The 144,179-nt window shown below is 49.2% G+C and overlaps 1 protein-coding gene across 1 annotated transcript; it reads left to right on the top strand.

The window, feature by feature from the left end:
* Nucleotides 1–24,613: 24,613 nt before the first annotated feature.
* Nucleotides 24,614–117,921, top strand: LOC115086312. The gene is made up of 10 exons (XM_029592745.1): nucleotides 24,614–24,667; nucleotides 31,314–33,486; nucleotides 62,250–63,611; nucleotides 96,255–97,248; nucleotides 99,767–100,812; nucleotides 104,785–104,933; nucleotides 105,346–105,516; nucleotides 113,753–113,758; nucleotides 115,053–115,520; nucleotides 115,766–117,921. The coding sequence occupies exons 1-10, from the start codon at nucleotides 24,634–24,636 to the stop codon at nucleotides 117,799–117,801; spliced, it is 8,439 nt and encodes a 2,812-aa protein (XP_029448605.1). The 5' UTR covers nucleotides 24,614–24,633; the 3' UTR covers nucleotides 117,802–117,921.
* Nucleotides 117,922–144,179: the final 26,258 nt, after the last annotated feature.

Below are 144,179 nucleotides of genomic sequence, written 5' to 3'. Positions count from 1 at the left end.
TTTACCTTCAAACTGAAAGGAAGATCGAGCCCCTCTCCCCTTTGCTGATACCTAAGGTTCCCTCCCCCAGTTGAGAATTCCTGAGGCGATTTCCGAGATCCCTCAGAGGTTCCCTTGGTCTGGTAGCCGGTTCTTGGTGTGGACTTTGCTGTTGAAGCAGCTGAAAGATAGCGGGTGCAGGAAGCTGAGCGCAGCGGTGACGGCCTAAGCCCTCTCTCCCTGCAGCCATAGACCATCTCTGTACTCAGTTGGTAAGCACTGAGCCTAGGTAAGTAGAGGAGAACTCCTCCGATACAGAGATGTGGAGGGGCTCCAATAAGGTTTCCCCCGGTCTCCTTGCTCGGCACACCGTACTGACATTGTTCCCAATCCGATTAGGGTGAGGGAAGGGGGTTTCAGAGCGGGTTGATTGGCCTCCCTTATGGGCTAGGCTCGCTGCAGGCTCAGTGGGCTCTCCACGTGCCAGGCCACGGCGCCATCTTGTGTGCGTTTGTTGCGGTGCCATTTTCCCCATTGCCTGTCGATAGGTGTGGTGCGGGCCGGCACTTGTGCACCTAGCGTGTGCATAAATATGCACATAACTACATGCACAACTGGACGCTTAGATCTATGCTCGCCAGGCGGGTCTGTGCGAACTCATGAGGCATTATCTGGCTGAACGCAAAAGCTACAGAGTATTATGGTCCCGGCAACAAAGAAGCTCAAGCGACACTCCCTTTGTCTGCCTGCCATATTAGGGCTGTGCAGTCTGACCTGGAATCCTTCCTGTGTCAGCACTGTGAGGTAACCCAGGGAGGGCTGGACTTTCAGAACTTTTCCAAGTCCGGCCCCTCTCAGTCAGAGGACAGGGTCAGCCATGACCTTATCTGGCAGCAGCAGAACCTGAGCAATTCCAAGGTGATGTCCACCCCGGGAGAAGGTAGTTCAGCAGCACCTACCCTAGTTCCTTCTGGGCTTAATATGGACCTGGTGGCCTTCTCTTGGAATTCTTTCAGGGCCTACAAGCCTTTGTTCAGGTGCAGTCAGCCACTGCCCCTAACAGGCCTGAGCCCCAGCTGGGAAGGCCTTTCTCTCAGTTCTATCAGCATGCCTCGGGATATGCCTCGCCTCACCAAGTGTATCCCTGACAGGGACCTGGACACCACAGACAATGAAGGGGATGCAGATTCATTGGAGGATGGGGGATATCCCTCCAGGCCTGGAGCCATCCTGGACTATGCTTCGATTTTTCCACAGAGATGAATTACTGGCCCTGGTCTCCCAGACCCTGAAGATTCTGAGTCTCTGGCACGGACCTTCTGTCGGAACCAAAGAAGAATCCCATTCTGGTGTCTCTACGGAAAGCCTCTTGCTATTTTCCGATGCTGGAGGCCATCCAGGAGTTGATTGACCTGGAATGGGACACCCCGGAAGCCAGTTTTAAAGGAGGTTTCCTAGCGTGTAGCAGATGGACTCAGGACCAATGGGTATAGTGTACTCCTGATAACAGTTGGGAGACAGATCAGATTTCAATCTGACGTCAGCCCTAGTACATATACCCCTGCAGGAAGTGCAGCTCTTCAGTATTTTCCATCTCCATAGCAGTTAGGGATTCTATGAACGCTCTCACAGCGTTAGAGCAAATTCAACGGAGAAAAACCCTAAATTCTGAAGGAAACTTACTTCGACAGACGAGCCCCGCTCTCCTGCGGTGATACCCTCGGGTCCCTCCCCCAGTTGAGAATTCCCGAAGTGATTTCCATGGTCCCTTGGAGGTGAACCTCGGTCCGGCGAGGACCTAGCCCCCGACTTTGGGTGCGGCTGAGAAGCAGCGGGTGCACCCTCGAGCGCGACAGTGAAGGTATTTACCCTGTCCCCAAGCAGCCAGAGACCGCCCGAAACGAAACCGGGAAGTGCCGAAGTCAAGGTAAGGTAGAAACCTTCTTCTAAGACTCCGAGGTTCGAGGAGTTGCACAGATCGCCGGCCAGGACCAGTGCCGCCGGGTTGATCCGCCCTAGCAGGACTTGGCTCCGGTTAGATTCAAGGATCCCCCCCACGTGGAGACCCCCCCGAAGTGGCCGCCATATTGCCCACGTGGTCGCTGTTGTCATCTTGGCCCTATTCGCCGCTCGGCCCGGGCGCACAGGGCTCTGTAGGCGCACAAAAATCACATGTGCACTAACTTGTGAATAGAAGTCTCGCTCGATCCTCTTCCCCCCCCCCCTAGAAAACAATACACCACACTGTATGTCTGGAATTAAATAGGCCGCAGTTTATTGCTATAACTGAAACCCGAGCCCTTACAACAGTATATAAATCGCGCCCCCCCCCCAACCCCGTCCCCCCCTTTCCTTCTCCTCCCCTTCCTTCACCACCATGTCCCTAATGGTGAAGTAACTGTACCCCACCCCCATCCCCCTCACTCCGCCTCATACCAGCGAGAGTCTGCCGAGAACCAAGCCCCTTAGTTCTTCGGTCCCCCGTGCAGCGGCCCCCCCTAGCTACATGGGGCCTGTCCCCTTTTTTCCCCCTTTTTGCCCACCCCCTTTTACAAATTCCACTTGGGCTCGGGTTTTCCCGCCATAAACAAGTTGAACCTCAACTTGTTCCCCCCAACTGCGGCCCTACCACCTTGCTACCTCCTTTTCTAACCCTTCTTGTATGGAGTTGTTAAACATATCCATACCTATTTCTGATAAATGCACCCTATCCCCTGCGAACAATCCCGCTTCCTCCTGCCATGACCATTGATGCCTAACCCAAAAACCTCCCTGCCATCCCATCCATTTGCCCATTTGTCTGTTCAATTTCTTGACCCCTATTCTCCAAATTACTTCTTCCCTGTTTCGCAAACGTATAATTATGTCTGACCAACCAATTCTCATGTTGGGCCATCTTATCCACAGCTGGGACAAGTCCTTCTTCATACACGTTAGAAGTTCCCTGCAAGTTTTATATCCAACGTCGTTCCCTCCCAAGTGAATTAGAAGAACATGAGGAGCACCCCACGTGTCTATCCTCTCGTAAAGGAAAGGCAAGAGTTCATCCCACGTCATGCCCCTTTTACTGAACCAAGCAAGTCTCCATCCCTTGTTATTTAACTCTAGACTTTCGCCATACGGCCGTTTCAGCGCTCTTCTTTGCACCCTGTGAATATATGAATGGCCCACTATTCAGGCACATCCCGCGAAGTTCCTTGACCCCTTGCGATCTGTAAAACAAACACAAATCGTTAAACATCCCTCCCCCAATTCCCTTCCTCCGAGAGTTCCTTACGGACGAATATAAGACCGAAAAGCTTTGGACTTCAATCTACCTAATCCTTTTATTCCGCTTTCTGAGAAACCCACTTCCGCAGCCGATGTTGCAGCTCCAATCCTAAAAGAATGCACGCTATATACCCTTGTATCTCTGCCCATTTTTCCACGTGCCGCCCTCAGCACACAGGTAAACTGATACCTCGTCAGCAGGCTGCCGTTTCCATGTATCAGAAAGGTTCCCTCCCTATTAGACCTTACCTCCAAATACCTTTCTCCTAGCTTAACTGGGCATATCTTCATGTTCGCATCCCGCTCCAATCTAACAATAGCTCCCTTTCCCCTTTGATCCGTTTTAAACTTGGCAATGAACAAGCATACCCCAGACTCCGATAACTGAACACCTTGACGCTGAAGCCCTGCACTCTTAGCCCTGTAACTAAATAAGGCAACCAACTCGCTAACCCTTAAGGCTCCGAAAAAGGCCCACGAGAATGCAACCTGAAACAACATCACCTCGTAGGGAGACCAACAAACCTGAGGCAAATGTGCCATTAACGGATCCAAATCCTCATATCTAATGGGCCACCTTATATCCAGCCTCCTACCCTGCCCCCTCTCCCATCCCAGTAACAACTTCTTAACTCGAAAACTGCTGATCGGATTACCCCATCCACTGACCTTCTGAAAGAATGCAAACCCCGCTAGGTGCGACCGGACTGACCCTACCAAATTCCCTTCGCCCCTCGCCCATATAATGAATTCCCCGACCGACCGCTCAGACATCGGCCCTGCCCTCCACCCTTGCCTCTGTAAGAAACCCAACACTGTCTTGGCTCCTTGCATGTAGGCTTTCCAAGTCGCTGGGGCAACTGAACATCGTAGCAGCTCCCATTCATCGTCAACTCCCTGACCGAAGCTGCTTGCTACGCGTTCCTCTTGGTTCCACGCATACTTGTAACCTCCTGCAAGCATACGAATTATGCCCTGTTGCCATAGCTTTCGCTCCTCTAGCAACACACTGTCCATTCGTTGACATAAAACTGTTTTTTTTTTTTTTTTGTTTTTTTTTTTGCAACTAGCTACCTAATCCCCTCCACTGTTGAACCTCCGTCTCCCCCCCCTACCTTTGTTTCTTGTTCTTGTTTTTCTTTTTCTTTTTTTTAACTGCGCTTGATGGTCTTTAACAATTTATCATTTTGTGCCGACTGGGCAGCCATACATTTGACCACTGGGTGTGCCCCATTACATGTGGAGCAGGCGTGTCGGAACTTAACACTCTGGAAATAAACATGTCGACCGATTAAATCTCCAGCATATGTCTGTATTGGGCCCTGTCTTCCTCTCAAACGTTTTCACCAACGCTCCAGGAACTTTTCCAGTAATAGCAGGAACTTCGCCTGTGCTGACCCCCTCGCTACCCCCTACGCTCCCTCCCTGCCCTACCCTACCTGCCCCTGAACCTTTATTAATCATTTGTGTCAACCATAAATTGATGTCCTGTGTGCCCCATGACATAAATTTATTCCCTGCCATTTTTTCCCTGAAACGCTCATCATAATTCAACCACGCCCACCCCTCATAATCCTTGAACGCTCCTAGAATACTATCACAATAAGATACTAGTGCTCCATATTGTCCCGGCTGATAATGCCCAACCACACTGGCTAATCGAAGAAAGCCTCTCACCCAATTGATAATATTTTTGGGGATTCGCGTGCCTGCACCGGCACCGCTTTTCTTCTTCTTGCCCTTCTTACGGGACTTCGGGTCACCTCGCCTTCCTTCTGACAATCTAAATATATTTACGTATCTCCTTTTCCTAGTCCTTGTGCGTAATTTTTTGGGCACCCCTTCCCGAAGCTCCGTCAATGACGCTAACGCCGGGTGCCCCATGTCCTGGCACGGGCCGGGCCCCGTGACTCTCCTCTGCTGCCCTGAGTCGCTACTGTCTGAAGTGGATGACTGCGAAGAATCCGAGCTCTCGCTGGAAGCCCCTGTATGTTCTCTCCTCCTCTTACTACCCTTCCTCCCTATTCCTTTGGTTTTATTCCCCTCCTCATTACCTGCAAAGGACCTGGGAACTGCCGGCGTCGTCGCCTCATGCTCTCCTCTATTGGCAAACCGCGCCTGCATACCGCTGTGATATGACCTCTCCTCCCTGGTCAGCCCCTTCCGTGCCTCTCGGACTGGCAACTCCGTCTCTTGCTGCACCTCTGGCCCTGGGAAAGAAGACACACCAGCGGCAGCCTCCCAATCCAATAACTCTTCTCCCTTTCTTCCCCCCATATATCCTGAACCCGCTCCCTGCCCCATCTCCCCCCACCCTCCTTCCCCCTCATTCCTGTACTCCCCCTTTTGCAGAGGCACTGATTTTCTTACATCACCCCCACCTCCCTCATGTTCACCGACCTGCACTCGTCCTCCCCGCTCCCTACGCAAAGCTGGCGCCACTCCCCCTCGTCCTAACCTTGCACCTCTGTTAGCTATGATAGCCCGTTTGCTTGCCTCTGTCGCAGCGCCACACTCACCGCATTCATGAAGCGTATTCCCCTGTCGCCTTCCGGACCATCCCTGCTCCTCAAATGTCACTCTCTGCGAGCCCCGGCTCCTCCCTCGCATCACTGGTCGAGCTCCTGTGCTGGCCCTGGTCCGCCCTCTGCTTTGCCGCCTCTCCTCCGCCTCTGTGCAACCTGCCTCTTCCCGCTCTCCCAGCTCCTGCACCATCTTGCGAACACGCGCTCGCGTTGGCCCTCGTGCTGCCGCCATGATCGCGGCCTGACCTTCCTCTGGCTCTCAGCCAACATTGGTATCCTCTGCAGCACATGAGGCAGTACCCGGGGTTCGGAGGTAAGCTGGGTGGCGTGGGTGAGTCAGGTCTTCTAGTCGGCGATGGCTGGAAGTCGCTACCTGACGCGCTGAAAGACAGCTCTAACCTGTGTGGAGTCTCCTCCTGACCGCCTGCCATCCCGCCTGCGGCTTCGTCCTCAGAAGCCGCTTCAGGCCCACTTTCCCCCGAGCTGGCCGTCAGACCGAATGCCGCGGGAGAGGCCCTATGGCTCGCGTGTCCCATAGTCCCGCTCGCTGGGGGGGGCGGGGCCCCTCAGCCTGTGCTTTTCGCCCCTTCCTGCACGGTTCCATCGCCTGCTGATCCAGCTTGCTCCCCTTGTCCTTGCCGCGCGGCATGGGCACAGAGTGCCGCTGTGCCCAGCCTCCCCCGTCGGCTCCCACCGATCTCTCAGCTTAAGCCCGTTCCCACGCAAGGGCCTAATTAGTGCCCCCAATTTCTTGTTTTCTCTTTTTTTTTTTTTATTTGCCTGCACCCGGCCTAAACAGGACTTGCTGCCTGCCTCTCCCTGGCTATCTGTACCGTTGCCCCACGAACGTTACCCTTCATATCCTGATCTTTCCTTCTATTGGCCCCTTTCCTGCTGCTCCTCCCTTCCTATTGGCCATCCTTCCCTCCTTGCCTAACCCTCCCCCATCTAGGCCTCTCCTCTATTCTCGCTGCTTCTCTCCAAGTTACATACGCTGTGCAAGACCAGCTTTCACAGCTCACTTATAAGATACATGCACAAGGGCCGTGCGCATAAAGTTACATGCACAAGTGCCGTGCGCATAAGGCTACAAGCACAAGTGCTGTGCGCATAAGATGCGCGCGCAGCACGCGCTTATTGGGCAGGGCGCATATCTGCGACTTAGGCGCACTCCTGTGCGCACACAACCCGCACGCGCATCTTCGACGCGCTTAAGCGCATAAAGATTCACAGGACTATATCCATGGCACCACCGGAAACGGAGATCAAGGCCCAAGGCCTCTGCCCAGCATGCCGCATCAGAGCTGCACAAAACGAAGAGGCCAATGTCCTGTGCGTCCAGTGTGAGGAGGCCCTGGGAGATCCCAGGGCCAGTCCCACCCAGGGCCAAGTACTAGCTCCTCAATGAGTACCCCGGACCTAGCAAATTCCAGCGGGACTCCCCTTCAAACGGAAATCTCCAGGGACTCGGCGCCCCCTAGTTTGGACCCAGCATCCATCTCATGGGTGGAATTCTTCGAAGGCCTGCACACCTTGGTTCACATGCAGACGGAGCCTCCGGCAAATCAGCCACGGCCTCCACCAGAAGACCTTCATGTCCCAGGCCCCTCTAGGCCCAGACAAATGTTTCCACCACCCAGAAGTCCCATCTACGGGGACACGGATAACTCTGAAGAAGAATCAGAGCCCCTAGAAGAGGGGGAACTCCCCCCGGGGGACAGAGCCTCATTGGACCATGAGATGCTTCTTCACCAAGGACGAGCTCCCGGACCTGCTCACCCACAGCCTGAAGGCGCTCGCTATCCCAGGCACAAGCGCTTCAGGGGAACCTAAGACGAATCCCCTGCTAGAGGGACTCTGCCAGACGTCCCGCCATTTCCCTCTCTTACAAGCCGTCCAGCAGCTAATTGACCTGGAATGGAGTGCTCCAGAGTCCTCATTCAGAGGGGGATGGGCTATGGCAGCCATGTGACATCACGTCTTGAGCGGCCAATTGCACGCACAGGGGCCGCTTTCCCCCGTGCAGGCGTCCATCTTCGCCGGGAGGCAGGGGAGGGGAGCCGCGATCCATTTCTGCTGATGGCCGTCTCCTCCGGAGGGCTGCAAAAAAAAGTAAGTCGCTTGGTCGCTTCACACTGCCAGTCCTCTCTCCCCTCCTCCCGGAGCAAGGCTGCTTTTCGCGCCTTGCTTCGGGAGGAGGGGAGGGGGGACTGGCAATCCCGAGCGTAGGATTGCCCGTCCTCTCTCCCCTCTCTCTCTTGCAACTTTTTTTTTCAATTTTTTTTGCTTTTGCTGCTTCTGGAGGAGGGGAGAGGCCTGGGGCTGCCCCGGAGACCAGCACCCATGGACGCGGCCGGGGCAGGAGAGCGGGGGCTGGGGGAAAGTTTGCCGCCTACCCTTACCCCTGCCTCTAACGCAGGGGTAAGGGTAGGCGGTAAGTTAGCAGGTTAAACGCGCGGCAAAACAGCAGGGAAAAAAGGGATAGTCGGGGCGCGCATTACTGGATGGTAGGGAAAAGCTAATTTGATCGTTTGCATGCAATATACATGCCGCGTGCGGAAGGGGTTGCCCGGGGATTTTAGGACGCGGTAGGAATAGGTTAAAGGGGATAGTGTATCGCAGGAAGGGCTAACGCGGCCGGAAAGTGCAATTGGCCGCTCAAGACATGACGTCACATGCCGTGTCGCCAAACGTCGTGACATCACGTTTTGAGCGGCCATCAGCAGAAACGGATTGCGGCTCCCGGCGAAGATAGATGCCTGCACGGGGGAAAGCGGCCCCTGTGCGTGCAATTGGCCGCTCAAGACGTGACGTCACATGCCGTGACGCCAAACGTCGTGACGTCACGTCTTGAGCGGCCAATTGCACGCACAGGGGCCGCTTTCCCCGTGCAGGCGTCCATCTTCGCCGGGAGCAGCGATCCGTTTCTGCTGATGGCCGTCTCCTCCGGAGGGCTGCAAAAAAAAAGTAAGTCGCTTGGTCGCTTCACACTGCCAGTCCTCTCTCCCCTCCTCCCGGAGCAAGGCTGCTTTTCGCGCCTTGCCTCGGGAGGAGGGGAGAGGGACTGGCCATCCCGAGCGTAGGATTGCCCGTCCTCTCTCCCCTCGCTCTTGCTACTTTTTTTTTCGCTTTACACTGCCAGTCCTGTCTCCCCTCCTCCCGAAGCAAGGCTGCTTTCGCGCCTTGCTCCGGGAGGAGGGGAGAGGGCTGACAATCACCCGCCCGCCGGCTCCCGCCTCGATGACAGCCCGCCGGATGAACGCGTGCCCGGCGGCTCCCACCGCCACCGCCTGGATAAACGCGCGCCCGCCGGCTCCTGCTGCGCCTGGATGAACGCGCGCCCACCCGCCCGCCGACTCCCGCCTCGATGACAGCCCGCCGGCTACCGCCTCAATGAACTCGCTCCTGCCTCGAACGTGTGCCCGCCGGCTCCCACCAGTAAGTTAACTTTTTTTACACTTTTGTTTTTTACACTTTTGTTTTAATTTTCACCTGCGCCTTGCTTCGGGAGGGGGGAACCATCCACTTCCTGGTACCTGTCATTTCAAATGTCAGTTGAAATGACATTTGAAATGACAGGTACCAGAGCACCCAGGATACTGTATAGGCACTGTATTAAGCGCCTATACAGTAAAATGGGTTGCGCGGGCCTAACCCTTCGCAGACGCGGCTTGCATTTGCAAGCAATTTAAATAGAGTATCGAGCGGTATGTGAGCAGGACTGTGCGTGCGGGGAACGAGGGTGCGCCCGGCACTGCCGCACTCTTTCTAACGCGGCCTTGCTGTATCGACCTGTGTGTGATAGCAGCATGGGAACTATTACTGGTTGGGATCTTGCCAGGTACTTGTGACCTGGATTGACCACTAATGGAAGCAGGATACTGGGCTTGATGCACCCTCAGCCTCACCCAGTATGGCAATTTTTATGTTCTTATGTTGCATATCGTCCCTAGTCGGGTTTCATTTGTGGTCTGGTGGCAGGATAGCATATATTTTGCTGCTTTAGCTGCTGTTTTTTCTTTATAAAATGAGATTATAGCAAGTTTTGCCTGCACATTGTATAAAGTATGAATCTGAGCTCCCAGTCTTCCCTCCTGGGTCCCTGCTCCTGGAGAACTATTCTCAGTGCTAGAGGATACTACATCATCCTGAGGGCAGGTCCTAGCTCCAGGATTGCTTCCTTCCTCATCAGCTGATGCTCTCCTTCCAGGTATAATGTATGAATCTGAGCTCCCAGTCTGCCAGTCCCAATATTCCTGAGAGCGCAGTCCCAGCTGATCCTGAATCCTGCAGCCTTGTGTGCAGCCTCAGCTCCTGCTGTCAGTGCTGGGCAGGGGAGGCAGAGGGCAGCAGTCAGAGGGGGCTCTCTCTCACATCCTCTCTCTTCCTTACCCTCTCCCTGATCCTTCCCAGTCTCCCTCCCTCCTGCGCCTCCTCACCCTGCTCTGTCCCCAGAATCCCTCCCTTCTCCCTCCTTCCTTCTCCCACCTCCCTACTCTCCCCTCCTTCTTTCTTTCCCCTGTTTCCCCTCCCCCTGCTCCCCAGTCTCTCTGAGAGGCTGCAAAGTTACCCATTTTGGGTTTTATGAACGGAACTGGACTTGGCTTTATTAATCAGCCAATTACGACAACCCACGCCCTAGGACTACATTTCCCACAATTCCAATAAAACAGACAGGAAAGACAGTGCAGGACTACATTTCCCACAATTCCAATAAAACAGACAGGAAAGACAGTGCAGGACTACATTTCCTAGCGTCCATCCAACTTGATGGGCCATAGGGTCTTTTTCTACTGTCAAATTTCGATTTCTAACAGCAACTTGAGCAGGGGCTGCAGTTCCCACTTCCTCTTCCTTGGTGATGTCACTTCCTGCTGGAAGGGGGCGGTGCTCCCTGTACGGAACCTGGTTCTGAGACCGGAACAACAGAGCTAAAGCTTCTCCCAACCATCCCCAGGGACCGTGCAGGGAGGGAGCCGGGGCTGGAAATCCTGCTCTGGAGAAGGGGCAGGAGAATGGCTGCAGGGCTTTCTGCTCAGCAGGTAGGAGGGGGGCAGGGGATGCAGCCTGGGACTGATCCCATCCCCCACCCCAGGGACCGTGCAGGGAGGGAGCCGGGGCTGGAAATCCTGCTCTGGAGAAGGGGCAGGAGAATGGCTGCAGGGCTTTCTGCTCAGCAGGTAGGAGGGGGGCAGGGGATGCAGCCTGGGACTGATCCCATCCCCCACCCCAGGGACCGTGCAGGGAGGGAGCCGGGGCTGGAAATCCTGCTCTGGAGAAGGGGCAGGAGAATGGCTGCAGGGCTTTCTGCTCAGCAGGTAGGAGGGGGGCAGGGGATGCAGCCTGGGACTGATCCCATCCCCCACCCCAGGGACCGTGCAGGGAGGGAGCCAGGGCTGGAAATCCTGCTCTGGAGAAGGGGCAGGAGAATGGCTGCAGGGCTTTCTGCTCAGCAGGTAGGAGGGGGGCAGGGGATGCAGCCTGGGACTGATCCCATCCCCCACCCCAGGGACCGTGCAGGGAGGGAGCCGGGGCTGGGAATCCTGCTCTGGAGAAGGGGCAGGAGAATGGCTGCAGGGCTTTCTGCTCAGCAGGTAGGAGGATGCACCTCTGGAGGTGTAGCTATTTTCTATTTCACCCTTAATATCATTCAGATAAAATATTTTTGTATGCTATTTTTTCTTAGTTCCCCGCATATTCCTTGTGGTTGGATCAGCAGACTGTGAGCAAGGAAAGGCAGGGTTCAGATCCATTGCCTCAGGCACAAATTTAGGGAGTGAACCATTCGGGATGAGCATTCATTTAAAATGATTAAGAAATCTGAACTGAGTCAGGAATATTCAAGTTTTGCATTTTAGGAAGCTGATACATGGCATTAATTAATCAAAAGGTTATAGGTTTCCTGACGTAATAACATCTGTGATGAGCTTGTAGAGTTATCCTCACTTCATCAGCTCAATGGAGAAACAGGGCATTTACCCTGGGATTAAATAGCACAGAGGCATCTCCATCTTAGGCTGCCTGCATTCGTCATCACAGCTCAATAAAGGAAAAGGGAGAACTGGCGAGGTGATGAGATGCACTGCCCTTCCACACCACAATGTCTCCCCTACTCTCTCTCTCGCCCCCACCACTCTCTCTCTCAACCACACTTTTCCTGGCGTATAGTGTACTCCTGATCGCAGATGGGAGACTGAGTCAGATTTAAAAGCTGATGTCACTTAGCTCTTCAGTAATTTGCCGTCTCCACAGCAGATGTGGACACTATCCCACACACACTAGAATAGTGTTAGAAAATCTACCTTGAAGATTGAGCCCCACTCTCCTGCGGTGAAACCTAAGGGTCCCTCCCCCAGTCGAGAATTCCTGAGGTGATCTTCGATATCCCTCAGAGGTAAGCCTCGGTCCCGGCGTGGATTTTGCCCCCAGACTGGCTTAAAGGCAACGCATGCATATCCGAGCGCGGCAGTGAAGGTAAAACCCTCTCCCCCCGCAGCTGGAGACCTTTCGATGCGCAAGCGGTAAGCGACGAGACCAGGTAAAAAGGAAACTTTACATTCAGGTCTCCGGTCTCCAGAACGCGGATCACCGTACTGACTGTTTCCAGCGAATTAAAAGGGAGCACCGATTGGGTTGAGCAGCCTTGGTTAAGCTAGGCCCTGATCCGGTGCAAGGGTCCACACACATGGAGACCCTTAGGGGAGGCGCCATCTTACATGGGGTCGACTGCGCCATCTTCCCTTCCCCTCGGCGGTATGCGCAGGATATTCTGGCAGCCAGTGCGCATAACTTGTGCGCATCCCATAGTCGCAGCAGTGCGCATAACTCTGAGCCGAGCACACAACAGGGCTGCGCGCACAAATACCGTACGCATAACCATGGCCGCGCACAAATTCTCGCATGCAGTGAAACGTGTGCACCTAGACATAGATCTAATGGCATCGGCGTCTAAGAAGGCCAGAAGGCACTCTCTTTTTGCGCAGACTGACTCAGAGTCCTACCTGGGCCCGCGGTGCGAAGAAGCCCAGGGGGAACGGAACCCCACTGTCGGAGGGGTCGGGAACTACTGATGATTGCACCCCAGACCTTCGTATCTCGACCCGGCCTCCCCACAGGAGGACACCTCTGGGGCCCCTACTCCTACTCCACCCCCGGGATCAACATGGACCCAGGGACCACCTTCTGGGTGGAATTCTTCAAAGGGCTGCAAATAGCCCCCACCGCGCACCAGGCTCAACCCAGGCCGGAAGCACAAGTTCCTCCCGGCACTACTCGGATGCCTTGAGAAAGGCCACTACTAACCAAGAATTTCCCTATTAGGGGTCCAGACACCTCAGTGATGAGAGTGACTCCCTGGAAGAAGGAGATATCCCTCCAGAGATGGAACCATACCAAACCATGCTTTGCTTCTTCCACAAGGACGAATTACCAGCCCTTGTTTCTCAGACTCTGAAGGCGCTGGGCATTCCGGGCCCTGACCCTATGGCATAACCAAAGAAGAACTCTATCTTGGTGTCCCTTCATAAGGCCTCATGCTACTTTCCTATGTTGGAAGCCATCCAGGAACTGATTGACCTGGAATGGAATGCCCCGGAGGCCAGCATCATAGGGGGAGCGGTCCTTGGAAGCCCTATACCCCCTGGAACCTGCGGCCAAGAAGCGCCTGCATTCCCGAAAGTGGACGCTATGGTCTTGCAGTCTCAAAGTGAACAAAGATTCCTGTTGAGGGAGGAGCGGCACTGAAGGACCGACGATTGGAGTCCATCCTTAAGCAGGCCTTCGATGCAATAGCAAGGACACTGCAGATTGCTTCCTGCTGCGCACTGGTGGCACGTGCCTGCTTACTCCTCTCGAGAGATGCAAATACGGTCGGAGAGACGATGGATTCTGCGGCATCCTTCCTCACTGACACAAGCTCAGACCTAGTGTGCACCTCAGCCAGAGGCGTTGCCTCGGTAGTAGCAGCCAGAAGACAACTATGGCTACGAATTTGGTCTGTGGATGCGACATCTAAAGCAAATCTCACGAGAATCCCCTTAAAGGATGTCTCTTGTTCAGCGAATTGGAGAAGTTAGCCAACAAATGGGGCGAATCTCCAGTGCCCCGACTACTGGAAGATAGAGGTAAAAGACCCCAGAATGACCAAGGGCAGAGGATCGCAGCGCTTTAGACTCTACAGAAACGCACAGTTCCAGGTATCTCGCCCTTCCGGAAGGACCCAGTCCTTTCGGAGCAGACACCAAGAGGGAAGCAGGACTGGGGGCAGGTTCCAGCCATACTCCACAATGAGAAGAGACCGGCCCATCCACAGGAAGAAGCCATAGGGGGGTCGACTTGCCCTCTTCTTGTTAGAGACCAGCTCCCCCGAGAGGGAGGAGTTAGCAATCTGTTAGAATCTGCAATGCTGATGGGAGGAGCCAGCAGATGGAAGTTACCAATGTGTTACGCTTCTGCTCCTGAAGGAGAGGTTAGCAATCTGTGATGAAATAGGCTGCGGAGTAGCAAGCTTTATAAGACCTCCCTGCCAGGGAGGTGGAGTGAGCTATCTGTTATGGACTTTGCTTGGGAGTTAGCAATCTGAAAGGCTTGGCTCTTGTAGGAGAAGGAGTTCAGCAATCTGTTAGTCTCTGTTCCCCCAGAGGGAAGGAGTAGCAACTGTGATGCTTCGTTCCTGTAGAATAATGAACCAGCGACCTGTAAGATCCCCACAAGGAGATAGCTATCTGATATGGATTAGCTTCCGCAGAAAGAATAGTAACACTTAGTAGAAATAGTGATTCCCTGGGCCGATGGCAGATGAGCGCGCCCTCAAGTGGAGATCCTGAGAGGGACCACCGGCTAGGCTGGAGTATTGAGACAAACACAGATAGTTCTTTTATTAGACTGGAAGTAGAACCACCAGAGGTGGCAGTAGTGAGTAGATGTGCCCGGCAGGGCTGAAGTCCCTCTGATACTGGAACTGCGATCTCTGAGTTGCTGTGCTGTAAGGAGAGACTATAGGTAGTGAGTAGACAGGGTATGCAGGGCATAACCAGTGGTAGATGATACACTCACAAATGTAGATATCTGTAATGTCTTCTTATAAGCAACTTGGAGTCTTCAGTATTCAGGAACAGGAGCCGCAGGCGAGTACTGGTTCCTGTAGGCAGTCTGAAATAGAACTCATAATAACTGTGTATAGGATGGCTTCTGAAATAGAAGAGAGGCTAGGAGAGGATTTAGGAACATAGGCCCCCGTGGAGTGAGTACCAGTTCCTATCTGTTAATCTGTAATAGTAAACCATAAGATATAGGTATGCGATATCTTCTGAGAAAGAAGAGAGTCTGAGAAAGGTATTAGGAATAGAGGCCCTCGTGGATCGAGTACCGGTTCCTTTCTGCAAACTGAAATAGTAACTCACGATCTCCGTACCTGCGATAACGTCTTAGGCTGAAGGGAGTCTTAGAAATAAGGAACAAGGGCCCTCGAGGAGTGAGTACTGGTTCCGTTCAGGACTCACTGGGTTCACATCTGCGATCGCTTCCAGGCAATAGGAGTCTTCTGAGTCTTCGGGAGCGTAGGCCCTCGAGGAGTGAGTACCAGATCCCGTCCAACAATTTGAAATCAAGAAGAGAGCGGAGCCCCCGATGAGTGGGTGCTCCTGGTAAGTTTGAAAAGGCCGAGCAGTGGAGAAAGGTTTCCCCTAGCTGACTCGGATCGTTGTTGCAAGTAGGTTCACGCCTGGAACCATACAAGTGCGCACTGTCCCCGCCTTCTTACCAAAATTGGTTTCCAAGTTTCACTTGAACCAAACCATCTCGTTACCATCTCCAGATGAACATAAGGACTTGGAAGACTTACGCCTTCTTCGCCAGCTAAACGTTGGCAGACTCCTAGTCCGATACCTGAAAAGATCAGAACCTCTGCGCAAAACGGACCACCTGTTCGTTCTTCACAGTGGGAAGAGGCAAGGGGAAGTGGTCTCGCCGGCGATCATACTCCGCTGGATCAAAGAAGTAATCAAGGCGGCCTACACAGAGGCAGGAAAGCCCTTACCTCTGCAAGTTAAGGCTCATTCTACAAGGGCCCAGGCAGTATCCTGGGCGGAAACCAAGATGCTGTCGCCTGCCGAGATCTGTGGCGCAGCGACGTGGACCTCCATACACACCTTTTCCAGGTTTTACTGCCTGGATGTTCAGGCCAGGGAGGATACTGCCTTCGCAAGGGCAGCACTAAGTGGGCCATGAGCAGCCTCCCACCCGGCAGGGGAGTAGCTTTTGTACATCCCATTGGTCCTGAGTCCATCCTACACGCTAGGAAATTGAGAAATTACTTACCTGATAATTTCGTTTTCCTTAGTGTAGACAGATGGACTCAGCATTCTGCCCACGGCTGCACCCGGAAATCGAGAACCTCTGATATCAAATCTCGAGACTGAGCAAGTACAGGTAAGCCATGGCCTACCTCTAGTTCAGGAAACCCGCAGTTGCCCAGGTGTCGGCTTTTATTGTTTGAGTGCACTTGCGGTCTCCAGTGCAAAGTTTTTATCCATAATATATTGGGCTTGGTAGTGTGTCCGTCAGTGCTCGCGGATGTTCCCCAGCCCGCCTATAGATGGCGCTGTAATGCTTGCTAATGTTGCTCTTCTCCATCTCCTCAGCATAAAAGTATATCTTCCTAAACATCCGACTGCTTTCATAAAAGAGTGGTCTGGCGAAAAAGTAAAGCAAATGGTCATTTTTTTAAAATCCAAACGTTTTGCAGTATACTAAACAAATACAGAAATAAAATGGAAACAAGTCAGAAATAATGTAAAGAGAATGTGTATGGGAGAAAGACATGAGCAAAAGGAGAGATGAATAATAGCAAAGGGGTTTGCGTTACACAGGCAAATAGGGGTATGCACATATTTTCTCCTTTCCTTTTCCTTTTTTTTTTTTAGTTCTAACCCTCTGTAGGCTTTAAAGACTCTGTGCCTTCACTGTGCCAAAAGAAATAATATGCCCGGACTAGCTATAGCCCCATAGAATGATAGCAGATAAAGACTGAAAGGCTCATCCATAATATATCGGGCTTGGTATTTATTTATTTTTATTTATTTTTAACTTTTATATACCGACATTCTTGCATTAAATGCAAATCATGCCGGTTTACAGCGAAACAGAAAAAGCAGGAAAAAATTCCTTAGTCGTGTGTCTATCCGTGATCGCGGATGTTCTCCAGCCCGCCGATAGATGGCGCTATAGTATATCGGCCTTGGGGTGCAGGCGGCTCCCTGGACAACTTGGAGCCTCAAACACTCCACAACACCAGGGACAAGAGGTACTCCGGGGGGAATTCTGCTGCGGCCATCGCGGGACAGGATGAAAATAGCTGAGGAGACCCTGGCATGCCGTGAAGGGAACGCGTACCGCAGCACACGTTCTGTTTGCGGCGAAGATGAAGGCCCGGGACGGCGAAGATGAAGGCCCGGGGTGCCCTTTGCGGCGAAAAGGGAAGGCCCCCATGTGCCGTGAACGGCCCACCGGCCTGTCATCTTCGCCGTGAACAGTGCGCCGGCCTTCATCTTCGCCGCCAACGGCACAGCTCCCACAGCATGCTGGTGATAGACAATGTGTGTCGGGGAGGGGAGGGTGGGAGAGAGCAAGAGGGTGTGAGAGACAGCATGGGGGGGATGCCAGTGATAGAGAATGTGTGTGAGAGAGAGGGGGGGGTGTGGGGGAGTGCGAGAGACAGCTTGGTTGAGAAGAGGGGGAGTGCGCGGGATGCTTGAGTGTGGGTTTCAGAGAGGGAGCCTATATGAGGGGATGTTTGTGTGTGTGCCACAGAGTGAGGGAGCCTGTATGAGGGTGTGTGTATGTGGAAGGGACACTCTTACAGTGAATTTCTAGGGAAATTCTGCTCAAAACAAGAGCAGATGTGCCAATAATAAGGCTCACCGCCCGGGCGAAGAACGGGTACAGTTGCTAGTATATATATAATCAGTTGAACCAGTTCAAGTTTAATCAAGGGTAATAAAGTATTAAGCAACATATATCCACACTGGCTTTTTGAAAAGAATACTGAAGAGCTAAGCACGCTGCACGGGTATCTGTAGGCTGACGTCAGCTTTGAAATCTGACTCAGTCTCCCATCTGCTACCAGGAGAGCACAATACCCTTGCGAAGGCTGTATCCTCCCTGATCCGAACATCCAGGCGGTAAAAGCTGGAAAAGGTGTGTATGGAGGACCACGTCGCCTCTCGGCAGGTGACAGCAGCTTGGTTTCCGCCCAGGATACTGCCTGGGCGCTCGTAGAATGAGCCTTAACTTGCAGAGGTAAGGGCTTTCCTGCCTCTGTGTAGGCCACGGATCAGATTTCAATCTGACGTCAGCCCTAGTACATTTACCCCTGCAGGAAGTGCAGCTCTTCAGTATTTTCCGTCTCCATAGCAGTTAGGGACTATCTGCACGCTCTCACAACGGTCGAACACATTCAAAGAAGAAAATCCAAAATTTTAAAGAACAAACCTACCTGAAGACGAGCCCCGCTCTCCTGCGGTGATACCCTTGGGTCCCTCCCCCAGTTGAGATTTCCGAGGTGATTTCCGTGGTCCCTCGGAGGTGAGCCTCGGTCCGGTGGCCGAATCATGGCGAGGACCTAGCCCCCGACCCTCGGGCGTGGCTGAGAGGCAGCGGGTGCATCCTCGAGCGTGGCGGTGAAGATATTTGCCCTCTTCCCCCCGCAGCCAGAGGTCACCTGGGACGCAACCGGGAAGCGCCGATGACAAGGTAGGGTAGAAATCTTCTGCTTGAATCCTGTCTCCGAGGATCAAGGAGCAGCACAGGTTGCCGGCCGGGACCAGTGCCACCGGGTTGATCCGCGCTAGCAGGGCCAGGCCCCGGTTATTTCCAAGGGTCTACCCACGTGGAGGCCCTCCGAGGGGGTTGCCATATTGCCCGCGTGCTTGCTGTCGCCATTTTGTGCCTTATTCGCCGCACCGTTTGCAGTATGGCCTGAGTGCGCAAGTCCGACCTAGGCGCACAAAGCACATGTATGCATAGCCTACATGCACATCAGGTCTTGCGCGCCTAAGTTACACTCGCAGAGCCGGGCGCATACCTACGGCTGGGCGCACAGCTGCGCGGACTACTACACGCTTACCTTAAGCACACTGGTGCGCATAAGAGTTTACGTGCCGACAGCCATGGCACCTCCAGAAACAGAGATAAAAGCTCAAGGCCTCTGCCCAGCATGCCACATCAGCCGCACAAAACGAGGAGGCAGACACCATATGCACCCAGAGCGAGGAGGCCCTAGGAGATCCTGTCCATGGCCAATCACGCCCAGGGCTGAGTTCTAGCTCCTCAGGGGGTACCCCGGACCTAGCCAGAGGGACCCCCCCCCCCCCCCCCCCCCCCCCCCCCCCCCCCACTGACGAGGAACCCCAAGGATCCAGCGCCCCTCAGCTTGGACCCAGCTACGATCTCATGGGTGGAGTTCTTCAAGGGGATTCACACCTTTGTTCAAATGCAAACTGAACCTCTGGCTGGCCAGGCATATGCCCTGCCGGAGGACCCTCATGCCCCAGGCCCTTCAAGACCTAGGCACAGGCTTCCACTACCCAGAAGCCCCACCTATGGGGACTCTGACATCTTTGAGGAAGAAGCCGAATCCCTAGAAGAGGGGGAGCTCCCCCCGGGGACAGAGCCTCACCGAACCATGAGACGCTTCTTCACAAAGGACGAGCTCCCGGACCTGGTCACCCAATGCCTGACGGAGCTCACTATACCGGGCCCAGGGACTTTGGGGGAACCTAAACCGAACCCCCTGCTGGAGGGTCTCTGACAGACTTCTTACCATTTCCCTCTGTTACAAGCAGCACAACAGCTGATTGACCTGGAATGGAGTGCTCCAGAGTCCACATTCAAAGGGGGACGAGCATTGGCAGCCCTGTATCCCCTGGACCCGGCAACCAAAGACCTTCTCGCATGCCCAAGAGTTGATGCCATGGTCTGCGCGGTCTCTAAGCGCACCACTATCCCAGTGGAGGGAGGAGCTGCGCTCAAGGATGCACATGACCGGCGTCTGGAATCCATCCTCAAACAGTCATTTGACGTAGCCGCTATGTCACTACAAATTGCGGCCTGCTGCACCGTGGTGACACGTGCCTGCTTATCACAAACCAGGAACAACACCCCGGGAGAATACATGGAACCAGCAGTATCATTCCTCGCGGACGCTGCTTCCGACCTAGTGCGCACAGCGGCCAGCGGAGTGTAATCTGCGGTGGCGGCCAGAAGGCAAATCTGGTTCCGACGCTGGTCAGCCGACGCATCTTCCAAAACGCGCCTCACAAGGATACCCTTCAAAGGATCCCTCCTGTTCGGCAGCGAACTAGAGAAACTGACTGACAAATGGGGCAAATCCCCATTGCTGCGCCTGCCGGAGGATAAGACGAAGAGAAACCAGCGACCCTTCCCCAGGTCCTACAGGGGCAGAGGTTCACAGTGCTTCAATCCTTACAGGAGCAACTATCAAACCCCCCCGCCCTAAGAGCAGGAACCAGTCCTTTCGGACCAAGCACAACAAGAGGGGAACCAGCTCGGGGGCAGGCCCCAGCCGCACCCCACAATGAGATTCAGCCGACCCATCCAATGGAAAAAGCCATAGGGGGCAGACTAACCCTATTCTACCACAGATGGGTCGAGATAACATCGGACAAGTGGGTCCTAGCCATCACTCGGGAGGGGTACTACCTGGATTTCCTACAAACCCCTGCAGACAAGTTCGTGGAGTCCCCCTGCCACGACCCCTTCAAGAGGGCAGCAGTGGAAGCTACACTATCCAGACTACTGGCCCTCGAGGCCATAACCCCAGTGCCTCCACAAGAAATAAATACTGGACATTATTCCATTTCTTTTATCGTCCCCAAGAAAGAGGGAACATTCAGACCAATCCTGGACCTCAAGTCGGTCAACCGCCACCTCAGGATTCCCCGCTTCCGCATGGAAACCTTACGATCTGTTATAAGGGTGATACAACCAGGAGAGTTTCTCACATCCCTGGATCTTTCAGAGGCCTACCTGCATATCCCAATTCATCAGGAACACCAACGCTACCTACGCTTCAAAGTCCTGAACCGTCACTACCAGTTCCGGGCACTACCCTTCGGGCTAGCTATAGCACCCCAGACGTTCACCACGGTAATAATGGTGGTGGCGGCAACACTGAGGAAGGAAGGAATCCTCATTCACCCTTACCTAGATGATAGGCTGATCAGGGCAAAGTCACCGGAGGAAAGCCACCAAGCAACCAGCAGAGTCATAAATCTACTGGAGAGCCTAGGATGGGTGGTCAATACACACAAAAGCTCCCTACAGCCCTCACAGTCGCTGGAATACCTAAGAGTCCGATTCGACACCAAAGAGGACAAGGTCAGCCTGACCCCCACAAGGAGATCAAAATTGTGGAACTGGCTGCAAACCTTGCTGAACGATCCTTGCCCCACAGCATGGGATTACCTGCAAGTCCTCGGGCTGATGGCATCCACACTGGAAGTTGTGCCATGGGCACGAGCCCACAAGAGGCCCCTACAGCGCTCACTTCTAACACGGTGGAGTGTACAGTCCCAGAACTACACTGTACTTCTATCACTCCCGGGCAGAGTTCGGACCCAGCTACGGTGGTGGCTGCAGGCCAGCCACATGAGCCGGGGATCAAGACTATCCTCCCCGACCTGGGCCCTACTCACCACAGATGCCAGTCTACGAGGATGGGGAGCACACTGCGAGGAGTTAACCGCTCAAGGGCAGTGGAACAGAGAAGAGGCGGAATGGAACATCAATCGCCTAGAAGCACGGGCAGTCAGACTAGCCTGCTTGCGGTTCACTCCCAGACTTCAAAACAAAGCAGTTGGAGTAATGTTGGACAACGAAGCAGGGTAGAGTGTTTCTGCCAGAGAGTCGTATTAGAAGTTGATTGCTCGAGTTTAACCCTGGAAAAGGACCTTTCGTCCAACAGTGTGCTTTTTCTTTCTTCAGATTCTGGGTTTAATGGCAACCTCCTTGGAGGTTCTTCCCTGGTTGAGAGAGCTCATGCGGCCTCTTCAAAGCACGTTGCTTTCTGGCAAAATCCGCAGTCTCAGGACTGCATGGTGAGGCTTCGCTTGCTATTAGAGGTGAGTGTCCAATGATGGTTGCAAGCAGATTATCTCAAGGAGGGATTTTACTGTGAAACACCAGAAAGGTTAGTGCTTATGACAGATGCAAGCCTTCATGGTTGGGGGGCTCACTGTCAGGAGTTGCTGGTGCAAGGTCGCTGGAGCGCCGAGGATCATCAGTGGAACATCAATAGGTTGGAAGCACGTGCAGTTCGGCTGGCGGGCTTAAGGTCCGCCGAGCATTTAGAGACTCTGGCGGGCAGGATAATGTCTGACAATGTGGCAACTGTGGATTACGTTCATCAGTCTGCAACCAAACCTAACAAGTGACAGAGGAGATAGATGTTGCTCTGCCATAGCATGAGCACATCTTCTAGATATATTAGTATGCCGCATTACTGGAAAGGGCAATGTAAGGGCCGTCTTGCTCAGGGTTCCAAAGTTCTTCAGTCGAGGAAGGGATCCGAAAGTTCTTGGATCGATGCTCTCATCCAGGCATGGCCACGGGACAGTTTTCACATCATGGTCACTAATGGGCATGATTGTTTGAAAGATTGCAATAGAAACGCTATTTCTGGTGGCCACGGATTGGGCCGGATGGCTGTGGTATACCGATCTGCAGTGGCTGTTGGTGGGCAGGCCTCTTAGGCTACCGCCTCGGGAAGGATGTATGGCTGTAGGGACCCATTCTACATGACAACCCGGGTCGACTTTCTCTTACAGTTTGGCCCTTGAGAGGACTCAAGTTATTGAAGCATGGTTATTCTGCTGCACTGCTTACACTTTGCATCGGCCTAAAATAAAAAAAAATATGTATATTTCTATATCTCTGGCTTATGTAAGAGTTGGATGAGTTTTTGAGGCCTTGTGTGAGGAGCGAGGTTCTCAGCCTCTCAAAGTGGAAATTTGACTAATTTTGGAATTTTTCAGGACAGATTGCTTAAAGACTTGGTCTTTAATTCCTTGAAGGTTCAAGTGGCAGCACTCACCTGTTGTAGGAGGCGAGTTCTTGGTGGGTTTTTGTCTCCCCATCTGGATGTGTCTTGGTTCGTGAAGGAAGTTAAGCATCTTCATCCTCCCTTGTGGCTACCAGTGTCCTTATGGTAACTTAATCTGACTGTGGATTCCTTTCGAGTCCTACCTTTTCAACTGCAACATAGCTTCTTCGTGAAGGTTCTTAATCTGCTCAGGACGTCGAGTTTCCGAGCTGCAGGCCTTTTCTTGCCGTGAGCCGTTCCTGCCTGTGACTCTGGGTGCGGTACAGCTTCGGACTCTACCTTCTTTTGGCCCAAAGTGGTTTCAGAATTTCATTTGACTCTATTTATTTCCCTGCCACACTGGAGAGGAATACAGAGGAGAGTGAATATCGTCTCTTGCATGCTCTGGCTGTCAAGTTGCATCTGATGCAGTTCTTGGAGATTTATTAATCCTCTCAGTGAGTCTGGTCAACTGTTCTCCATGGCGGAGGTATACAGGGTGAGCCAGTGGCACGGGCAACTATAGTCCGTTATTGGATTATGGAAATCATCAGCGGTCGTCCTTACACACCCTTCCAGGCATTCTGCTTGATCGTTTGGGCTCAGGAAGACGCCAGCCTTGTGCAATGTTGCTGGGTCCCTGGGCAGCTTTATAATAAATTTTGGTACATCCCACTGGTGAGGATTGGCCTGCCTGAGTGAACAGGAAGGAAAAATTCCTACTTACCTGATAAAATAAAAATAAAATAAAACATTTTCTTTCCTCTAAGGAAGACAGGCTGATCTACAATCCACTCTCAGCTGCCATCTTGCTTTCAGTTTGTCCTCTAGGTACGAACGACGCAGAGAGTTATATCTTTTATTCGTTTGAGTATTGGTAAGTGTTGTGACCAGCTCCTTACTTTAGTAAAATGTTAGCTCTTTTGATTGCGCTCAGTGTTATAAATTGGTTGGAAGCATAAGTGGTTATGTTCATGTATAATCAGTTTGTCCACAGTTTGGCTTTTCCAGAGAGGTCGGGACAGGCCTATATATCCTTGCCGTCATCTTTTACTCTGTCTCCACCTGCTGGTTGAGGTGCATAACCCATTTGTGTGGATTGACCTACCTGAATGCAGAAGAAAGGAAATTATCAGGTAAGTATTAATTTCTCCTTTCCTTTTCCCTGCAGAGAACGAAACCAAACAGCTGTTTGAGATTTGGGGCACGATCCCTATGTGCCCATTGTTTGCAACACCCCTGAATAGAGAATTCATGCATCACAGTGGGAGATATGTCACTGCCCAGGACACCAAACTCTTCCTGCCCTGTTAGGATTTAGCACAGTGAGTCCTCCTGATGGAATAGAACCAGATGTTCCTGATGTTCTGGATAATGCTCTTATAGCTTCCTTTTTATTATAATGTGATTTATCCACGCAATGACATTTCATATTCTCTGTCTCTGGTATTAGAGAATATTTTCCAGTTTGATTTGAAAACCCTGGGGTCTATGGAGGAAACTGATTCTAGGGGCAACATAGAGGGAACAAATCTGGCATTTCCCGGGGGAGAGGGGTCCTGGTGTCCTCTGTTCCATGATAAATTTTGAGGAGAATAAATCCAACTGAGATCTAATGCACGCTGAGCCCCTTCATGTGTTTCTGAGTGTTTCTGATTTGTTTTTCAGGTGCAGGTGACATTTGAGGACATCGCTGTCTATTTCTCCCAGGAGGAGTGGGGGTATTTAGATGAGGGGCAGAAGGAGCTTTACAGGGAGGTGATGAAGGAGAATTATGAGACCCTCATCTCCCTGGGTAAGGATTGCACTATCTGCATGTTTAGCAGACTCGAGGGCTGATTTATTGAAGGTGTTTGTGACTTTTCTCCTGACTCCAGCTCCAGCATTGCTCTGGGTCTGAGCTGGCACCTGAGATTGGTTGTTTGGATCTTTTCACGTGAGACGGCCCCTGTGAGGCAGACTAGGAATTTATCTCAGATGTCTTACATGAGGCACTTGCTAGGGAGCATCCACAAAGTTTCTCATGGGACTTGACTGAGCCCTCAGCAGCAGGACCAGGATTCAGACCTGAATGGGCCAAATTTTAAAAGCGTTACTCGCACTAAAAGATGATTCACTGTACGTACCAGGATCAGTCCAGCCCGTGGGTTATGTCCCCCCTTCCAGCAGATGGAGTCAGAGCAAAAACTGAGAGGGCGGTTCCTCATGACTGGTGCGCGCCCTCTGTAAACCTTCAGTATTTCTCTGACTCCAGCAGGTTTTGGTTGCACCTTCGGTTCTCCCATTTTCTTTCTGTGAGAATAGGCTTTGTTGATTTATTTCTCCTGTTTTCTTGTTAACACTTTTTACTTGGATGGATCTTATTTAAAAAAAGGCAAAGGCTTTTCATTGTAGCTTTGCTCTAGTTTCTGTGGGCTGTCCTGCTGCAAGCTTGCAGGCAGAGCTTTCATTCAGTGGCAGACCTGTCATCTTTTGTATTTATTGCTGTATCGTTTTGGGGGTAAGTTTGTTAACTTTCCTTTTACAGGACTGTCATTTGCTGCCTTTAGAGGTGAAGTTGGTGGTCCAACGTCTCCCCCTCGATATCGACCCACTGCCTGGAGATGTCATTTCCTCGGGGCAGCCCCTAAGCTTCAGAGACGCGACATCCCTCTGGCTTGAAAAAACAAAAATGGAACGGGTCGTTAAAGTTAGTCAGGCAGCGCAGGACTTTGATTTCATTCCTGCTGTTAAAGGTTTTCGGAGATCTGGGTTCCAAGCCCTTCTTTACTTGCCTCCATGCTGCGGCTGACGCGATGCAGCGCCTGCGGGGGGCCCGGATCACGGCTCTCCCGGGAAGGCCTGTGTGCTCGGTGCCTCCCCGGCGGGGAGAGCACCTCGAGCCCTAGAGGGCGGTCTGTTTCGCGAGCAAATATGCACCTGGCTCTGAGGAGGTCTGCCCCATTCCCGTCCAACGTGGGAACGGTGGTCATCTTGGATCCACTACTTGCTGCTCCAGCACTGCCTCCCGGGGATTCAGACCCGGACGGACCTCATTCTCTTCCGGTTCTCTTTCTGGCGCTCCTCCCCTATGCAGAGCCGCCCTCAGAGAACCCTCCGCCCCCCCCCCCCCTTGACCATCCCTTCCCCGGAGCCTTTTTCCACAGAATTTATTCTGCTGATGCATGGGGCTTATTTGGCAAGGCTCTGCCAGCACCAGGATGCGGTTTTGGCTCCCCCTCCTCCTAAAGTGGTCAGTCTAGGGGAACTCCTGGACGTGGCAGGGGGGCTTCGGAGATCAGTACCGTCATGGCCCGGTACAGCACCAGTATTCTGGCCCTGCCGTTCCAGTGGCCCCTTCAGGATCCTCTAGGGTTCAACCGGTTGCCCATCCAACCGGTCCTGACCCGACGCCCTCAGCGCAAGTCGAAGGGGATGTTCCTCGGGTTCTACGCCTTTTCCAGAGCGATGAGATAGTTCCACTTATCACACATGTCCTGGCCAGATTAGTTATTGAGGCCCCCCAGGAGGCTCCTGCCTCCAGCACTGCACCGAAGAGGGGATCCCTTCCTACCAGGGCTCATGCCACCTTCGAAGGCTTTACTTTTCATCCTAGGCTCCTCCAATTGCTGTCCAGGGGGTGGGAGAATCTGGAGGCCTCTCTGCGGGTTGGCAGAGTGATGGACAGACTGTCTCCACTCCCTGAGGAGTCCCTGGAACTACTTAAGGTACTGAAGGTGAATGCGTCGGTATCTGCAGTCACGGCTAGGACACCTATTCCTTTGACTGGAGGAGTAGCCCTCAGGAATTTGCAGGACCACAAACTTGAGGTGTATTTGAAGAGAGTGTTTGAGGCGTCCGCCTTGGGAGTTTGGGCTGCTGTATGTAGCTCCCTGATGCAGCGTGCATGACTCCGGTGGGTCCAACAACTACTCGGGACTCAGGACCTGCCTCCAGGGGAGGCACAACAGGCGGAAAGGCTAGAAACTGTCATAGCGTATGGCGCGGACGCACTGTATGATCTTCTCCGGGTGCTGGCCAGATCTATGGTTTCCGTAGTCTCAGCTTGGAGCCTCAACTGGCTCAGGACCTGGTCCGCGGATTCCTCCTCCTGGTCTCAACTCGGCTTCCTTCCCTTCAAGGGTAAGTTGTTGTTTGGAGAGGAGCTGGAGCAACTTAAGTCGTTCCGGGAGTAATAGGTACTTAAGTTACCGGAAGATCGTCCTCTGAGATCCAGAACGTACAGCTCCGGGCGGAACCGTTTCAGAGGACAACGGCGCTTCCGCCAGGTGCGGCCAGTGTCCCACAGGCCTCCCTTGTCTAGATTGCAGTCCTGGTCTCATTCCTTTCGGGGATGAAGATCAGCCCAAGACACCCTCACCCAAAGGACTGCCACTACATCTTCACAATGAAACATTGCCAGCCCACTCTTTGATTCCCCCGGATAGGAAGATGCCTGTTGCTCTTCTACGAGGAGTGGGTCACAATCACCTCAGACCAGGGCGTCCTGGATATTCTACAGAGCGGTTATGCTTTAGAATTTGCTCGACCTCTCAAGAGACAAGGTCAGTGGACACCAGAACAGGCAACTTGGCCAATCCACTGTCTAGAGACAAGAGCGGTCCGTCTTACACTGCAGCATTTTCTGCCCCTAGCACAAGGCCGAGCAGTCCGGATCCTCTCTGACAATACCACGACTGTGGCGTACATTAGTCGTCGGGGGGAACAAGAAGTCTCCATGTGGCTTGGGAGACGAACAAGCTGATGCCATGGGCGGAACTCCACCCCTCCCATCTGGCGGCGTCTCATATTGCAGGGGTGGACAATGTTCAGGCGGCTTTTTTAAATAGCCAGTGCTTAGATCCCGCAAAATGGGAACTGTCCCAGGAGGCAGTGGCACTACTCGTCACGCAATGGGGGACTCCCCATCTGGATCTGAAGGGAACGCAAAGGCTCCGTGATTTTTCAGCCGCAGAAGGGAGCACGGAGCAGAAGGCATCGCTGCCCTAGCCCTCCCGTGGCCGAGGAACATCCTACATTCTGTGTTCCCGCCTTGGTCCCTGGTGGGAAGAGTGCTCCGAAGAATAGAGGGGTCACCAGGGACCCGTGATCCTCGTGGCTCTGGAGTGGCCTCGTCGGCCGTAGTTTGCAGACTTAGTCAACCTAGCGGTGGACGGCCCGCTGCGCCTGGGGCATCTGTCGAATCTCCTACGGCAGGGACCAGTATTTTTCGACCAGAGAGATCGCTTCTGTCTAGCGGCCTGGCCTTTGGAACGGCACCGGCTCAGGAGACTAGGGTATCCAGCAGCGGCTATCTCCATGCTTCTCAAAGCTAGGAAGCCTTCCACCTCAGGTCCTATGTCCGAGGCTTGCTGCCAGTCCTCACGTCTCTCTCACGGCGTGCGACCATAGCCCAGATCTTGTCATTCTTACAGCGAGGGCTGGAGAGGGGATTAGCCTACAATTTTCTCAGAGTTCAGGTGGCAGACTTAGGTGCTCTAGTTCATCATCGGGATGGCCCTCCTCTTGCGACACACCCAGACGTTGTCCAGTTCTTGAATGGAGTAAAGCATGTGAAACACCAATTTGCAATTTATGCCCCTCGGGGAGTTTTGATTTTGATCCTTCGTATTCTTGGTGCTGCCCTTTGAACCACTGTAGAGCACTACCCTCAAGGACCTGACTCTTAAGACAGTTTCCTTGGTTGCCATCTGTTCCTCTCGTAGAATCTCGGAGCTGCAGGCTTTGTCATGTAGAGAGCCTGATCTCCGCTCTACAGATCCCAGAGTATCCTCGGGTATCGTACCATCTTTCCTTCCAAAGGTGGTCTCTTTTAATCTGAATCAGTTGGTGGAACTGCCATCATTCCAGGATGAGGATTCCAAGGAGCTCAGGTGCCTAGATGTCAAACGAGTCCTCCTTCGATATCTGGAGGTTACGAATGACTTCCGCTTCTCAGATCATCTTTTTGTCTTCTGGATAGTCCCAAGAAGTGGAACTAGGCTTCAAAGCCCACCATTGCCCGATGGATGAAGGAAGCAATCTCTACCACGTACATTGGCATGGGGCATTAACCCCCAGATGGTATTAAAGCTCATTCTCTCAGAGCTCAAGCAGTTTCCTGGGCAGAAAGCCAAGCGGTCTCTGCAGGAATTTTGTCGAGCGGCCTCTTGGAAGTCTTTGCACACTTTTGCGCATCACTATCGCTTGTATCTGCAATCAACGACCTCGGGTTCTTTTGAGGCTCAGGTCATTCGAGCTGGGATATCTGTGGCCCACCCTATTTAAGGGAATCTTTGGTACATCCCATGGTCTGGACTGATCCTGGTACATACAGTGAAAAGAAAATTATTTCCTGACCTGTTATTTTCATTCCTGTAGTACCATGAATCAGTCCAGATGCCCATCCTAAGGATTTGGGGGGGTCTTCTTTGGGTTGATCCTTCAGCTCGACTGTGTAATCATTTCAGGACCTGTTTGGGACTGACTGAGAGTTCATATTGCAAGTTTGCCTATTCAGATTTACAGTTTGATGTTCAGTTTAGTTGATCTTCATTTTTGTATTGATCCATCCAAGGGGTTTTGCTTTGTTGCTTGGATATTCTTAACCTTTTAGGTACCAACTTTCCACAAGTGGAACATTTTTTCATATACTTTTAATTACTTGCAAATTTTTTTTACCATATTTGGGTCTAGTTAACTAACATATGTAAAAAGGGGCATCAGGAAATAATTCCCTCAATGAGCAGGATCTAAAAGGTTAATACTGAAGGTTTACAGAGGGCGCACCAGTCATGAGGGACTGCCCTCTCAGTTTTTGCTCTGACTCCATCTGCTGGAAGGGGGACATAACCCACGGTCTGGACTGATCCATGGTACTAAAAGAATGAAAATTAGCAGGTAAGGAAATAATTTTCTTATACGTGAGCGACATTAATTTCAAAAGCTGCTAATTACTTGCTAGTGCTAAAAAAAGGGGCGGGGCCAGCAGTTAAGTGTGTAAATCTGGCGGCCGCTGCTCATGGCGCACTGTTAGCTGCGTATATTTCCTGCTGCTCCTGATGAGGTGTAAGTCTGCAGAAATCACTTTTTAGGACTAATATGATAGGGTGAGGGGTCTTGCTCAACTGGGGGGAGTGCAGGATGAAGAACTGGAAGGCTCTGGATGACCCCAAGATAGACTGGGCAAACTAGTGGGCTAATGGGTAAAACTGGGAATGGTTTTAACCTGAGCATGTTTTAGAATCCTCTTCCCTGTACGCATTAAAGCCAACAAATTCTTAAGGAAGAAATGTGTTGCATCTGCTCAAGTACACATGCTAGGCGTATTTTACATCATACACACGTACTTGTGCACATGATTTAAAACTCCAGCGTATCTTTGCTCACTCGCCCCCACATGCACGTACGATCGCGTGCATTCTTGTTTTACAATTAGCTGAATATGAACAGCAGGATACAAGAGGTCTGAGCTTGCTTCATGACTGTCATTACCCCGTGACATACTTAGCCTTGCACTGATATAATAGGGAGGTTTCAGCTTGTCTGCATACTTCTAGCTGTTTCATGGCCATTTTTCCCTTCTCCCATACCTGCGGATCCATTCTCCTTCCTCTTCCTGACGCTAACCATACCCAATCTCATTCCCCACTACTGTCCATTGAGAACAGCATGTGCCTGTCAGCTTCCCATATTCTCCACCCTCTCGGCCATTCTGTCTTCTGCCTTGTCCATTGCTTTACAAAGTTTTTTCTTCATTAAGCCATCACCTCTCACCCTAAGAGAATCTCACTGTCTTTACTTTCATCCCAACTGCCCTTCTCTGGATATCAATCTCAGTTCTGTCCCTCCGTGGTAACTCTCATTCTTCCCCTCAAGCTTATCCTACCCCCACTATTCTCCCTCTTCTCTCTCTCTCAGGTTTTATCTATGGAGTATCCGCTCTGTTTCCAGCAAGCTCGCCTACGGTCCTGACCTCGTATCTCTTATTCTCTCCATCTTCTCTTGCTTCTGTATTTATCTCACTGTTGTTTTTTATATTCTGTTACAGTTTTCATCCCTAACACTTTGGTGAGGTAATTCCAGGCATCCACCGCACTTTCTGTGAACAAAAAATATCTCTTGATATTATTCCTAGTCTCCCCCCATGGAACTTTATATCATGACCTTTGCTCTACAAATTATTTTCCATTCAAAAGAAGTTTACTTCTTGAGCATTATTACCTTTCAGGTATGTAAGTGTCTCTATCCTATCTTCCCCTTTCTCTTCTACTCTCCTCTCCTCTAGGTTATACATATTTAGGAACTTATCTCATAAGCTTTTGGTCCAAACCCCAGTGGTTGGTCAGAAATACGCAGCTCTATCACTGTGTGACACTGCCAGAGCAGTGATTATAGGATCAGAAACCCAGATCCATTTGCATTGTCACTAATGCATGATTAATGTCTTCTTCTATCACCAGCACGTGATGAGATCACACAGCACATAAAGGAGGAGAATCGAGAAGAACATTCTGTGGACGAAGGACTGATCCCAAGAGAATCAGGAATCGTGTTTGAGAATGTTTTGCAGTGGTCTGAGAGGAGAAACATAAGGAATAGTCAGCAGGAGTCAGAGAAGAAGCAGAGAGACCCTGCAGGAGACTCATGGGATGGAGTCACTGCATGTGAGATGGAGGTCAAAGTCATCCCTGAGTACCAGAGACATGTGAGCAGAGAGAGCCCCTTCCCGAGCAATAACAGTGATCAAAAGACTTCAGCTCTTCAGCAGAGGGAGGGGAAAGGGAAGAAATCATTTCTATGCAGTAAATGTGGGAAAATCTTCCTTCAGAAGAAAAATCTAGAAGTGCACTTAAACATACATACAACAGAGAAACCCTTCCCCTGCAGTGACTGGAGGAAAAGTTTAATTAGTAAGTATAAGCTAAAATTACATCACAGAATCTACACTGGAGAGAGACCCTTCTCTTCCACTAAAAGTGGAAAATATTTTGTTAGGAAGAAAAACCTACCGCAACACCCGCCAATCTACACTGTCAACAACCCCTTTATCTGTATGGAGTGTGGGAAAAGCTTCCATTGTAAGGATACACTAATATTGCATCATAGCCTCCACACAGGAAAGAGACCATTCTTGTGTACTGAATGTGGAAAAAGTTTCATTAGCAAATCGGGCTTCTCCGCACACCAGAAAATCCACAGGGGTGGAAGACCATACAGGTGTACAGAATGTAATAAAAGCTACACACAGAAGGGTGCCCTCCAAGTACATATGAGAATCCACACAGGAGAGAGACCATTCTCCTGTACTGAATGTGGAAAACGTTTCGTTTGCAAATCACACCTCTCCCAACACCAGAAAATCCACACAGGTGAAAGACCATACATATGTACTGAATGCAATAAAAGCTTCCGTATGAAGGGGACCCTTACAAGACATACAAGAATACACACTGGGGAGAGACCATTCTCATGTACAGAATGTAATAAAACCTTCATGCAGATAGATGCCCTCAAAATACACATGAGAATCCACACTGGTGAGCAACTATTCTCATGTAGTGAATGTGGAAAACGTTTCATTAGCAAATCACACCTCTCCCAACACCAGAAAATCCACACAGGTGCAAGACCTTACATGTGTACTGAATGTAATAAAAGCTTCCCTGAGAAGAGTGTGCTCACAACACACATGAGAATCCACACAGGGGAGCGACCATTCTCATGTAGTGAATGTAATAAAAGATTCACTGTGAAGAGTGCCCTCACAATACACATGAGAATCCACACAGGTGAGCGACTATTCTCATGTAGTGAATGTAATAAAAGCTTCATGCAGAAGGGTGCCCTAAAAAGACACATGAGAATCCACACAGGGGAGCGACCATTCTCATGTAGTAAATGTAATAAAAGGTTCACGGTGAAGAGTGCCCTCATAAAACACGTAAGAATCCACACAGGGGAGCGACCATTCTCATGTACTAAATGTAATAAAAGCTTCCTTGTGAAGGGTGACCTCACAAGCCACATGAGAATCCACACAGGGGAGCGACCATTCTCATGTACCGAATGTAATAAATGCTTCCCTGTGAAGGGTGCCCTCACAAGTCACATGAGAATCCACACAGGTGAGGGACTATTCTCATGTACCGAATGTAATAAAAGCTTCCCTGTGAAGGGTGCCCTCAGAAACCACATGAGAATCCACACAGGGGAGCGACCATTTTCATGCAGTGAATGTAATAAAAGATTCACTAGGAAGAGTCACCTCACAAGACATATGAGAATCCACACAGGGGAACGACTATTCTCATGTAGTGAATGTAATAAAAGATTCACTGTGAAGAGTACCCTCACCAGTCACATAAGAATCCACACAGGTGAGCGACCATTCTCATGTACTGAATGTAATAAAAGCTTCCCTGTGAAGCGTAACCTCACACAACACATGAAATTCCACACAGGGGAGCGACCATTCTCATGTACCGAATGTAATAAAAGCTTCCCTGTGAAGGGTACCCTCACATGTCACATGAGAATCCACACAGGGGAGCGACCATTCTCATGCAGTGAATGTAATAAAAGATTCACTGGGAAGGGTCACCTCACAAAACACATGAAAATCCACACAGGGGAGTGACCATTGTCATGCTGAATGTAATAAAAGCTTCCCTGTAAAGAAAGTCTTCACAACACAGATGAAAACTCACACATGGGAGAGACCATTCTCATGCCTTTAAATGGAAGGTCCTCTCATGCATTAAAATGGAATGTCCTTTATTAGGAAGTAAAATCTCTCAAAATACCAGAAAATCCATTTGCCCCACTACAAACCATTTACAGGATGAACTGGATGAACAGGATGGGTGAACACTTAGGGCTAGATTTTGAAAGCAGTTCCCTCCCAGTCTGCTCCAATTAAGGAACAGACTGGGAGGGCATTCCATTCCCCCCCCCCTACCTACACTTCCTCCCTCTTCCCCTCTCCTGCCCACCCCCTAAACCCTAACCTACCTTTCCCTAGATTTTTTTTTTTGGTATTTAAATTTTTATTGGAATGAAAAAGCAGAACATAATAAAAAAGTAAATATAGCCTGCTGGGCTATGTAAGTGCTACATACAAACACAACAGCAGTGATTTACAAGGAACCCAGACATTCATTTCATTTTTAACAAATAGGAAATATATACCCCATAGCCCCACCCACCCAACAGCGAGAGTCTAATTACAGATGACAATAAGGGGAAAAGACAATAAATATCCACGAGAGGAGAGATAAAGGTATAGACCCTAAAAACACAAGTTTTTCCATCAGGAGCCATGCTATCTAGAAGTTAGCATACACAGTAAGCAGATCTAAGGTTTCAGAGCAAGTCCTCAACAGTCACAATCTGCTATCTCTGAGAGTCCAACCAATGGGTGTAAGAGTCCCATATCACGTGGAAGGCGGGCAGTCTGTTTTGGTGAACAGCAGTGGGTCTTCCTAATTAATAACAGCTATAGACCCTGGCCTGTACCTTGGGTAAAGTAGGAGGCTGTGTACGTTTCCACTGTAAGGCCAGTTCCATGCGACCAGCAATAAAAACCTGTTGTGCACACTTGTTGTTCTTTGGTTAATGAGTCCAGAGGAAATAGTAATAGAACAAGCCAAGGCTCAGCAGCAACCGTAATCTGTAGAATAACGGATACCCAAACTATAATCGTGGAGTGATATGCGGGCATTGCCACTAGATTTATTTTATTTATTTATTTATTTAAAAACTTTTATATACCGGTATTAGTATGCATACATCATACCGGTTTACAATGTAACTTTAAAGGTAGAAATTACAATGAACAGGGAGGGCGAACAAGGAGGAGTATACAAAGAGCAGGAGGTGGAGGAATTAAAGCAATAAATAAAAACTGCAACGGACTATTTACAGGAATATACAAGGCGTAGGCAAGATACTTGCAGAAGTCGGTGTACTTAATCAGGGTAGGCTTGTCGGAAGAGCCATGTTTTTTTTTGTTTTTTTTTTTATTTATACTTTATTAAATTTTTCAATTATTATGACATAACATGTCAAAACAGAATGCGGGTAATATTATCTCATTATACACAAAGTACACAAAAAGTTTTAAATAATATTGGAACCTAAATTCAATAAGTTCCCATATCACTTTACATAAAAATCCAAGATATTATACCCATGTTACTATGAAATTTTTAGCAGTAAACAATCTATATCATATAGAGCTCTTCTTTAAATATATTTAAGGAAAAAAGAAAGTACAGCACCCTATTTTTTCCATTTTACGTCAAATTCTCAGCCATTATTATTCCCTAAATTTTTTTACTCCAAGAAGATTTTTAAATCCGGAGGCTCAAAATACACATATTTAACTTCATTGAGTTTTAATAAACATTTACATGGGTATCGCAATGTCATTTGGGCACCAATCTGCTCAACTAATTGTCTCAATTCCAAAAATTCTTTCCTTTTTCGTTGCGTTGTTTTAGCAATATCCGGATATATCCATATTTGATAGTTATAGAATTTCACAGATCTATTACGTAAAAATAACTTTAGAACTGTGTCTCTATCCGATGGGAACACAAATCTTACTAAAACAGTTCCACTCTTTTCCACCGGGTCATTGTCAGATGATTCTAATAACTCAGACACATTTAATGGAGATGATTGATTTTCTTTCACATTTTTAAATGAGGTATAATAGATCTTTGCCAGCGGTGGTATGGCTTCTGTTGGAATTTTTAAGATTTCGTTCAGATATTTTTTAAATTGTTCATGTAATGACATATATTTACTTTGAGGAAAATTAATGACTCTAAGATTCAAGAATCTTGAATCATTTTCCAGTCTTTCAAGATTTTTCATCTGGCTCCTCTCTCCTTGCAATAACCCCACTTGAACTTTCTGAATTTGTGTAACTTTCAACTCAAGTTCTTCAATATGTGAATTTTGTTTTCCAATCTGTTGCTCTGATTTTACAATTCTTTCATTCATTTCCATCGTAACTTCAGTCAGCTTAGAAATAGCTTTTTCCAAAGTTACAATTGCCATCCATACTGAATCTAGTGTAATAACAGATGGTTTCTCCAGTTTATTTAAGGGAGTTCTAATGGCTTTTCCTATCCCTCCAATATCCAGCACCTCCTGGTGCTCTTTGGTGGGTCCCTCCTCCATTCCCCTAATAGAGCTTCCACCAATATTCCCTCGGATATGGTTTTCTCCCGTATCCTCAGGAATTTCTTTTTCCCTTTCAGATAATACAAATGTTGAAAATTTCTTTTCAAAAGGAACATTTTCTAGATGGCTCTCCAAAAAGGGGGGAGAAGGGGTTGACGGTGCTCCCGGGCTTAGTGTAACATCTGAAGCAGGTGAACCCGGCTTTAGCTCTGAAGCTGGATTCACAGCGCTTCCCTCAGGAGTAGTCCCAGGGACTGAACTGAAAAAACTCTCAATTTTAGATTGACTGGGATTCGCTGGGGAAGATGTTACTGCAGATTCCCTCAGCTTTCCCTTCCTTTTAGTGTGGGGCATATTAATATGCAACACACAATAAAACTTGAAAAAAGAAAATCTTATACTAAACTCTTGAGAGCTATCAGTTAACTTCCTTAACTAGTTGATTGTTACTGCTATTTGAAGGCGGGGAAAAGGAGTTTAAACAAAACTTACTTTTAAGGTGAAGGAGATATAGGAGTCGCCAGGAGCAAAGCCGCGCGCCCCTTAGGCGCGCGCAGCTTGGGCGACGTGCGCGCCCTCGGCAGCTGCGCGCCTAGAGTGGGCCGATTTTATGGGCCCCCGATGACGTCAGCAACCGGAAGTGCTTGCTTCCACCGGGGCAAAACTCCTTTCACCCCGGAGCAGGTAAAAGTCCAAGAAGTAAATTCTTTAATTTTTACCAGTTGCTGGGACCTTTCCTCCTTTCTCCTTCACCTCCGGAAGAGCCATGTTTTAAGTTTTTTTCTGAACTTGGCGTAACATGGCTCTAGCCTGAGAGTGGTAGGGAGGGCGTTCCATTGTTTAGGGCCTGCAATGGATAGTGCACGGTCCCTAGTAGAGGAGAGGGGCTTTTTTCAAAGGGGGAATGGAGAAGGTGCCTTTGTTGACAGTGCGAGTGGGTCGTTCAGTGCGTATAGGACGAAAGGGTTCATCCAACCAATTGGAATTGTGCGAGTGGATGGACTTGTGCACTATGGTTAGAATTTTGAAGAGAATTCGGGATGCGATGGGGAGCCAGTGGAGTTCTTTGAGTATTGGGGTAATGTGATCAGCTTTCCTTGAGTTGGTGATGACCCTGGCGATGGCATTCTGGAGCATTTGTAAGGGCTTGGTGGTGGAGGAGGGTAGGCCAAGGAAGAGGGCATTACAGTAGTCCAGCTTTGAGGAAAGGGTGGCTTGGACGACGGTGCGGAAGTCATGATAGTGGAGGAGGGGTCTGAGTTTCTTCAGGATGTGAAGCTTGAAGAAACCTTCTTTGAGGATGGAGTTGATCTGTTTTTTGAGATTGAGTTGTTGATCTATGATAACCCCAAGGTCTCTTACTGTGGGTTGGGGTGTTATGACGTTGAAAGCTGGATCGTTGGAGATCGGTGGTTTGGGAGGGAGGTGAGGAGAGATAAGGAGCAGCTCTGTTTTGGAGGAGTTTAGAGCGAGGTGGATGTTGGTGAGGAAGTCATTGATGTTGGCAAGACATGTGTTCCAGAAGGCAAGGGCATCTGAGAGAGAGTTGTGAATGGGAATGACGATTTGAACGTCATCTGCATAGAGGTAGAATTTGAGGCCGAGGTCTGTGAGGAGCTGACATAGAGGTGTGAGATAAATGTTGAAAAGGGTGGAGGAGAGGGAGGAGCCTTGTGGGACACCTTGAGACAAGGGATAGAGTGTGGAGTTGGCGTTTCCTATCTTGACGGAGAACTTTCTGTTAGATAAGTAGGATTTAAACCATAGTAGGGCTAGGCCTGAGATGCCTATTTCGGATAGCCGGTTGATGAGGAGGTTATGGTTGATGGTATCAAAGGCAGCTGAGATGTCGAGTAGGGCGAGGAGGTAACAGTTGCCTCTGTCCATGCCTATGAGTAAGTGGTCCGTGAGGGAGAGCAGGAGGGTTTCTGTATTGAGGTATTTACGGAAGCCGTATTGGGCTGGATGCAGAATGTTGTTGCTTTCTAGATATTCTGTAAGTTGGATGTTTACAATCTTTTCCATAATTTTGGATAGGAAGGGCAGGTTAGAGATAGGGCGGAAGTTAGCGGGGTCTTTAGGGTCTAGTGTTGGTTTTTTTAGGAGGGGCTTGACAATAGCTTGTTTAAGAGCATCTGGGACAGAGCCTGAAGAGAGGGAGGAGTTTATGATGTCTGCGATGGGTTTGGATATAGTGTTCGGGATGGAGAGGAGGGATTTTGTGGGAATGGTGTCTGAAGGGTGGGAAGCTGGTTTGAGTTTTCTGAGAATAGATTCCACTTCTTTAGCAGAAGTCAGGTCAAGGGTTTGGAGGGTGGGTGAAGTGGGGGAAGGTTGGAGGGAGGGGGAAGGGGAGGTGGATGGAGAAGGGTGTTGAAATCTGCGGAGGATGTTGGTGATTTTTGTGAGGAAATACTGGGCGATTTCTTCGCTCTTAGTGGAGGCATCATTCTCAGGGATAGTGGGCTGAGAGGATTTGGTGAGGTTGGCAACATAATTGAAAAGGGCTTTCGGGTTGTACATGTATTGGTGGATCTTAGCTGAAAAGTAGTCTCTTTTTGTTTTGAGGGTGGTTATTCTATATTGGTGAAGGGTAGTTTTGAAACTTGAGGCGAGTTGGGGTGAGGGGGCTTTACACCAGTTTCTCTCACGCTGCCTGAGGGTATTTTTTAGGGATCTTAGTTCAGTCGTGTACCAGGGTTGATGATTTTTTGTGGGTTGGGTAATGTTACGTCTGGAGATGGGGCATAGTTTGTCAGCAATTTCAAGAGTCATGCTGAGCCAGGATTTGATGGCAGTCTCTGGACTGGAGCAGTCAAGGCTAGTGGATGTGTTGGAAATGGCAAGAGCCAGTTCATCTCCAGAGCAGGGTTTCCTGAAGGTGAAGGTGGTGTTGTTTGAGGGAGTGGGGGTAGTAGGGAAGTTAAGGGGGAGGAGGGCTTTTATGAGGAAGTGGTCGGACCAAGGTACAGGGGAGCAGGTGGGGGGGTGGGATGGTAGGAAGCAGTGGTTGATGAATATAAGGTCAAGGGAGTGACCAGCTTGGTGCGTGGGGGAGGCAACAATTTGTCTAAGGCCTAGAGCTTGGAGTGCAGTAAGGAATGCCTCACAAGAAGGGGTAAGGGGGGTGGCATCGACATGGAGGTTGAAGTCTCCTAGTATGATGGAAGGGATTTCAATGTTTATGTTGGCAGATAAGAATTCAATTAAGGGGGAGGGGTCCCGTTCGATGGATCCAGGAGGGGCATAAATGAGACAGATTTGCAGTGAGGGGGCTTTGAAGAGGCCAATTTCTAGCTTGGAGGGTGATGTGGTGTGAGAGAGTTTGAGATTAAGGTGTTTCTTGAAGGCTAGGAGGATGCCACCTCCTCTTTTCTTGGGTCTTGGAATGGATAGGAATTCATAGGATTGTGTAGGTAGCTGGTTCAGGAGGACAATGTCTGTTTCTTTGAGCCAGGTTTCCGTGATGGCACAGATGTCTGGCTTGGTGTCAGTGAGGAGGTCATTTAGGATGGGGGTTTTTTTGGAGAGTGATTGGGCGTTGAACAGAATGATGGAGAGGGTAGTGAGTCCAAGGAATTGGTTGAGGGGGGTAGTGAGGATAGGGAGGAGGGATTTGTAGGGGGGGGTGGGACAGGGGGGATGGGAATGGGGGAGTCTGTTGTGGGGGAGGTGGATGCGGTTGATGTGTTGTGTGGTCATAGTGGGTGAGTAGGCAAAGGAGGAGGGAGGGAGAGGGGGTAGGTAAAAAGGAAACTGAGAGGATATAGGGTAGTACAAGGCGGGGATTAAGGTATCAAGGAGTTAAACTGAGAGAAGGGCACTGAGGGAAGGGCACAAAGCTGATTAGGTAGGGTAAGAGGTGTAAATAGTGTACCATGCAGGTTATACAATGCAGGTCAGACAATGCAGGTTATACAGCTTAGATAACATGCACAAATAACAGAATAGAGCAATTTAAGGTGTTAGGGGGAGTAGTCCAGTGGCTGGGAGGCAGGCTCATGAGCACCTGTGAGAGGTGAGATAGGCACTTTGAGGAGGTGCCCACTCACTCGGAGGTCCTGGAGCTGGATGGGTCTTGGCTGAGAGGCTGGCAAGTGAGCAGCGATACCTCAGGGTCAAAAGGGACTGCTGGGTGAGAAGGAGGTCCGTGTAGTACTTTAGGGTCTTCCAGGGTCCTTCAGGGCAGTCCGAAGGGGCGCTCAAAGGGGCAGGCCCCTTTGTCGCGCTCCTTCGGCGCGTGACGCTAGGCGCGTGACGCTTGACCAGGTTAGATTTTTATAGATGACTCTTTTCTGTGTCGCTCAAAAGTGATGTCATCAATATGGGTCTTAGCATCCAGCACAGAGATTTAAAAGCGGAGTCGTTAGAAGCAGGGCAGTCTTCCAGCTGGGGGAGGGGTCAACAGCCACGAGGTGGAGGAGGAGGAGAGGGTCCAATGGAGGGCTGGGTGCAGGAAACAGCTCAATCCAAGCCCTGGATCCTGGCTTGCAGAGCAGAGAAAAGAAAGGCAAGTACCTGTACGGAGATTTAAAAGCACATTCGTTAGAAGCAGGGCAGTCTTCCAGCTGGGGGAGGGGTCAACAGCCACGAGGTGGAGGAGGAGGAGAGGGTCCAATGGAGGGCTGGGTGCAGGAAACAGCTCAATCCAAGCCCTGGATCCTGTACCTATGCTCCCACAGGTTCGCCAACAGGTGTTCGGAACAGAAGAAGCAAATCGGTATAGTCTATCAGGGGAGTAATGCCATCTATACAACATCTTATAACAATTTTCCTGTAGGCTGGAGGACATGGAACATTTATATGCATTTACAAAAATAATCTCCCATGCCATGTTATCAACAGGGAACCCAAAGTCCATCGCCCAAGCCAGCAGTTGGCGAAAAGGTTCTAAGGCCTCACCAGAAAGAAGTACATATATTTTAGAAATAATACCCCTCAGTCACTGAGCATTAATACAGTAATTTTCAAAAAGTGAGCTGGTAAGTCGAATGGAACTATCCCACACAGCCCAGTTCAGAAAGTGATAAAGCTTAGCATAAAGTAAGAAATCCACCACATAGTGGGAGCAAAGTTCCTCTTTGCTCATCAAGGTACCCTGCAGCAATACATGGTCTATACGAAAAATACCAGCTGAGTGCCAGGTTTGGGAAGCTTTAGTCTGCATGACTGGGGGAAGGATTGCAGAAGTAAAAAGATGAGTTAACAGAGTATATGCTTCCTTGCCAACCAGTATAGGTTTCAAAGCATCCCAAACTCTGAGGGTCGCCTGCAATGTGCTAGGAAAATAAACCCCAAGTGGACCGAGGTCGCCACAGTAGCACAGCGAGAGGCATAGAGCCTAACATGGCTTGTTCTAATAAAAGACTACACTCTTCCAAATATAGACAAAATTCCAAGATGCTACTATGAAATTCTTGTTATCATCATTTCATGACCATCATACTAGGCCTCATCGTATAAGCTCACGCTATTTTGACTCAGCCTTATTTATAATCATAGGTCATTCTTTGTTGGAAAGTCCCCACAAGTAACTGTTTTTTTGAAACAAATTTTTTATGCAATTAAAACTTGAGCTTTCATAGTAGCATCTTGGAATTTTGTCTATATTTGGAAGAGTGTTGGTGTAGTCTTTAAGTGCTTGTCGATCAACATATTCCGGCATTAATTTTTTCTTCACCTACTGTTTAAGAATAAGTTGTTCTAATAAAACCCATTATGGAATCACCTGCGTGCTATGCAGTGCTACTAGGGCCCGTAACTGAGCAGCACAGAAATACCTATATAGATTAGGGACACTAAGACCACCCCTGGCCTTAGGCAAGTAAAGGGTAGAATGGGCCACCCGTGGGGGCCGTTTATGCCATATGAACCCAAATAACATTTTTTGCCACTTTTAAAACAGTAGAGGAAATGAAGATGGGAATCGTGAAAAAATATAATAGTCGGGGTAGTGCATTCATCTCGACAATGGCTATATGACCCATCCATGAAAAGGTAGAGCGGGACCATTTCTCAAAATTGTCTAATAGATTGTATAAGGGGAACATAATGTAACTGAAACAGTTGATTAGAATGAATTCCAATATGAACTCCTAGGTTTTTGAGGGCCGACGATGCCCACTTAAATGGGTACTTTAGTTTAAGTTCTTGCACTGCCAGAGGGGGTAAGTTAAGATTGAGGATTTCTGACTTATCGAAATTCACTTTCAGGCCGGACACTGCAGAAAAGAGGGTGAGTTCCTTCATAACTCCCGGCAGAGAGAGGGCAGGTCTGAGAGGGTAAACATTACATCGTCCGCAAATAGAGAAATCGTAAAATGATAGCTGCCCTTTTGAATGCCCATTATAGAGGTCTCCTGTCATATGCGTGTAGTGAATGGTTCCAAAAAAGGGCAAACGAGGGGTGAAAGGGGGCAACCCTGCCTAGTGCCTCTCCTGATAGCAAATGGAGCCACATACCCTCCATTAGCCTTAACTTTAGCATGGGGGTGTTCATACAGTTTAGTTATACAATTGATAAAGTGACCAAATGACATGCTAGGAAGTGTTTGAAATAAAAAAGGCCAGTGGACCAAATCAAACGCCTTCTCTGCGTCTAAAGATAGAAGGACAGCTGGCGTATGAGAACACTGGACATAGTCAACAATATCCACTATCCGCCAGACATTATCAGCCGCTAAGCACCCTGGTACGAAACCCACTTGATCTGGGTGAACGAGGTAAAAGAACCCCATTCAAACGAGCAGCCATCACACTAGCCATAATTTTGAGGTCAATATTGAGTAGAGATATTGGTCGGTAGGAACTACATAGTTGGGGATCCCGACCCGGCTTGGCAAGAACCAAAATCCCTGCCGTATTGGACGTGACATCAATATGATCTGCATCTCTTAGGGAATTGAACATAGCCATAAGAGGGACCACAATAGTGGAAGCAAGACTACAATAATAAATCCCCATGAATCCGTCAAGACCCGGTGCCTTTTCCGGTTTTAGGTTCTTAATGGCATCTAATACTTCAGGTTTCTATTGGGCGATCAAGAAACTGCTGCTGTTCTGTTGTTAATGTCGGTAGGGGCACTGAGGCGAGGTATGCCGCAATATCATCTGCTACAATAGACTGATCCCCCATATAAAGTTTTGCATAAAAATCCGTAAACGCTGTACGAATTTCCGCAGAGGTCATTACCATACGCCCCTTAGCATGTTGAGTTTTAGCAACTAAGGTCTGTGACCTGGCCGCCCTCAATTTCTGTGCTAAGTACTTCCCTGCTTTATTGCCGCTTTCAAAATATTGCTGTTTTACTAAGGTGAGATGATGACTAAAGGCAGCATCATCAATAGAGCGCATGGCATCCTTAGCTTTTAATAGCCTCTGATAAATATTGGGCGATGCATGTAGCATGTGCAGCTTAGTGAGGCGGGCGATCTCTGCTAATAGAGACTTCCGATCTTTTTCCCTCTCTTTGTTGCAATGAGCTGCTCGAGCTATATAATTAAGTCTCGGGCTACTGCCTTCGAGCAATCCCACACAGTCAATGGTTGTATACCCTCCATAGTGTTATTATGAAAATATTCCTGTAATTGAGCTGCCAAGGAGGCTAAAAAAAATCCTTATCTTTTAATAAACTATCAATCTCCATGGATGAAAACGTTTATCTAAATCCCCAATACAAATCTCCATCCAGATGGAGGCATGATCAAACCACGTCATTGCATCTATGCCCATTCTTTGCACATTATTTTGAAAATGGGCTGAAATGAAAAAATAGCCAATTCTAGAGTATGTGCCATGTGGGACAGAGAAAAAAGTATAAGAGCGCAAGTGTGGGAAACGCTGCTGCCAGATATCCACCAAGCACCACTTTTCCAGAAAAGACTGCCAAGCTTTCCGCATCCCAGTAGGGGGAGGAGCCTTAGAAGAGCTATCCAAAGTGGGCTCCCTAGTAGCATTGAAGTCACCACCAACAATTAACTCCCCCTCTATATGATCGGTCAGTAATTGATCAATGTCATGTAAAAAGGATAATTGGTTCAACTGTTATCACAGTCAGATTCAATATAGCATTTTCCAAGCCTTTCATAATTTGCCACAAGGAGTCCATCGTTATAACCTTTGGCTTCTCCATTGGTATAAACTTTTCCAGCATTAACTTCTGGGCCAGCTTTTCCCCTCCTGCTGCGCTCCCTTTCACCACCTCCTCTAAAGATTTTGTTTCCATTTCCATGCTGCTCTTGGGTAAGTCACTCATTTTTTCAATGTTCAAATCGACTTCAGTCCCAAAAAGTGAAGAATATAATCTTTGAGGACTTACCCCAGTTGCCGCAGCGTCGGATGGTAAAGGATATGGGGGGGTAATCGGAGCGCCGGGACTAAGCGTGATCTCGTTGGCCAGCAGTGCCGAAATCCGCCCTAAGTCAGCTTCTGCAGCGGCCCCCTCCACCGGCGTTTCTCTTGCTACCGCGGTAGCGAAGAACGTCTCAATCCTTGTCTGACCATTCTCAGCAACCGGCGATGATGTGGCGGTAATCTCTCTGAGTTTAGCCTTTCGTTTGGAGTGCGGCATGATTAAAGAAATTTCTTTCAAGGAAATCAGGAGAGAGCGACTTCAGCTTCCGCATCAGGCGGCGGCCATCTTAGATTTCAAAATATAGAGAAAGAAATTGATATTCAAACAACTAAGATGCATCAGTTGGAAAATCGTGTGGAAAAGGTGGAGACTGTTCAGACTGAGATTTTAAGGGTTGAAAATATCAACTTGAAAAAAATGGAAAATATTGAAAACCAGACAAAGTTCTTGAATCTACGTATACTGAACTTTCCCTTTATCAGGGAGATATCAGCGTATGAAATGTTCAAAGACTATATGCTAAAAATATTAAAAATACCATTGGAAGGACTTCCAGTAATTTCCAGAATTTACTATCTACCAGAAAAAGGAGGGAGGCGTAAAGAAAATTTGGACCAAGTGGAAGAGAATCAAGTAAATCAAGAGAATCAAGAAAAGGAACTTAATTTGACTCAAATACTAGAATTGTCCATGGATTCTGAAGTTAAGAATAGGATGACATTATTTCTATCGTGCACTTTTCCTACTGATAGAGATATGATTATGAAAAGGTTTATGCGTAATCGCTCAGAGTTATACTATGGAAATAAGATCTGGATATTTCCAGATATTTCTCGCATAACACAAGAAAGGCGAAAGATGTTTCTGTCCTTAAGGCCAGGAGTAATTGCGAGGGGTGCTAGTTTTAGCCTGAGGTACCCAAGTAAATGTATCATTAAACATCAGGATGCAAAGTTATATGTTATATGTAACTTTCATTTCTTGTTATATGGTTGACTTTGTTACTCCCCTCATGTTATTTGTAAACCGATCTGATATGAATTTCTTTCATGAAGGTCGGTATATAAAAATGTTAAATAAATAAATAAATAAATAAATAAATAAAAGTATGTTTTTATAGAACCAACTCAATTGCAGAAATTTCTAGAGCCTGCTAACCCGTAAATACCTGTTGTGTAAAAATCAGAGTTTAATAATGACTTTTGCTACACTCATGCGACAAACCTTATTGCTTATTATATTGTTTCTTATATTGTTTCTTATATTGCCGCCTATATAAGATTCCCCCAAGGATTACTTGGAACAGTAGATAGCTTTAATGACTTTGTATAAATGGTTTATTTGTTGGAAATTGTTTATTGGTTCTACACACTGTATGATATTTACTTTGGTGTAAGTATTGAAAAATGAATAAAAAATAAATTAAAAAAAAAAAAAGGATAATTGGTTCTGGTTTGGGAAATATACATTCAGTAAAGTGAACACTCGGTTACACACTCTTAAGGTAAGAAGAATATATCTACCCAAAGGGTCCCTGCACTGAAACAAAATATCATGCACCAGAGCAATAGAAATTAGAATTCCCACTCCTGCATATCGGGAGGTTTTTTTTAACTTGCAGTCCAATAAGAGCAAGAGTGAGAGGGGAATGTTAACAGACGCTCTTGATGCCTTCGTACGTGAGTCTCCTGGACATAGGCAATGTCTGCATGCTAGGTCTGCAATTCCCTGTACATACCAGGATCAATCCAGACTGCTGGGTTATGCCTCCCTTCCAGCAGATGGAGTCAGAGAAAAGCTGAAAAGACACCCCCCATATAACCTGGTGTGGCACCTGCGATCCCCCAGTATTTCTCTGACTCCAGTAGATTGAGAGAGCATAACTTGCGGTCCTGATCTTATCTAAATTTGGAAGGTTTCTTCTGACAGGTTTGATTAAGGGGGAATCTTTTGACTAGATCAACTTTAAAGGCATAGATTACAAAAAACAAAAAAAAAAGACCAAACAGTTCCTTGGAAGGACACAGGCAGGCGAGGCAGGGCATTGCCCTACAGCCATTTTACCTGGAGATTTTTACCCTGACCCGGTGAGCTGCGGAGGAGGATTTACCGGTGGGCCGGTCAATCTCCCCCTTATTTATCAGCTCAGAGAAGTAACATTCCTCTGGGGCAGTGCTTAAGCAGAGAAGTGAATTCCTCTGGTGTATTAGTGGTCTGGTTGTTCAGGGAGGCTGTTCCCCTGTTTTGGTTTTTTTTAAGGGCTGATTAAAACTCATAACTATAAGGCAAGTGCGTATAAAAAAAGAAAAGTTGTGTATTTAAAAGCGCACCTATTCTTCAGCCATAGCCTGCCTCGATCTCCCGGGCCTCCGGAGGGGGTGGCGCGTCACCCAACTGATTCGCGTGCTTTCTTCATGCCGCGTGGGGCCGTTTGTGGTGCTTGTGGAGGCCGGGGTTCCGGCTCTCCCGCGATGGCCTCTGCTCCCGGTGTATCACCGGGGGCAAAGGGCCTTCGCAGCGGCCGATTTCGGGCCGCAGGTCAGCCTTACCACGCCCGAGGGGATATCAGGGCGAGCAGTCTGCTCGGAGGCAGAGGCCCGGCACGCTCCTGATCGGCACGAAAGCGGCGGCCATCATGCCTCCATTGGAAACTGATGCAGATTCAGTGGGGGAGGGAGAGGATCTCCCTCCTCTTTCCCTGTCGGCATTAAGCCCACAAAGACCACGATTCACAACCAGACTCGGCTCCTCCCCCAAATTTGCCCCGGGGGGGGGGGGCCCTTAAAGAGGCAACACCCGTTTTCCTCTTAGTTTGTTTTGCTTTTACATAAGGCTTATGTAGAAGCTGAAGCTGACTGGGAAAACCAGTCTCCTGCGCAGGCTAAGCTTTTTAAGGCTTCTGCGGACCAGGGGAGGCCTGAACCTCGGACACCCCGCGCTATCCCGGGGGATGGTATATCCATTTCTCTTCCAACTGCGGATCCAATAACTCAGGATCCCTCCACCCCAGAGGTGAGTGAGGATTTATATAGTGCCGCTCCGGTGGAGGGGGATGATCCACAGGTGCTCCGTCTGTTCCGCAAGGAGGAACTAGACCCGTTGATTTCCCATGTGCTTCAGGAACTGGAGATCCCAGTACCACAAGCTGTACCAGATTCTTCACCGGGAGACTCGGTGTTATCGGGGCTTAGAGCTCTGCCTCAGACTTTTCCTTTCCATCCGAAGCTTTTCCAGCTTGTGTCCAGGGAATGGGAATCATCTGAAGCCACCTTGCGGGTTAGCAGAGCCATGGAAAAGCTTTATCCGCTTCCTAATGAGTCTCTGGATCTTCTTAAAATCCCTAAGATGGACTCGGCAGTCACGGCTATTGCCAAATATACTACCATTCCAGTAACGGGAGGCACAGCGCTCAAGGATCTCCAGGATAGGAAGCTGGAAGTTTTGCTCAAGCGGATTTTTGAAGTGTCTGCTTTGTGAGTGCGGACTGCCGTCTGCAGTAGCCTTATGCAGAGGGCTACTCTCCATTGGATTCAACAGATGCTTACGGCCCAGGTTCTTCCTCCGGGGGAAGCTGAACAAGCAAACCACATGGAATCTGCGGTGGCCCTGCGGCAGATGCTTTGTATGATCTCCGCACCTCTGCCCGCACTATGTCCTTGGTGGTTTCCGCAAGGCGGCTGCTATGGCTCCATAACTGGTCGGTGGATGCCCCCTCTAAGTCTCAGCTGGGTTCCTTTCCTTTCCGGGGCAAGCTTTTATTTGGAGACGAGTTCGAGCAGCTTATTAGGGCCTTGGGAGACAACAAGGTTTACAAGCTTCCGGAAGACAAGCCCAGATCATTTCGCTCACCCGGCACATTTTGTGGCTGTTTTCGAGGGCAGCGCCATTTTCGCTCCAGCAAGGGTTGTTCTTCTTCTTCTTCCTATGTCCCCCGGCAGACGTCAACAAGGTCCCAAGCATGGGCGCATTCCTTTCATGGCAGGCGGCCTCAGTGCACTGGAGCCTCTCATGCCTTTGCCACCAACAAAGCTCCCCAATGAAGGGGCGCCGGCCCATTCCTCAGTTCCGGAGATCAGGGGTGCCTGTCCCGTTTTCACAAGGAATGGGCCAAGATTACCTCAGACCAGTGGGTTCTCGACATTATAAATCACAGTTACACTTTGGACGACCCCTTCGCGATCTGTTTCTAATATCCCCCGGTGGGTCTCAGACGAAGCAACAAGTGGTTCTTCAAACGTTGTCTCGGTTGGAGGCTCTGGGAGCCATTGTTCCGGTTCCCATGGCTGAACGTCGAACCGGTCGCTACTCCATTTATTTCATAGTTCCCAAGAAGGAGGGCTCATTCAGACCGATCTTGGATTTGAAGCAGGTCAACAGGTCATTGCGGGTCCCTCGGTTTCGCATGGAGACGTTGAGATCTGTCATTGCGGCTGTTCACAAAGGTGAATTTTTGGCTTCTTTGGATCTGACAGAAAGCTTACCTACATATAGGAATCCAGGAATACCATCAGAGATTCTTCCGATTCATGATCATGGGACAGCATTACCAGTGTCGTGCCCTACACTTCGGGCTGGCAATGGCCCCATGGGTTTTCACCAAGGTGATGGTGCTGCGCCTGTTGACTCTTCCCTTACCCGTAGTGTGGGACTATTTGCAGGTTCTTGGTTTTATGGCATCTACCCTGGAGTTGGTCCCTTGGGCTTTGCAAAGGGCACTATTTTCTCATTGGGACCCCAAGTCGGAAGAATTCCAACTGCCATTGCCTCTCCTAGAACCGGCCAGGTCCAGTCTGGATTGGTGGTTGATCCCGGATCACTTGCTTTGAGGCGTGGATCTGGAAACTCCTCCATGGATAATCGTGACGATGGATGCCAGCCTGTCTGGTTGGGGGGCAGTCTGTCAGTCCAGATCCACACAGGGCTTTTGGACACTGTCGCAGACCAAAAGGTCCATCAATCGCTTGGAAAACAAGGCAGTTCACATAGCGCTACGCCAATTTCTTCCACTGGTCCTTCACCGGGTGGTACAGATCCTGTCCGACAATGCGACTACTGTGGCTTACATAAACCGACAAGGGTGTACGAAGAGTTGGCTAGTAGCCTCCGAAGTGGACAGGTTGATGGCCTGGGAGGAATGCAATCTGACCCGCATAGCGGCATCCCACATAGCCGGAGTCAACAACGTTCAGGCGGACTTCCTCAGCCGTCAGAGGCTAGATCCCGGAGAATGGGAACCATCAGAGGAGGCGCTACGGCTCATCACCAACCGGTGGGAGACCCCCTGGTTAGACTTAATGGTGACTCGATTGAATGCAAAAGTGTCCCATTTCTTCAGTTGCAGAAGGGAGTACGGCTCAGAAGGGGTGGACGCTTTGGTTCTTCCTTGGCCTCCAGACATTCTCCTTTACGTGTTTCCTCCTTGGCTGTTGGTGGGAAAGGTTTTGCGCCGGATCGAATCCCACCAGGGGCAGGTTGTTCTGGTGGCTCCAGAGTGGCTGAGAAGGCCAAGGTTCGCAGATCTGATCAACCTGGCAGTGGACAGCCCCTTACACCTCAGTCATCTGCCGAACCTCCTCTGGCAGGGCCAGGTATTTTTCGATTAAGCCGATCGCTGTCTAGCGGCTTGGCTTATGAGAAGCAACAATTAAGAAAGAAGGGCTACTCAGAGGTGGTTATTACCACTTTTCTCCACGCTCGTAAAACTTCTACATCTCTTACCTATGTTCGGGTATGGAACGTGTTTGATGCTTGGTGCTGTGGGTTAAATGTTTCCCCGCGGCAGGCCACTGTTGTTCACATTCTTGCCTTCTTGCAGGATGGCTTAAAGAAAGGATTGGCGTATAGCTTGCTCCAAGTGCAGGTAGCGGCCTTGGGCTGTTTTCGAGGTAAATTTTATGGTATTTCTATTGCTGCTCACCCAGAGGTGTCACGATTCTTGAAGGGTGCAAAGCACTTAAAGCCGCCGGTGCGCGCGATCTGTCCGTCATGGAGTTTAAATTTGGTTCTCCGTGGCCTCTGCGCAGCTCCTTTTGAGCCTTTAAAGAGGGCTATGCTGAAGGATCTCACACTTAAGATGGTGTTTCTCGTGTCTATCTGTTCGGCTAGACGGGTCTCGGAGCTTCAAGCATTGTCCTGTAGGGAACCCTTTCTGTGTATCTCTGACTCAGGGGTTTCACTTCGGACAGTACCTTCCTTCTTACTGAAGGTTGTATCAGCTTTTCATCTCAACCAGTCGGTGGAGTTGCCGGTGTTCTCAGATGAGGATAGGAATTCTCCTTAGGCTCAAGATCTGAAGAGGTTGGATGTCCTCAGAGTTCTATTACGGTACTTGAGATAACTAATCCTTTCCGATTGTCCGATCATCTTTTTGTCTTGTGGAACAGTCCTAAGAAAGGGACTAAGGCTTCTAAGGCTGTGCCCGCTGGTTGAAAGACGCTATTGCTTCAACTTACATAGGTCACGGGCGACCAGTGCCAGATGGGCTTAAGGCGCATTCGCTTAGGTCTCAAGCAGCGTCCTGGGCAGAAAGCCACTGTGTCTCACCCCAAGAGATTTGCCGGGCGGCCACTTGGAAATCTTTGCACACGTTTGCTAAACATTAACGTTTGGATGTTAGGAATCTGAAGGTAGATTCTTTTGACAGCAGTGTGCTTCGCGAGGGACTCTCCAGGTCCCACCCCTTTTAGGGCAGCTTGGGTACATCCCAGCAGTCTGGACTGATCTTCGTACATACAGGGAAAGGAAAATTAGTTCTTACCTGTTAATTTTCATTCCTGTATTACCAAGGATCAGGAGCGGACTCTCCTGCCCATAGGCAGGAGAGTCCGCTCAGCTATTTATATTTTCTATTGGCAGATTTTTTCGAAGACTACACACCTACTCGACATGGTTCTTTTTGGTTACAAGTTCTAGTTTTTTTAAGAAGTTAATATTTGACTTGATCTAGTCATTGGTTATTAAAAACATTTTTTTTTGCATTCATTCTGCTTTGATATTGATTATACTGAGGGACTGCAGGTGGCACATCAGGTTCTATGGGTGGGGCCTGTTCAGCTTTTCTCTGGCTCCATCTGCAGGAGGGGAGGCATAACCCAGCAGTCTGGACTGATCCTTGGTACTACAGGAACGAAAATTAACAGGTAAGAACTAATTTTCCTTTCCTTCTTCAGCATTTGGCATTTTTGGGGAGAATTAAGCCCCTTAATATTTAAGGATATAATTCTAGTAGCCATCAAGACAGTGAGCAATAAGGGTCTCCCCCACACCATGTGAAATAGATAGCAAAACACAAGTAACTGATGAGCAGTAGGTATGTAAGCGGGAACTCCCCCCCCCCCCCCTTCATGGGCAAACAATGCAATAATCCCCTTAACTTTTCGAGTCAAACAAAAACCTTCCCCACTGTATACCCCAGCCACCTGCGCAACGTTCTCTGGTCCCCAGCAGAACATTGAGCTTCAAAGGGCTCGAACAATCGAGCCGAGGCAGACACCCTGCAACGGAGATATCCCCCACAAGCAATGTAATCATATAGAGAAATGAGAATAAATGAAACCCAACAGAAAACAGATGGTAAACTAGGCAACGTGGATATAAAATCAATCAATCAGCAGTTCAGAGAAGGAGAACCAACCCGCATTTTTCAGCATAAGCGGGAATATTACTGTAAAATTGTGTTACGAGCGCGCGCGGGCGCGGTCGTCTCGGGCGGGTGGTGAGCCCTTGGGCCACGGCAGGACCCCAGGAGGAGCCCAAGGCCACACCGTGGGAGGTGAGCTGAGCAGGCATGGTGAGCCAGGCAGGCAGGAACAGAAGCAGGGAGTCCGACCCTCAGCCGGACCTGCATGCCCATGGTAGCCAACACGGGGAAGTTGACTAGTGAACGGTCCTCCGACTGTTCCCGGCCCTTTCGGACCTGCCGCAGGGAGCGGCAATGGGCAGCAGGCCGGACAGAGGCGAGGGAAGACAGAGTCCTTATACAGAAGACGTCAGACGGGGGCTGAAGCAGACACTGTAGACAAGGCTGGACGGAAAACATGGCACTGTCCATCAGGGCGCCCTACTCAGCCCACCCGTGGGACTGAGTCGCGGACCACCCCGTCCCAGACGCGCCCTACACAGCCCAGGAAGGCTGGTCGCGGACCACGCTGAGAAGGAGGGTGCAGGGAAACTCCAGGCGAACAGGAACTCCGATGCTGGGATACTCACATCCGAAGTCCTTACGGCTGGCAGGCAGGGAAGCTCCAGAGCCCGGGGGACGAATCCCTCCTGTTGGCCACTCCAGGGCCCAACAGGCCAGAAGGCTCAGGAGCCAGACAGGACGTAGGACAGAACAAGCGGAACTGGATCAGGATCAGGCAGCTTCAGGATCAGACATCAGGAAACACGTCAAGGCAGACATCAGGAAACACGTCAAAGGCAGACATCAGGAAACACGTCAAAGGCAGACATCAGGAAACATGGAGGACCTGGATCGGCAAGGTTACAGACAACTGTAATGCACAATCCGAAGGCCTGGACTGGAACAGACATCATGGCACATCCGGAACAGACATCAAAGCAAGGTCAGGAACAGACATCAAGGCAGAGACACTGGACAGGGATCCATCAAAGCAAATGTGATCACAGAAGACCTGGATCAGCAAGGTTACAGACGACTGTAGGACCTGATCCGCAGGCCGACATCAGGACAGAGACAGGACAAGGATCCATCAAGCAAAAGAGATCACGGAAGACCTGGATCAGCACGGTTACAGACGACTGTAGGACCTGATCCGAAGGCCTTGTGCAAGTGAACAGAAAGTCCTTAAATACTGGAGGTAGAAGGCAACTCCCTGGGAGGAGCTTGCCAGGACCGCCCACCGCTGGTCCTATAACTAGGGTAGAGAGCTGCGGGCCAGCCCCTAGGGAAACGGGCGTGGCCGGAAGCAGGAAGTCCAAACACAGAGGCATGCAAGCCACAGGCACAGCTAGGCCTCTCAGGCCCTGGAGCAAGTCCCGGATGGAACGTAGGCGAGGCCCTGGCTTCAGAGCGGCCTCTGGAGGAAGGTAAGAGACCTCCTGTAGCGCAGCAGCAGGGGGGATCGCAACAAATTGTGAGAAAAGTATTATCAACCCAGTCCCTGGGCTGCAGTGAGAGAAACCTCTGGCTGGTGCTGGAGACGCTTGCCGCTCTTGTTGGCTCTCTGCCATCGTGGCGCGTTGTCAGGCCTGGGAAAAGTAGCCGCCAACTTAGGGGCCTGAAAAGTAATTGAGAGCTGTGCTTGTTTAAAGGCCTCCTCTGCTTCTGCTACAGATTTCAAACGATAAGTGACCCCTTGGTACTGGAACTGGAGGCCAAAAGGATATGTCCAGCGGTATCTAATAGAGTAATCCCTTAGACTTAATGTGACTTCACGAAAATCATAGCATTTTTTGAGGGTGGAGGGTGCGAAATCTTGGAAAATAGCCAAAACGTGATTATTCCACTTCACTTCCTGAGCCTGTCTGGCTGCGTCATATATTTGCGTTTTTTGCTGAAAACTGTGGAAGCATATAACAATATCCTGCGAGCGCTGCTCAGTCCTGGGCCCCAGGGCCCGGTGCGCTCTGCCGAACCGAATCTCCAGTGGAGGAGGGGGCATGGTATTAGGCTCTGTGGCGGAGAGAGAGAGTTTGTGGGAGCAAATCTGTTGGGCTATAATTGAAGCTTCTGAGAATTCGGATGTATCAAGAACCCCGTAGATGCGCAGATTACAACACCTGCTCCTATTTTCTAGGTCTTCAATTTTGTCAGCAAGGGAAGACATATCGGCTGTTATGGAGACTTCTTGGTCTATTAAACGATGTATGGTCTCCCCGTGGCCGTCGATCCGCGTATCCATGTCATCGACCCTCGTGCCCAGAGCCGCAAAATCCTCTTTGAACTCCGAGACAGCCGTCCGTATATCAGTTCTAAGCTGCTTCACGTCAGACCCCTGCCTCTGACCCCATTACGAGGGAGTTCATCCCTCGTAATGGGGTCAGAGGCAGTCCCCATGGCCGGCGTGAGCAAATTACATGCGTTGTCATTAGGCAGGCTCTCTGAGTCCTGAGTAGGCTCTGCTAGCATGTCAGCAGCTAGGCCTGGCTCTGAAGCCGTTTTGCCATAAGACAATTGTTTTAAGTCGGTCGTTCTTCTTTTTGCCGCCATAATAATAAGAGAAGGGAAACAAAATACCTTTCCCTCAGAGCTGTTGCAATTTTGCAGGTTGAAACTTGAAAAAGTTAGGTTTTTAGGCTCATGGGGTCAGAGCTCCACTCTCATGCGTCCGCCTACATTCGCTGTGCAACAGTACCCCCCCCCCCTAAATTTTATTACTTATTATTCTTCCAGAGCAGCAACAAGTGTCAGAAAGCCTTCATAAATAACTATATACTAATCTTGCACCAGGAAATCCACACAGGAGAGAGACCATTGTCTTGTACTGAGTGTGAGAAAACCTTCATTAATAACTATATACTAATCTCACACCAAAAAATCCACACAGGAAAGAGACCATTCTTTTGTACCAAGTGTGAGAAAACCTTCATTAATAACTATATACTAATCTCGCACCAGAAAATCCACAAAGGAGAGAGACCATTCTCATGTACTGAATGTGGAAAATGTACATTAGGGACTCTGAGCTCTCATCACACCAGAAAATCCACACTGGAGTCCTGAGTGGAAGAAAACCTTCCTTGCTAAATTTACATTAATCTTACACAGGAAAGTTTAAATAGATGAGAGACCCTTTTCATATAAATAGTGTAATGAAACATTCTCACAGAAGACACATAAAAATCCACACAGGGAAGACCTGAGATCGTCCCCAATAAACCCTGGCATACAAATGAGGTTCATTCTGATCAAGGTCTTCACAAACAAAATCATATGGAGACCCTGCCCCGAGAGAGACCATTCTCATGCAATAAATGCAGAATTAGAGTCTCATGATTACAGGAAAACGTTTGTTTAGACATTTGATACTTCTAACATTTCACAGAGCCCTGGGAAACCAGCTAACCTTGAGGAGATCTACATTTTATAGCTTTTTTCCTGGGAGCATGCAACTTCAAAAGATACATCCTTTCTTTTATTTATTTAGAGAAAGAGAGACAGAAAATCAGAATATCGTAATTTACAAGTCAGCAGTGCCCCCTGGACCTCAGATGGTGCATCTGTATTGAACAGATGGCCCCAATATTTCTTTACTATCGCAAGAGCCTGCCTCCGTTCCAGCGCCAGTGCCAGTGCCATCTCCTACGTGGAACCGCTGTGTGAGTACTTTGCCAACGAGTCTCTCTGCTCCCAGGGATCTGGTACTCGCTCCTCGAGGGCCAGCTCTCCCTATATCGGGCTTCTCCATATTGGGACTCTGTGAATGTTCTATTGTACTCATTCTCTCAGTTCTCTCCACTACAGCACTGCTACCGGAGGAACCGCTGTTCCAGCACCCTAGGGAATACTAGCCCAGCAGGGCTACATTTTCTACTCACTACTGCCACCTCTGGTAGTTTCTCAAACTGTCTAAATAAAGAAATATCTGTGTTTGTGTGTCCAGAGCTGAACCTGACCTGTGGCCCCTCACGGGACTTCCCCCAGTAGGCGTGGTCAGCTACCACAGTGTCCAAGGGTCCACCCAAACCTCACTAATTATAACACCTCTGCCTTTCAAAAGCCATGCTGCTAGACAGACGTGATCAACCTCGCCAAAAGAGATGGGCCCCTGGTGCAGTTGAGTTGGGGATGGAGGAAACCGCAGTGGACCGTTGACGGCTAGAGTCAGAAGATCTGCAAACCACGGACGCCATGGCCATTCCAGAGCCACTAGAATCACTGTACCCGGGTGAACTTCGATTCGGCGCAACACTTTTCCGACCACCGGCCACGGAGGAAAGACGTACAACAGAACGCCCCTGGGCCAGGGCAGAACCAGAGCATCTATTCCCTCTGCTCCCTGTTCTTGTTGCCGACTGAAGAAACGAGGAGCCTTGGCATTGCGGTACATAATGCCATGAGGTCCATGGATGGCCTGGTCCAATGCTGGCACAGAAGATGAAAGGTCTCATCTGAGAGTTCCCACTCCCCTGGATCCAACTGGTTTCGACTGAGAAAGTCTGCCTGCACGTTGTTGACCTCGGCGATGTGGGAGGTCTCAATCCTGTAAAGGTGCCATTCCGCCCAGGCGATCAGCAACCGTGCCTCCGTCGCCACAGGATGGCTCCTGGTTCCTCCTTGACAATTGATGTAAGCTACCGCTGTGATATTGTCGGATAGTATCCTCACTGACCGCCCTTCCACTAAGGTAAGAAGGGCCTGCAATGCCAGCCAAACTGCTCTGGTCTCCAAGCGATTGATGGACCAGGAGGATTCCGTCTTCATCCATTGGCCCTGCACCGCCACTCCCCCACACACCGCCCCCCATCCGGAGAGGCTGGCATCGGTAGTGACCACGATCCACATGGGAATCTCCAAGTCCACTCCCCGACGCAAGTTGTCTGGACACATCCACCAATGTAGACTGGCAAGCGCCACGTCCGTTAGCGGTAAGCGAAGCTGAAACTGCTGGGAAAGTGGACTCCAGCGGGAGAGCAATGCAGACTGCAGAAGATGCATATGAGCAAAAGCCCACAGAACGAGCTCGAGAGTGGAAGCCATCGACCCCAGAACCTGCAAATAATCCCAGACCGTGGGCCGAAGCATGGAACTGAATGAATTCACCTGGGAAACCAACTTGGAAAGCCTCTCTTCTGTAAGAAAAACCTTGCCCGAGACCATATCGAATCTGGCTCCCAGAAACTCCAAGGACTGAGAAGGAATCAGATGGCTCTTGTCGGGGTTTACCACCCAAACTAAGGAAGTCAACCTCTGGAGGACCCGCTGGACCGCGGTCCTGCACAATTCCTCCAACTTTGCACGAATCAGCCAATCGTCCAGGTAGGGATGAACCAAAACTCCCTCGCGCCGCAGGGCTGCTGCTACCACCACCATCACCTTGGTGAAAACCCTTGGCGCTGTCGCGAGGCCGAACGGGAGAGCACAAATCTGGAAATGTTGGCCAAGGATCGCGAACCGCTGGTATTTCTGATGATCCGGACGGATGGGAATGTGTAGATAAGCCTCCGTCAGGTCCAACAACGCCAGAAACTCTCCCTTGTGGACGGATGCTATCAAGGAGCGCAGAGTGTCCATCCAAAAACAAGGCATCTTCAGCTTCCGATTACCTGTTTCAGATCTAGGATGGGGCAAAATGTTCCTTCCTTTTTCGGCACAATGAAATAGATCGAGTAATGCCCGCAACTGAGTTCTCAGGCTGGAACTGGAACTATGGTGCCGAGATCTTGTAAGCGCTGCAGGGTCTCGTGTACCACTTGCCTCTTTTGACGGTACGCACATGGGGCAACCATGAAGCGGTCTTGGATCGGCCATGCAAAATCTAAAGTGTAGCCATGTTCGATTATGCTTAGGACCCATTGATCCGACATTACCGTGGTCTACTCCTTCAGGAATAAGGACAGCTTGCCGCCAATCTTTGGAACCGAGGAGTGAACCGGCCGCACTTCATTGTGAGGGCTTGGGGCCCCCATGAGACTGAGGGGCTCTTTCTCTGGAGGGCCGCCGGCCTCGAAAGGACTGGAGCCATGCATTTTGACGGCTTTGTCCCTGACGAAACGAGGAGCCCATGGATCGGGAGGAGCGAAAACGTCGATTCCCCCAAAATCTTGCTCTCTGAGGGAAAGAGCCTCTCATCCTGGGCCTGTCCTCCGGCAGCTTGTGGACCTTGTTCTCCCCGAGTGACTTGATCATATCGTCCAATTGCTGTCCGAACAACAATCTGCCCTTGAAGGGCCGAGAACTAAAATGCGACTTGGAAGATACATCTGCCAACCAATTCCACAACCATAGGCAGCGACGCTCCGAAACCGCTGAGACCATCGCCCTTCCTGAGGTCCGCAAAAGATCATACAGTGCGTCTGCACTGTAAGCCACCGCAGACTCCAGCCTCCCAACCTGTTGTGACTGGGCATCTGTAACTTCCACAGATGCTTGGAAAACCTGGATCCAGCGGAGACTGGCCCGCCGCGCGAAGCTGCTGCAGATGGCCGCCCAGACTCCCAGAGCTGATACCTCAAAGATTTTCTTCAGATGTACCTCCAACTTGCGGTCCTGCAAATCCTTCAAGGCTGTGGCTCCTGTCACTGGAATAGTCGACTTCTTCGTCACCGCTGAGACCGCAGCATCTACCTTACCTTAGGCACCCTGAGAAGATCTAACGTGTCCTCTGGGAGCGGGTATAACTTATCCATGGCCCTGCTCACCTTTAATCCCAGATCAGGAGTGTCCCTTAAATAAAAGGTCAGACACCGATATTGTCGGTGCAGCCATTCGACTGCACTGGACCTCGGAGCCCCAGCACTACTGGAACCATAGTAGCCCCCAACTTGGAATCCTCCTGAGGGGCTTCAATTCCCAGTTCGCCTAAGATGACCGGAATAAGGGGACCCAGTTCATCCTTTCGGAACAAGAGAACCACTTGGGGTCATCCCCTTCCACCGGAAGGGATCCCATGTGCTTGGACAGAGGAGCCTCGGCATCTGGGTCCACATCCTGACCCTGATCAGGAACCAGGCGCGGAGAGGCCCCCTGATCTGAAGAATCCGAGGACGTACTGTCCCTCAGACAGACCACGGAATGAAGCGGACGTTTATCCTTGGGCACTCCACCAGACCTCTGCGGCTGAATCCGCTTTCGGGCCTCAGAGGAACCTCCCCCTGGCCCTGCCGACGCGGGTGCCCTGCGAGCTACCTTGTGCCCCTGCGTCTTACCAGTCCTGCGTGCTTTAAAAGCTTTGTGCATTAAAAGCACAAAATCTGGTAACGACGAAGAAGACCCTTCAGAATCCTCCCCTTCGTCGTCCTCTTCCGCAGCGCCAGCCAAACTGGCCCCCCCCCAGGTGCACTAGGCCGCGGCTACAACGGAGGAGGCAGAAGCCCATCCCCCATAGCAGCTTTGTCCTGCTCCCGCATGGTCATCAAAATGGCTTCCGTTCCCGCCCTGAGCAGGAACGGATCCGGGGCCTGATGAGGCAAAATCTGGATGCTGACCCCCCGACGCGGTCACGAATCATCCCCCGTCAATTTCGCCAGAGCCGCAATCCCCAAAGAGCCCTCTCCCCCCAAGTCTGAAACTAACACCCACGGACAGCAAGCTAGGCTGGCAAAGCAGGAGAATTTAAAGACGCGGGATCCAAATTTATTTTTTTTTAAACTGTACAGGGGGCTAACTGAAGGTGAGAGCCCGAGACCCCCGGGATCACCTTCAGTGGGCAGTTACAGGGTCCTCAACCTTCTGCTCCTGAGCCTCAAATTCCAGGAGGGATGGTCCCACAAGGACCTGACAACCCCCTGGGAGGCTAAAAGGGGAACTAGCCTAAGATCAAAAACCTGACCCCTTACTAGCCAGCCGTACGAAAAAACGGATTAAACCAAAAAACCACTAAAATCCTTAACAAAATACCAGACTCAGGGGAAGCACCTCTTCCACCTGCTGGAGACAGAAGAATACTGACAGACTCCAGGTGGCACCTCAGGGGTATACGACAGAGTCCACAGAAATTGGTCTGTCTCCGCCTGCTGGAGGGGAGGTAAAACCCAAGAGTCTGGGCTGATCCTGGTACGTACAGGGAATAGCTACTACTCACTGTGTGATAGCAGAATGGGAACTATTTACTGGTTGGGATCTTGCCAGGTACTTGTGACCTGGATTGACCACTAATGGAAGAAGGATACTGGGCTTGTTGCACCCTCAGACAGACCCAGTATGGCAATTGTTATGTTTTTATGTTGCATATCGTCCCTAGTCGGGTTTCATTTGTGGTCTGGTGGCAGGATAGCATATATTTTGCTGCTTTAGCTGCTGTTTTTTTCTTTATACAGTGAGATTATAGAGAGTTTCGCTTGCTCATTGAATAATGTATAAATCTGAGCTCCCAGTCTTCCCTCCTGGGCCCGTGCTCCTGGAGAACTATTCTCAGTGCTAGAGGATACTACATCATCCTGAGGGCAGGTCCTAGCTCCAGGATTGCTTCCTTCCTCATCAGCTGATGCTCTCCTTCCAGGTATAATGTATGAATCTGAGCTCCCAGTCTTCCCTCCTGGGTCCCTGCTCCTGGAGAACTATTCTCAGTGCTAGAGGATACCACATCATCCTGAGGGCAGGTCCTAGCTCCAGGATTGCTTCCTTCCTCATCAGCTGATGCTCTCCTTCCAGGTATAATGTATGACTCTGAGCTCCCAGTCTGCCCTCCTGGGCCCGTGCTCCTGGAGAACTATTCTCAGTGCTAGAGGATACTACATCATCTTGAGGGCAGGTCCTAGCTACAGGATTGCTTCCTTCCTCATCAGCTGATGCTCTCCTTCCAGGTATAATGTATGAATCTGAGCTCCCAGTCTGCCCTCCTGGGCCCGTGCTCCTGGAGAACTATTCTCAGTGCTAGAGGATACCACATCATCCTGAGGGCAGGTCCTAGCTCCAGGATTGCTTCCTTCCTCATCAGCTTGAAGGAGTTCAATTTTATGGACTATCGCTGTACGAGAAGACCTGAAGAACTAAGTCTAACCATGCTGCAGTGAAACGCACAGCCATCTTGATTTACTAACATTTGCAACGCAAACGGAACCTAATACGTAATGACGTACTTACGCACTAACGTTTAGTGAACGTGACTCCATTTTGGATTCATATTTTGTATTGTATTAATACGAACGCCGTCGCAAATGTCTAACCCGTCAATTAAATGACGAAACAATAGTCTGATCATAAGCTACACCTACTAGAGGACCACGCTAGCTAATGCTTGTTCAGCAGTTTGTAAAATGTTTGTTCAGCAAAACCAGAACACATGTGTGAAAGATAAGAGTTGTAAAGTGCATAAAAGTTTGCTCCTAAGGGGGCGTGGCATGCAGTTGTACTGAGCCCTTGTCTTAGCTGCATCTTGCTAGCAATAAAAGTCTATCTTTGCGGATCAGTTGTCTGGACCTCCTTACTGATTAAAAACAGACGGTTACATTTGGCGAGCTTCAGCCAGGAGGTGCCGGGGACGCTATTTTAGCCCCCCAGCTGGTCCGGTGGTTTGGTGGCGGAGCGATCCCCCAGACTTACTTGGTGAGTGGCCACCGCTGAGTTCAGCGATCAGGTTTCTGAGGGGACCGTTCCACAAGAAACTTCTTGAGACCTCTGGGCTGGTGATTCGGAAAGAAGGCTTTCTTCGCGATCGAGAGAACGTTTCAGGCAAGTATACTTTTATCTGCACGGGAATAAGAAACAGGGGAACCTGAATTAGAAACCAGATACAGCTAAATTACCAGCCGATCTTGAAATGGATCGAGGGGGCGTTGATCAAACCCCACAGCGTGGTTAGTAGGAGCTCCCCCTCCGAAGACCTCGTTACTGAAAAACCTGAATTGGAATTTCGGAAATTTTTGAATTTTGGGAATCAGAAAGAAATCTTGGGAATAGGTTTCTTGTTGTGTGAAAGAGAGTGAATGGCCTTGCAGTTCTAGACCGGGCGACCGCGTTCTAGTCGGGGCAAGTGTGACCCTTTTGTGTCTGGCAGATACGGACCCCTTACCTATCTGCTATCCCTTCCCCTCTTTGTCTGTACCTCTATCCTAAATGGGTGGGGGAGGGTCGACCCCGTTAAAAGTCATGACGGAGCACTTTAGCGAAGTGTTTGATAAACATACCTGTACTAAACCTGGTATGATCCAACGCTGTGCCTATCGGTGGCCGAGCTTGTGCGTCAACTGGCCCCCGAAAGGAACTTTCGATTTTGTCACGGCCTCTAGAGTCCGAATAATAGTCACAAAAGAGGATCAGCCAGGTTTTCCTGAAGATGTCCCATATATTAATGCCTGGATTGAAGTTATTCTCAATCCCCCGTCCTGGGCACGAAAGTTAGTAGAGGGAGCTGCCCTCATCATGGTGGCGCAGATGAAGAAGGCGGGCCACCGGAAGTCACCAAACCGGAAAAGAAAGGAGAAGTCGGCCATATTGGACGCAGACGGCATGACGTCACCGGAGGCGGCCATATTGGTAGTCCAGAAGAATGAAGAAACTACAGAAAAAAAAATTAAACCACTGCCGGCAGCGGAGACCATATTAATTGACGAACCAGAAGTTCCAGCACCGCCGCCTTACATCCCACTTTACCCACCGCTGCTTAATCTGCCACCGATTCCTTCTTATGAACAAGCGGACCCCTTGCCTAGTACTTCACAGGAAACTAAACGAGAGTTAGAATCGGTAAGAGCAGAGGACGAACCGGAACCTCCTGTCTCAGCCCATACTCGTCAGAGAACACAAGCGGCTGCCAGTCTCCAACTCCCAATCAGAGAAACTGCAACTGTCGTACCTGCGGTCCCTAGTGAAGAAAATGCTTTCCAAACTACACAGACTATTAGACTATATACCTATGTCCCTTTTTCATCAAGCGATCTCTTTAACTGGAAACAGCTCGGCCCTTCCTACGCTGAAAAACCAGATCAAATGATTGATTTTTTAAACGGAATTTTCTCCTCACATAATCCCAACTGGGCTGACATCCGCCATCTGGCTTCTTTCCTGTTCACCACTGAGCAGCGAAGACAAATACAACAAAACATGGACGAAGCAGCCAGAAGTGGAGCCGGGTCAGACGGTGATCCTGATGCCGCTGCAAGGGAACTTGCTCCGACAACAGACCCTCACTGGGACTACCAAACTCCCAGTGGACGAGACCGCATCGCGGCTTATCAGAGAGCCTTCCTAGAAGCCCTGAGGAAGGGAAAAAGAAAAATTATGAACATGACTAAAATCCAGGATATAGTACAAAAGAAGGACGAAACTCCGGGAGACTTCCTCGAACGACTAATGGATGCGTATCGGAGATACAGCCCTTTTGATCCAGAAGATCAAAAGAACCACCCTATAATAGTCATGAGTTTCGTAGGACAGTCATGCCCCGATATACGCCGAAAACTCCAGAAAACAGAGGGATTTGAAGCAATGAACATCAGCCAGCTCAAAATTATGGCAGACAAAGTCTATGGAAATAGAGAGCTGGAAGATGAGAAAAAGGAGAAAAAAGAAAGTAGCAGAAGGATGAGAGAAAGTGTTAACTTGTTAGCGGCAGCAATGGAAGAAACTAATTTCGGAGAGCAGGCCAGAAAGTATTGAGGATACCCTGGGCAGAGAGGAAGATGGCAGAGAGGAAGATCAGGAAGAGGCGGATCCTTCAGAGGAGGAAGAGCGCCTGTAGGGGTCAATCAATGTGCATATTGTAAACAAGAAGGACATTGGAAGGCTGAGTGCCCTGAGAAACCACGGGAGGGCGAAGGAGGGAACAGTTCAAAACCCTCAAAATCTAAAGAAAATGAATGGCAAATGGCGTTGGACGAATTGTCAGACGAGTCTAGTGACGATATCGGGCGAAACTCATGACTAAACAAGGAAGCCCTGCCCTCCGACCCGTTGGTGGAAATAAAGGTTGGGGCAAAAACCTTCAGAGGATTACTAGATTCTGGAGCACAACGATCTGTGATGACTACTGCAATCGCTATTCCCACAGCACAAAGCATCTCCATTGTAGGGGCCTCCGGGAAACCACTGGCAGCCCCTATTCTTCAGAATCGACAGGTTCGAGTGGGAGGACAACTAATATCCCACCGATTCCTCTATGTCCCTGGATGTCCAGTTCCACTAATTGGTAGAGATCTCCTTTGCAAATTAAGGGCCACTCTACAGTTTGAATCAAATGGTGAAATCAAAGCTTCCTTTGCAGACAATCCTGTTTCCCTTATTTGTCCTCTCCAAGAGGAATGGAGACTACATCTTCCCATAGTTGAACGAACCATCGAGCACCGATATGAGGAAGATACCCCTCTCAATGCAAAACGAAGGTACCTGATGGATAGCGTACCTTCAGTATGGTCTGAAAACAATCCAGGAGGACTAGCAACCGAGGCTGACCCAGTCTGGATAGAACTGAAAGAGAAGGCACAAGTCATTAACCAAGCCCAATATCCTATTCCCTACGTGGCCAGACAGGGAATACAAGTACATCTTCAAAGACTATTTGACTTGGGCATCCTGCGACAAGTCCGGTCTGCCTGGAACACTCCCTTGCTACCAGTAAAGAAACCTGGTACTAATGACTATCGACCTGTACAAGATCTACGAAAAGTAAATAGCCAAGTAGCGGACTTGGTGGCCCTGGTACCCAACCCTTACTCCATTCTAGCTCAAGTCAATCCCAAATCAAAGTGGTACAGTGTAATCGATCTCAAAGATGCCTTCTTCTCCGTTCCGGTAGCAGAAGAATGTCAGAAGATCTTTGCCTTCACATGGGAAAATGCACACACTGGAATAAAACAACAGTACACCTGGACTCGGTTGCCTCAAGGATTCAAACATTCTCCCACGCTCTTCGGGGAACAGCTGGCAAAAGATTTGAAAACTTACCAGAAAAAACATGGGCCAGTAATACAGTATGTTGATGACTTACTGTTGTTCAGAGACACATATCTTGACTGTGCGAAAGCTACCCTTCACCTGTTACAGACATTGTATTCAAAAGGGTACCGGGCAAGCAAAAAGAAAGCCCAGATCTGTGAATTAGAAGTAGAGTATTTAGGTTTCCGAATCCGTGAAGGCACTCGATGCCTTGGAACCTCTCGTACAAATTCAATAAGACATCAGCCTACACCAACCTGCAAAAAAGAACTGCGAGCATTTCTGGGAGCCACCGGATACTGCCGGCTTTGGATTGCTAACTATGCAGTTATTGCCCAACCCCTATACGACAAGCTACGGGGTAAAGAAGCAGAATCTCAACCCTTCCAGTGGGAAGGACATGAACTAGTACACTTACAACAACTAAAAGAAGCCCTGATCTCACCCCCTGCTCTGGGGCTACCTGACGTAACTAAACCATTTCATCTGTTTGTAGATGAGAAAAAAGGAATGGCCATTGGGGTCCTAACTCAAACCTTCGGATCATGGGAGAGACCCGTTGCCTATCTGTCAAAAGGAATGGACAATGTTGCCAAAGGATGGCCGGGTTGTCTTCGAAGCATCGCGGCTGCATGCATATTAATTCCAGAAGCAGTCAAGTTGACATTTGGACAAACTCTGCAAGTAACAACTCCTCATACCATTCAGGGACTGCTCGAAACACATGGACCAAAGTGGATGACCAACTCACGTCTTGTAAAGTACCAAGCCTTACTATGTGAAACTCCTGAAATTCAAATACAAGACAGTAAAAACTTAAACCCAGCCACTCTAATGCCAGCACCTGAACCAGTAAGCCATGATTGTGAAGAAGTCATGGCTACAGTACACTCCAGTCGACCTGACTTAAGAGATCAGCCTTGGCAAGGCGCATGGACTTTATTTACAGATGGAAGTAGTCAGGTAAAGGATGGAGTACGAGTGGCTGGCTATGCAGTAGTAACTGAAGATGATATCATTGAAGCTGGACCCTTGCCTTCAGGAACGTCTGCACAAAAAGCTGAATTAATTGCCCTTACTCGAGCTCTTCAGTTGGCAGAAGGGAAAACTGTAAATATTTATACAGACTCTAAATATGCCTTCTTAACCATCCAAGTCCACGGAGCATTGTACAAGGAACGAGGGTTTCTCAATGCCGAAGGAAAACAATTGGCAAATGCGCCAGAGATCCATGAACTGTTAAAGTCCGTATGGCTACCACACAAAGTGGCCGTAATGCATTGCAAAGCACACACCGGAAAATCTGATCCTATCGCTCGGGGAAACCAGAAAGCTGATTCTGCCGCCAAAGCAGGAGCCCAAGACCATTATCAAACAAAAATGACCATATGCCCCCTCTTGCAGTTTCCAACTGAAGTACCCACCTACTCAGCCGAAGAAAACGACTGGGCAAAAGCTGAAAATTTCCATCAACAGAATGGGTGGTGGATCATCTCAGACGGACGGATATGGATACCTGATACTATTGCGTGGACAATAATAAGAGAAGCACACTGTCATACACACCTGGGACGTGATTCATTGGCAAAACTACTGGCAAAAACATACTATATAAACCGAATCACACAATTGACTAAACATGCAATTAATCAATGTGTTACATGTGCAAGAAATAATCCTCGCAATGGACCTGGTCCTGCACCGGGACATGTTCTCCGGGGAACTATACCATTTCAAGTCTGTCAAATTGATTTCACCCACATGACCCCTGCACTAGGTTATAAAGCCATGCTGGTAGCAGTATGCACCTACACCGGATGGATTGAAGCTGTGCCTACGCGAACAGAAACTGCAAAGGAAGTCGTTTCCCTCTTATTGAACCAAATCTTACCACGATATGGATTACCGCGGCAGATCAATTCAGACAACGGCCCAGCTTTTACCAGCGAGGCAACTCAACACCTCACCAAAATTTTGGGCCTCAAATGGCATCTCCATTGCGCATGGAGACCTCAAAGTAGTGGGACTGTTGAACGAGCTAACAGAACTTTGAAAAGTCAATTAGCCAAGCTCTGTCAAGAAACAAGAACCAAATGGCCCAAACTGCTACCATTGGCATTGCTTCACATCAGATGCACTCCACGACAATCAGGACTAACCCCTTATGAAATGATGTATGCAAGGCCGCCACCGTTGCCCTCCTTCCCCGAATCCTTACAAGTCCAAGGGGAAATGTCACTCAGCAACCAAATGAAAGGACTCTACAATACTGTGGAAGCAATTCGCAAATATACCTGTGAGACAGAGCCACTAATCTTAATCAATCCTATCCATAAATTCCAGGTGAACGACTCTGTGTGGATCAAGGAATGGGATGAATCAGACTTCCTTAAACCTCGATGGAAGGGACCATTCACTGTGCTGTTAACCACACCTACCGCTCTCAAAGTATCCGGTTGTCCCACATGGATCCACTGGACTCGAGTCAAACCAGCCACCGAAACTTGGCAGGTCTCCAAGACCGGTGACAGCACCCTGCGCTTTACTAGAAATACAGCACAGGTCAACCTACTATAGAAACTAATGCAGCCACAAAAATACTAATAACCTGTTTGTTTCTTCCTTCTCTCGCAGGCATCAAAAGCATATGATCTCAATACTTTGGAAGTGGGTTATCAGTACCCTCCTGGTAACCGCTCTAACTATCATATGCCCTTCCAGCAGCGATTGGAAATGGTTCATCAGCATCCTCTATATCATCATTTCTGCTCAACTATGGCTCATCTTTGCCATAATCCGAGAATCCTATGGCTACTAATGATCTTCATAGCTATAGTACCAACATCAGTTCAATCTTCGCTCAGCCTAAACTGTACAGAATGCATCAAGCAAGTTCGCACTACAACTGAAGACGGGTACCAGTTGGTATTCACAATCATTCATCAATCTCAGCCACCACCATTATGTATAAAAAAGCCTGCTTGTGCCTTAAACACCACTCAAGGACAACAGTCTTTCCATCGATGTATCCTTAACGGCAAGCTCATCTGTCATTCGCCTACCACACCCAAGTACTACAATATAACGCTCACCACCGGATTGCCAAAAGCTTATACTTCTGACATCGTACCAGCTGGAAAGGGAATTCTATACTACATCAACTCAACAAAGGTCCTAATTGGAGGACCACCCATTGTCTCCATTGACTTCAACGCCTGTGATGCCATCGACAAACATCCAAGCGCAGTGCATTGTGGTTCTCCAGCATGGAAGAGAGCCTATACTTTCAATCACAAATATCTCTGTCCCTATGACCGTTCCAGTAATCCCTCCCGGTGGCTACCGTGTGCCGGGGATAAAGAACTTTCTGGATGGAACCTGGTCTGTGACTATACTGGAGGAGGATATTCAGGATGCCCTGGAATGGGTCGACTAAGTAAGGGAGCAGGAAACCTCATTACTCTAAAATGGCCAGTCCGGTCTGAGGGATCCCCATGGCAAGATACTTGGGGCTTTGGGATTGATGGCACAGGAGGAGATCCCATGACATACCTTACTATCACTCAGCGACGAGAAAAACCGCTCCCTATCATTCATCAAACCACTGTGGTAGGATACCAGTCCTTCTTCGATGAAATTTCTCAAATCAATGAGGAGTTGAAAAAGCATGCTATCTCCAACCAAGCAAAAAATATGTTCATCAACTTAGCTGAGAACATAGCCTTATCCCTGAAAGTACAAAATTGCTTTGTATGTGGTGGCACTAATATTGGAGAACAATGGCCATGGGAGGCCAGGGAGATTTTTCAAGCTGACTTGAACACTATGAACACATCCACCACGTATAATCGAAATCACAATCCTTATGAATGGGCTCTACAGACGGATGTCATCGGAAGACAATGTTTGTCACGGCACGTCTCCAAGTTGTACAAAGTACCTGTCGGTAACTCCCCATGCACAGGAGTTCTCACAGTTGCCAGTAATACTCAATCATGGTGGCAAACAGAAAACCAGACCATACCCACACCATTCTGGACCGAGCCTACCTTAAACGCTACGTGGAAAGAAGCTGGCCAATTAACCACGTCATTCATAGCCCCAGACGGCTATTACTTCGTATGTGGACGACGGGCTTATGAACAACTACCTCCTCAATGGTACGGTACCTGCTTCCTAGCTACTATCCGTCCTAGCTTCTTCCTGCTACCAGTCACAGCAGGAGAAACGCTAGGGGTGCCTGTCTATAGTCCAATGAAGCCAAGTAGGCGACGAAGACAAAAGGTCTCTATCGGAGACTGGTCCGATCAAGAATGGCCACCCGAACGGATCATCGAATATTATGGTCCAGGAACATGGGCGGAGGATGGCTCTTTTGGATACAGAACGCCTGTATACATGAACAACCGTATAATCAGACTTCAAGCTGTTCTCGAGTTCCTCACCAATGATTCTGCTCTAGCCCTTAACATTCTTGCCAAACAAAATACCAAATTAATTACTGCTGTATACCAGAATCGATTAGCCCTGGATTACCTCCTTGCTCAGGAAGGTGGTGTGTGTGGGAAATTTAACCTTTCCAATTGTTGTTTGCAGATCGATGATAAGAGTAAAGTCATCGAGGAAATCACAGACCGTATGGTGCGGTTGGCGCATGTTCCGGTACAATCCTGGTCTGGAGCCTTGGATTGGACAGCTTCATTACCTTCCTGGCTTACATCTATTCCTGGGTTCAGAGAACTCTTATTCCCTTTATTATTTTTCTTACTATCCTGTGCACTCCTCCCTATGTGTTTCCCTCTTTTCCTCAGGAGCCTTTCATCTATGATGGAGAAGATCGCTGATCGACGTGCAGCCGCCCAAATTATGATGCTGAACCAGTACGCTTCAATTTCTTCGCTACCTTTCAGTGATTCTTCAGAATCAGAAGATGAATCTTCAGTCTACTATGACACTAGTTTTTAATTTAACACGTACGGCCACCTTGTTTGCTCAGGTGAAGTCCGGCTACAAAGGGGGGTGAAGCCAATAGGGCCCATCCGTCTCAAACCGGTGAAGACACCATCGACCTGGCTAACAATTTAGGGCCTCACTCAGAATTATGGTACTAATTATTTTCTTGTCATTTCAGTTAGTTCACCAATGAAGGTAATACTTACGCCTTCTTATCGAAGTTGAAGTATCAAAGGGGGGAATGAAGGAGTTCAATTTTATGGACTATCGCTGTACGAGAAGACCTGAAGAACTAAGTCTAACCATGCTGCAGTGAAACGCACAGCCATCTTGATTTACTAACATTTGCAACGCAAACGGAACCTAATACGTAATGACGTACTTACGCACTAACGTTTAGTGAACGTGACTCCATTTTGGATTCATATTTTGTATTGTATTAATACGAACGCCGTCGCAAATGTCTAACCCGTCAATTAAATGACGAAACAATAGTCTGATCATAAGCTACACCTACTAGAGGACCACGCTAGCTAATGCTTGTTCAGCAGTTTGTAAAATGTTTGTTCAGCAAAACCAGAACGCATGTGTGAAAGATAAGAGTTGTAAAGTGCATAAAAGTTTGCTCCTAAGGGGGCGTGGCATGCAGTTGTACTGAGCCCTTGTCTTAGCTGCATCTTGCTAGCAATAAAAGTCTATCTTTGCGGATCAGTTGTCTGGACCTCCTTACTGATTAAAAACAGACGGTTACATGCTTCCTTCCTCATCAGCTGATGCTCTCCTTCCAGGTATAATGTATGAATCTGAGCTCCCAGTCTTCCCTCCTGGGCCCGTGCTCCTGGAGAACTATTCTCAGTGCTAGAGGATACCACATCATCCTGAGGGCAGGTCCTAGCTCCAGGATTGCTTCCTTCCTCATCAGCTGATGCTCTCCTTCCAGGTATAATGTATGAATCTGAGCTCCCAGTCTTCCCTCCTGGGCCCGTGCTCCTGGAGAACTATTCTCAGTGCTAGAGGTTACCACATCATCCTGAGGGCAGGTCCTAGCTCCAGGATTGCTTCCTTCCTCATCAGCTGATGCTCTCCTTCCAGGTATAATGTATGAATCTGAGCTCCCAGTCTTCCCTCCTGGGTCCCTGCTCCTGGAGAACTATTCTCAGTGCTAGAGGATACCACATCATCCTGAGGGCAGGTCCTAGCTACAGGATTGCTTCCTTCCTCATCAGCTGATGCTCTCCTTCCAGGTATAATGTATGAATCTGAGCTCCCAGTCTTCCCTCCTGGGCCCCTGCTCCTGGAGAACTATTCTCAGTGCTAGAGGATACCACATCATCCTGAGGGCAGGTCCTAGCTCCAGGATTGCTTCCTTCCTCATCAGCTGATGCTCTCCTTCCAGGTATAATGTATGAATCTGAGCTCCCAGTCTGCCAGTCCCAATATTCCTGAGAGCGCAGTCCCAGCTGATCCTGAATCCTGCAGCCTTGTGTGCAGCCTCAGCTCCTGCTGTCAGTGCTGGGCGGGGGAGGCAGAGGGCAGCAGTCAGAGGGGGCTCTCTCTCACATCCTCTCTCTTCCTTACCCTCTCCCTGATCCTTCTCAGTCTCTCCCCCTCCTGCGTCTCCTCACCCTGCTCTGTCCCCAGAATCCCTCCCTTTTCCCTCTTTCCTTCTCCCACCTCTCTGCTCTCCCCTCCTTCTTTCTTTTCCCCTGTTTCCCCTCCCCCTGCTTCCCAGTCTCTCTGAGACGCTGCAGTTACCCATTTTGGTTTTTTATCTACGGAACAGGACTTGGTTTTATTAATCAGCCAATTGCAACAACCCAGGCCCTAGGACTACATTTCCCACAATTCCTAAAAATCTTAGCCTGAGGAAAGACAGTGCAGGACTACATTTCCCAGCGTCCATCCTAACTAGATGGGTCATAGGGTCTTTTTCTACCGTTAAATTTCGGTTTCTAACAGCTCCTTGGTGATGTCACTTCCTGCTGAAGGGGGCGGTGCTCCCTTTATGGAACGTGGTTCTAAGACCGGAACAACAGAACATAAAGTTTCTGTCAACCATCCCCAGGGACCGTGCAGGGAGGGAGCCGGGGCTGGAAATCCTGCTCTGGAGAAGGGGCAGGAGAATGGCTGCAGGGCTTTCTGCTCAGCAGGTAGGAGGGGGGCAGGGGATGCAGCCTGGGACTGATCCCATCCCCCACCCCAGGGACCGTGCAGGGAGGGAGCCGGGGCTGGAAATCCTGCTCTGGAGAAGGGGCAGGAGAATGGCTGCAGGGCTTTCTGCTCAGCAGGTAGGAGGGGGGCAGGGGATGCAGCCTGGGAGCTGATCCCATCCCCCACCCCAGGGACCGTGCAGGGAGGGAGCCGGGGCTGGAAATCCTGCTCTGGAGAAGGGGCAGGAGAATGGCTGCAGGGCTTTCTGCTCAGCAGGTAGGAGCGGGGCAGGGGATGCAGCCTGGGGACTGTTCCCATCCCCCACCCCAGGGACCGTGCAGGGAGGGAGCCAGGGCTGGAAATCCTGCTCTGGAGAAGGGGCAGGAGGATGGCTGCAGGGCTTTCTGCTCAGCAGGTAGGAGACGGGCAGGGGATGCAGCCTGGGACTGATCCCATCCCCCACCCCAGGGACCGTGCAGGGAGGGAGCCAGGGCTGGAAATCCTGCTCTGGAGAAGGGGCAGGAGAATGGCTGCAGGGCTTTCTGCTCAGCAGGTAGGAGGGGGGCAGGGGATGCAGCCTGGGACTGATCCCATCCCCCACCCCTAGGGATCGATGCAGGGAGGGAGCCGGGGCTGGAAATCCTGCTCTGGAGAAGGGGCAGGAGAATGGCTGCAGGGCTTTCTGCTCAGCAGGTAGGAGGGGGGCAGGGGATGCAGCCTGGGACTGATCCCATCCCCCACCCTAGGGATCGTGTAGGGAGGGAGCCGGGGCTGGAAATCCTGCTCTGGAGAAGGGGCAGGAGAATGGCTGCAGGGCTTTCTGCTCAGCAGGTAGGAGGGGGGCAGGGGATGCAGCCTGAGACTGATCCCATCCCCCACCCCAGGGACCGTGCAGGGAGGGAGCCGGGGCTGGAAATCCTGCTCTGGAGAAGGGGCAGGAGAATGGCTGCAGGGCTTTCTGCTCAGCAGGTAGGAGGATGCACCTCTGGAGGTGTAGCTATTTTCTATTTCACCTTTAATATCATTCAGATAAAATATTTTTGTATGCTATTTTTTCTTAGTTCCCCCGACATTCCTTGTGGTTGGATCAGCAGACTGTGAGCAAGGAAAGGCAGGGTTCAGATCCATTGCCTCAGGCACAAATTTAGGGAGTGATCCATTCGGGATGAGCATTCATTTAAAATGATTAAGAAATCTGAACTGAGTCAGGAATATTCATGTTTTGCATTTTAGGAAGCTGATACATGGCATTAATTAATCAAAAGGTTATAGGTTTCCCGACGTAATAACATCTGTGATGAGCTTGTAGAGTTATCCTCGCTTCATCAGCTAAATGGAGAAACAGCGCAGTGATACTGGGATTAAATAGGACAGAGGCATCTCCATCTTAGGCTGCCTGCATTCGTCATCACAGCTCAATAAAGGAAAAGGGAGAACTGGCGAGGTGATGAGATGCACTGCCCTTCCATATCACAATGTCTCCCCTACCCTCATCTGCCCCCACCACTTTCTACCCCACTTTTCCTGGCGTATAGCCAGATGGACTCAGGACCAATGGGTATTGTGCTCTCCTGATAGCAGATGGGAGGAGTCAGATTTCAAAGCTGACATCACTCTACATATACTCATGGAGCAAGCTTAGCTCTTCAGTAATTCTCCGTCTCCACAGCAGATGTTGGCACTATCCCACACACTAGAATAGGGTTAATAATTAGAACAAAGAAGAAAGAAAATCTACCTTGAAGAAGATCGAGCCCCGCTCTCCTGCGGTGAAACCTAAGGGTCCCTCCCCCAGTCGAGAATTCCTGAGGTGATCTCCGATATCCCTCAGAGGTATACCTTGGTCCCGGCGTGGACTTAATCCCCAGAGTGGCTTAAAGGCAGCAGGTGCATATCCGAGCACGGCAGTGAAGGTAAAACCCTCTCCCTCCGCAGCTGGAGACCATTCGATGCGCAAGCGGTAAGCGACGAGACCAGGTAAGAAGGAAACTTTACATTCAGGTCTCCGGTCTCCAGAACGCGGATCACCGTACTGACTCTGTTTCCAGCGAATTAAAAGGGAGCACTGATCGGGTTGAGCAGCCTTAGCTAGGCTAGGCCCCGATCCGGTGCAAGGGTCCACACGTGGAAACCCTTAGGGGAGGCGCCACCATACACGAGGGGGTTGTCGGCACCATCTTCCCTTCCCCTCGGAGGTACGCGCAGGATATTCCGGTGGCCGATGCGCATAACTTGTGCGCATCCCATAGAGTCACAGCAGTGCGCACAAATACTCACCGTGCGCATAACCACAGCTGCGCACAAATACCGTGCGCATAACCACGGCCATGCGCACAAATACTCATCGTGGGCATAACTACGGCCGCGCACAAATTCTCGCATGCAGTGAAACTTGTGCGCCTAGACATAGATCTAATGGTACCGACGTCTAAGAAGGCCAGAAGGCACTCTCTTTTTACACAGCCTGCCACATAAGAGCCGCGCAGACTGACTCAGAGTCCTACCTGGGCCCGCAGTGCGAAGAAGCCCAGGGGGAACGGAACACCACTGTTGGAGGGGTCGGGAACTACTGATGATTGCACCCCAGACCTACGTATCTCGACACAGCCTCCCCACAGGAGGACACCTCTGGGGCCCCTACTCCATCCCTCACCCCCAGGATCAACATGGACCCAGGGACCACCTTCTGGGTGGAATTCTTCAAAGGGCTGCAAATAGCCCCCACCGCGCACCAGGCTCAACCCAGGCCGGAAGCACAAGATCTTCCCGGCACTACTCGGATGCCTTGAGAAAGGCCTCGCCTAACCAAGAATTTCCCTATTAGGGGTCCAGACACCTCAGTGATGAGAGTGACTCCCTGGAAGAAGGAGAAATCCCTCCAGAGATGGAACCATACCAAACCATGCTTTGCTTCTTCCACAAGGACGAATTACCAACCCTTGTTTCTCAGACTCTGAAGACGCTGGGCATTCCGGGCACTGACCCTATGGCATAACCAAAGAAGAACTCTATCTTGGTGTCCCTTCATAAGGCCTCATGCTACTTTCCTATGTTGGAAGCCATCCAGGAACTGATTGACCTGGAATGGAATGCCCCGGAGGCCAGCTTCATTGGGGGGGGGGGGGGGGCGGTCCTGTCCTTGGAAACCCTATACCCCCTGGAACCTGCGGCGAAAGAGCACCTGCATTCCCGAAAGTGGACGCTATGGTCTTGCAGTCTCAAAGTGAACAAAGATTCCCATTGAGGGAGGAGCGGCACTGAAGGACAGACGATTGGAGTCCATCCTTAAGCAGGCCTTCGACGCAATAGCAAGGACACTACAGATTGCTTCCTGCTGCACACTAGTGGCACATGCCTGCTTACTCCTCTCAAGAGACGGATATATGGTCTGAGAGACGATGGAATCTGCGGCATCCTTCTTCATTGACACAAGCTCAGACCTAGTGCGCACCTCAGCCAGAGGCGTTGCCTCGGTAGTAGCAGCCAGAAGACAACTATGGGTACGAAATTGATCTGTGGACGCAACATCTAAAGCAAGTCTCACGAGAATCCCCTTAAAGGATCTCTCTTATTCAGCGAATTGGAGAAGTTAGCCAACAAATGGGGCGAATCTCCAGTGCCCTGACTACCGGAAGATAGAGGTAAAAGACCCCAGAATGACCAAGGTCAGAGGATCACAGAACTTTAGACCCTACAGAAACGCACAGTTCCAGGTACCTCGCCCTTCCGGAAGGACCCAGTCCTTTCGGAGCAGACACCAAGAGGGAAGCAGGACCGGGGGCAGGTTGCAGCCGTACCCCACAATGAGAAGAGACCAGCCCATCCACAGGAAGAAGCCATAGGGGGTCGACTTGCCCTCTTCTACCAAAGATGTGTCGAGATAACATCGGACAAATGGGTCCTAAACATCATTCAAGAGGGGTACTCTCTGGAATTCCACAGCATCCCTCGAGACAAATTTATGAGATTACCCTGCCACTCCCTCTCCAAGAGACCGGCAGTAGAACCCACATTAACAAGACTACTCAGTCTGAAGGCAATAACTCCGGTGCCCATGCCCCAGCAAACTATAGGGCGCTATTCCATCTATTTTATCATTCCCAAGAAGGAAGGGTCCTTCCGACCCATTTTAGATCTCAAGAATGTCAACCGTCATCTACGGATGCCACACTTTTGCATGGAAACACTCCCCCTCATTTATCAAAATGCACTAAGGCGTTTTTGCGTGCGTTAAGGGCTTATCGCATACAATAAGCTCTTAACGCATGCGATAGCACCATATCATATGGTGCGATGCAAATCCGAAAAAGAGGAGGAGTTAGGGGCGGGAGTGGGCTGGGTCTACAATTTTGTGAAGTCCTATCGCACAGCTTTAACACCAATTTTAGCTACAACGTTTTCAATAGCGTTAAGCCGTGCGATAGCTTGCTTTACGGGATGGTAAGGTGTTAGCACATTTCGCGATGTCTCCTCAAAGGCCTGTATTAGTAGGTTTGAAACTCCTGCCTAGCCACCTGGAGAGGGTGAGGGAGGGAGAGAGAGAGACCTCTCCCTAGATAGGTATTTATATCCCTATGAGAGGCCCACCTAGTAACTTGAGGTGAGGTTTAGGTATTAGTGTAGGGGGTTAGGGGCCACTTTGACATTCAAAGTGAGACGTATGAACAGAACAGTGGTCTCTTGTGAAGATTTGATGATTTTCGGAGTGAGGAAATCACTCAAAGATGAGATTTGTGCAGTGTTCTCTCCACCTAGCTTGATGTTACCCAGGTAGAGAGTCAATCAAGCTAGGTTCATGGCATGAACTGAGATAAACCTACAAGGGATCTCTGCCTCCCACATCGCGGGAAAAGACAACATTATCAGCAGACTACCTCAGCAGAGATAACCTGGATCCGGGGAAATGGATGCTGTCCACCACAGCCTCCCAACTGATAGTAAATTGCTGGGGCCTCCCAGCCATGGATCTACTGGCAACCCGTCTCAATGCCCAAGTTCCCAGGTTCTTCAGCCGTAGACGAGAATCACAATCCCGGAGAATCGACACTCTCGTCCAGACCTGGCCACAGGAAGACCTGTATGCTTTCCCACCATGGCCACTACTGGGCAGGGTCATCCGCAAGATAGAGCATCACAGGGGACTAGTTCTACTAGTCACCCCAGACTGGCCAAGACGACCATAGTATGCAGACATGCGAAGACTACTGGCGGGAACCCTCTATGCCTACCTCCGCACAGGGAACTTCTCCGGCAGGGCCCAATCCTCCATGAAGATCAGTCTCGATTCTCTCTTACAGTCTGGCCCTTGAAAGGACTAGCCTGAAGAAGTGCAGTTACTCAAAGGCAGTAATTGACACCCTGCTCCGAGCACGCACTTTCTCCACATCCCTGTCTTACATACGGATCTAGAGAGTATTCGAGACCTGATGTGAGGACCGCGGGACTCTCCCACGGACAGCCAAAGTTCCCATGATCCTGGAGTTCCTGCAGGACGGTATGAAGAAGGGGTTGTCACTCAACTCCCTCAAGGTCCAAGTGCCGTGCTGGCCTGCTTCAGAGCCGAAGCGGACGGTATCAAGCTATCAACCCATCCAGATGTGTCCCGCTTCCTGAAAGGTGTTAAACAACTCCGACCACCTCTAAAGTGGCCAGTGCCTCTATGGAATCTCAATCTGGTATTAGACTTCCTAGCGGGGGCTTCCTTCAGACCAACACGTGGTCCGTCACTACGTCTCTTAACATTGAAGATGGCATTCTTGGCAGCAATATGTTCAGCTCGTCGCATCTCCGAACTTCAGGTACTATCCTGTCGGGAACCGTTCCTTAGGTTCACGCCTGGAACCATACAAGTGTGCACTGTTCCCGCCTTCTTACCGAAAGTGGTTTCCTGGTTTCACTTGAACCAAACCATCTCGTTACAATCTCCAGATGAATATAAGAACTCGGAAGACTTACGCCTTCTTCGCCAGCTAAACGTCGGCAGACTCCTATTCCGATACCTGGAAAGATCAGAACCTCTGCGTAAAACAGACCACCTGTTCGTTCTTCACAGCGAGAAAAAAACAAGGGGAAGCGGTCTCGCCGGCGACCATAGTCCGCTGGATCAAAGAAGTAATCAAGGCGGCCTACACAGAGGCAGGAAAGCCCTTACCTCTACAAGTTAAGGCTCTTTCTACGAGGGCCCAGGCAGTTTCCTGGGCGGATACCAAGCTGCTGTCGCCTGCCGAGATCTGTCAAGCGGCGACGTGGTCCTCCATACACACCTTTTCCAGGTTTTGCCGCCTGGATGTTCAGGCCACGGAGGATACAACCTTCGCAAGGGCAGCACTAAGTGGGCCACGAGCAGCCTCCCACCCGGCAGGGGAGTAGCTTTTGTACATCTCATTGGTCGTGAGTCCATCTGGCTACATGCTAGGAAACTGAGAAATTACTTACCTGATAAGTATGGGTAAGCCACGGCCTACCTCTAGTTCAGGACACCCGCAGTTGCCCAGGTGTCGGAATTTGTTTGAGTACACTTGCGGTCTCCAGTCCAAAGTTCACATAAATATATATATATATATAATTTTTTTTTTTATTTTGAGGTTTTCTATACCGGCATTCGCGATGGGAATCGCATCATGCCGGTTTACAATTAACAAGGGGTGAAAAAGAAGATATAATAAGAACATTAACATTAACAGGTGCTGAAAGAAAGGTTGCAGTTACAATAAAACAGGGAAATACACAACTTGGAGCAGTGAAGAGGAGATAGGAATTTAACATAGAGAACAAATTTGCCAAATTAATGGTGTTAACAAAGTTATGAAAATTGTAAGGTTGTTAATTACCATGTTACGGTAAAGTTATTGATTACCCTGTTAAGGTAAAGTCTGAGCGTCAGTTAATGGTGAGTTAGGGTTCAGTTTGGTTCTGGAAAGGCTTTCATAAATAACCACGTTTTGAGTCTTTTCCTGAATGTTGGAAGGCAGAGTTCTTGTCGCAAATCCGGTGGAATGGAGTTCCATAGTGGAGGTCCTGCAGTGGAGAAAGCCCTGTCTCTGAAGGTTATGTGATGAGAGGTTTTGGAGTGTGGTACCTGTAGGGATTCTCTGTAGGACTCTCTGATGGGTCTGGAGGAGGTATATTTTTTGAGTGGGATTTGTAGGTTAAGCAGAGAGTAATGATGGATGGCTTTGTAGATAGTGGTAATGGACTTATATATGATTCTATAATGAATTGGCAACCAATGAAGGTCTTTGAGGATTGGAGATATGTGGTCTCTTCTCCTTGAGTTTGTCAATATTCTGGCTGCCGTGTTTTGAACCATCTGAAGGGGTTTAGTGTGAGAAGATGGGAGACCTAAAAGAATAGAGTTGCAGTAATCTAATTTAGAGAAGATTGATTGCAGGACTGTTCTGTAGTCGTGAGAGTGGAAAAGTGGTTTTATTCTTTTTAAGACATGAAGTTTGTGAAAGCAGTCCTTGGTAGTTTGATTAATGAATGATTTTAGGTTTAGCCGGTTATCAATGATAGCTCCTAGGTCTCTTACTTGTGAGGTTTGTAAGTTGGCTGGTTGGTTTGTTTAGATGTTACTGTTTTCAGGGGAAATTAGAAGGAGTTCGCTTTTTGAAGAGTTTAGGATTAGGTTTAGACTCGAGAGGAGGCCGTTGATTTCTAGAAGGCAATTTTCTCAGAATTCTAGAGTTTGTGTGAGGATTCTTTGAGGGGGATGACAATCTGGACATCATCCGCGTATAAAAAGTGTTTAAGGTTCAGTTTAGTTGGCAGAGGGGGAGAAGGTAAATGTTAAAAAGCGTGGGTGAGAGGGAGGAGCCCTGCGGAACTCCTAGATCGGAAGGATAACGCTGAGATTCTTTGTTGTGTATTTTGACTTTGTAGCCTCTGTTCCCAAGGAAGGATTTGAACCAGGACAGTGCCGTACCTGTTATTCCAATATTCGCTAATTGATTTAGAAGGATGGAGTGGTTAACAGTATCAAAAGTGGCCGAGAGGTCCAGGAGGATGGAGGCAATTTTCAGGTCATCTGGATAGATTCCTTGGGCTAAAGAACAATTGATAATGTCTGTCAGAGCTTTGGAGATGGTATCTGGTATTAGTAGAAGTAGTTTGGATGGGATATGGTCAAATGGATGTGACGAGGGTTTCATTTTCTTCAATACTATTTCGATCTCTGAAGTTGTGATGGTTTCAAAGGATTGTAGAGAAATGTCTTTGTAGGGATGGAGATATGTGCTGGATGGCGCTAAAGTGTTAGACTTCAGCTGTGTTAGAAGGTTGGAGATTTGTTGCTGAAGAAGAGGGCCAACTCCTCTGCTTTTTCTTGCGCTTGGTTGAAAGGAATGTCAGGGATATTGATTTGTGTTAAATTTGATACGTAAGCAAAAAGGGCTTTTGAATCAAAAATAAGGTGATGGATCTTGTGCGCGTAGAAGTCCCTTTTTGTTTTTAATGTAGAGCTTTTGTACAGGTGGAGGGCGAGTTTGTAAGCGGAGAGGGAGGTCGGTGATGGTGCTTTGCGCCATTTGCTTTCTTTCTGTCGAAGGGAGTGTTTGAGTTTTTGAAGTTCTTCGTTAAACCAAGGTTGTCTTTTGGAGGCGTGTTTGAGTTTTTTTGTTGTCCGGGGCATAGTTTGTTTGCCGTTTCTGTTATATTGGACCAGGAGTGTAGGGCTAAATTGGGAGTAGAGATGTCTATGAGAGGGAGTTCTAGGACCAGGTGTTTGTGTAGTTCATCGGAAGAGCAAGATTTCCTGTAGGTAAATTGAGGTTGAAGGAAGTGATTGTTGTTCGTTTGTGCCAGCAAAAAGGTGGTAGAGATTAATGCATGGTCTGACCAGGGGACTGGTTTGCATACGGGTAGTGCTGAGTGTGAGATGCCTGAGTTTACAAAAATGAGATCCAAGGTGTGACCTGCTCTATGGGTAGGTTTGTTGATTATTTGCTTGAATCCCATGGCAGACATGGCGGTTAGGAATGTTTCACAGTTGGGTGAGAGAATGGGGTCGTCGACATGTAAGTTGAAATCTCCCAGTATTGTGGCAGGGTGCTCCAGATTTAGGTGTGATGCTGTTAATTCTAGAATGGGTGAAGCGTCTGAGTCTAGAAGGCCTGGGGGGGGCATAGACTAGAAGGATTTGGAGATGATCTGATTTGAACAGGCCTGTTTTGATTTTTGTAGGTGGGTTAATTGGGAATTGTGTAAGTCTCAGGACTTTTTTGGCTGCTAGGAGAATACCCCACCCCTTTTTTTCTGTCTGGGGATGGAGAAGAAATCGTAGGTTTGAGTTGGAAGTTGGTTTATTAGTACAGTGTCCGTATGTTTAAGCCATGTTTCAGTTATGACGCAGAAGTCCGGATTTGTGTCCAGAAGAAGGTCATTGAGTATTAGCGTTTTCTTGGTGAGGGATTGTGTGTTGAATAGAATCAGTGAGAATAGAGCTAGGCCTAGAACCTGTGTAAAAGGGGAAATCATGATGGGGATGAGGGATTTGTAGGTGAGTGGATGGGGAATCAAGGAAGGTTTTTCTGTGAGTATGGTCCTATGATTGAGAATTGGTATTGGGAGACCAATAGGCATTGTGGCCTGATGTAGCCGGTGAGCTTGTTATTAGAACTTATTAGAACACTGATTCTTAATTTCTTGGATGATGGGGGGGGGGGGAGTGCCGGATGAAGAAGTTTGATGAGTGTTTGAAGCTGGTAGGCAGAGTGCTGTAGATTGGTTTGAAGGGAGTTGGAGACTGGATGGATGAGTGCTGGGGACTGATTGGATGGATGCTGGATGGAGATTGGATGAGTGCTGGAGACTGATAGGATGAGTGCTGGAGACTGGTTGGCTGGATGCTGGATGAAGGATGAGGATTGGATGAGTGCTGGATGCTGGATGAAGGATGAGGATTGGATGAGTGCTGGATGAAGGATGAGGATTGGATGAGTGCTGGATGCTGGATGAAGGATGAAGATTGGATGAGTGCTGTAGACTGGTAGGATGAGTGCTGTAGACTGGTTGGCTGGATGAAGGATGAAGATTGGATGAGTGCTGGAGACTGGTAGGATGAGTGCTGGAGGAGGATTAGGTGAGTGCTGGAGATTGTAGTGATGAGTGCAGTGGGGTGATAGGTAATAGGCACTCTAAAGGCAGGGCTGGAGCATGTCAGGTTGCCTCTGGTGGTGATGTCCCGCCCTGGAGTTCGTCAAAAAGGTTCAGAGTAAGAAATAGAGTTACTAGAATTCCCGCTGGGTTGGTGGCTTCCTCTCTTGTTTTCCGCTTTCTTTCTTGTTTTATTTTTTTTTCCTTTCTCTTCTCTCTCTTCCCTTTTTTCTTCTCTCTATTGTGCTGCGGGTTGCCTCCCCTGCACGGCTCGCTAAACAGCAAGCGGGCTCGAGCCCCGAGAAGGCCACGTGAGCCCCGGCAGAGGGAGGTAGGGAAAGGCTGCTGCTGTCGGGATCTTACCCATACTTGCTCAGTCTCGAGATTTGCTATCCGAGGTTCTCGATTTCCGGTGCAGCCGTGGGCGGGATGCTGAGTCCATCTGTCTACACTAAGGAAATCAAGGGTAATCAAGTATTAAGCAACATATAGCCACACTGGCTTTTCGAAGAGAATACTGAAGAGCTAAGCACACTGCATGGTGGGTATATGTAGGCTGACATCAGCTTTGAAATCTGACTCCATCTCCCATCTGCTATCAGGAGAGCACAATACACACCTTTTCCAGGTTTTACTGCCTGGATGTTCAGGCCAGGGAGGATACAGCCTTCGCAAGGGTATTGTGCTCCTGATAGCAGATGGGGCATGGAGTCAGATTTCAAAGCTGACGTCAGCCTACATATACCCATCTTGGCAGGCGACAGCAGCTTGGTTTCCGCCCAGGATACTGCCTGGGCGCTCGTAGAATGAGCCTTAACTTGTAGAGGTAAGAGCTTTCCTGCCTCTGTGTAGGCTGCCTTGATTACTTCTTTGATCCAGCAGACTATGGTCGCCGGCAAGACAAGCGGTAAAACCTGGAGAAGGTGTGTAGGGAGGACCATGTCTCCGCCCGACAGATCTCGGCTGGTGGCATGGTCCTACCTACACAGGTAATAGTCCTCCCTACACAGGTAATGGTTTTCCTGTCTCTCTGTAGGCAGCATTAATTACTTCTTTGATCCAGTGAGCTATGGTTGCCCGCGATGCCGCTTCCCCTTGTTTCTTCCCACGTGGAGAACGAACAGGTGGACAGTTTTGCGCAAGGATTCCGATCTCTTCAGGTATCTGAGTAGGATTCTGCCGACATTCAGGTGGCGGAGGAGGCATGAGTCTTCCGAATCCCTGTGCTCATCAGGTGATGGTAAGGATATGGTCTGGTTCAGATGGAACTGGGAAACCACTTTTGGAAGGAAGGATGGTACCGTATGTAGCTGTATGGTGCCGGGGTGAACCTAAGGGAACGGTTCCTGACAGGATAATGCTTGCAGTTTGGAGATGCGCATGGCTGAGCATATTGCGATCAAGAACAATGTCTTTAAGGTCAAGAGACCTTATCTGTGCTTATCTGTCTGAAGGACTCCCCTGCTAGGAAGCCTAGTATTAAGTTGAGGTACCATAGAGGCACTGGCCACTTGAATGGTGGTCAGAGTTGTTTGACTCCTTTCAGGAAGCGGGACACATCAGGATGAGTTGATAGTCTGATGCCGTCCAGTTCAGACCTGAAACAGGCCAGTGCTGCGACTTGAGCCTTGAGGGAGTTGAGGGATAACCCCTTCTGCATACCGTCTTGTAGGAATTCTAGGATTGTGGGAATCTTTGCTGTCCTTGTGCAAATGCTTAAAATTAGGAGCATACATGTGCATTCTCAGTGTATTTTATAACATACACACCGACTTGTATGACCAGTATATGATTCCTGTGGTTAATACGCATTAATATGGATGCATGCTCGTTTTAAAGTTACCATCCGTGGTAGTGATAAACATTTTATATCTTGTTTAAGTACTGAATCTTGTCTTCATCATACACGATGCCAGACCAGTCCAGAAAAGTGTGAGCAGTGGACCTGAATGTAGTATCCTATAGTCCAGTGCTGGAGGGCTACTTTTCCACTCTCTCTAGGGAGGTTAGAACGAGCCTGAGCAGGTGGCATTTCATTCACCTACAGGGAATGTATTTGCAGTCCCTTTCATGATTATTTTCCACTGTAAGCGTAAGCTTTATAGGTTAGGGAGGAAATTTTGATCCAGGGCAACTGAAGTGGGGCAGGAGTCCTAGTGGAGGATCAGCAGGCCCAGGTCTAGGGTGAGGGCTAGACCCAGCCATCCACTGTTCCAGAAATCTTGACCTCTAACCTAGGCGAAAGCAGATTGGATGGCAGCAGTCACTGTAATGGCATTAGCTGATGTGAACAAGCTGAGGGAATCTAGCAGCCCTCTGGTACACCCGGATGAGTGAGTCAGACTTGCCCTGGGATGGAGATCTCCTGCAGTACCTATCAGCAGCACATACAGACAGTACCATCATCCTACAGACGCATGTTTTAAGCTGACGTTCTTTACAACCCAGCCTATCCCCAAGTCCTTCCCCAGTTACCTCACATTCAACCCCCATGACCAAGCTCCAGCAGCCTCTCTGTCAGACTCCATCCTCCACCAGGCTTGATGCTGATCATTTCTCCCCAATGCTTCTAACCCAGGCTTAGGCTGCTGGCACTGCGCTGGTGATCTTCCTGCCACCACACCAGCCTCCTTCTTGCAAATTCTTTCTACACCTTCCACCACTGCTAGAAGAAGTCTTCTTACATTGTGAGTAGCTGCTGGCTGTTTCCAATTGGCCTCATGGGAAACTTGCAAATGCACAAAGAAAATTGGATGGATCTGATTGAAAAGTGGGTTTGACATGGCCCACCAAGACCTGCCCTAGACTACACCACTGTTACCACCAATACATTTGTGCACACCGTCTCCTGGGGCCACACTCTGCCCCTCTTCTTCCCACACACATCTGCCCCTCCCACAAGGTTCTCATGCACTCCCATACCCTGGCTCTCATCCCAACAATCCAGATGTGCATTGCTGATTTCAGGGAGAAGGGGGAGGATACTGGATTCCCCTCAACTTCTCATATTCCCCCCAGCATCCACCCCTTCCTCATTCCCCCCAGCATTCAACCCCTTCCTCATCTCCAAGCAGATTGTGATACATTGCAGGAAGACCTTGTGAGACTGGAAAATTGGGCATCCAAATGGCAGATGAAATTTGATGTGGATAAGTGCAAGGTGATGCATATAGGGAAAAATAACCCATGCTATAATTACACAATGTTGGGTTCCATATTAGGTGCTACAACCCAAGAAAGAGATCTAGGCGTCTTAGTGGATAACACATTGAAATCGTCGGTGCAGTGTGCTGTGGCGATCAAAAAAGCAAACAGAATGTTGGGAATTATTAGAAAGGGAATGGTGAATAAAACAGAAAATATCATAATGCCTCTGTATCGCTCCATGGTGAGACAGCACCTTGAATACTGTGTACAGTTCTGGTCGCCGCATCTCAAAAAAGATATAATTGCGATGGAGAAGGTACAGAGAAGGGCTACCAAAATGATAAGGGAATGGAACAGCTCTCCTATGAGGAAAGACTAAAGAGGTTGGGACTTTTCAGCTTGGAGAAGAGACGGCTGAGGGGGGATATGATAGAGGTGTTTAAAATCATGAGAGGTCTAGAACGGGTAGATGTGAATCGGTTATTTACTCTTTCGGATAATAGAAAGACTAGGGGGCACTCCATGAAGTTAGCATGGGGCACATTTAAAACTAATCGGAGAAAGTTCTTTTTTACTCAAGGCACAATTAAACTCTGGAATTTGTTGCCAGAGGATGTGGTTAGTGCAGTTAGTGTAGCTGTGTTTAAAAAAGGATTGGATAATTTCTTGGAGGAGAAGTCCATTACCTGCTATTAAGTTCACTTAGAGAATAGCCACTGCCATTAGCAACGGTTACATGGAATAGACTTAGTTTTTGGGTACTTGCCAGGTTCTTATGGCCTGGATTGGCCACTGTTGGAAACAGGATGCGGGGCTTGATGGACCCTTGGTCTGACCCAGTATGGCATGTTCTTATGTTCATGTCCTCTTCTTGTATCATCAGTATTCACCCCTTTCTTCACCTCATCCCTTTCAGTATTTTCCCCCTTTCCCTCCCCATCAATCTCTTAACAGCTCCCTGATTATGCTCTAGGATGCCTCCTTGCTCTTCCCCACTTTGCCCTCAGCTGAGTCCTGGGATCCCAGCCTGTGGCCTTATCTGTATCTGCTCCAGCTTCTCACTCCTGTTGAATAAGGGGACAGGGTGGGAGGGAGTGAGACAAAAGCACAGGATATAGCAGAGGAGAATGCAAATTGTTCTGTACCTGTGCTGCCTGCAGTGCCTGCTCAGTCTCACCCCCTCCCACTCCCGTGGGCATAGGAGGGGGAGAAGGTAAGTTTGTATCAGAGTCTGCAGAAAAGAAAACACCTGCTCTGTTCCCTTTTCAGCCCCTCCTCCTTCTGCACTCGGGCCAATCCACACAAGTGGGTTATGCACCTCTACCAGCAGATGGAGATGGAGTAAAGCTGACATCATGGACATATAGCCCTGCCTCGACATCAGCTCTCCAGTATTCTCTGTCTCCAGCAGATGGTGGATATGCATTTCCCTACTGGGACTGCTTGAGTGAAAAAGAAGGAAAATTTAAGAAGAAAAGAAGTTTGATAGCACTGCTTATTCTCATGAGGTGATAACGATGGATTCTTCCCTCAGTTGAGCGCCTTTAGTCTGGCAGCTTTGTCCGGTGTGGACTTAAAAAAAAAAAAAAAAAGAGAGAAAGTGGAGAGAAGGTAGGGAAGTTTTTTATTCCACTAACTCTTCCTTGACGTGAGTGGGCGGCATCTTTTCCTTTCTTCTCTTTCACTTCTCTGGGGTGTTTAGTTAGGTGCCGATATGGCACAGGCTTGATGGGTTGAGCAGCCTTTGCCTAGGTCCCGCTCCCAGGCTTGGACACTATGAGTTAGGTCGTAGGCTATGGCAGTGTTTTTGCACACTTGAGTGTGTGCATTCTCGCCACGTGATGATGGAGTAACATTGATGTGCACGTGCGAGCCTACTTGTGCGCACAAGGCCACAGGGTATCTTTTTGTACTTGAGCCTGTGTATGGAGCACTGACTTAATCACATACTAAACGCCTACTTGGGCATGTAGTTGACTGCATATGGAGCATTTACCTGAGCGCATACTTCAGTGCCATATTCTAGGGCGAGTATTTTATTTGGGCGCACAAGAAAAACGTGGTGGTAGATGCCGCTGACAAAGAAGTCTAAGCACTTGGCGATCTGTGCTGCTTGCCATGTAAGGGCATTAAAGCCGGGGATTTCTGCGAATCTGTGCCTGCACTGTCTGGATGCTTGAGCTGATTTGCCTCCTACTGATTTTGCCGACGATGATCCATCCTCTCAGACAGGGAGGACTGGAGCTGAAGGAGACACAACAGGGGTGTCTCCATCTTCATTTAACCTTAGGACAGGGCATGCTCGGTATGGACCCATCCTCCTTTTCCTGGGTAGGAATTTTTTCCAGGAACTACAGACCTTTCTGCAGGGACGTCCAGCAGAGACGGCGATACCTTCGAAATCAGGGTCGCGTACTCTAGGTCCCCATTTGTCTGCCACAGTGGTCCCTAGTCATGTTCAAGAGGATGTGGATAAAGATGACTCTGAGGATTGGGTTTCTCCCCTCTAGAGGAAGGGGAAATTCCCCCGGATTAGAGCCATATAAAACTCTCTTCTTCGTTTCTTTCATAGTGATGAGATGCTGAGTCTGTTTTCTCAGACTCTAAAGACATTTGGTGTGGCTGGGGGTGGTTCTTTTGGGTCACCCTACATGGAGGGTTATTATTCTTCCCCTCCTGGATGCAAGTCAAGAGTTGATTGACCTTGAATGGAGTGCTCCAGAAGCGAATTTTGAAGGGGGGGGGCACACTTTGGTGGGTCTGTACCCCATGGTTCCAAACGGATCACCATTCCGGTGGTAGGAAGGGCAACTCTAAAGGATGCTCAGGATAGTAGAAATAAAACTATCCTTAAGTAGACCTTCGAGGCCATTGTGATTAATTTGCAATTTGCCTCTTGTTGTTCCCTGGTGGTTCGGGCTAGTCTACGTCTCTCTGACTGATGAAGCGGAGTCGAACAGCAAAGCGGTGATGGAACCGGGAGCTGCTGCCTTAGTTTTTGCGGGCTGGGACCTTGTTCGCATTACCACCAGAGGGTGGCTTCCATAATAGCAGCCAGGCATCAGCTGTGACTGTGAAATTAGTCGGCGGACACAGTTTCTAAGTCCACTCTCATGAAGTTACCCTTTAAGGGTTCTCTTTTATTGGCAATGAGTTGGAGAAAATGGCATTTAGATCGGAGGAGTCCCAGGTCCCTCATTTGCAGAGAATATCAAGCAGGCAGCGTGTCCCTTTGGCGTATTCCTCCCTATAGAGCAGTAGTGTGTTGTCACCAAGGGGTGGAAGGTGTGTCACCAAAGATTTGACCTAGCAAGCCTCTGCTTTCTATAACAGCCGCGTGTGCTTGCTGCTTGAGGAGACTGCAGAGTAAGGAGCTGGGACTTAAAATTCCCCATCACCGCTTCCTATTGCTGCTTCTCCCTCTACCCTGGCAATCACTGCCACCACCAGTCCAAGCCAGAAATGTAGCAGGCATGCTGTGTCCTACCTCCCCTCCCCCCTTCTTGGAGTTTCAGTTTTTCTCTGTCTGCTTGGTTATAATTTATGACCTTTTACTCTGTGTTAGATAAGAGTCGGTCTGCATGCTGCATGTTTGACAGAGGTGAGGGATTCTGCTGACTCGGACGTGGATTCTGGGTAGAGATCTAGAGCAGTCTGGCTTGCTTTCTTTTTCCTGTAGTAAATGTTCTGTGTTCTATCTTTTGCAGTCTTGCTTTTTCCTAGGTAAGCTTGTTGCCTTTCAAGTCCTGGGAGTTATTACTCTAATGGCCCGTCTTTGTGGAACTCCATACCAGACCCTATCCGGATGACTTTAAAAAGATGCTTAAAACTTTTTTATTTAACGATGCCTACAAGTACAGCATCTAAACCTAACTTAACACCATTGAACCTAACCTAACACTTCTTTGATACTGCCATTTCTAAGTATTACTTTGTTTTATTATGTATGTAAATCTTTTCTGTTTTATTATGTATGTAAGCCTGTAAACCGCCTAGACGGACACGTAAGTGCCCTTATGTGCGGTATATAAAAAACTTTTAAATAAATAAATAAATAATGGTATGGCTGGTATATTATATCATTTCTAAATGGCATTTTAGCAGGTTTCCATGTTATTTCACAAAGTGCTTGGCAGGGAATCAAAAGAAATGATGGCAGAAAAAGATTAAATGGCTCAGTAAGCTTATGGTAGTTTGTGCTGTGCCGTGTGGGTTACCCCATGCTTGTATGTTTCCCAGACCCTCAACTGCTGTTTGAATCCAGTTTGCCGTTAACCCCCCACCATGCCTATCAGTTTCCCCCACTAGCCCTCCTTGATTTCCTAGCGTGTAGCAGATGGACTCAGGACAAATGGGTATAGTGTACTCCTGTTGGAGTACACTATAGCAGTTGGAGATGGATCAGATTTCAATCTGACGTCAGCCCCTAGTACATATACCCCTGCAGGAAGTGCAGATCCTCAGTATTTTCCGTCTCCATATCAGTTAGGGACTATCTGCATGCTCTCACAGCGTTAGAACCAAATTTAAAGAAGAAACCTACCTGAAGACGAGTCCCGCTCTCCTGTGGTGATACCTTCGAGTCCCTCCCCCAGTTGAGATTCCCGAGGTGATTTCCGTGGTCCCTCGGAGGTGAGCCTTGGTTCGGCGGCCTATTCGCGGCGAGGACCTAGCCCCTGAGTCTCTGGCGCGGCTGAGAGGCAGCGGGTGCACCCTTGAGCACGGCGGTGAAGGTATTTGCCCTCTCCCCCCGCAGCCGGAAACTGCCTGGAACAAAGCCGGGAAGCGCCGAAGACAAGGTAAGGTAGAAATCTTCACTTGATTCTGGTCTCCGAGGATCGAGGAGGAGCGCAGGTCACCGACAGAGACCAGCGCCACTGGGTTGATCTGCCCTAGCAGGGCCAGGCCCCGGCTATTTCCAAGGGTCTGCCCACATGGAGACCCTCTGAGATGGTCGCCATATTGCCCGCGTGCTCGCCGTCGCCATCTTGACCTCATTCGCCACTCCGTTCGCCATTCAGCCCGCGTGCACAAATCTACCTAGGCGCACAAAGCACATGTGCGCGTAGACTTACACGCACATAACCCTTGTGCGCATAAGCGGTGCGCACAAAGACCGTGCGCACAGAATACGCACGCCAAACTACGGATCGGGCGCACCAGAGCGCATAAGAATTTACGTGCCGACAGCCATGGCACCACCAGAAACAAGGATAAAGGCTCAAAGCCTCTGCCCAGGATGCCACATCAGAGCCGCACAAAGTGAGGAGGCCGACGCCCTGTGCACCCAGTGTGAGAAGGCTCTGGGAGTTCCAGTTAAGGGCCAGTCCCACCCAGGGCCGAGTACTAGCTCCTCAGGGGGTACCCCGGACCTAGCAGATCCCAGTGGGACACCCCCACAGATGGAGACCCCCAGGGATCCAGCGCTCCTCAGCTTGGATCCAGCGTCTATCTCATGGGTGGAGTTCTTCAAAGTGATTCACGCCTTTGTTCAAATGCAGACTGATCCTCTGGCTGATCAGCCACATGCTCCACCGGACGACCTTTATGCTTCAGGCCCTTCAAGACCTAGACTCAGGCTTCCACTACCCAGAAGCCCCCACCTATGGGGACTCTGACATCTCTGAAGAGGAAGCCGAGCCCCTAGAAGAGGGGGAGCTCCCCCACTACCCAGAAGCCCCCACCTATGGGGACTCTGACATCTCTGAAGAGGAAGCCGAGCCCCTAGAAGAGGGGGAGCTCCCCCCCGGGGACAGAGCCTCACCGAACCATGAGACACTTTTTCACAAAGGACGAGCTCCCGGACCTGGTCACCCAATGCCTGATGGAGCTCACCATCCCGGGTCCAGGTACCTCAGGGGAACCCAAGCCGAATCCCCGGCTGGAGGGTCTTCGCCAGACCTCCCGCCATTTCCCTCTGTTACAAGCAGCACAACAGCTGATTGACATGGAATGGAATGCTCCGGAGTCCACATTCAAAGGGGGACGAGCTCTGGCAGCCATGTACCCCCTGGACCCGGCACCAAAGAGTTTCTTGCATGCCCAAGAGTTGATGCCATGGTCTGCGCGGTCTCTAAGCGCACCACTATCCCAGTAGAGGGAGGAGCAGCGCTCAAGGATGCACATGACCGGCACCTGGAATCTTTCCTTAAACAGTTATTTGATGTGGCCGCTATGTCTCTACAAATTGCGGCCTGCTGCACCGTGGTGACACGTGCCTGCTTATCCCAGTCCAGGAACAACACCCCGGGAAAAGTCAGTTTATTTATTTATTTATTTATTTTATTTATTTATTGGTTTTTATATACCGCCGCTCATCAGAGATATCGCGTCGGTGTACAGAGAACAAAAACATACGCCGGAGCGTTATACATGGAACAAGAATAATAGTTTAAATCTTATACAAAGCAACTAATACAAATTAAATCTTATATTAAGCAGCTATTAAAACAGAGCTATAACTTAAAACATATTTATAAGGTAACATATAAAGCAAAGATTAGCGGAAAAAGGTGGGGAGGCTGGGAGGGAAAAGAATAATAGTTTAAATCTTATATAAAGCAACTAATAAAAAACAGAGCTATAACTTAAAACATATTTATGAGGTAACATAAAAACATAGATTGGCGGAAAAAGGTAGGGAGACTGGGAGGGAAAAATATATAATTTGGAAGAGATGGGCAAAGAAAGGCATTGAATCTTGGAGAAAGCATATGAGCGAAAAGAAAAACACGAGTAGGGAGGCATAGCGATTACATTATGAATGGAGAGAATAGCATAGTTAAGGGAGTGTAGAGATTACATAAAGGGTTATATGGGGTGCAACGGTAGCAAAGATGAACGTGAGAGAGTGTCATAAGAAAATATTTATTATGAGGAGGGGGGAGGTAGAAAGTGGCAGTCATGGAACCAGCAGTACCATTCCTTGCGGATGCTGCTTCTGACCTAGTACACACAGTGGCCAGAGGATTGTCATCAGTGGTGGCAGCCAGGAGGCAACTCTGGCTCCGAAGCTGGTCGGCTGACACATCTTCCAAAACTCGCCTCACAAGGATGCCCTTCAAAAGGTCCCTCCTGTTCGGCAGCGAACTAGAGAAACTGGCCGACAAATGGGGAGAGTCCCCATTGCCGCGCCTGCTGGAGGATAAGACAAAGAGATACCAGTGACCCTTCCCCAGGTCCTCCAGGGGCAGAGGTTCTCAGCGCTTCAACCCTTACAGAAGCAACTATCAAGCGCCCCGCCCTACGGGCAGGAATCAGTCCTTTCGGAACAAGCACAACAAGAGGGGAACCAGCTCGGGTTCAGGCCCCAGCCGCACCCCACAATGAGATTCAGTCAACCCATCCAAGGGAAGAAGCCATAGGGGGCAGACTAGCCCTATTCTACCTCAGATGGGTCAAGATAACTTCGGACAAGTGGGTCCTAGCCATCATTCGGGAGGGGTACTATCTGGATTTTTTGCGAACCTCTCCGGAAAAGTTCATGGAGTCTCCCTGCCACGACCTCCTCAAGAGGGCGGCAGTGGAAGCTACACTGTCCAGACTACTGGCCCTCGAGGCCATAACCCCGGTGCCTCCACAAGAAATAAATACTGGCCATTATTCCATCAATTTTATCATCCCCAAGAAAGAGGGCACGTTCAGACTCATCCTGGACCTCAAGTCAGTCAACAGACACCTGAGGATTCCCCGCTTCCGCATGGAAACCCTACGATCCGTAATAAGGGCGATACAACCAGGAGAGTTCCTCACATCCCTGGATCTTTCGGAGGCCTACCTACACATCCCAATCCATCTGGAACACCAGCGCTACCTACGCTTCAAAGTCCTGGACCATCACTACCAGTTCCGGGCGCTACCCTTCGGGTTAGCCACAGCACCCCGGACTTTCACCAAGGTAATAGTGGTGGTGGTGGCGGCAACACTGAGGAAAGAAGGAGTCCTTGTACATCCTTACCTGGACAATTGGCTGATCAGGGCAAAGTCACCAGAGGAAAGCCACCTAGCAACTAACAGAGTCAAAACTCTACTGGAGAGCCTAGGATGGGTTGTCAACACAAACAAGAGTTCCCTACAGCCCTCGCAGTCGTTGGAATACCTAGGAGTCCAATTCGACACCAAAGAAGACAAGGTCAGCCTGACTCCCACCAGGAGATCAAAACTGTGGAACCGGTTGCAAACCTTGCTGAGCGATCCTTGCCCCACAGCATGGGATAACCTGCAAGTCCTCGGGCTGATGGCATCCACACTGGAAGTTGTTCCATGGGCGCGGGCCCACATGAGACCCCTACAGCACTCACTTCTATCACGATGGCACCCACGGTCCCAGAACTACACCGTACGTCTATCACTCCCGGGCAGAGTCCGGACCCAGCTACGGTGGTGGCTGCAGAACATCCACATGAGCCGGGGATCAAGACTATCCTCCCCAACCTGGACCCTGCTCACCACAGATGCCAGTCTACACAGGTGGGGAGCACACTGCGAAGAGTTAACCGCCCAAGGGCAGTGGAACGCAGAAGAAGCGGGATGGAACATCAACAGTCTAGAAGCGCGGGCAGTCAGATTAGCCTGCCTGCGGTTCGCCCACAGACTTCGGAACAAAGCGGTCAGAGTGATGTCTGACAACGCCATGATGGTGGCTTACATCAACCGGCAGGGCAGAACCAGAAGCCAACAGGTGTACCTAGAAATAGACCTCCTGATGGCATGGGCGGAAGCAAATCTCCAGGAGATCTCCGCCGTCCATATCGCCAGGAAAGACAACATCACGGCAGACTTCCTCAGCAGTGAAAGTTTAAACCCAGGAGAATGGAAGCTGTCATCCACAGCCTTCAAAATGATAGTGAATCGGTGGGGATCCCCCGACATGGACCTTCTAGCAAGCAGATCCAACGCTCAAGTATCGAGATACTTCAGCCGCAGGTGGGATCCGCAGTCCCAGGGGATCGATGCCCTGGTACAGACCTGGCCACTGGGGACCCTGCTATATGCCTTCCCGCCGTGGCCCTTGCTGGGCACAATCATCCACAAGATACAGCGACACGGGACTAGTTCTTCTGGTGGCCCCGGATTGGCCAAGAAGACCCTGGTGCGCAGACATGAAAAGACTACTGGCAGGGAACCCTCTACCCCTGCCTCCACACAGAGACCTGCTCCAACAAGGCCCGATCCGTCACGAGGACCCAGCTCAGTTCTCTCTTACGGTCTGGCTAGTGAGAGGGCCCGCCTGAGAGAGAGCGGATACTCGGGGGGCAGTAATAGATACTCTCCTCCGAGCACGCAAGTTCTCCACATCTCTAACGTACATAAGGATCTGGAGAGTTTTTGAGGCCTGGTGCGAAGACTACAACGTCAAGCCACGCTCCTCTAAAGTTCACGTGATCCTGGAATTCTTACAGAATGGACTACAGAAGGGTCTGTCCCTCAACTCCATCAAGGTACAGGTGGCAGCATTGTCATGCTACGGCTCCAGGAGTGAGGGCGACAGCATAGCCTCGCACCCAGATGTATTACGCTTCCTGAAAGGAGTCAAACCATTCGCCCACCACTAAAGTGGCCAGTACCTCTGTGGAACCTCAACCTCGTCTTGGAGTTCCTAGCGGGATCCGCCTTCAGACCCCTCCGAGGCCTGTCCCTCCGTCTGTTAACCTTAAAGACGGTGTTTGGCCCGCCGCATCTCGGAACTACAAGCACTTTCCTGCCGTGAGCCGTTCTTCAGACTCACTCCCAGGTCCATCCAACTAAGCACGGTACCCTCCTTCCTCCCCAAAGTGGTCTCACACTTCCACCTTAACCAAACCATCTCACTACCAACAATGGCCGGCTTGAAGAATTCGGAAGAAGCCCATAGTCTACGCCACCTCAACATCGGCAGACTCCTATGCAGATACCTGGAAATGTCGGAACCAGTACGAAAGACGGGACCACCTTTTCGTCCTTCACAGCTGAAAGAGGCAAGGGGAAGCGGCTTTGCGGGCAGCCATTGCCCCGCTGGATCAAAGAAGTCATCAAGGCGGCCTACGTAGAAGTGGGAAAACCACCACCTCTACAGGTCAAGGCCCATTCTACCAGAGCCCAGGCGGTGTCCTGGGCAGAAACTAGAATGCTGTCACCTGCTGAGATCTGCAGGGCAATAAAAAATTACCTATCCACAAATGTGGGGGTATATCCAATGTTAAACGTGTCCAAAAACCCACACATGCCCTAATTTTTTTGTTATCTCAATGTAGTTTTTTCTGTTATGCTAAAATGATTTTACATTAAATTATGTGGCTCACACTTACATATGTCTAAACCACTCCGAAAAAGTACTCAAATATGTTTCAAAAATATTTTCCAAAAATGTTTATCAAAAATATTTAATAGATGTATAGTGATGCTTCATAAAACTTCAAGGACACACCACGTTTGTGCCTTGCTTAATTTTTTGTTTAATCATGAGCACCACCATCCACCCTATAGTTCTTTAATCAAAAACATATTTTGAGATCTGCAGGGCGGCAACGTGGTCCTCCATCCATACCTTCTCCAGATTCTACCGTCGGGATGTGCAGGCTCAGGAGGACACGACATTTGCAAGGGCAATTCTAAGTGGGCCACGGGCAGCCTCCCACCCGGTTCGGGAGTAGCTTTTACACATCCCATTGGTCCTGAGTCCATCTGCTACTAGGAAATGGAGAAATTACTTACCTTATAATTTCGTTTTCCTTAGTGTAGACAGATGGACTCAGCATCCCACCCTTGGCTGCCGTTATGCATGGTTTTTCAATGAATCAAGGGTAGGCCATGTTTTCATTTACCTAGGGCATCCACCCTGCCGGGTATCGACGCTTTCCGGTTGAGTACACTCGCGGTCTCCGGCTATAGTCAATCAACCAGTTCAAGTTAATCAAGTTTTAAACATTCTAACAAGTTATTTAAGTTAACCATATTATGATTAGAGAGGGGGCGCTCTTGAGCAGCTCGGAGGAATGGCCGCTTAATTCATCAGCTCCTTTCTAGCACCTCTCCTAAAGGCATATTTCTGCACTTTTCACCGAGGTTATCTGGCCTCACGTCGCAAATCCCGGCAAGAGAACCTTAAAGATGACAACGAAACGGAAAAATACCGATCTCAAACAGTTCGCTTTTAGCAAACTTACTGAAGAGTTGCTTCCTGACGAGGAAGTCCAGGCCGCGATACCACGAGGCGACCCACATGCTCCGGTGGAGCTGGATTTACACAGAGAAACACCCGGTGAATCATCCGTGGGCGCACTCCACCCAGACATTCCCACCAGAACAGAAATCAGGACCTGGTTTATCGAACTTCGATCCGACCTACAGACGCAGAAATCAGAAATACTGGCTCGGATGGAAGAAATGAAGGAGGACCTGAACGGCATGGGGCGCCGGGTTGATGAGCTAGATCTCCGAGCGGATAATCAAAGCGCTCATTTAGATAACCTTCGCCAAACAACTACGCACCTCACCTCGGAAATGGAAACTATGGCCGAGAAGCTGGAAGATCTGGAAAACCGGTCACGGCGCTCAAATCTCCGTATCCGGGGAGTACCCGAATCAGATCTGTATACAGATTGCTTGAAAACTGCGACGGCCATTTGTTCCGACCTTATTTCTTCACATGGGGGCTCTTCTGAGGGTGCGACTGCATCCACCCTGGTCGACTTGGAGAGGGCTCACCGAGCGTTAGGTCCTCGCCGCGACAATAAGCCCAGAGACATAATTCTTAAATTCTTAAATTACCGGCAGAAGGAGGAAGTAATAACTTTGGCTCGTGCCAATCCCAACTGGAAGTGGAATAATTTGGATATCACTGTATACAACGACCTGGCTCCCTCGACCCTGCAGAAAAGATACCACCTTAAGGAAGTGACCGCAGCATTACGGGCTGAAGGAATAAAATATTGGTGGTCCTTCCCTTTTGCTTTGTTTCAGAGCCAAGGCATCACCTACAAAATAAAATCTTTGGAGGATGCAGCTCGCTCTTTTTCAGAAGCAGGCCTTAAGGTGGAGTTCGCGGTTCCTGCACCTGATAATCTCCATAAGCCCGCGAATACCATCCCAAGATGGCGGCGCCCGGGAACAGGCCGGGGATGACTACGCAGGCAGCCTAGCCTCTCTGGCGTCTGATCTGTAGACAAGGGCTGAAGGGACGATCGATTTGATACCACCGCGAGGCAGCGTTTTTTGGATAATATCACTTCTTATGTTCTGAGACCTCTTTTGACGGTTCGATATACTTTAATTCTGCACTGTTTTTGTCTGGTTAATTTGCTGGCCTGTAACCCGGCAACAAATACTATATGGGGTAGATTTTAAAAAAGGGCGCCTTCGCATACTTTTGTAGGCGCATCAGGCGCAAACAAAAGTACGCTGGATTTTAGTAGATACGCGCGTATCTGCTAAAATCCTGGATCGGCGCGCGCAAGGCTGCCGATTTCGTGTAGCCGGTGCGCGCCGAGCCGCGCAGCCTACCTCCGTTCCCTCGGAGCGGCTTCGGAGGGAATTCGCTTTCGCCCTCCCCTCACTTTCCCCTCCCTTCCTCTACCTAACCCACCCCCCTACCTTTGTCGGGGGATTTACGCCTCCCGGAGGGAGAAGTAAATCCCCGCGCGCCAGCGGGCCGCTAGCGCGCCGAGACGCGACCCGGGGGCGGTTCCGGAGGGCGCGGCCACGCCCCCGAAACGCCGCATCCCACCCCGAAAACGCCGCGCCGATCGGCCCCACCCCCGACACGCCCCCCTCGAAAAACCCCGGGACTTACGCGAGTCCCGGGGCTCTGCGTGCGCCGGCAGGCCTATGTAAAATAGGCGCACCGGCGCGCAAGGCCCTGCTCGCGTAAATCCGGGCGGATTTACGCGAGCAGGGCTCTTAAAATCCGCCCCTATGGCTATAGAGCATTAGATATTCCATTGGCTAACACTGTCTCTGGAGCCCAGAGAGGGTAGAAAGGGGAGGCTAGCGGCTTTTCGCGCTGTTTTACAACCCACGGGACCAAGATTTGCAGATTCCTGCGAGCAAATCTCCTACGGTCCAGTAAATTGTCATGACAGTGTCATTTATAATCTGGTCTGATGGTGTTATATATCAAGATAAGCCTGTTGGTATGTTTTTGTCACTAATGGTGGTGTTTCCCATTACCTTACCATATCTTTCTATGGGGGTCTCTCAGGGGCATAATAATAGCAAGCTTTTTTCCTATTGCAGTCAATATGATTAAGATTGTATCCCTTAACGTTAAAGGTTTAAATACGTATAGAAAACGTTTTCTCCTTTGAAAAGAAATACTGCGCCAGAGAGCGGATATAGTGTATGTACAAGAAACATACTTAAAGCGTAGACATGACCATTTACTTGTATTTAAAGAAGTCCCACATACCTATCTAGCTGCAGCGGATAGGCAACATAAATATGCGGGCACCGGGATTCTAATCTCAGCTCAGCTGGTGTTTGAATACATTTCTCACGTTGCTGACCCAGGGGCACGTTTCCTTCTTTTGAAAATGCAGTTGGGGTCTCAGATATATACGCTATTATCCCTTTCCCTGTACGTACCAGGATCAGTCCAGACGGTGGGTTATGTCCCCCGTCCAGCAGATGGAGTCAGAACAGAGCTCGAGGGCACCGCCTCTTATACCAGCGCACCCTCTACTGGAGCTCAGTATCTTTCTGACTCCAGCAGATGCGAGTTGGGGAAACGGTGCTTCCCCAGTGTGACAGGATTTGAGTTTGTTTTTATTACTTTGAGTCTCTCCTGTCATTTATTTCTTTTGTCTTTAACAATTTGGATCAAGATATATAAAAAAAAAACAAAAAAACAGGTAAAGGGATTTTTGCCTGTCAGTAATTTTGAGGAGGCGTGCTGGTCTGTTCTGTCTCCTCCTGCAGCTTGTTTTTGTTTCTGTTCGGGTAAGTGTTTGCTTTTGTTTTCAGCTGTTCGCGCTGTGTTTGCCGGTTCAGCCGGCTCCTGCACACGTCTTCCGACAGTCCCTCGGCCCGGCGAACTCTACCTCGGGCCTGGGCGCGCCGGCAGCGGTTTTTTCCCGCCGGCACCCAAGGATCAGTCGGACGGGTGGCGTAGGCCTTCAGGCCCCCCCGCGGTGTTTTTTCAGCGTCGGCCCCCCCCGAGGCTTCCCCGTAGCGGCGTCCGTGTCTGATGCCGCGCCTGTCTCGTTGTGAGACCTGCGGCGAGGCAGGGTCTCATATTTCGGCAGAGGGAGTCTGCTCGCGCTGTCTCGCCGATGGGGACACTTCTGCGCACGGTGCGGGTTCGCGCCCAGAGCCCCTCTCGCCGCAGCCAGGGAAGCGCGGGCCGGCCACGTTCTCGTCAGGGGCGGGAACGGCGGCCATTTTAGATAGAGATTTTACTGAGGTACTCTCTCCGGATGCGGCGGATGCAGTTCGGGGCGTCCCCCGCCTGCACCAAGGCCCTGAAGAGGGCCCCTCAACCCGGCCACCACAAGGGGACTCTACTACTTCGGCTTCACCCGGTCTTCCGTTTTTCTCGCCGGACTTCATTTTGAAGATGCACACAGCCTATCTACAGGGACTGGCGGACCCGGGGGCTGTTACCACGGGACCTCCGGCATCCAAGATCTCCAAACTCGCGGTCCCCGTCCCCGGGCCCCTGGTTCCACCTGGCGCGGCCCCAGGGCCCTCATCTGTGCCATCCCAGCCGCTTGCGGTGGGAGGGGCTTTCCCGCCGGGCCCTGACCCCTCGGACCCTCCGGATCCTGCGCATGCTGAGGGACAAGCCGAGGGCGACGACCCGCGAGCCCTGCGCATCTTCCACAAGGAAGAGCTGGAAGATCTCTTGCAACGGACTCTACAGGAACTGGATCTGGATCCACCGCCGGACCCCCCGGCCCCTGTGGCCCCAGCGGTCGCGACATGCTCCAAGAAGGGGGATCCGGTACTGGCTGCTCTTAGGCCTAGGGCCAAGGCTTTCCCGGTCCATGAGTCTTTTCTACAGCTCCTCACCGGGGAATGGGACTTTCCGGAGGCGTCCTTGAGGGTTTCCCGGGCCATGGAGAAATTATATCCATTGCCGGAAGATTTCCTGGATCTCGTCCGGTTTCCAAAGGTGGACTCTGCGGTCTCGGCAGTGACTAAGAGAACTACGATCCCAGTCACGGGCGGCACGGCCCTACGGGACACGCAAGACCGCAAGTTGGAGACGTTCCTCAAGAAAGTTTTTGAGGTGTCGGCCTTAGGGATGCGGGCCGTCATGTGCACCTCTTTGACCCAGAGGGCCAGCCTTCTCTGGGTACAACAGCTTCTAACGTCGCAGCAGTTGCCTCCGGACGAAGCCGCTCAGGCTGACAGCCTGGAGTCTGCCATCGCTTACGGAGCGGATGCCCTATATGACCTCTTTCGCGTCCTGGCTCGGTCCATGGTGTCGGTGGTGGCGGCTCGTAGACTCCTGTGGCTCCGAAATTGGGCTGCGGACACCTCCTCTAAGTCGAGCCTGGGATCCCTTCCTTTCCGGGGGAAGTTCCTCTTCGGAAATGACCTGGATCAGATCATCAAGTCTCTGGGAGAAAACTCAGTGCATCGCCTGCCCGAGGATCGGCAAAGGTCTTATCGGGGTTTTGCCTCCACCAGAACCAGGGCTCGGGCTCAACGGCGCTACAGATCTTACCGGCAGACAAGCTCTCGGACAACCTCCAGTAGACCACAGCCGTGGTCGCGCTCCTTTCGAGGCAGGAGGCCCTCGAGGGAGGGTTCAGGGCAGGGGAACACCCCCGCCAAATCTGCTCAATGATGCCAGACCGGCCCACTCCTCCTGCCCGACCATCGGGGGTCGACTCACACAGTTCGTCGAGGAGTGGGTAAAGATTACTTCAGACCAGTGGGTCCTGGACACCATTCAAGACGGCTACGCTTTGGAGTTTGTCCGCCGCCCTCGGGACAGGTTTCTCTTCTCTCCTTGCGGCTCCGACCTCAAGCGGATGGCGGTTCAACAGACACTAGATCGGCTGCAAGCCATAGAAGCTATCGTTCCCGTGCCCTTCGCAGAGGTGGGCTCGGGCCATTATTCCATCTACTTCGTAGTGCCCAAGAAAGATGGGTCATTCCGGCCCATACTGGATTTGAAGGAGGTAAACCGCTCGTTGCGGGTCAGCCGGTTCCGCATGGAGACTCTGCGGTCAGTGATTGCCGCGGTCCACCACGGCGAGTTTCTGGCGTCCCTAGATCTGACGGAGGCGTACCTGCACATCCCGATACATCGGAACCACAGGCGGTACCTACGCTTCAAAATTCTTGGTCAACACTTTCAGTTTCGGGCACTACCCTTCGGGCTCGCAACGGCCCCGCGGACGTTCACCAAGATCATGGTGGTAGTGGCGGCGGCCCTCCGGAAGGAGGGTATACTAGTGCACCCTTACCTGGACGACTGGCTGGTACGGGCAAAGTCTTTCTCTCAGGGACAGGACTCGGTGGCCAGAGTCTTGGAAGTGCTTCGCTCCCTGGGTTGGGTCGTGAACCTCCCCAAGAGTTCTCTCGTTCCATCGCAACGCCTGGATTTTCTGGGAGCAACTTTCGACACACAACTGGGCATGGTCTTCCTTCGTCCGGACAAGGCCATCTCTTTGAGGGAGCACATCCACCGCTTTGCGGCCCTGTCGGAACCCACAGCGTGGAATTATCTACAGCTTCTGGGAGTGATGGCTTCCACCATCGACATGGTGCCCTGGGTGTTTGCTCACTTGCGACCTCTGCAGGCGTCCCTCCTGTCTCGCTGGAAACCAGTGTCGCAGGAGTATCAGGTGATCCTGCCTCTCCCTCAGGCAGCTCGGGACAGTCTGAAGTGGTGGTTGGTTCCTTCTCACCTGGCCCGCGGCGTCTCGCTCGACGTTCCCACTTGGGTGGTGGTGACAACCGACGCCAGCCTCGTGGGATGGGGCGCAGTCTGCGGCCGGAGCGCCACACAGGGGATGTGGTCCCCGGAGGAGGCGAAGTGGCCGATCAATCGTCTGGAGACCAGGGCGGTGCGCTTAGCACTTCAACGGTTTCTACCGCTGGTTCGGGACAGGGAGGTGCGAATTCTCTCGGACAACGCCACCACAGTGGCTTACATCAATCGTCAAGGCGGAACGCGAAGCGAGCAGGTCTCCGCGGAAACCACGCGCCTGATGGAATGGGCGGAACTCCATCTCGCTCGTCTCGCGGCCTCCCACATCGCCGGGGTGGACAACATTCAGGCAGATTACCTCAGTCGTCAGCGCTTGGACCCCGGCGAATGGTCTCTCTCCGCCGAAGCGATGGACCTCCTGGTTCGGCGTTGGGGACCGCCACGGTTGGATTTGATGGCCACAGCTCTCAACACCAAGGCCCCGCGCTTCTTCAGTCGCAGACGGGAGCGCGGCGCGGAGGGGGTGGATGCCCTAGCGTTACCGTGGCCGGCAGGCCAGCTCCTATATGTGTTTCCCCCCTGGCCCTTGGTGGGCAAGATTCTTCGACGCATCGAAAATCACCACGGTCCTGTGATTCTCGTGGCTCCGGAATGGCCGCGGCGGCCTTGGTTTGCGGATCTGGTTCACATGGCTGTGGACGGTCCACTCCGTCTGGGTCATCTTCCACGGCTACTACACCAGGGGCCGGTATTTTTCGAGCAGGCGGCACTCTTTTGTCTTGCGGCCTGGCTTTTGAACGGCGCCGCCTCCGACGCCGAGGATATCCGGAAGCGGTGATCTCTACGATGCTTAGGGCTCGTAAGCCTTCGACCTCTGTTGCCTACGTGCGAGTGTGGAAGGTCTTCGAGTCCTGGTGTGTCGGTCAGGGGACCCGGCCGACGGAAGCAACGGTTCCTCTGATCCTTCAATTTTTGCAGGACGGATTGGATAAGGGTTTAGCATACAATTCTCTTCGAGTACAGGTGGCGGCCCTGAATGTTCTGGTACAGACACCGGTTTCTCTGCCCCTTCAAGCGGATATCGCTCGTTTCCTGAAGGGTGCTAAGCATCTCCGACCTCCGGTTCGAGATCCCTGTCCGTCGTGGAACCTTAATTTAGTTCTCCGGGCGCTGGTGAGTGCCCCTTTCGAGCCCCTACAGGATGCTTCCCTCAAGGACCTCACTATGAAGACGGTGTTTTTGGTCGCGATCTCTTCTGGCCGGCGCATCTCGGAGCTCCAGGCCCTCTCCTGCAGGGAACCGTACCTCCGTCTTTCGGAGGCGGGAGTTTCACTACGTACCGTACCATCTTTCCTGCCGAAGGTGGTCTCCCCCTTCCATTTGAACCAGACGGTGGAACTACCGGCGTTTCCTCCAGGAGAAGAGAGGTCTCTTCGTCTTTTGGACGTCAAACGTGTTCTGCTCCGTTATCTGGAAGCTACCAATGATTTCCGGATTTCCGATCATCTCTTTGTGCTCTGGTCGGGTCCTAAGAAGGGCTCCTCCGCATCGAAGACAACGATTGCCCGCTGGATTAAGGATGCCATTTCGGCGGCTTATATCGGAGCGGGGTGTACTCCTCCTGCGGGCGTCAGAGCTCATTCTACGCGCTCGCAGGCGGCTTCTTGGGCGGAGGCCCGGTCCGTCTCTCCACAGGAAATCTGCCGGGCAGCGACATGGAAGTCGTTGCATACCTTTGCTCGGCATTATCGGCTACACCTGCCGTCTTCGGATCCTGCGCTTTTTGGCGATCAGGTTCTCCGAGCAGGGCTCTCAAGGGCCCACCCGGTTTAGGGAAGCTTGGGTACATCCCACCGTCTGGACTGATCCTGGTACGTACAGGGAAAAGAAAATTATTCCTTACCCGCTAATTTTCGTTCCTGTAGTACCATGGATCAGTCCAGACGCCCACCACTCTGGGTTTGTGCGCTCCTGCTCGGAATCTTATGCGTCTTCTGTCTCTCTTCTTCTCTGGTTCTCTATCAGAGTTGTACAGCTCCTCACAAATTAACTGGGGCGACCTCGTTTGGGTTCGTGCCTATTCATTGTTCTTGATGTTTGACTTAAGTCAGGTTTTTTGATCCAAATTGTTTTGTTATTGCTCTTTTGGGCTTTGTTATTCATGATACTGAGCTCCAGTAGAGGGTGCGCTGGTATAAGAGGCGGTGCCCTCGAGCTCTGTTCTGACTCCATCTGCTGGACGGGGGACATAACCCACCGTCTGGACTGATCCATGGTACTACAGGAACGAAAATTAGCGGGTAAGGAATAATTTTCTTTTATGCTCCTAATCGTGATTATGGGGCATTCCTAGCCAAGATCAAACAAGTGTTATTGTCTCATGCCACTGGCATATTGATCATTGGCGGTGACTTTAATATGACCTTGCGGCAGGAACTGGATAATTCCACTCCATCTGCTCAGTGTCCTGGAAAGGAGAGGAATGCGTTGCATGATTTAATGAATGAATGGAGTTTAATTGATATCTGGAGGAGTCTGTTTCCCAGATCCCGCTCTTACATCTTTTACTCCTCTCCACACGCAAGCTATTCTCGCATAGACTATTTCTTAATAGATAAGCTACTTGGGAATAGAGTGCTAAGGACAGATATTGATATAATTTCATGGTCCGATCATGCTCCTATTAGCTTGGAGGTGGACGTGAGTGGTAATGATCTGGGAGACCGATTCTGGAAGCTAAATGAATCGCTGTTCCAGGATACAGCTTTCACCAAGATGTTTGAGGGTCACTTGCAAGAATACTTTGCACTAAATGAGGATCCCAATACCACTCCCAGTATGCTATGGGATTGTTCTAAAGCTGTAGCTAGGGGGGCTCCTAATATCTAGAGCTTCTGCTTGTAAAAAACTTAAGCAGCAGAGGAGGGAAGAACTGCACCGGGAGATACAGGCAGTATCCCAAGAACACATGCGTAACCTGTCACCCCGATGTCACCAGAAATTATTAGTATTACAATCTGAACTGTATAAATTAGATAATGCACAACTTATACATCAAATGGAAATTACTAAGCAGGCCTATTACGAGGGGGGGAACAAGGCAGGGTGTTTAGTTGCTCGGAGACTGAAAGCCTGAATTTCCCAAAATATTGTGCCTAAAATTAAAAACGCCGGGGGCACGATGCTAACTGCATCCCAGGAGATTCGCAAGGCATTTTCTGAGTTTTATCATACTCTGTATGGCACAGATATGAATATTCAGCAAGCTGATATAGATAATTATCTACAAGACATCAAATTGCCCAGCGTTTCAGCTGAGCAGCAACAGAATATGGATGCGCCCATTATGGTGCAAGAAGTGTTAAATGTTATCAAATTTCTTAAACCCGGCAAGGCACCAGGCTTGGATGGACTCTCAGGTGCATATTATAAGAAATGTGCTGCCACAGTCGCAGAACCCCTTGCTCAATCTTTTAATGGCCTTCGGGGGGAGGATGGCCTCACGGCACAAGCCAGTGTAGCTGGAATAACAGTATTGACTAAGCCAGGAAGGGACCCCACACAATGTGCCTCTTATAGGCCAATTTCCCTAATAAACCTTGACCTCAAATTGCTGGCTCGTATACTAGCATTACGGCTTAATAAATTTCTTCCACAGTTAGTCCACTCCGACCAAGTTGGTCTTGTTCCGCACCGCATGGCGGTGGACAATATCCAGAAAGTTATAGATCTTATTTGGAGGCTCCAAGAGGAAAAGGAGCCGGCTGTGCTACTTTCTCTCGACGCTGAAAAGGTGTTTGACTTGGTACATTGGCTCTTTCTTATTTAGCACACTGGAAAAGATGGCTTCAAATGGCTACACAAGCTCTATGACTCTCCTAAGGCCCGAGTTAAAGTAAATAATGGGTACAGCCCGGTTTTTGATATAGGACGAGGTACCAGGCAGGGGTGCCCCTTGTCCTCCCCTTCTTTTTGCCCTCTATCTAGAATCCCTTACCACGGCCATCAGGAACTCTGCTGACATAAGGGGAGTGTGCTTGGGAGATTGTCAATATAAACTCTCATTATTTGCCAACGATGTGCTGTTGATTTTAACTGACCCGCTTAATTCCCTACAGGGGGTACTGAGGGAGCTGAACAAGTTCAGTGCTGTATCTCCGGCCTTAGGATAAACTATGAGAAGTCGGAACTGCTTGACGTTAACGTGGAATCCCTCACCGTACGTCGACTCAAAGAGTTATTCCCGTTTAAATGGGCTAAGTCCCATATCAAATATTTAGGGGTGAGATTGTCTTCTAATCTGCAGGAGCTTTATCATCTTAATTATCAACCCCTAATAGATAAAATAGTGACTGATTTGAGCAGATGGAATAGTGGCCCTTTTTCCTGGTTTGGCAGGATTGCCATCATTAAAATGACAATTTTACCAAAGTTTCTCTATCTGTTTGCCTCGCTGCCAGCTTTCATACCGAATCCTATTTTATGTAAATGGCAGAAAAAAATATTTGATTTTATATGGAGGCGTAGACCCCCCCAGAATCTCTAGGACTATACTCTATCTTCCTGGGAGTTCCAAACCTTATGTGGTATTGTGCTGCGTCTCAGTTGCGAGCTCTGTTGGATACTAATAGATCCTGGCACCCTAAGCAGTGGGTACAGATTGCACAAGATATAGTAGGTGTGATGCCGATTGCTGCAATGCCGTGGCAGCCGATACAATCTATACCTTGGTCGTTGGATATCACTTTGCGAGTCTGAAGCAAATCCAAGAAGCAGTTGGTAGGACACTACCAGTGTTATTATCAAACCTCATTATATCATAACACCCAATTTCCAGGTGCTTATCAACATATCCATTTTACAGTCTGGAGAGACAGGGGAATTACAACTATAGGTCACTTACTCTCACAGGGTGCGCTCCTTTCTATGGATCAATTGGTCACTAAATACAATCTTATCCACTGTGACTTTTTGGCATATGCGTGGGTTGCCCATTTCCTACGAACACTGCAAGCGGGCAATCACCTACGCCCTGGAAGGTCGCTGTTGGAAACCTACTGTTCGAGTTGTGATTTCCTGACTGGGGCTATCTCTAAGCTGTACCAGCTATTTTTCTCACCTGGGAGGGAACAATGTAAATACAGAAGCAGTTGGGAAGCTGATTTACATGTAAGCCTAGAACCCAGCACCTGGCAAGCGGTCTTATGCAAGGCCAGGGTCGGCTCTATATCAGCTGCCATGCAAGAGAATGGGTACAAGATGATCTATAGGTGGTATCTCACACCGGACAGGCTCCACAGGATTTATCCCCAGTCAGATGATCGCTGCTGGCGTCATTGTGGTAGTGTAGGTACTTACCTACATATATGGTGGTCGTGCCCCCAAATCACCTTCTTTTGGATAGCGGTATTCAAATTGTTAAGTGATTTGATCAAGGTAGAAGTGAATCCCTCGGCAGCCATGGCGTTGTTAGGCATTTATCCGGACTCAATACCTGAGTTTCAGACACGGCTTTGTGCTCCGTTATTTATTGCTGCTCGTAGCCTAATTGTGGTGCACTGGAAGTCGGACTGTATACCTACAATTGCTAAAGTTCAAGAACGTCTGCATGTTTATTATCGGTTGGCCTCCCTGACTGCTACTAAAAATAATCGAATGGCGTCATTTCATAAAATTTGGCAACCATTTATCCAATTTATCACTCGATTATGAGTCATGAATGTTTATCTGAGACACACCCCTATTCTTGTCAGTATTGATGTTAGCTTCTAAAGATTAACACTGTGAGACCAAAATGTATATAGTGCATTCTAAAACTTTATTGTTAGGTGACCGTGTCATGATGGGTTGGGATGGGGGGGGGAGGGCGGGAGGGTTAGGTGAAGGGAAGGGTGGAGATGTATCCGCCAGACTAGGCTATAACTTTCCATTGTTAGTTTACTTTGTTTACCTGTAATTTATGCACCGTTGGATTGTTGTAGAATGTTATGATATTCATTGAATAAATAAATAAAACTTAAATTAAAAAAAAAAAAAAAGTTAACCATATTATTAACAGTTCGATACAGTAAAGTGGGGCCGCGGTTACCCCGCTCCTAACCCGCTTTCTACTCACTTTCCGGCCACGTTAGCCCTTCCTGCGATACACAATCCCCTTTAACCCAACCTCACCGCCTCTTTAAATCACCGGGTAACCCCTTCCGCACGCGGCATGTATATTAGATGTAAACCATCGAATTAGCTATTCCCGCCCATACAGTAACGCGCGCCCCGACTATCGCCTTTTTAACCTGGAGTTTAGCCGTGCGTTTAACCTGCTAATTTACCACCTACCCCTACCCCTGCGTTAGAGGCAGGGGTAAGGGTAGATGGCAAACTTTCCCCCAAAAGGAAACCTAAAAACCTAAAATCCCCTCCTCCCGAAGCTACTCGACATGTTATCAACTTACTTTTTGTTGCTTTCAGCCCTTTCAACCTTCTCTGCCGTCCTCCGGAGGGGGCAGCCAGCAGCGAAAGCGGCTTGCAGCGGTCCCCCCCGCGCAGGTCCCGGTTCTCCTGGCTCTCGATGATGTTCCAGCAGGTACTCCATGGCGCAGTTTCCTTTAACCATCTACAGGCAGAGATTATGGCAACGGGATCCATAGCAAAGCTCCTCTGTCCGGGACAGTGCACGGCCCCGCTTCATAACATTTCGCAGCTAAACTCGAGAGGAGCTGGGAGCCAGCTCAACTTCTGGCTGACAGCTAAACCCCCCCAAAAAAAGACTGCTGAGTTACGGCCTTGGAAGCGAAGCAAAGCGTACTTTCATGGGCTTGAGCGTCCAAATTGACGGGCGCTCAAGCCAATGAAAGCACAGGGACGGGCGCTCAAGCCCATGAAAGTACACTTCGCTTCGAAGTGTACTTTCAAAGTGGAAATTTGATTAATTTTGGAATTTTTCAGGACAGATTGCTTAAAGACTTGGCCTTTAATTCCTTGAAGGTTAAAGTGGCAGCACTCACCTGTTCTTGGTGGGTTTTTGTCTCCCCGTCCGGATGTGTCTCGGTTCGTGAAGGAAGTTAAGCATCTTCATCCTCCCTTGTGGCTACCAGTGTCCTTATGGTAACTTAATCTGATTGTGGATTCCTTTCGAGTTCTACCTTTTCAACTGCAACTTACCTTGAAGACTGTTCTTTCTAGGGATAATCTGCTCAGGACATCGAGTTTCCATGCAAGCTTTTTCTTGCCATGAGCCGTTCCTGCCTGAGACTCTGGGTGTAGTACAGATTTGGACTCTGCCTTCTTTTGGCCCAAAGTGGTTTCAGAATTTCATTTGACTCTGTTTATTTCCCTGCCGCACTGGAAAGGAATACAGAGGAGAGTGAATATCGTCTCTTGCGTGCTCTGGCAGTCAAGTGGCATCTGATGCAGTACTTGGAGGTTATTAATCCTCTCAGTAAGTCTGGTCAACTGTGCTCCATGGTGGAGGTATACAGGGTGAGCCAGCGGCGCGGGCAACTATAGTCCATTATTGGATTATGGAAGTCATCAGTGGTCGTCCTTACGCATCGTTCCAGGCATTCTTCTTGATCGTTTGAGCTCAGGAGGACGCCAGCCTTAGCATGTGCTATGTTGCTCGGTCCCTGGGCAGCTTTGGTTCATCCCACTGGTGTGGATTGGCCTGCCTGAGTGAACAGGAAGGAAAAATTCCTACTTACCTGATAAATTTAAAATAAAAATAAAATAAAACATTTTCTTTCCTCTAAAGAAGACAGGCTGATCCACAATCCACCCTTGACTGCCGTCTTGCTTTAAGTTTGTCCTCTAGGTACGAATGACGCAGAGAGTTATATCTGTTATTCGTTTGAGCATTGGTAAGTGTCATGACCAGCTCCTTAGTTTAGTAAATATCAGCTTTCCTAGCGTGTAGCAGATGGACTCAAAACAAGTGGGTATAGCGTGCTCGTGCTAGCAGTTGGAGACGGATCTGACGTCAGCACGGGTACATATTACCCCCGCAGGAAGTGCAGCAACTCAGTAATTTCCGTCTCCAAAGCAGTTTGGAGCTACCTTACGCTCGCTGAGCGTTTTTCCAAATTATAACGACTAAATTCTTAGAAGAAATCCTACCTGAAGACGAGCCCCGCACTCCTGTGGTGATACCCTCGGGTCCCTCCCCCCAGTTGAGTTTCCCGAGGTGATTTCCGCGGTCCCTTGGAGGTGAGTGCCTCGGTCCGGTGGCCGGATCGCGGCAGGGACCTAGCCCCCGAGTGAGAAGGGCTCGGGCGCGGCTTAGAGGCAGCCTCGGTCCCGGTGAGGACTTGGCCCCCGAGCGAGACGACGTTCGGGCGCGGCTTAGAGGCAGCGGGTGCACTTCCTCAAGTGCGGTGGTGACGGTAATCACCCTCTCCCCCCGCAGCCGGAGACCGCCCGGGTAGCAGCCGGGAAGCGCCGAAGACAAGGTAAGGCGTACATCTTTACTTACTGGTCTCCGAAGAGTGAGGATTAGCAGGGTCTGCCTACGTGGCAGCCCGCCAAGGAGGTCGCCATTTTGCCTGCTCGTCAGCCCTGGTTCGCCGCCTCAATCTAAGCGGGACAACGGGCACATATGTTAGGCGCCCGAAACGGTTTGGGCGCCCATTGCTGGTGATACGCACACTCTGATAGGCGCACGTTGATAGCATAGGCGCACATTGATACGCGCACGTTGATAGCATAGGCGCACGCTGATACGCGCACGTTGATAGGTGCACGTTCATACGCACACGTTGATAGGCGCACGTTCATACGTTCATACCACGGTGGCATACATCAACCGACAGGGCGGAACCAGAAGCCGACAGGTATCCCTAAAAATAGCCCCCCTGATGACTTGGGCGGAAGCAAATCTCCAGGACATTTCCGCCGTCCACATCGCCGGGAAGGACAACTTCACGGCAGACTTCCTCAGCAGAGAAAGCCTAAATCCAGGGGAATGGCAGCTGTCGCCCACAGCTTTCCAGATGATTTTGGATCAGTGGGGGACGCCGGGCATGGACCTACTAGCGGACAGGACCAACGCTCAAGTACCCAGATATTTCAGCCGCAGGCGGGATCCTCTATCCCAAGGGATCGATGCCCTGGTACAGCCATGGCCTCAGGGGATCCTGCTATATGCCTTTCCTCCATGGCCCCTGCTGGGCACCATTATACACAAGATTCAGCGGCACAAAGGCCTAGTTCTTCTAGTGGCCCCGGACTGTCGAAGAAGACCCTGGTACGCAGACATGAGAAGACTGCTGGCGGGGAATCCCTTATCCCTGCCTCCACAGAGGGACCTGCTGCGGCAAGGTCCCATCCTCCACGAGGATCCAGCTCAATTCTCTCTTACGGTCTGGCCATTGAGAGGGCTAGACTGAAGAAAAGAGGATACTCGGGGCCGGTAATAGATACACTCCTCCGAGCGCGCAAGTTCTCCACATCACTAACATATATAAGGATCTGGAGAGTATTTGAAGCCTGGTGCGAAACTCACAGCACCGATCCACATGCCGCTAAAATCCCTATCATTTTGGATTTCCTGCAAGATGGCCTTCAGAAGGGTCTGTCCCTCAATTCCATCAAGGTTCAAGTGGCAGCGCTATCTTGCTACGGTCCCCGGAGTGACGGCAACAGCATCGCCACACACCCAGACGTTTCACGTTTCCTGAAAGGAGTCAAACACATTCGCCCGCCACTGCAGTGGCCAGTGCCCCTGTGGAACCTCAACCTAGTCTTGGAATTCCTAGCGGGACACGCCTTCAGACCACTTCGAGGCCTGTCCCTCCGTTTGTTAACCTTGAAGATGGTGTTCCTGCTGGCTGTATGCTCAGCACGCCGCATCTCAGAGCTACAAGCGCTGTCCTGCCATGATCCGTTTCTCAGGATCACCCGAGGCTATCCATCTGCGCACGGTTCCTTCCTTCTTACCCAAAGTAGTCTCACAATTTCACCTCAACCAAACCATATCCTTGCCTACCACGGAAGGTTTGGAGAAGTCGGAAGAAGGTCGAATACTACACCATCTCGATATCGGCAGGCTGCTGTCCAGATACCTGGAAATGTCAGAAGCAGTACGAAAGACGGACCACCTGTTCGTCCTTCACAGCGGGAAGAAGCAAGGGGAAGCGGCCTCCCAGGCAACCATTGCCCGCTGGATCAAAGAAGTTATCAAGGCGGCCTACGTAGAAGCAGGAAAACCACCACCTCTACAGGTCAAGGCTCACTCTACCAGAGCGCAAGCGGCCTCTTGGGCAGAAACTAGGATACTGTCGCCTGCAGAGATATGTAGAGCGGCGACGTGGTCCTCCCTCCATACCTTCTCCAGATTCTATCGTCTGGACGTCCAGGCCAGGGAGGACACAGCATTTGCGAGGGCAATCCTGAACGGACCTCGGGCAGCCTCCCACCCAGTCCGGGAGTAGCTTTTGTACATCCCACTTGTTTTGAGTCCATCTGCTACTCGCTAGGAAATGTAGAGATTACTTACCTGATAATCTCGTTTTCCTTAGTGTATGCAGATGGACTCAGCATCCCGCCCGGCTGCCGGTATACATGGGGATTCACAGACTCACGGTAAGCCATGTTTTCTTATATAGGGCATCCATCCTGCCGGGTGTCGACGCCTTCCGGTTGAGAACACTGGCAGTGTCCAGCTACTATCAATCGGTCAGGGTAATCATGTTCATTTAATCGATCGGTCAGTCACACATATAGCCATAAAGCTTTTGCAAGGAAGATTACTGAGTTGCTGCACTTCCTGCGGGGGTATATGTACCCCGTGCTGACGTCAGATCCGTCTCCAACTGCTAGCATGAGCACACTATACCCACTTGTTTTGAGTCCATCTGCATACACTAGGAAAAACAAGATTATCAGGTAAGTAATCTCTACATTTTTTGACTGAGCTCAGTGTTCTCACTTGGTTGGAAGCATAAGTGGTTATGTTTAAGTATAATCAGTTTGTCCACAATTTGGCTTTTCCAGAGAATACTTGCGGGCTGATGTCAGGACAGGCCTATATGTCATTGCCGTCAGCTTTTACTCTGTCTCCACCTGCTGGTAGCGGTCCATAACCCATTTGTGTGGATTGACCTGCCTGAATGCAGAAGAAAGGAAATTATCAGGTAAGTGTTAATTTCTCCTTTACGTTTCCCTGCAGGGAAGGAAACCAAACAGCTGTTTGAGATTTGGGGCACGATCCCTATGTGCCCATGGTTTGCAACACCCCTGAATACAGAATTCGTACATCACAATGGGAGATACGTCACTGTCCAGGACACCAAATTCTTCCTGCCCTGTTAGCATTTAGCACAGTGAGTCCTCCGGATGGAGTAGAACCAGATGTTCCTGATGTTCTGGATAATGCTCTTATAGCTTCCTTTTTATTATAATGTGATTTATCCACGCAATGACATTTCATATTCTCTATCTCTGGTATTAGAGAATGTTTTCCAGTTTGATTTGAAAACCTGGGCGTCCATGGAGGAAACTGATTCTAGCGGCAACACAGAGGGAACAAATCTGGCATTTCCTGGGGAAGAGGGGTCCTGGTGCCCTCTTTTCAATGATAAAATGTTTGGAGAATAAATCCAACTGAGATCTAATGCACGCTGAGCCCCTCCACATGTCTCTGAGTGTTTCTGGTTTGTGTTTCAGGTGCAGGTGACGTTTCAGGACATTGCTGTCTCTTTCTCCCAGGAGGAGTGGAGGTATTTAGATGAAGGGCAGAAGGAGCTTTACAGGGAGGTGATGAAGGAGAATTATGAGACCCTCATTTCCCTAGGTAAAAATTGCATTATCTGCATGTTTAGCGGACTCGAGGGCTGATTTAATGAAGGTCGTTTGTGACTTTTCTCCTGACTCCAGCTCCAGCATTGCTCTGGGTCTGAGCTGGCACCTGAGATTGGTTGTTTGTCTCTTTTTTCATGTGAGACCAACCTTTGCGAGGCAGTCTAGGAATTTATCTCAGATGTCTTACATGAGGCACCTGCTGAGGAGCATCCACAAAATTTTTCAAGGGACTTGACTGAGCCCTCAGCAGCCGCACCAGAATACAGAACTGAATGGGCCAAATTTTAAAAGCATTACTGGCACTAAAAGATGAATACTTGACCATACGTGAGCAACATGAATTTCAAAAGCGGCTTATTACTTGTTCGTGCTAAAAAAGGGGCGGGGCCAGCAGTTCAGTGTGTAAATCCGGCGGCCGCTGCTCGTGGCGCACTGTTAGCTGCGTATATTTCCTCGTGCTCCTGGTGAGGTGTAAGTCTGCAGAAATCACTTTTTAGGATTAACACGATAGGGTGAGGGGTCTTGCTCAACTGGGGGGAGTGCAGGATGAAGAACTAGAAGGGTCTGGATGACCCTGAGATAGACTGGGCAAACTGGTGGGCTAATGGGTAAAACTGGGAATGGCTTTAACCTGAGCATATTTTAAAATCCTCTTCACTGCACACGTTAAAGCCAACAGATTCTTAAGAAATATGTTTTACATCTGCTCGAGTACACATGCTGGGCGTATTTTACATCATATACACGTACTTGTGCACGTGATTTAAAACTCCAGCGTATCTTTGCTCACTCGCCCCCAGGTGCACGTACGGTCATGTGCATTCTTGTTTTACAATTAGCTGAATATGAACAGCAGGATACAAGAGGTCTGAGCTTGCTTCATGACTGTCATTATCCCGTGACATACTTAGCCCTGCACTGATATAATAGGGAGGATTCAGCTTGTCTGCATACTTCTAACTGGCTCATGGCCATTTTTCCCTTCCCCCTACTAATGGATCCATTCTCCTTCCTCTTCCTGACGCTGATCCTACCCAATTTCATTCCCCACTTCTGTCCATTGGGAACATCAGGTGCCTGTCAGCCTCCCATATTCTCCACCTCCTTGGCTATTCTGTCTTCTGCCTTGTCCATTGCTTTACAAAGTTTTCTTCCTCTCATTAAGCCATCACCTCTCACCCTAAGAGAATCTCACTGTCTTTCCTGTCATCACACCTGCCCTTCTCTGGATATCAATTTCAGTCTTGTCCTTCCGTGGTAACTCTCATCCTTCCCGTCCAAGCTTATCCTACCCCCACTCTCCTCCCTCTTCTCTCCCTCTCAGGTTTTATCTTTGGAGTCTCTGCTCTGTTTCCAGCAAGCTCGCCTACGTTCCTGACCTCTTTTCTCTCATTCTCTCCATCTTTTCTCTCTTCTTTGTTTATCCCGCTGTTATTTTTTATATTCCGTTACAGTTTTCATCTCCAACACTGCTGTGATGTAATTCCAGGCATCCACCACACTTTCTGTGAAGAAAAAAATCTCTTGATATTAGTCCTAGTCCCCCATCTTGGAACTTTATATCACGACTTTTGCTCTACAAATTATTTTGCATTCAAAAGAAGTTTACTTCTTGAGCATTATTACCTTTCAGGTATGTAAGTGTCTTTATCATATCTCCCCCTTTCTCCTCTCCTCTAGGTTATACATATTTGGGAGCTCATCTCATAAAGCTTTTGGTGCAAACCCCATTGTTAGATGTTTTTCATGGTCACCAGTGGTTGGTCAGAAATGCACAGCTCTATCACTGTGTAACACTGCCAGAGCAGTGCTTCTAGGATCAGAAACCCAGATCCTTTTGCTGGTCACTAATTCATGATTGTCTTCATCTATCACCAGCAAGTGATGAGGTCACACAGCACATAAAGGAGGAGAATCGAGAAGAACATCCGATGGAAGAAGGACTGATCCCAAGAGAATCAGGAAATGGCTTTGAGAATGTTTCACAGGGGACTGAGAGGAGCAACACAAGGAACAGTCAGCAGGAGTCAGAGAAGAAGCAGAGAGACACTGTAGGAGACTCACGGGATGGAGTCACTGCATGTGAGATGGAGGTCAAAGTCATCCCTGAACAGCAGAGACCTGTGAGCACAGAGACACCTTTCCAGAGCAATAACAGTGACCAAAAGACTTCTGACCTTCAGCAGAGGGAGGGGAAAGGGAAGAAATCCTTTCTGTGTGACTCCTGTGGAAAAAGCTTTGGTATGGAATCGCATTTAGTATTGCACCAGCAATCCTACCCACGCCAAACACTGTTTCTATGCTTTAAATGTGGGAAAAGCTTCAGGCAGGAGCAAAATTTAAAAGTGCACCTAAATATAAGTAAACCAGATCTACCCTTCTCATGCAATGAGTGGAGGAAAAGTTTAATTAATAAGTATAAGATAAAATTACATTACGGAATCCACAATGGAGCGAGACCCTTCTCTTGCACTAAAGGTGGAAAATGTTTTGTTAAGAACAAAACCCTTACCCAACCCCAGCGCATCCACATTGGAAACAAACCGTTTTCCTGCACGGAGTGTGGGAAAAGCTTCTGTCGTAAGGATAGGCTAATGTCGCACCAGCACATCCACACAGGAGAGAGACCATTCTCCTGTACTGAATGTGGAAAATGTTTCATTAGCATAACACGCCTCTCAGAACACCAAAAAATCCACGATGATAAAAGACCATATATGTGTACTGAATGTAATAAAAGCTTCCCCATGAAGAGTACTCTCATAAAACACATAAGAATCCACACAGGGGAGCGACCATTCTCATGTAGTGAATGTAATAAATGCTTCCCTGTGAAGGGTAACCTCACAAAACACATGAGAATCCACACAAGGGAGCGACTATTCTCATGTAGTGAATGTAATGAAAGCTTCCTTATGAAGGGTACCCTCACAAATCACATGAGAATCCATACAGGGGAGCGACCAATCTCATGTAGTGAATGTAATAAAAGATTCACGAGGAAGAGTGCCTTCACAAGTCACATGAGAATCCACACAGGGGAGCGACCATTCTCATGTAGTGAATGTAATAAAAGCTTCCCTGTGAAGGGTACCCTCACAAATCACATGAGAATCCATACAGGGGAGCGACCATTCTCATGTAGTGAATGTAATAAAAGATTCACTGTGAAGTCGGTCCTTACAAAACACATGAGAATCCACACCGGTGAGAGACTATTCTCATGTAGTGAATGTAATAAAAGCTTTGCAGTGAAGGGTGCTCTCACAAAACACATGAGAATCCACACAGGGGAGCGACCATTCTCATGTAGTGAATGTAATAAAAGCTTCCCTGTGAAGGATGCCCTCACAAGTCACATGAGAATCCACACAGGGGAGCGACCATTCTCATGTAGTGAATGTAATAAAAGCTTCCCTGTGAAGTCTACCCTCACAAGTCACATGAGAATCCACACAGGGGAGCGACTATTCTCATGTAGTGAATGTAATAAAAGCTTCCCTGTGAAGAGTGCCCTCACAAGTCACATGAGAATCCACACAGGGGAGCGACCATTCTCATGTACAGAATGTAATAAAATCTTCACGCAGAAGGGTGCCCTCACCAGACACATGAGAATTCACACAGGGGAGCAACCATTCTCATGTAGTGGATGTAATAAAAGCTTCGCAGTGAAGGGTGCCCTCACAAGTCACATGAGAATCCACACAGGGGAGCGACCATTCTCATGTACAGAATGTAATAAAATCTTCACGCAGAAGGGTGCCCTCACCAGACACATGAGAATTCACACAGGGGAGCAACCATTCTCATGTAGTGGATGTAATAAAAGCTTCGCAGTGAAGGATGCTCTCACAACACACATGAGAATTCACACAGGGGAGCAACCATTCTCAGAAAAGATAGAAACATAGAAATGATGGTAGAAAACGACCAAATGGCCCATCCAGTCATCCCAGCAAGCTCCCACACTTATTTTTTTTTTGTATGAACATTTTTATTAGTGTAAAACACGTAATAAACTGTATAGAACATCTGGATAATCTCAGTCTCGTTATTCACCACAAAGTTCGATATCCCTTCCCCCTCCTTCCCTTCTGCACATATACTCCCATGAATCACACGTCTGAAAACTGGAGCATAATACAACAATGTGGCCCTTGTAGCAGCCTTTGAACGCCTTCAATTGATGGCGGTAACTTCCGGTATCCTGAATCTCGCCAGCGAAGGTAAGCATCCCATGTGGAGTGAAATCTATTTAGGGTATGATATTTCTCAGCCATCAACTTATTCAATGTACAACATAGTCTAACCGTCTCAATAAGGAGTGTATTGAGGGGCAATGTGGTGCTTTCCATCCCTTTGCTATTTCCAGTCTCACTGCTATGTAGAATTGAAAGACAAAATGGGTGGGGGTGCGCCAGCCTTGCCGTGTCAACTATATGCAGTAACACCATTTCCATCGTAAGTTGTATTTTCATATTTCCCTCTCCCACGCTTCTACTCGCCCCTCACGCACCTTCAACCATCTCAGCAGCAGGAGAACGAGAAAGAGAAGGTTTCACAATATAAAGGTACACATCTCGTGCCCCTCGAGCTCGCATTCTGCACCAGCCTTCACACAGAAATCATCCACAATCGCCTCTCTAAGCGATCATTCGACCCTCTTCCTTACAGCATACAGCCAGCAATATCAGCACCTTACCGCACAGTTAGCATCCACTCTCCTAATCAACATACATCCTGCACTCATCTACAACAGCTTACGTCCAGAACTCCTCTCTGCCAGCAATCATTTAACAATCATCTATAACAACATTCACTCAACACAACAGCATTCACTCAACACTCATCTTGCACCAGCATCTTCCCAGCAATCTCCCAGCATTCACCTCTTCAAGTGATCTTCAGGCTCTCATCTACTCCTGCGAACATCCAACACTGTTCCTGCGATCAGCCAACATCCATCAGAGACAGAAGATCCTGCCTGGAATCCTACACCCACAAAAACTCAGGGCAAAGCCTTCAATCCCTTCACCTCCACAAGACGCCTCCTTCCATCCTCCACTGCCCTCTACTCAGTCCCTACAACAAGCTATCACATTAACTACAATGCTCAACCGCCCACGTACCTACAAATCCCTCATCCCAATCATGATTTTCCCCACAACACAGTTTTTAGGACTCACTTTATTCTCTATCATCCTGTTCAACTCCCAGTCGCTCACCAACAAAACATTAATACTCAACGACCTTCTGCAGGACTCATCCCCAGACTTTTGCGCCATAACAGAAACATGGCTCAGATCTTCAGACGTCGCCCTCATTAACCAATTACCAACACAAATCTACGATTCTTTCTCTATACCAAGACAAAAAAAGAGGAGGGGGTATCTTCCTAGCTGCCAAAAAGTCTCTGAGATTTACACACTACCCAATCCACTCAGCTACCAAACTTGAAATAGGATTTTTCAAATCAGAACATCTCCAAATCCTAGTCTATGCCCCTCCAGGCCTACTAGAGGCCGATGCCTCCCCCATTCTCGAAATTATAGCTGCTCACCTTAACCTAGACTCTCCTGCTATAATCTTGGGTGACTTCAACTTACATGTTGACAAAGTCTCCCTCTCAACAAACTGCGAAGCTTTCCTCACCGCAATGTCAGCTATGGGTTTCAAACAGCAAATCAACAAACCTACTCACAAAGCGGGCCACACGCTAGATCTTTTATTTACAAACTCTGGCATTACACAAACCAAACAACCAGTGGGGCAGATTTTAAAACCCCTGCGCGCCGGCGCGCCTATTTTGCATAGGCCGCCGGCGGGCGCAGAGCCCCGGGATGCGCGTAAGTCCCGGGGCTTCCTGGCGGGGGCGTGGCGGGGGCGTGGGTTAGGGAGGGGAAGGTGGGGGGAGGAATGATGGACTGGAGTAGTGATTAGAGCCCGGTTGTAGCAGAGAGAAGATAGTGGAGATTAATGAGTAATCTGACCATGGGACTTGTTTACACACTGGGGCAGATTTTAAATAATTGCCTGAGCGTGTACTTTTGTTCGCGCACCAGGCGCGAACAAAAGTATGCTGGATTTTATAAGATACGCACGTAGCCGCACGTATCTTATAAAATCCGGGGTTGGCGTGTGCAAGGGTGTGCACATTTGTGCAACCTGCGCGCGCCGAGCCCAGCGCGCGCTGCCTGTCCCCTCCGAGGCCGCTCCAACGGTTTACTATCAGTTGGAATGCTGTAGTTGACAGCCTCCATTCTCCTGGATCTAGTCTTTCTCTGCTGAGGTAGACCTCAGCGACGTTGTCTTTCCTGGTGATGTGGACAGCCGAGATCTCTTGAAGATTCACTTCTGCCCATGACATTAGGAGGTATATTTCCAGAGACACCTGTTGGCTTCTGGTTCCTCCCTGACAGTTGATGTAGGCCACTGTTGAGGCATTGTCTGACATTACTCTGACCGCTTTTTTCTCAGAGTCTGTGAACGAACCTTAGGCAGGCTAGTCTGACTGCCCGGGCTTCTAGGCGATTGATGTTCCATCCCGACTCTTCTTCGTTCCATTGCCCTTGGGTGGTTAGCTCCTGACAGTGTGCTCCCCATCCTCGTAGGCTGGCATCCGTGTTGAGTAGGATCCAGGTTGGTGAGGATAGTCTTGTTCCCTGACTCAGATGGGCTTCTTCTAGCCACCATCGTAGTTGGGTCCGAACTCTGTCCGGGAGCTGAAGACGTACGGTGTAATTCTGGGACAGTGGATTCCATCGTGATAGTAGTGAGCATTGTAGGGGTGTCATGTGAGCTTGTGCCCATGGCACTACTTCCAGTGTGGATGCCATGAGACCGAGGACTTTTAGGTAATCCCATGCTGTGGGGCGAAGTTCGCTCAACAGGGTTTGTAACTGGGTCATCAGTTTTGATCTCCTTGTCGGTGTCAGGATGACCTTGTCTTGTTTGCTGTCGAACCAGACTCCCAAGTATTCTAGAGATTGGGAGGGCTGCAGGCAGCTCTTGTTTGTGTTGACCACCCACCCAATGCTCTCCATTAGAGTTTTGACTCTGTTGGTTGCCTGGTGGCTTTCCTCAGGGGATTTCGCTCTGATCAGCTAATCGTCTAGATAAGGGTGTACGCGGATTCCTTCCTTCCTCAGTGTTGCTGCCACCACCACTATGATCTTGGTGAATGTCCGGGGTGCAGTGGCTAACCCAAAAGGTAGTGCCTGGAACTGGTAGTGACAGTCCAGGATCGAGAAGCATAGAAAACGCTGATGCTCTTGATGGATCGGACTGTGTAGGTAGGCTTCCAACAGATCCAGGGATGTAAGGAACTCTTCCGGTTGTATCGCCCTTATTACCGAGCGTAGGGTTTCCATGCGGAAGCGAGAAATCTTCAGGTGACGGTTGACCACCTTGAGGTCCAGGATGGGTATGAACGTTCCTTCTTTCTTGGGGATGATAAAATAGATGGAATAATGTCCAGTATTTATTTGTTGTGGAGGCACCGGTGTTATAGCCTCTAAGGCTAGCAATCTGGTCAGTGTAGCTTCCACTGCCATCCTCTTGGAAGGGTCGTGGCAGGGAGATTCTACAAACTTGTCCGAAGGGAGGTGGTAGAAATCTAGGTAATATCCCTCTCAAATGATGGATAGGACCCATTTGTCTGAAGTTATCTTGACCCATCTTTGGTAGAATAGGGCAAGTCTGCCCTCTATGGTTTCTTCCTTTAGACGGGTCGGCTGATTTTCATTGTGGGGTGCAGCTGGGGCCTGAGCCCGAGCTGGCTCCCCTTTTGTTGTGCTTGACCCGAAAGGACTGGCTCCGGCGTGTGGGACGGGCCGCTTGATATGTGCTTCTATATGGGTTGAAGCGCTGTGATCCTCTGCCCCTGGAGGTTCGGGGGAAGGATCACTGGTTTCTTTTATTCCTGTCCTCCGGTAGCCACGGCAGTGGGGACTCATCCCATTTGTTGGCTAGTTTCTCTAGTTCACTTCTGAACAGGAGTGTTCCCTTGAAAGGTATCCTTGTGAGTCTCGTTTTAGAGGATGCGTCGGCCAACCATTTTCGGAGCCAGATTTGTCTTCTGGCTGCCACGGCAGATGACACTCCTCTAGCTGCTGTGCGTACCAGATCAGAAGCGGTGTCCGTGAGGAATGATACTGCTGGTTCCAGGGCCTCCCCAGGAGTGTTGTTCCTGGTCTGTGCTAAGCATGCGCGTGTCACTACGGTGCAGCAGGCCGCGATCTGTAAAGACATAGCGGAGACGTCAAAGGACTGTTTGAGGATTTTTTATTTTTATTTATTTATTTATTTATTTATTTATTTAACAGCTTTTATATACCGGTGTTCGTGCGGGCACATCACGCCGGTTTACAGTAAAACTTGCGAAAGGAGGAAAGTTACAAAAAACAGGGCGCGGGTGTGGGAGCAGGCTAGAAAATACGGGGTGGGTGTGGGGGGAAAGGAAAGGGGAGGAAAGTAAAGAAGCTGTGAAAAGTAAAGGAACGTAGCCATAGGTATGGTGGAGAAGTTTACAGCAAGGGGGCTGCGGGGGTGTGATAACTAAGGGGGGGTTATACATATTAATTTACTTACATTCTGAATTCTATACATAGACACTTATTTACTTCTAAATTCTATACATAGTAACTTATTTACAACAGATTGCGCGAGGAGCAGTCTAATAGGCAGCATGGGAACGATAATTCCAGGTGGGCATGCAATGGGAAGCGGTGGGGGGGGAGGGTGGAATGAGGTGGGAGGGGGGAGGAAACTTCAAGGGGAATACTTCAAGGGGAAAGTTTACGGGGGGTTGGTTTCAGGGTAGGCCTGTCTGAAGAGCCAGGTCTTGATGCCTTTTTTGAAGTTGGTCAGGGAGGGTTCAAGGCGGAGATGTGTCGGGAGATGTCTGTCTTGAGCATCCTTGAGTGCTGCTCTTCCCTCCACTGGGATAGTGGTACGCTTCGAGGCCGTACAGACCATGGCATCCACTTTCGGACATGCCAGGAGATCTTTGGCGGCTGGGTCCAGAGGGTACATGGCTGCCAGAGCCTGGCCCCCTTTGAATGTAGTTTCTGGGGCATCCCATTCCAGGTCAATTAGTTGCTGGATGGCTTGTAATAGTGGGAAATGGCGGGAGGTTTGACGGAGTCCCTCTAATAGTGGGTTCATCTTAGGTTTCCCTGAGGCACTTGTGCCCAGGATAGCAAGCTCTTTTAAGCTGCGTGTGACCAGGTCTGGAAGCTCGTCCTTGGTGAAGAAGCGTCTCATGGTTCGGTGGGGCTCTGTCCGTGGAGGGAGTTCCTCTTCCTCCAGGGCTTCTGAATCCTCATCTGAGTTGTCCGTGTCCCCGAAGGTGGGGCTTCTGGGCAGTGGGATCACTTCCCTGGGCATAGAGGGTATGTTGAGGTCCTCTGGTGGAGCCTGTGGCCGTATAATAGGAGGCACCTGTTGCATGTGGACGAAGGTATGCAGACCTTTGAAGAATTCCACCCAGGAGATAGATGCTGGGTCTAGACTAAGGGGCGCCGTATCCCTGGGGAGCCCCGTTTGAGGGGGTCCCGCTGTGCAATGCTAGGTCCGGCGTACTGCTTGAGAGGCGGGAGCCCGTTACCGGCTGGGGAAGGCCATGAGTTGGATCCCCTACGGCCTCTTTGCACTGTATATACAGGGCAGTGGCCTCCTCATGCTGTGCAGCTCTGATGTGGCATGTTGGGCAAAGGCCCTGAGCCTTGAGCTTCTTTTCTGGTGATGCCATGGGTTGTGCGCGTAAAATACAGTTGTGCGCGCGCCCAGGGTGATGTGCTCGCTGTTGTGCGCACAGGTCGAAGTTATGCGCCCAGCACAGTAAGCGCGTGGATATGCGCGTCGCTTGTGCGTCCGGTAATTGGGCGCACGACGTGCACACAAGGTATTTGTGCGCATGGCTCGTCTCTGTGTGCACAGATCAGAACAGTGTACAGGGCGCCGAACAGAGCAAGATGGTGGTGACGACCACGCGGACAATATGGCAACCACCTCGGAGGGTCTCCACGTGGGAGGACCCTTGGATCTAACCGGGGTCTAGCTCTGCTAGGGCAGATCCACCCGGTGGCACTGGTCCCGGCTGGCAACCTGTGCATCTCCTTGAGCTTCGGAGACCTTTAAATAGATTTCTACCTTACCTTGTCTCGATGTTTCCCGGTCTCGTTCCGGGCAGTCTCCGGCTGCGGGGGGAGAGGGAAAATACCTTCACCGCCGCGCTCAAGGTTGCACCCGCTGCCTCTCAGCCTCACCTAATGTTGGGGGCTAGGTCCCTGCCGAGGGTCGGCCGCCGGACTGAGGCTTACCTCCGAGGGATTGCGGAAATCACCTCGGGAATTCTCAACTGAGGGAGGGACCCAATGGGTGTCACCGCAGGAGAGCGGGGTTTGTCTGTAGAGGTAAATTTCTTCTTAATTTGGTGTTCTTTGGTAAAATTACTCTAACACTGTGAGAGCGTGCATAGAGTCCCTAACTGATATGGAGACGGAAAATACTGAAGAGCTGCACTTCCTGCAACTCTTCAGTATTTTCTATGTTCTAGGGTGGATGTGAGATTGAAATCTGATCCGTCTCCAACTGCTATCAGGAGTACACTATACCCACTGGTCCAGAGTCCATCTGCTACACGCTAGGAAATTACTTTTTTCAGGAGCAGGTTCAGGTGAAAAAGTTCTTTGAGGTTGTTAGAAAAGTAAATGCCTAAGTATTTATGGGAGGCCCACTGAAAGGGGTGTAATTGTTTCAAATTGGACACCGTCTCGGGGCAGCAGGTAATGTTAAGAATCTCTGATTTCTCCCAATTCACCTTAAACCCCGAGACAGTGCTAAACCCCTTTATATTCTTTTCTATAGCAGTTAAAGATTGATGTGTATAAGTGATAGTGAACATAATATCATTGGCAAAGAGGGATAATTTGAAAATGTGTTGAGAAAATGAAAACCCCGATATCCCGGGATATCCTCTAATAACAGTTGCTAGGGGTTCAAGGAATATGGCAAAAAGTAGTGGCAATAAGGGGGAGCCCTGCCTGATCCCCCTTCCTTTATTTTCCCATACTTCTGTTTCACCGACCGCCAAGTTCAAGGCCCTTGTTGGTAACTCCTTGATTCCAATTTCCTGCCCCTCCCTGCCATTGATGCAGAGTGTAATGTTGGAGTTGCATCAGTACCGTTGATGCAGAGATTAATGTTGGGGTTGCATCAGTATCGTTGATGCAGAGAGTAATGGGGTTGCATCAGTATCGTTGATGCAGAGAGTAATGGGGTTGCATCAGTATCATTGTTACAGAGAGTAATGTTGGGGTTGCATCAGTACCACTGTTGCAGAGAGTAATGTTGGAGTTGCATCAGTATCGTTGTCGCAGAGAGTAATGTTGGGGTTGCATCAGTATCGTTGTCGCAGAGAGTAATGTTGGGGTTGCATCAGTGCCACTGATGCAGAGAATAATGTTGGAGTTGCATCAGTGCCACTGATGGAGAGATTAATGTTGGGGTTGCATCAGTATCGATGCAGAGAGTAATGTTGGGGTTGCATCAGTATCGTTGATGCAGAGAGTAATGTTGGGGTTGCATCAATATCATTGATGCAGAGAGTAATGGGGTTGCATCAGTATTATTGTTGCAGAGAGCATTGTTGGAGTTGCATCAGTACCGTTGTTGCAGAGAGTAATGTTGGGGTTGCATCAGTACCGCTGTTGCAGAGAGTAATGTTGGAGTTGCATCAGTACCGTTGTTGCAGAGAGTAATGTTGGGGTTGCATCAGTATCGTTGTCGCAGAGAGTAATGTTGGGGTTGCATCAGTATCGTTGTTGCAGAGAGTAATGTTGGGGTTGCATCAGTACCGTTGTCGCAGAGAGTAATGTTGGATTTGCATCAATACCATTGATGCAGAGAGTAATGTTGGAGTTGCATCAGCAGCGTTGATGCAGAGAGTAATGTTGGAGTTGCATCAGTACCGTTGTCGCAGAGAGTAATGTTGGAATTGCATCAGTACCGTTGATGCAGAGAGTATTGTTGGGGTTGCATCAGTACCGTTGATGCAGAGAGTATTGTTGGGGTTGCATCAGTACCGCTGTTGCAGAGAGTAATGTTGGGGTTGCATCAGTACCGTTGATGCAGAGAGTAATGTTGGGGTTGCATCAGTACCGTTGATGCAGAGAGTACTGTTGGAGTTGCATCAGTACCGTTGTCGCAGAGAGTAATGTTGGACTTACATCAGTAAATTCTCGTGTACTGAATGTAGTAAAAACTTCATACGGAAGGGCACTCTCACAAAACACATGAAAACTCGCACATAGGAGAGGCCATTCTCATGGATTAAATATGAAAGGTCCTTTAATAGGAAGCAACATTTCTCAAAACACCAGAAAATCCATTTGCCCTACTACAAACTATTTACATGACCTGAGCATGGGTAAAGCTTCCATGCTAAAGATACAGTTAGGGGAAGATTTTCAAAGCAGCAATTGGCTATCCATGTAAACACGTTTCCCTGTGCACACGTATGGATGTACCGATTTTAAAACATGTGCATTGTGTTGGCACACGCAGGGGGCCAAACTACGTAATATACGTCCCTCGAGGCTATCAGGCCTACCCTGGTTCTCTCCCAGTTTATTAAGGAGTGAAGTGGGAGAGAATTCCCTATCCCCCTAGCTACACTTCCTCCCTCTTCCCCTCTCCTCTCCTCTCCTCCCCTCCCCTAAACTTAACCTACCTTTCCCTAACTTTTATTTTATTACTGCTCCTCCGGCACACAGGAGAGAGACCATTGTCTTGTACTGAGTGTGAGAAAATCTTCATTAATAACTATATACTAATCTCACACCAGAAAATCCACACGAGAGAGACCATTGTCTTGTACTGAGTGTGAGAAAACCTTCATTAAAAACTATATACTAATCTCACACTAGAAAATCCACACAGGAGAGAGACCATTGTCATGTACCGAGTGTGAGAAAACCTTCATTAATAAGTATATACTAATCTTGCACCAGAAAATCCACACAGGAGAGCAGCCATATTCATGCACTGAGTGAGAAAACCTTCATTAACAATCTAATGTTAATGAAGGTTAACTAATCTCACACCAGAAAATCCACACAGAAGAGAGACCATTGTGATGTACTGAGTGTAGAAAATGTACATTAGGGAGTCTGACCTCTCACTACACCAGAAAGTCCACACTGGAGTCCTGAGTGGAGGAAAACCTTCCTTGCTAAGTTTACATTAATCTTGCACAGGAAAGTTTAAACAGAAGAGAGACCTTTTCATATACTGAGTGTAATAAAATATTCTCACAGAAGACACATGAAAATCCACACAGGGGAGACATGAGATCAGACCCAATAAACGCTGGCATACAAATGAGGTTCATTCTGATCAAGGTCTGCACAAACAAACTCATATAGAGACCCTGCCCCGAGAGAGATCATTCTCATGCAATAAATGTAGAAGATGCTTCATTAGGAACGCTCGCATCTCACTGCGCCAGAAAATGCACACAGGTGACACGTGATGACATTTAACAAATGATGCAATCAAAGACCAAGAAAATGTGTCAGAACGATAAAGAAAGTGTTTGAATTATACTGAGTGTCACATGTCTGATGCATCGAGACGTTCCCTGTGCATAGAACTCCCCATGGAGTCCAGCAGGAAATTCCCTTTCACACAATGCGAGTGCTAAGAGGGCATTAGCAATGAATTGGAGAGACTAAGATCAGACTCAGCCATGGCCACTTTCACCCAGCAGTCTCCTCCATCTCTCCTGCCCCATTAATCTGATGCTGCTGCAGCTTTACTCCTTGTTGGCTGATGGGAGGGCAGTTGCATGCTGCCTCCTCGTTCTGATGTAAATACAATTGATGAAAGAATCCAAAGCAGCCTGGAAATCACTGGTAATACAAAAATCAAGATCCTGCTGTGTGTATGTAAGGCTCAACAATGTATTGTACTCAAAGTGACCTCATAACGTGCCCAGAAAGCTACAGGCTCAAAAAGCTCTAGGGAGCGTTAGGCCTTTCTAATCATTAGTCACTAAGAATATTTTAACAAATGCTCCCAATGGAAGCTAAACAGTGTTGAAAGATACTTCAAATAATGAAGTTATCATAAGAAACACTTATCTTATGTTGCAATGCCCTCCAGTCCAGTTGCTGGTAGTGGCAAAAGTTACAGTCCATATGAAGGTGAAGAGCCAAGCTGAGTGAGATTAATCAGACAATGTCCGACACTGCGGTGTTTCGGAGAAACCTCCTTCTTCAGGGAGTCAGATGATTTTGCTTGCCGGCACAAGGACTCAGAACTTAAAACAGAAAGTGTGTTTAATTTGACCCCATAATAAAGCATTTTAAAAGGAATGGGGCCGGTCTTGGAGAGCACTTACTTCTCAATAAATTCTTACGTCACTGCGACCGTATGTTTCAATGAGCGTTGCAACAACAAAGTATAAATAGCCCATAAGAGATGCCATATTAATCAAGAGGTTCTTACGTTACCTGAATGGTAAAAAACTTACTTGCGCGATGAGTATATACGTCATCAAAGCGCCATTTTGATTGTTAGCGCTGTCACCGAACTGTCTCTCAAGCTATGAGCTGTCCAAATATGGGCCTTTGCGTCACGGATGCCATATTGGATCTTCTTGCTGTCAAGATGTAAAGAGAATGTCTGTGCAAACGTATATACCCATATATGGTTAGTTCTTCTCGTCACTTCCGACTATCGGGTTCAAGAAATTGGCGGGCTTTTCATCTTTAAATGTTAGCATCTCTTTTCATCGCTGTCACCGACAGATCTTTCATGGCGAGGCAGCAAACAGCCTTCTGGCATCGTACAATTTCATTCTTGGCTCAACGCATCTCACCCACATCTGAAATTCACATTGTCTTACAACAAGGACCATTTACCTTTTTTGGACATCTTGATTTCTAAAAAAATCTTCAGGCATTCACACCTCACTCTAAGGTGTGAATCAACAGATAGGAACAATTTCCTTAAATTTGAAAGCCACCACCCAGATGTTTTAAAGAAGGCCTTCCCGTCGGGCAGTTCTTCCGCATACGTAGAATCTGTTCCGACCAACATGATTTCTTACAACAAGGTAAAGTGTTAAGTGACAGATTCCTCAAAAGGAGATACCCTCAGCAATCGATCAAATGTGCCTTTAAAAGAGCCAAATATTCGGATCGTGATGGATTACTACAATATAGAAACAAAAAACAAATTCCTAACTTGATATGCATATTGGAACACTCAGATTTAACACACCACATCAAACAGTCCATTTCCCGTAACTGGCATGTATTAAGTCCGCATCCGATTTTCCAGACGCCACCCATGTTTGCTTACAGTCGTGGAACTAATATCAAACAACATGTACGTGCAGCTCAACCTACTGAACACACTCATAGCCCTCCCGGACAAACCACATGTGGTAATTGCAGTTTTTGCGCCCAGGCAATCACTGGTATCGAGTGGTATGATCCCAAGAGCCAAGTTAAAATTGTCCGCAAACAAAAAGTGGATTGCAATTCTGAATTTGTTGTTTACGGCCTGGTATGTCCATGTTCAAAGATCTACATTGGTCGCACCAAGTGGAAAATTCGTGTTCGTTTAGTTGAACACAGAAGTAGAGTCAAAAACCTAGACCAAAAGGCTCCTATCGTACAACATTGCATATCACTCCAGCACTCATTCGAACAATTCAAATGGCTCATCCTTTAACACGTCGCTCAATCTTGGCGTGGCGGTGATAGACAATCTGCACTTAACTTTAAAGAAAATCAGTGGATTTACCAGCTTCATTCAGTGGAACCCATGGGCCTAAATGAAAAAGTGGAATGGTTTTCCTTAATTTAGTCCTTTTATGGTTCCCTTATTCTCTAAGTTTAATCATATGATGTCTGGGTTTCCCCTTATTAACTCATTAGTGGATTCGTTGCCCACATCTATTGCTGTCTATGTAACAATACACCGACAGTCCCCAGCATTAATAACATGATGGACACACTTGCATTGGAATATGCATTCCGCTTTTCTTTTTGACAGGGAGTAGATCAGAAATGGCGCCCGTGACACATATGCCTTTTTTGGACGCCCTGGAGCCCGAGAAATTCCATGGGGCCATTTATTACAATAAAAATGGTGCATATTTGGACACCCATTTGAATCCTCTTTCCATAACGAAGCAGATTCAAAATGATACCTCCGGTATATAAGCCCAGCTTGGACACATAGAATTATGATGCAAAACACTCATATGGTGCCATGATCATACACACATCGTCATCCGCATAGACATTCTCTTTACATTCTGTCAGCAAGAAGATCCAATATGGCACCAGTGATGTACATGCCTATATTTGGACAGCTCACAGCTTGAGAGATAGTTCGGTAACAGCGCAAACAATCAAAATGGCGCTTTTATGACATATATACCCATATATGGATAGTTCCTCTAGTCACTCCCGACTATCAGGTTCAAGAAATTGGCAGGCTCCTGATCGGCAAATATCAGCGCCTTTGAGATTATTTACTACAATAAAAATGATGTGTTTAACAGCTGTTCGAGATCGGCTCCCCCAGAGGGGAGGAGTTAGCAATCTGTTGTGGATCAACTCCCTCAGGGGAGGAGGAGCTAGCAATCTGTTCTTGATCAGCTCCCCCGAGGGGAGGAGCTAGCAATCCGTCATCGTTTGTTCCTCTAGAGGGGAGGAGTTAGCAGTCTGTTAGCGACTCGGCTATGGAGTTAGCAATCTGATATACTCCGTAGATGGAGTTAGCAATCTGTTGGCTCCCACTCCTCGAGACAGGAGGAGTTTGTACTCTGATACAGATCTTGCTAAGAAGGTAGCAATCTGTTAAGGCTTTGCTCCCCCAGAAGGGAGGAGCTAGCAATCTGTTAGAGGTCAGCTCTTGAAGTTTGAGGGATGAGCACTCTAATGTGAATTGGTGAATCCTTGGGTCGATGGCAGATGACAGCGCCCTCATGAGGATACTCAAAGGAACCACCAACTAGGCTGGAGTATGGAGACAGACACAGATAATTCTTTATTAGACAGATAGTAGAACCACCAGAGGTGGCAGTAGTGAGCTGATGTGCCCGGCAGGGCTGAAGTCCCTCAGATACTGGAACTGCGGTTTCTGGGTTTGCTGAGCTGTAGAGAGAGACTATAGATAGTGAATAGACAGGGTATGCTGGATAACCAGTATATAGATGGTACACTCACATAGATCATTGAGAAGGCTCAGTAGTTGGAAAGAGCTAGGCCCCCGAGGAGCGAGTACCTGGTTCCAGGAACAGCTCTGAGAGAGCGATATTAACTCACAATTGTATATCTCTGTAATGGCTTCTATGCAATAAAGAGTCTTCAGTAAATTCAGGAACAGGAGCCTCTAGGTGAGTACTGGTTCCTATATGCAAACTGAAATAAGAACTCACAATATCTGTGTATGCGGTGGCTTCTGAAATAGAAGAGAGTATTTGGAGGGTTTTAGGAACATGGGCCCTTGAGGAGCGAGTACCGTTTTCTATTGGCTATATGAAATAGTAACTCACAAGATATGGGTATGCGATAGCTTCTGAGATAGAAGAGAGTCTTCGGAGAGTTTTAGGAACATGGGCCCTCGAGAAGTAAGTACCGGTTCCCGTCGTAGTCTGAATAGAAACTCACAATGTTCAGTCGGCGATCACTTCCAGGCAATAGGAGTCTTCTGAGTGTTCAGGGACGTAGGCCCTCGAGGAGCGAGTACCAGATCCCGTCTTAGCAATCTGAAATCAAGAAGAGAGAGTGGGGCCCCCGAGGAGCGGGTACCCCTGGTAAGTTGAGGAGGCAGAGCAGCGGAGAATGAAGCGGGTCGAGATGATCCCCGCCTAACTCCAAGCTAACTCGATTCGTAAATGTAAACAAAGACCTTTTAAGTTGGAAGTAGATGACATCACTACGGGGGGATGCCCCCGAGGTTCGTGCCCTTGCTGATACAAAGTTCAGAGCATGCACACGCGTGCACCCTTACGTCATCAGGAACATGGCGGATCCGCAGTGTCAGGCCAGCCCGGGGATTCCGGAGAGAAGCGGCTAGGAGAATCCGCGGCGGCATCTGTCCATCAGACCCGAAGGGAGTCGCCACAGAGGTAGAGAGGGTGGAGCAAGGGCAAGGGCAAGAGCAGGCACGAACACAACAACGTAACAGATTCATAATGATATTTCCGATGTATAAGCCCAGCTTGGACCATCATGGAACCATGATGATATACATATTGTTGTTTGCACAGACATTCTCTTTATATCTTGACAGCAAGAAGATCAAATATGGCATCCGTGATGCACATGCCCATATTTGGACAGCTCATAGCTTGAGAGATAGTCCAGTGACAGCGCTAACAATCAAAATGGTGCATTGATGATGTATACGCCCAAATATGGTTAGTTCTTCTCATCACTTCCGACTATCGGGTTCAAGAAATTGGTGGGCTTTTCATCTTTAAATATCAGCGTCTCTTTTCATCGCTGTCACCAACAGATCTTTCACGGCGAAGCAGCAAACAGCCTTCTGGCATCGCGCAAGTAAGTTTTTTACCGTTCAGGTAACGTAAGAACCTCTTGATTAATATGGCATCTCTTATGGGCTATTTATACTTTGTTGTGGCAGCGCTCATTGAAACATACGGTCGCAGTGACGTAAGAATTTATTGAGAAGTAAGTGCTCTCCAAGACCGGCGCCATTCCTTTAAAAATGCTTTATTATGGGGTCAAATTAAACACACTTTCTGTTTTAAGTTCACAGTCCTTGTGCAGGCAAGCAAAATCATCCGACTCCCTGAAGAAGGAGGTTTCTCCGAAACACCGCAGTGTCGGACATCGTTGGATTAATCTCACTCAGCTTGGCTCTTCACCTTCATATGGACTGTAACTTTTGCCACTACCAGCAACACTTGGACTGGAGGGCATTGCAACACAAGATAAGTGTTTCTTATGATAACTTCATTATTTGAAGTATCTTTCAACACTGTTTAGCTTCCATTGGGAGCATTTGTTAAAATATACTTGGTGACCAATGATTAGAAAGGCGTAACACTCCTTAGAGCTTTTTGAGCCTGTAGCTTTCTGGGCACGTTATGAGGTCACTTTGAGTACAATACATTGTTGAGCCTTACATACACACAGCAGGATCTTGATTTTTGTATTGCCTCCTCGTTCTGGCCATGCTGACCAATGCACGCACATCTCTACCTTCTTCCAGCCCTCACAGGACCATGCAAGAGCAGCATGAGGCTACTTCCACCTTCTGACCCTTGCAGGCTGGTGCCAGTGTGGTGTTAAGGGCCTTGTGCTATGGGCAGAGCTGGTGCAAGAGTATTAAATACCTTAAGTGAACCTTCAGCCTTGTACCCCTTTCTCCCAAAATAACTTCAGGTTCACAGACCCTCCCCTGAGATAATTACATTCATCATTCATTATGAAACCCAGCACCACCATCTCAGTACAATCCTGTAACAATGGGTACTTTTAAATATGAAACTATGCTTTATAAATATAAACATAATACAAATATGTGTCAGAAATCCTGTCAGCATCTGATGAAGGGCTCAGCTGAGATTTTTTTTTTAGATGGGGTTAGACAAAGATTGCCAACTTTTCCACAGACAGGATTACACACTAATGTACTGGGTGCCTCCCCTTATTTGCATGCATTTACATATATTTACCCCTCAGCCCCTGAATCTGCCTCCTCTTTCACTCTTCTGTCTGTTCCTTGTGCCACCACTGTCTCTTCCCTCTCCTCTGCTCTGTTTATCTCTCTCCCTTATCTGTCCTCTCTGACCTTCTCTCTCCCTCTTCTGTCCCCTCTTTCTCTTGCCCTCCTCCAGGCCCTGCTCCCTCCTCTATGTTTCTCTCCCTCCTACATCCCATGTGCCCATGCTCTCCCTCTCCCCTCCATTCCCTGTCACTGCTCTGTTTCCCCCCTGTTATGGGATTATTTTGCTTGAATCTCACTCTTGATGAACTCAGAGCTACAACCAGAGAGAATGAACAGAGGCTGTAGAGAACCAGTTCTGGACCAGGCCAATTCAGAACCACTTAACCTGACTTACAAATATGCAGGGATGCAGAGGACTGTGCCTGACACCTAATACCCCCGCACGATTGCTTTCTGATGGAAGAAAGATAAGGTGACCTCTGACACAATCCACTTTCAAGGTGTCTCTTACTACGTGGCTGTCCAGTAACACAGCAAAGCAATAGATAAAAGGACTGACCCAAGCAAGCAGGAGAAGAGCGATGGACTGAGGAGCTGCCAGCCTGCACTTCTCTGCACTGGACTGTTTACCTAAGAGATATCTCATGCCATATTATTATTATTCCTATTATCTAATGTATATTCTGATTGATTACCTTCTCATATTATTGCAATCAGCCCTTTAGTGTTATCTGTACCAATCCCCTTTGTCTAATTATTCCTATTAGCTAATAATAAATCCCTACCTGGCACTCAGGTGTTCTAACTCAATGTGTGTGTGAGAGAGAGAGAGGAGTATTAAGGTAAGCCTTGTCAGTTACTGGTGCAAGCCCTGTCAGTCACTAATATAAGGTGAGTGATCCTAGTCTCAGTCTGAATCTGGAACACCCTTCCCTCTCATTCCCACCCCCACTGCCTCTCTGTTTCCCCTGTGGATTAAGCAGCTCTCTGCTCTCACCTCCCAGCACACAGGGGAGCTGACAGTGAGGACTTTTACTGCTGGGCTGCCAGAGATGCAGAATTTAGAGCAGCTGGGAGCTACTGCCAGTGAGGAGGGGAAACTGAGCAATGACCCCACCAGTTCTCCCTACACTTTCAGTCACAGCAGGAGAGGTGAGGAGGGGGCCTCAGGAAGGCTGCAGAGAGCTGTGCTAGCTGAGGTCCCAACCCCTGGCCTTCCCACTCCCATCTATAAACAGGAAGTGCCACAGGCGCATGAATTCTAGTGTCTAGTCAGTTCTTACCAGACACTGTAGAGGTCCATATAAAGCTGGATTGTCTGTTAAATCCCGTGGGAGCACTGAGAGGAGAGGATCACCTTGCTGGGGGCTGGAAAGAATCAGTAAGTACAGCTTGGAGAAATTTTTAAAACTTAAAAGTATTGGGGAGAACTAAACTATTGGGGTATACTATTTAATGTGCTTGTGTCTTTTGTTTTAAATAGGTAGTCAGAAATACAAACACACAAACCGAAGTTTGTGTGTTTGTATTTCCCAACCCTCCCAACTCCTCTCCCACCCATCCCTACCTCATCCTTTAATTTTTAGGCAGGTGTCACTTTCACAATTAACATAAATAAATAAATCTGCTTTTTAACTTAAACTCAGAAATTCCCCATACCTTATCAAAAGTTTGATCATTCTCTTGTAGGTTACTACCAGCTATATAGTAAATGCACTAATACACTTAAAGGACCCTAATTGTACACAGTCTTAAATCCATTGCAACCTAAACCTTAACTAGGAACTGAACAAAGTTAAGATGAAGACAGCAGTCCAGCAGTAAGAGGGGGGACTCCCAATCTTTTCTATTGAGTGTCACATGTATGATTTTTTACCCGTCTGTGAGAAATTGTACATGTGCATGTGATGCAAAGAGCTCCTGGCTCTCAGAGAACTAGTGGCAGACCTGGAGGAGCTGAGGCAGACAGAGAGCTATAGAGATGATACTTTCAGGGTCATAGTAGCCAAGTCCCAACTCCAATCTGGCATCCCTGGTGCTGCCTTGGAGAAGGAGGGTCTCATGGTCAGACAGCATCGACCTGGTGCAGCAGGAAATGATCCTGTAGCAAGGATCTGCTCTCCAGGTGATGCATTGTCCTTTTGCACTGAAGATATCTCCCCAAGCCCTACTGCCCAGGAGGGAAGGGTTAGGTCGGCCGTCATAGTTGGTGATTCAATTATTAGAATGTAGACAGCTGGGTGGCTGGTGGGCATGAGGATCGCCTGGTAACATGCCTACCTGGTGCGAAGTTGGCGGACCTAACGCGTCACCTAGATAGGATTTTAGATAGTGTTGGGGAGGAGCCGGCTGTGTGGTACATGTGGGCACCAACGACATAGGAAAATGTAGGAGGGAGGTTGTGGAAGCCAAATTTAGGCTCTTAGGTAGAAAGCTTAAATCCAGAACCTCCAGGGTAGCATTCTCTGAAATGCTCCCTGTTCCACGCGCAGGTCACCAGAGGCAGGCAGAGCTCCGGAGTCTCAATGCGTGTATGAAATGATGGTGCAAGGAAGAGGGATTCAGTTTTGTTAGGAACTGGGGAATCTTTTGGGGAAGGGGGGAGTCTCTTCCGAAGGGATGGGCTCCACCTTAACCAGGGTGGAACCAGACTGCTGGCGCTAACCTTTAAAAAGGAGATAGAGCAGCTTTTAAACTAGAACAAAGGGGAAAGCCGACAGTCGCTCAGCAGTGCATGGTTCGGAGTAATGTATCCTTGAAGGATACTAATGATGCATTAGAATTAGGGCATCCCGACAGTGAGGTTCCAATTATAAGATAAGTAGTCCAAGTGCCTATAATTAAAAACTCACCTGAGTTAAAAGATTCCAATTTATCCCTGACCACTGAAAAGCAGAATGAAAATACAAACAAAAAACAAACTTTGAAATGTTTGTATGCTAATGGCAGAAGTCTAAGAAGTAAGATGGGAGAATTAGAATGCATAGCAGTAAATGATGACATAGACTTAATTGGCATCTCAGAGACATGGTGGAAAGAGGATAACCAATGGGACTGCTATACCGGGGTACAAATTATATCGCAATGACAGAGAGGAGCAGTCGGGAGGAGGTGTGGCGCTTTATGTCCGGGATGGCATAGAGTCCAATAAGATAAAGATCCTGCATGAGACTAAATGTACAATTGAAACTTTATGGGTAGAAATCCCTTGTGTATCGGGGAAGACTATAGTGATAGGAGTATACTGCCGTCCACCTGGCCAAAATGGTGAGATGGACAGTGAAATGCAAGAGAAATTAGGGAAGCCAAATAAACTGGTAGTGCAGTAATAATGGGAGATTTCAATTACCACTAAAATATTAACAGTTAATCCCAATGTACAATGAGCTACAATGTCTTATATCAAGTACGTTGTAAACCAAAACTTTACTTCATAGTGCTATATTTCATACAAATGAAGTTATAAATGGACCATCATAACACCCACGGCGTACCGGCAAACCTGCTCAGTGTATTAGCCGCTACGGGTCACGTTTAATCATCGGTCCTAAGTCCTTCTTTAATCAACAGTTCTTTTTATGAATTTTCTATTTATTTTTTTAATTATTTTTTTTAAATATAGTAATGTGGAACATTTACTTCCCTTAGCTGATGAATGGCGCTGTCACGCTTCAGATAACGCTGTCGCGTGTTATAACTTGAATCACTCAAGCGGAGCTACTGTATGTTAGAGATCCCGATGGCCAAAGGTCCAGTCCGACGTACGTTTCGCAACCGCTGCTTCCGGGACTGCAACAAATGTGATTTTCCTGCACACGCCACTGTGAAGTCTAAACCTTCTTGTCCACGCAACTGTTTCAATATTATTTCAAGTCTTGTCGCCTTTTCCTCTGGTCGGCGTCTAAGCACTTAGAGCACCTAAGACCAGGTTTAGACTAGTGCCTGGGATGGCGAGCTCCTTCAAGCTGAGAGACACGAGATCTGGTAGCTCGTCTTTGGAGAAGAAACGCCTCATGGTTCGGTAAGGTTCCATTCCTGGAGGGATTTCCCCTTCCTCCAGGGAGTCTTGATCCTCGTCCAAGGTGTCCGTATCTCCTATGGTGAGGCTTTTGGCCGGTGGGGGGCACATCTCTGGAAGGCCTAGAGGGCCCTGGGAGGCTAGGGTCCTCTGGTGGAGGATGTGTCTGTGACATCAGTGGCGGTTGCATATGGACAAAGGTGTATAGACCCTTAAAGAATTCTACCTAGGAGAAGGATCCTGGGTCTAGGTTGAAAACCGCTGCGTTCCCCAGGGGCCCTGTTTGAAGGGGGGTTGTGCTGGGGATAGAGAGGTCCGGTGTATTATCTGTGGATCCGGATTCCTGTACTGGCTGGGGAGAACCTTGTCCTGGTTCTCCCAGAGCCTTCTCACACTCTAGACACAGGGCCGTGGCCTACTCGTGCTGCGCAGCTCTTATGTGGCAGGCTGGGCAGAGGGCTGGTGCCTTGGTTTTCTTGGCCGGTGGTGCCATGGTTTGTGCGTGTAGGTCATTGAAACCCCAGTCTGTGTGTTTAATGTGCGCACTGGGAGGCTTAGTTATGTGCTCTGGGTACTCTGAAGATGTGCGTGTAGGCCGGGATGTGCACTCACCGAGATGCATAGCCGTTGTGCGCACAGCCTTAACTTGTGCGCCCGGCACAGGTGTGTGCGTAGCTGTGCGTGCCGCTGTGCACACAAGTAATTTGTGCACCCGGCTTGTCTCTGTGTGCACGGTTTAGTTAGGTGGACAGAGCAGCGACCAAGGAGAAATGGCATCGGCGACCACGCGAACAAGATGGCGACCACCCCAGAGGGTCTCCATGTGGGAGGGCCCTCGTATCAAATCGGGGTCTAGCCCGGACTGGGCTGATCAACCCGATGGTACAGACGCCGGCTGGCGATCTGTGCGGCTATCCGAGCCTCAGAGACTGGAGACTTAGAGAAAGTTTTCTACCTTACCTTGTCTTGGCATTTCCCGGTCTCATTCCGGGCGGTCTCCGGCTGTGGGGGGAGAGGAAAAGGTACCTTCACCGCCGCGCTTGGTATTGCACCCGCTGCCTCTCAGCCGCGCCCGTTGCCGGGGGCTAAGTCCACGCCGGGAACCAGCTACCAGACCGAGGCCTACTTCTCAGGGATCTTGGAAATCACCTCAGGAATTCTCAACTGGGGGAGGGACCCTTAGGTATCACCGCAGGAGAGCGGGGCTCGTCTGGAGAGGTAAGATTTCTTCTTTGTTTGGAATTTTCTTTCTTTTTTGGATTGCATACTCTAACGCTGTGTAAGCGTATATAGAGTCCCGAACTGCTATGGAGAAATACTGAAGAGCAGAGCTTACTGCACTGGTATATGTACTAGGGCGGACGTCAGATTGAAATTAGATCCGTCTCCAACTGCTATCAGGAGTACACTATACCCATTGGTCCTGAGTCCATCTGCTACATACTAGCAAATACTCGCCCTAGAATATGCGCACTGAAGTATGAGCTCAAGTAAATGCTCCATATGCAATCTAGTACATGCCCAAGCAGGCGTTTAGTACGCCATCAAGTCAGCGCTCTGTACACACTCAAGCAGGCTCAGTACGCAGCTCAAGTACGAAAAGACAAGCTGTGGCCTTGTGCGCACAAGTAGGCTCTATCGTGCATGTCAATGTTACTCCATCATCACGCGGCGAGAATGCACACACTCAAGTGTGCAAAAACACTGCCATAGCCTACGACCTAACTCATAGTGTCCAAGCCTGGGAGCGGGACCTAGGCAAAGGCTGCGCAACCCACTAAGCCTGCGCCACCTCCGCATCTAACTAAACACCCCAGAGAAGTGAAAGGAAGAAAGGAAAAGACGCCAACCACCTACGTCAAAGGAAGACCCGGTAAGGAAGAGTTAGAGAAATATAACCCTCCTACCTTCTTTCCACTCTTTTTTTTTTGTTTGTTTTTACCTGAACTCAGCCCTCCCTGGTTGAGAGAACGACTGGGTCTCCAGATACAAGGAGAGAGGGCAAAGGCCTTTTCCACCGAGTCTCCCACATCCTTCAACTGCTTTGCCTTTTTTTTTTTTATTAGTCCACACATGACAAAGCTGTAGGACTAAAGGCGCTCAACTGAGGGAGGAACCTGTCGTTATCACCTCATGAGAATAAGCAGTGCTGTCAAACTTCTTTTCTTCTTAAATTTTCCTTCTTTTTCTTTTTTACTACAAGCAGTCCCAGTAGGGAAATGCATGTGCACCATCTGCTGGAGACAGAGAATGCTGGAGAGCTGATGTCGGGGCAGGGCTATATGTCCATGATGTCAGCTTTACTCCATCTCCATCTGCTGGTAGAGGTGCATAACCCACTTGTGTGGATTGGCCTGAGTGCAGAAGGAGGAGGGACTGAAAAGGGAGCAGAGCAGGTGTTTTCTTTTCTGCAGACTCCGATACAAACTCAACTTCTCCCCCCTCCTATGCTCACGGGAGTGGAAGGGGGTAAGACTGAGCAGGCACTGCAGGCAGCACAGGTGCAGAGCAATGTGAATTCTCCTCTGCTGTGTCCTGTGCTTTAGTCTCACTCCCTCCCGCCCTGTCCCCTTATTCAACAGGAGAGAAAAGCTGGAGCAGATACGGATAAGGCCACAGGCTGGGATCCCAGGACTCAGGATTCAACTGAGGGCAGAGTGGGGAAGAGGAAGGAGACATCCTAGAGCATAATCAGGGAGCTGTTAAGAGATTGATGGGGAGAGAAAGGAGGAAATACTGAAAGGGATGATGTGAAGAAAGGGGTGAATCCTGATGATACAAGAAGAGGACATGGGAGAAGATAAATAGTAGAGATGTGAATCGGTACCGGAATCGGTTCGGTTCCGATTCAAATCTTACAATTTTATAGTCCGGCACGATTGGTTTTTTGTTTAACGGCTGCGCCCGAGCCGATAAACAAAAAACCCACCCGACCCTTTAAAAATGACCCCTTTGCGTCCCGAACCACCCCAAAACCGTTTTAAAATTACCTGGTGGTCCAGTGGGGGCGCGGGGAGCGATCTCCTGCTCTTGGGCCATCGGCTGCACTAATAAAAATGGCGCTGATGGCCCTTTGCCCTTACCATGTGACAGGGTATCCGTGCCATTGGCTGGCCCCTGTCACATGGTAAGAGCACTGGATGGCCGGCACCATCTTTAAAAATGGCGCCGACCATTTTAAAGATGGTCGGCGCCATCTTTAAAGATGGCACCGGCCATCCAGTGCTCCTACCATGTGACACATTTTTAAAGGGTCAGTGGGTTGTTTTTTTTATCGGGCCATCGGCGCCATTTTTATTGGTGGCAGCCAAAATGGCGCCGATGGCCCGAGAGCAGGAGATCGGTCTCGGGGCTTCCACTGGGCCACCAGGTACTCGTAAAAAGTTTTGGGGTGTTTGGGAGGGTGGGGGAAGGTAAGGGATTAGTTTTAAAGGGTTGGGGTGGGTTTAGGGGATGTTTTGGTGTGCCGGTTTTCCCGCCCTCCCCCCAAATAACTCCCGTTAGTGGACACTAACCCATTAACGATTTTTCCCGATAAATTGCGGGGAATTTCTATTGTATGGCGCACTCTAACGATTTGTGACGATTTAAAAAATATCGGACGATTTTTTTAAATCGTCAAAAAATGATTCACATCCCTAATAAATAGTTTTGGTGATGAGGCGGGGGTTGAATGCTGGGGGAGTATGAGAAGTTGAGGGGAATCCAGTATCCTCCCCCTTCTCCCTGAAATCAGCAATGCACATCTGGATTGTTGGGATGAGAGCCAGGGTATGGGGGTGCATGAGAACCTTGTGGGAGGGGCAGATGTGTGTGGGAAGAAGAGGGGCAGAGTGTGGCCCCAGGAGACGGTGTGCACAAAAGTATTGGTGGTAACAGAGGTGTAGGCTAGGGCAGGTCTTGGTGGGGCATGGCCAAACCACTTTTCCATCAGATCCATCCAAGTTTCTTTGTGCATTTGCAAGTTTCCCATGGGGCCAATTGGAAACAGCCGGCAGCTCCTCACAATGTAGGAAGACGTCTTCCAGCAGTGGGGGAAGCTGTGGAAAGAATTTGCAAGAAGGAGGCTGCGTGGTGGCAGGAAGATCCCCAGCGCAGTGCCAGCAGCCTAAGCCTCGGTTAGAGGCATTGGGGAGAAAGGATCAGCATCAAACCTGGTGGGGGATGGAGTCTGACTGAGAGAGGCTGCTGGAGCTTGGTGGTGGGGGATTGAATGTGAGGTAGCTGGGGAAGGGCTTGGGGACAGGCTGGGTTGTAAAGAACGTCAGCTTAAATCATGCGTCTGTAGGATGATGGTACTGTCTGTATGTGCTGCTGATAGGTACTGCAGGAGATCTCCATCCCAGGGCAAGTCTGACTCACTCATCCGGGTGCACCTGAGGGCTGCTAGATTCTGGGTCACTACAGGACAGGGATTTCTCCAATCAGACTAACTTTACCCAGGCAGCACTGAATATCAAGTCTCTGCAGCTAAATTTTACCCTACCCAGAGCAACAAGCAACTACAGTGTGGGTTACTTTCCCCATGGGCGTGACTTGGTTCATGTCCACATTAAATTTCATCAGTCATTTGGATGCCTTCCTGTCTCACAAGGTCCTCCTACAATTTTTTATAATCTGCTTGTGATTTAACAACTTGGAATAATTTAGTGTTGTCTGCAAATTTGATCACTTCACACTCATTGTTCCCATTTCCAGGTCATTTATAAATATACAAGCCGTTAAGCCCGTCAAAACGGGCTACATCCCTCTGTCTCTCACCTCCCCCTCATTCTCTCTCCCCTCACTCTTCACCACCCCCTACCTCCCTCCCTCACACTCACCCACTCCTCCCCACCCTCCCTCTCCTCTCACTCAGTCCCTCCCTCCCACTCAGTCTCACTCACTCCCTCCCCCCTCTCTCCCTCCCTCTCACTCACACTCAGTCCCACTCCCTCCCTCCTCTCCCTCAGTCCCACTCCCTCCCTCCCTCTCCCTCAGTCCCACTCACACCCTCCCCCCCTCACTCAGTCCCACTCACTCCCTCCCCCCCTCACTCAGTCCCACTCACTCCCTCTCACTCAGTCCCTCCCCCTCACTCAGTCCCTCCCTCCCTCTCACTCAGTCACTCCCTCCCACTCTCTCTCTCCGTCCCTCCCACTCAGTCCGTCCCTCCCTCTCTCTCTCTCCTCCCTCCTTCGCTACTGGCCGCTGCCGCTGCCCGCTACCGCCGCCGCCGCTACCGCCGCCCGCTACCACTGCCGCTACCGCCGCCGCCATGTTTTTTGTTTTTTTTTTTACGCTGCCTAAGACCGACGTGCTCGCCCGCACATGCTCAGTAGAGCTGCTCTCTACTGCGCATTTGCGGCACGTCGGTCAAGCGTCGTTTATCTAGTTAGATTGAAAAGTAAGGGTCACAATACAGATCCCTGGAGCTCTCCACTATTCACCTGTGTCCACTGAGAAAAAAAGACCATTTAGTCCTACTCCCCGTTTCCTATCTTTTGCACAGTTTGCAATCCACAACAGGACATTGCCTCGTATCCCATGACTTTACAGTTTTCTCTCACTGGCACTTATCAATCCATATACACTACATCCATCAGCTCACCATGCTTGCTGTGTCCCATTAAACCATGTTTTTCTATATGTTCTGTGATTTTGTTCTTTAGAAAACGTTCCATGATTTTTACCAGCACTGAATTCAGACTCACAGGTCTAGAGTTTCCCCAAACACCCCTGGATCCTTTTGTAAAGATTGGGGTTACACTGGCCAACCTCTAATCTTTGTGCACAATGGACAATCTCAATGATAGGTTACAAATTAACAGTAATAGATTACAATTTCATTTTTTTATTTCTTTTGTAACTCTGGAGTGTATTCCAACTGTTCTGGGTGATTTGCTTCTCTTTAGTTTGTCAGTCGCATTATATCTTTCAACTGATTTGTTTCAGTTCTTCCTAATCATCAACAATGAATACAGTTTCCAGAATGGATATCTCCCCAACATTCTCTTCAGTAAACACCAAAATAAAGAATTAATTTAGTATTTTCACAATGATCTTTTCTTACCTATTGTATGTGCCCCTTTAACCTGTCGATCATCTAATGGTCCAACCGACTCCCTCACAGGCTTCCTACTTCGTATATATTTTGAAAGTTTTAGGAAATCATGTGACGTGAGCAAGGCAGGATGTGAGCCTGCTAAGCTTGGGGTACTGTGCTACCCAATCTGGCCATATCCACACTGAAGCGGATCAGAAAGAGGCCACTGTTAAACCGTGAGTGGTGATCACCCACATCTTCCACCTTGCACATAGGGCAGCAATCTTGCGAGCCATCCATAGCAGCAAAAGGTACTGATAAGCCAAGACTACTCACCTAAGCTTTCTATGTTGCATCGGGAATTTTCCTCCTTGTGTTCTGCCTGCATGATCTGAAGCTGCATTGTGTACTACTTTATCCTGCCTGGCTGTGTGTTCATTACAAAGGAGGAGTAAAGGGCCTCATTTCGGTCTTGGAAGCACAAGCATTTGTGCTAGAAATGGAGAAAGTGATACAAGAATCTC

This window comes from Rhinatrema bivittatum, chromosome 2 (assembly GCF_901001135.1).
Source record: "Rhinatrema bivittatum chromosome 2, aRhiBiv1.1, whole genome shotgun sequence".
NCBI lineage: Eukaryota > Metazoa > Chordata > Amphibia > Gymnophiona > Rhinatrematidae > Rhinatrema > Rhinatrema bivittatum.
The sequence above is the reverse complement of the archived record's forward strand: the minus strand, read 5'-3'. Positions and strand labels throughout refer to the sequence as shown.

Bases quoted from the DNA above. Each gene is read 5' to 3' on its own strand.
- LOC115086312 (XM_029592745.1), top strand. From the start codon at position 24,634: ATGAAGGAGAATTATGAGACCCTCATCTCCCTGG. The intron at 97,249-99,766 runs GTGGAGTTCGCG...TTCATTTTGAAG, and splicing joins TTTCAGAAGCAGGCCTTAAG to ATGCACACAGCCTATCTACA. The intron at 100,813-104,784 runs GCAAAGGTCTTA...TGCTCCTATTAG, and splicing joins CATCGCCTGCCCGAGGATCG to CTTGGAGGTGGACGTGAGTG.